At 39.1% G+C, this 144,179-nt stretch overlaps 1 protein-coding gene and 2 non-coding genes across 3 annotated transcripts; 2 read left to right on the forward strand and 1 right to left on the reverse strand.

The window, feature by feature from the left end:
• Nucleotides 1-14,524: 14,524 nt before the first annotated feature.
• On the forward strand, nt 14,525-98,086 carry LOC126234299 (serine protease snake-like). Its single transcript, XM_049942985.1, has 5 exons — nt 14,525-14,839; nt 43,992-44,098; nt 46,089-46,348; nt 68,598-68,764; nt 97,910-98,086. Exons 1-5 carry the CDS (start codon nt 14,525-14,527, stop codon nt 98,084-98,086), a joined length of 1,026 nt encoding a protein of 341 aa, XP_049798942.1.
• On the reverse strand, nt 65,659-65,732 carry Trnat-ugu (transfer RNA threonine (anticodon UGU)). Its single transcript has one exon. It is a non-coding gene; the product is annotated as a tRNA-Thr (tRNA).
• Nucleotides 66,082-66,155, forward strand: Trnat-ugu (transfer RNA threonine (anticodon UGU)). The gene has a single exon. It is a non-coding gene; the product is annotated as a tRNA-Thr (tRNA).
• Nucleotides 98,087-144,179: the final 46,093 nt, after the last annotated feature.

Consider the following 144,179-nt stretch of genomic DNA (forward strand, 5'->3'; position numbering starts at 1 on the left):
TGTAGATGATCAGATAGGAGATATGATGCTACTGATATCCTTGGGGAAGCCAGTCAGGGTAAAACTATTCCACTAGGAGTGCAAGATGAATGAGGCAGGCAAAATACCCTGAAGTTTCAAGAAGAAGGTAATAAGTCAAATTACAAAAAAACCAGGTGCTGACGCTTGTGAATCTAACAGAACTATCAGTTTATTGAGTAATGGTTGCAAAATACTAACATCAATTACTTACATAAGAATAGAGAAACTGGAAGAAGCCCATCTTGGGGGGAGATCAGTTCAGATTCTGGAGAAATGTATGGACATTTGAGGCAACACTGGCACTACAGCTTATGTTAGAAGATTTTTTTAAGGTGGGAGAAAGCTTTTGACAGTGTCGACTGGAGTATACATTTGAAATTCTGGAGGTGTCAGCAGTGAAATGCAGGAAGTAAAAGCCTATTTATAACTTGTACAGACATGTGATGGCAGCTATAAGAGTCAAGGGAGCATGAAAGGGAAGCTCTGGTTGGAAGAGAGGGAGCCTGAGTCTCAGCCTATCCCCAGCGTTAGTCAGTATGTACATTGACCAAGCAGTAAAACAAATCAAAGGAAATTTTGGAGCAGGAACTGAAGTTCAGAAGAGGTAATAAACACTTGAAGTTTTACAGATTACATTCTGATTTTGTACAAAATCAGAATCAAAAAAGCTGGGAACAGTAGTCTAACAGAACAGGTGATGTTTTGAAAAGATATTATAAGGTGAACATTAACAAAAGCAAAGCAAGACAAATTGAATTTTCTCAAATGAAATTAGGTAATACTGAAGGAATTAGATTATGAAACAAGACACTGAAAATAGTTTTTTTATTTTGGCAGCAAAATAACCGTTGTTGGCCAAAGTAGAGAGGATCTAAAATGTAATCCAGTAATGGCAAAAAAAAAAGTGTTTCTGAAGTAGAAATATTTAATACCGAATATAGATCCAAGTTTTCAGAAGTCTGTTATGATCATATTTGTCTGGAATGAGCCTTGTATGGAAGTGAAATGTGGATGATAACAGTTTGGACAAGAAGCAAATAGAGGTGCTAGAGAAAAATCATGATGATTGGATGGGTAGATCATGTAACCAATGAAGAGGTACTGAATAGAACTGGCATGAAATGAAAGTTGTGGCACAACCAGATAATCAGAAAGAGAGACTAAGAGATGAATACAGAAAGCAGATGCAGAAGAATGTAAGTTGCAGTAGTTATTCTGGGATGAAGAGGCTTGCACAATGAGCAGAACTGCATCAAACCAGTCTTCAAACTGAAAGCAACAACAACAATGACTTAATGAATGGATTTGGAAGTTCACTAGACATAGATTGAGTAGTAGCTCATTGTTAGTCCCAACCACATAACTTATCGGGTGCATGTTGCTCTCACAATGAGTGTGAACTGTGTCTTTGTATATCAAGCCTGTTAATAGCTACGTGTTAGATAAAAAATCATATTATTATTAGATTTCAAACATTGGCATAAAAAATTGGAAAATTAGTGGACAAACAAAGATACATCACACAAAGAAGCAGGTCCATTTAATTGAGTTGCATAACTAGAAAATAGCCTAAATACATTATAAGGAAAAAAAACTATAACCACAAAGGAATTATCTGGAAATCAGTAGATGTGATGTACATGTACAAACAAACAAATGATTACAATTTCAGAAAAACTGTATGATGTAAAGAGTAAGAGCTTCACAAACTGAGCAAGTCAATAACACGTCGGTCCAACTTCAGCCATTATGCAAGCAGATACTCAGCTTAACATTGATTGATAGTTGCTGGATATCCTCCTGATGGATATCATGCCAAATTCTGTCCAATTAGTGTGTTGGTCATTAAAATCCTGCATTGGTTGGAGGGCCCTGTTCATAATGCTCCCATGTTCTCAGCTGGGGAGAGATCGGGTGACCTTGCTGGCCAATTTATGCTTTGACAAGCATGATGAAAAGCAGTATAAACTCTTGCTATGTTTGGACAGGCATTATCTTACTGAAATTTAAGCCCAGGATGGCTTGCCATGAAGGGCATCAAATTGGTGCATAGAATGTCATTGATGTAACACTGTACTGTAAGGGTGCCACAGGTGATAACCAAAGGGGACCTGCTACAAAATGAAATGGCACCCCAGACCATCATTCCTGGTTGTTAAGACATGTGATGCATGAGTCAGGTTACTGGTTGCTGTCCCACTATTGTATGCGGTATGTCCAGACACAACTTCGCTGGTCATTGGGGCTTAATTCAAAGCATGAGTCATTGCTGAAGACAATTCTACTCCCGTCAGTGAGATTCCAGGCCAAAGTTATGTCTGGAGATATCCTGGACAGTTGTGGGATAACAAACTGCCTGTCACCTGCTATACAGTCTGACAACCATGAGTGATGGTGTAAGTTGCCATTTTTTTAAATTTAATGTAATTTATTTTTTTAATTTGTCCATGGATCATTTCTTATAATGATATTGGACACTTCAGTTTTACATAAATCTTGCATATACATAGCTAGTTTAAAAAAAGGTAGTACATATACATATATTTTATAGAATATTCACAGAAAATGTCATTAAAGTACATTACAAAAAATGTATACATATACACTATTTAATTATTATTTCAAGATATTCTTTTATACTGTAGGGGCAGCTATTGATCAGATGTCTTTTTAATTTTCTTTTAAAAAGAGACATACCTTCTACCATCTTTATACATTGTGGTAAACTGTTGTACAGTATGCGCCCAGCATTTACAGGATCTTTGTCTGTTGATTTTAGGCTGCTTCATTCTATATGATAGTCATTTTTCATTCTTGTATTATTTTCGTGATATTCACCAATTACAATGCAGTGCAGCTAGTTTTTAAGCAGATAATTCTTTCATATATAAAAAAAACAAAGATGATGTGACTTACCAAATGAAAGTGCTGGCAGGTCGACAGACACACAAACAAACACAAACATACACACAAAATTCAAACTTTCGCAACAAACTGTTGCCTCATCAGGAAAGAGGGAAGGGGAGGGAAAGACGAAAGGATGTGGGTTTTAAGGGAGAGGGTAAGGAGTCATTCCAATCCTGGGAGTGGAAAGACTTACCTTAGGGGGAAAAAAGGAAGGTATACACTCGCACACACACACATATCCATCCACACATATACAGACACAAGCAGACAGTTCAACGCACCTCCGTGCCATACAAGACTTGCCTTCGCCGCAGAATTTGAAGCAGCTACGGAATGTGCTGGAAAAAATTACGTATTATAACCGCCATGGTCCGCATGCCTCTTCCATTTCAGCTCCGCTTCATCGCTTACGCTGTAAGGGTGTTCCATTCGTCTGGACGACGGAATGCAAACACGCCTTTCGCCAGTTGAAATCGGCGTTGCTTTCCAATACTTGCCTTACGCCATTCGATCCCCAGAAGCCCCTTTTGTTGATGGTGGATGCATCGGATTTCAGGATCAGTGCTGTGCTTGCGCACAAAGATGGATCGCCCTATTGCCTTTGCATCCAAATTGCTCTCGTCTGCTCAAAGAAATTATTCACAGATCGAGAAAGAAGCATTGTCTCTCGTATTTGGTGTTACAAAGTTTTATGATTTCTTGTGTGGTCGTCACTTTACCATAATCACAGGTCACAAACCTTTGACATCGCTTTTTCATCCGACCAAGCCTGTACCTCCACGTACAGTGCAGAAATTCATTCGCTGGTCTATTTTCCTCTTGCAGTACCGCTTCGATATCCTATATCGGTCCACTGCTAAGCACGGAAACGCCAATGCGTTGTCCTGCTTGCCTGTTGCTGAGGATAGGGCATTCGATTCCTCCGAACTTGCTTGCATGTTCATTGATGCGGAAACCGATGACGTGGTCGAATTGTTTCCGATTGATTTTCGTCGTGTAGCTACAGCCACAGCTGCTGACCCTGTCCTTGCTCCCATTCTGCATTTTGTTGCTACGCAATGGCCCTTGCCAAAATCACGGATCAGGGACCCGTTGGTTCGCCGATTTTTTGCCCACAAGGAGAGACTTTTTGTACGACGTGGTGTTTTGCTGTTGCGTTCTGATAATGATCAGTCCAGGGTCGTGGTCCCACATTTGTTACAGTCCTCTGTCTTACAGCTTCTCCACCAAGGACATTGGGGTATGGTGAGAACGAAACAACTTGCTCGTCAGCACTGTACGTGGTTCCGTATCGATGCCGCGATTACGAATATGTGCTCTTCTTGCATGGTGTGTGCCGAACAACAATCAGCACCACCACGGAAATTCTTTGCTTGCCAAAAGTCACTTCCCCTTGGAAATGCTTACACATTGACTTTGCTGGTCCATTCTGGAATGCTCGATGGTTGGTTGTGGTAGATTCATTCAGTAATTTTCCTTTTGTTGTCCGGATGTCTTCCACGACATCATCTGCCACCATCCAAGCATTATCCGCTATCTTTTGCATTGAAGGTCTTCCACAGACTATTGTTTCCGACAATGGCCCACAATTCATGTCCACAGAATTTCAGTCATTCTGCAACGCCAATGGTATTCAACATCTGCCGTCCGCGCCGTTTTCGCCACAGTCAAACGGTGCAGCTGAACGATTGGTCAGGACTTTCAAGTCACAGATGTTGAAGTTGAAAGAGTCGCATTGTTGGGAGGATGCGTTATTGCTCTTTTTGTCCTCGTATCGCACTCAGCCCCGAGATGGTCGCTCGCCGGCTGAGTTGCTCCACGGTCGTCATCATCAAACCTTGATGTCTTTGCTACATCCACTGCATCAGGTTCCTGTGCAGCGGCAGCCACCTGCTTTTGCTCCAGGCGACGTTGTCTACTATCGAGGTTCACGGCATTGTCTCGAACGGCGCATTCTTCGCTGCCTCAGACGCACTATGTATCTGGTTGTGGGGGCCTCAGGTGAGATGCGTCGGCATCTCAATCAGCTGCACCTCTGTCGTCGCACGGGTTCTGCCGCTCGCCATCTGCTTTCAGCGACGGTGCCGTCGCTCAGTGCCCCGGGGACCCATCTACTGGCTTGCCTCAGTCCCAGGTGTTACCGACGCTGCCTTCCATTTTGCCCCATGGCGACACGCCACCGCCGCCGCCTGTTCTCCCACCGGCAACGCCTGCAGTGGACACATCGCTGCAACCACCAGGCGCCTCCCTGGGTCACGCGCCGCCGATCGCTTCCCGTGACCAGTTGTCCTCCGACATGGAATTCTTGCCCTCTCCGGACCATATGTCGTCTTCGCCTGTCGGGTGCCCCGGCCCGATGGAGGTCGACCCATCGGCCCCTCCTGTCTCTCTACGGGCGCATACACCGCATGTTGGTGTGCACCCTGGAGCAGGTTTTCAGGCGTTTCCTAGCTCCCCGCAGTCCGAATGGCAGGGTGCGGGTGGCACAGCCTCGCCTGTTGTTAGGCTCCCCACTTCGTCGCATACGTCAACATGGGGTCCTCCCCACGGCGGGCGGAAGCCTTATGCCACAACCGTACGCTGATTTGCGGGGGAGGAAGGAATGTGGAGTCACCGCCAGACAGCACACTTGCTAGGTGGTAGCCTTTAAATCGGCCGCGGTCTGGTAGTATACGTCGGACCCGCGTGTCGCCACTATCAGTGATTGCAGACCAAGCGCCGCCACACGGCAGGTCTAGAGACACTTCCTAGCACTCGCCCCAGTTGTACAGCTGACTTTGCTAGCGATGGTTCACTGGCGAAATACGCTCTCATTTGCCGAGACGATAGTTAGCATAGCCTTCAGCTATGTTATTTGCTACGACCTAGCAAGGCGCCATTATCAGTTATTATTGATATTGTAAATCATGTACCATCAAGAACGACGTTCGTCATTAATGGATTAAAGTTAAGTATTCCACCAGCTACGTCCGTTTTTCTAAATTCTAATTTCCTTGTCCTGTTCCAGACCTCACACCAGCCTGCGTGAGCTAAAACGCATGCCTTTCGGCCTCCTCTAGTAACACGGTGTTGGCTCTTCTGCCAACCACAACAGTTTCTGTGCAGGCCATGCTTTGTGAAATGTTCTCTCACTGATCTTGTTGCTTCAGTAAATGTAACATTAGAGAAAAAGCCACATACCTTCCTGAATTTTCTGTTTGTGTTGACAATTTCTCTGTTTACACATGAAGCTTCTATCAGATCATGTCCGTGTGGAATGCTTACGACGTATACATCGGAATGTATAAGTTTTCTAATGATTTTCTTGGAGCTCTGGTTGCATTTACACTTTCGTTCTTATAAACATCATTTCCTCCTCCAATAATAACACATTTGGAACCATATGTCACTGTTGATTCACAGTCTTTTAGAACTTCATTTAGAGGGGCACCCGGACAGGTAAACCAGTTACTTTTAGTTTATTTTGCATAGTGGCCATAATATCTGGTAAGCGTTTTCCATCACTAGTTAAAAATATGTTAACATCACCTTTCTTATTTTTCTCACTTGGCGCAAGATTACGCAAATGTTTAATATTTTCTTGCTTCTTCTAGGTACTTCTTGGAGATGTGAAATCTTTTTTCTTATTTCCCTGGTTGACTGTATCTTCATTTTTATCTAGCAGATCATATTTGTTCATTGTTTCTAATTTGAAACGTTTTTCATTTTGTTTCACACGCCAGCTTTTTGCAGGCCTAATAGAGGGCTCATTTTCCACTTTTTGTTCTTGTTTGAGTTCATTTATTACTGTTTCCAGATTACTTATATATTGTTTTGCACACAATAAGCCCTGTTATAATGTAGAAACTACGTTTCCTTTGTGTACACTACCATGTTTTTGTAAATACACCATTCGCAAACAGCAGTTAATTACACCACAGGCACATTTCGTGTTTTCTTCGTCGAAATGTGAGATACACTTTGAATGAATCCATTTTTGGCACACTGAACATAGTCTAATACCATTTAAAAGTCTTTCACTAAAAACAATGCACTTTATATTCGCAATATAGGTGTTTTGCACAGAACCACTTACTAAAACTTCTGTATGAGCCGCCATCTTTCGGAAGCATCTTTCTTTTCATAGCAGGACTACTTTGTCACCTACAGCACAGTGGTACTGCAATAACATTCCATGACCTGTTTTGTCGACCTTCATGGCAAGCCATCTTAGGCTCACATTCCAGTGAGGTCATGCCTGCCTACACATGGTGAGAGTTTCTACTGCTTTCCTTAATGCTTGCCAAACCCCACCTTGGTCAACAAAGTTGCCAGATCTCTCTCTCCAGCTGAGAATGTTGGGAGCATTATGGATAGGGCCCTCCAACCATCTCAAGATTTTGATGATGTAATGCACCATTTGGACAGAATTAGGCATGATATCCTTCAGGAGGACATCCAACAACTCTGTCAACCAATGACAAGCTGAATTACTGCTTGCATAAGGGCCAGAGGTGGACCAATGCACTACTGAGTTGCTCAAATTATGAAGCTCTTTCACTTGAATAAATCTTCCAATACTTCTGAATTGTAATCATTTGTTTGTACATTTACACACATCTACCAACTCCCATCCCATTTGAATAATTTTATTTCTGTGTGTGTGTGTGTGTTTATTTGTTTCTAATATGTACTACTTAACAAGAATGATTTCTGATTTCTGTATATGTGAAGATTCCCGGAGGCAACAAAAATGCCAAGAAATTCCTATTTTCCATATTGAGTAATAAAAAACTAACAAGTTTAGAAATAGAAATTTTTGGAGTCAGAAAAATCAGGCCTAAGAAACTGTGGTGCTGAATTTTGGAAATAATCATTATTTAAGATTGGAACTGGAGAAGTTTTGAAAATTTGTTCTCCACGTCATTTACATGTATAGTAAATCATCCAAAGAAAATATGTTCATAATAAGTGAATGTGTCACTATCATCAGTAGTCTGAAAACTCTCCAGTGAATAATAAATTTCAATTAAATAAAGCTTGAATAAAAAATTAGCTATTTTATGTGACTATTGTACATTTGTTCTTAACAAAAGAAGACAAAATAAAAAAAAATGTTGACGTATGGAGTGCTGTAAGAACAGGTAGGAGAGTCCCACACTTCTCCGTTAAATAACAAGACTAGCCACCTGATACTCTGCCACTCTCTCTACACTATTATCTTGCACACTTAAGATGTCAGCATTCTATTTTGGTGCACTTCATTATAATCCAAGATAAACCAAAATCTAACTTTAATTTTATGTGCTGTCTTACTTGGATTTTAGTCAACTTGTGTATCATCCAAATTTATTATCACTATTATGAAAAGGGTATTTGCTTCTCACCACACAGTGGAGATGCCCAACAAGGCCTTTGTCAAAAATAGAACACACACACACACAAACACACACACACGCACACGCACACACACACACACACACACACACACACACACACACACACAAAAATGCAAACACAACTCATTCACACATGAGTTGCATTTGTATGAGTTGGTGCATGTGTGCGTATTGTCAAAGGCCTAGCTGGCTAAAAGTTCACTTTGTGACAGTCGTTTTGTTGTGCCTGTCTCTGACAGTATCTCTGCTATATAGTCATTAGCAACTATTCTTTTCATAATATTTTACATTCCATCCTGAATTTTCCATTGTTTAAATTTATTATCACATTTTCATTGAGATTGTGTATGCATAACACATTTCTACATCCTCCTTTTCAGAATGTGATGAGTATAAAAGGCCTTTGGAAGAGGCAGCTAAAATTCGTTTTCCAATAGTTCATCAGTTTATTGTTGGAGGTAAGAGAGCTGCTGTTGGAGAGTTTCCTCACATGGTAAATATGCCAGTAGTTAATTGTTGCATTGTATTTTAAATTAACTTTTCTTGCAAAATTGCGAAGGCACACATTGTCTGAGCAGTACTTAATTTTAGCAGGCAGAATTCCTGTGTATTTAAAAGTGTAAAAACTAATCATGACTTCCAGAACAATGAGTTCCTTCCACAGGTGAAAAAACAGGATAGGCTGGGGAGCAAGCTAGGATTATGTGCCAATTGGCAGTAATGAAATTGTGCTGCTCTGTACAAGTATCAGCTAGCCATTGTATCTTCTCTGTAATTTTATAACTTTCTCAAGCAAATTTTACTTTTGATTAAATTTACTTTGCCGGCCACAGTGGCCGAGCAGTTCTAGGCGCTTCAGTCCGGAACCATGTGGCTGCTATGGTTGCATGTTGGAATCCTGCCTCGGGCATGGGTGTGTGTGGTGTCCTTAGTTTAGTTAGGTTTAAGTAGTTCTAAGTCTAGGGGACTGATGACCTCAGATGTTAAGTCCCATAGTGCTTGGATCCATTTGAACCATTTGAAATTTGCTTTATTGTTATGTTTATGCAGGAAATAGGAAAACATTCACAATGAATAACTATGACACAGAATATGTTCCATATCTGCAGTCAACTCTAGTATTCAACACAGTAATAAGTGAAAATCATAAATTATTACTACACAGAGCCATCACCAGAATTTTGAAGTGAATGATTTTATTAAAATATCAACAACATAAGCACATATTACCTCAAATTCAATCATTCTTCTCCCAACTACAAAGTGAAAATGAAATGAAAATGATTTTGAAACTCTCTGTAACACATTCAGTTTGGAAAGAATAAGCTAAACACACTATTAGTAATAGAGCATGCTACTAATATTTTTCATTTGTTCATACATGATCTATGGCATCTGACATGACCACTGAATTGCTTGGTGTAAAAGTTGTAGGGGTGAACATCACATTTAATTGTAGGACAGCACCACTTCTGAAACCAGTACAAAAATGTAGCACTGCTACTGCAGTACAAGCAACTTGTGGATATGGAGAGGGTGAAGCCTGTAGTAATGGATAGGATGTCATAATGTAGTTGGGCTGTCCCAGCACTGAGTAGAGTTGCTGATAAGAGGACAATTGAATCTATTTACTGTAAGTTGTCATAGGAAAGCTTAGATGCCAAAGCAGTGGGCACAGTTCAGGAGGAATAGAAAATGAAATCAGTATTTGCAGTGACTTGCACAATTACAATCAAAAGTGTACCTTGAGTCAATGTAAAGCAATATATAAATGTAGCAGCAGCAGCAGCTGAATAAGGTAAACAAGGGATTAAGCACACCGACATATATGTCTGACACTAGAGTTTCAGCCACAGTGTTAAAGTTGGCTGTAGAAGTAACACATAATAGTCATGTGACTTTTTACAGTTGAGCAGTTGCATGGAGCCATACCACTGTGGCTGCACTTCCCAGTTAGGTAGACGATGGCTATCCCAGATGGTGTACTACCACTAGGTTAGGACAATAGTGTGAAGTTGGCCTTGCATGGAATAACGTTGTTCCCTTGTAGGACAGAGTCAACACCTATAACACTAGCAGGTGGACATACTTACACAGCACAAATGTCATTGCTATAGGCTCAAGCAGTTGCAGGAGATTTTGACTTACCCAAAGATGTCATTTGACTCATAGGCATTGTAGTGTTTAGAGGCATTCCTTTGTATATGCTTGATAGATGATAATTGCTTTTGGTTTTTTGCAAAATAAAAACATATCTGACAGAGATTCCCATGTTCACTGACAACACATCTGCATAATGAACTGGCTTCATTGATGTGCGTTCATTTTAGCATACTCAATGGAAATGCTTCCTCTTGTAATGAAGTGTCACTGGTACACAAATGGCTAACTGCCTCATGTACATACTATCTTCGCAAAGTCTTCTGACCATGACATTAGTGATTAGATTATCAGTAGATTAGCACTATATTAGTATAACCACTGCCAAACTTACTCAAATTGTTCTCATGCTGAGATTAAATTTTCACAGTTCTGCATAAGTTTTCACATGAATCCATTTAGTATATAACTTACTATTTATGAAATAATGAAATTATTGGTTAGTATGGCAAATTTAAGGAGAGCAGAGTAAATTTCTCATTACATTCTGTTATTTCATAAACTAAATTTAAAATTTTGATGCTCTCTGACTTAATGTAGGCTAAAGCAGTGTTACTTTTACATTTTTTGCACACTACGACCAATTGCAACTTATGATTTACTCTATGTGTTAGCTGTGCACTGTCACATTATCATATGTGTATTTCCATGGTGTTCCCTTGTATACTGGATGATGTGAATATTTTTCTTAAGACATGCATTGTACAGAAAATTTAATTAATAGGAATTTTATATTTTGAGAGCATTCTTGTGTCCTTAAGGTGTAATATGGAATAAAACTATGTGCACTACAAGGAACAAGAACAGATTTTGTCAATACACATTTATTCAGAATAATGTGGAACAGACAGCATACACATGGAGATGCACATTTATACAGTCACAGTGGGCACTGTGTTATTGCCAGTGTTTGAGTCTCATACAGAAGTATCATCCCAGTTCAAAACTAAGTAATGACTGCAAAAGAAACTAATCATCTGGTATCTAACTCTGAGATGAAAGAATGAACTCCTGAATTATTATTAGACACAAGATGGTCACATTTGTCGTGTAAAATGCCTTAGCACTGAAAGACATTTGAGTGAAGTCCCAATCTGCTGCCTCACTGCATAGTATGATCTTAGATGATAAACAGGCAACATCAGTGATCCTGGAAGTGCAGATGACTCTGGAGGGCCAGGTGACCCTGAAGGTGAAAGGAATACCTACAATCCCCCTACGGGTCTGGGGTTTAGAATAGTCCCGAGGTATTCCTGCCTGTTGTAAGAGGCGACTAAAAGGAGTTTCACTCATTTCGGCCTTCATGTGATGGTCCCCTGTATGGTTTGACCTCCATTCTTCAAAATTTTCCTGAAGTGTGAGCCAACTGGGGAAGGGCACCTTACATGGTGCATCGTGTCCATTGTGCATTGAGATCTTTAGCCCACTTTCTCATCTTTGCATTGCAGTCCCACCCATTCTCCATCTCTTGGTTGAGGACACCTTCCTGGGTGCATGCATATGCAATGTCACTTTCTGCATCAATGATGACCATGGACTTTTTTGCACCTGATATCCAGTACGGTAGCCAGTCTGTTGTGGTGGGGAAGCCATGTACCCTGTTGGTTGTAGCCCCCTGACCACACAGGGATCACTCTGCTGATGCCTGCACCGTTAACTCCCCATGTATGCCAAGGGGCATCCCCCTGGGGCATCGGAACATCTGGCAATGGCCATCCTCCCAGGTGGCTTTTGCTGCTGCTGGGTGGCGCCCGTGGGGAGGGCCCCTGGTCAGAGTGGATGGCATCAGGGCGGATGACACGTGATGAAGCGTAGTCCATCATCTCTTGCTGGTGGTGAAACACCAGCAGTCTCTAAGCGGCCTTTACAAATGTCTGCTTGTGTCTGTGTAAGTGCGGATGGATATGTGTGTGTGTGTGCGAGTGTATACCCGTCCTTTTTTCCACCTAAGGTAAGTCTTTCCGCTCCCGGGATTGGAATGACTCCTTACCCTCTCCCTTAAAACCTGCATCCTTTCGTCTTTCCCTCTCCTTCCCTCTTTCCTGATGAACCAACCTTTGGTTGTGTTTGTTTGTGTGTCTATTGACCCGCCAGCGCTTTAATTACACAGATAGCTTAATATGTTACTTAACTCTGAATCACATTCTTTAATTAACTTTATTGATATTTCATCATGCCCACTAGATGTTTCTGATTGTAAAGATTTTATGATGGACATTATTTCTGCTTGGGTAGTGAGAGTCAAATTCATATTATGAAAGTTACATGAAATGTCTGGTCTGAGGTATTCCATAGCAGCATCTACAGAACCTGACAACCTCATCTTTTCAGTAACAGTTATAAAATGTTTGTTAAAATGTTCTGCAACACTACACACATCTGTCACCGACGTATCATTTACTCTTAATGCTATTTGTCCCTCTTCATGTCTGGTTCTACCGGTCTCCTCCTTCACTATATCCCATATTGTCTTTATTTTGTTATCTGATATGACTATCTTTTCCTTGTAATGTATTTGCTTTGATGCCGTATCACAATCTTTAATATTTTGCAGTATTTCTTGTAATGTACTATAGCATCAACAACAGAACTGTTTCGGATTGACAGATACAGTTTTCTTTTTGTTTTACAAGATACCCCTATTCCTTGAGTAATCCATGGCTTCTTTGTAGACTTTGCTCTAACCTTGGTTAGTTTTGGGGGAAAACAGTGTTCAAATAAGGTGAGCACTTTATTAGCAAAAGTGTTATATTTTTCATTCATGCCATGAGCACTGTAAACATCAGTCCAGTGAATGTCTCTGAGGAGTGTGCTAAAATAATCAATTTTTGGCTTATTGATTACCCTCTTCAGCTCAGATTTAACAGATTTTATATCCTGTTCGTTATTAACATTTAACAGAAGGAGCTGCATGTCATGGTTTGAGAGGCCATTGACTATTGATTTTGTAATATGATTCTGTTCTTTGGTCTTTTCTATAAAGATATTATCAATGGCTGTTTGTCAGCAATTGGCTACCCTAGTGGGGAACTTTACAGTGGGAATTAAGTTGAATGATAGTGTTACTAACTCAATAATTTCTTGTTGGGAGAATCTTTAAGGAAATCCACAGTGAAATAACCAGGAACCACTATTTCTTTGTTTTTGGTTGTTAAATGGGCCAATACAGCTTCAAGGTGGTTTATGAACAGATTAAAGTTACCTGCAGGTGCTCGATATACACTTAATATTATGAAGAATTTTTTGTGAAATTCTACTTTAGTGCAATGGCAGAAATAAAAGGTTCGCGAAATTTTCGCTCTGTAAATTATGCCGATAACGAAAATGTTCCGTGTGATGAATGTGTAAAAGTTAGTTTAGAGAATCCTGGAATGTGCCACCGTTGTTACTTGAAAGTTAAAAATGCCAACGAAATCGTAACTAGGTTAAAATCGAGAAGCAAAACAGTCACAGATGCAAACACGCGAGTTATTCATCCTTGTAACCAATGTGTCGATTATCACCGCATGTTAACGGTAAAAAGCAGTGAAATTAACGAACTACAAAAGTTAGTTACCGCCTTAAGAAGTAAACTGCAAGAACTGCGAGAGAAAGAAGTCATCCATGGGACATGTGAAGACCATAACCTCAAGCAACCTGCCAACTGCAACGTAACCAACGATCAGAAGAACAGAGTCCACATAGGGAAAACGAGTTCAAAATCTAACCTGAATGTAAGTCTTGCACAAAACTACATTTCCCAAGCTAAGACCGCAAATATTATAACTAAAAACGTTCACTTTGTTCAAGCAGTAAAGAACAGTCGGTGTTGTGTAGTGAAAACTGCCCAGATCGCGGTATGTCAATAAATAGCATCACCCAAAAATGCCCATCTGTTTCAAACAATAAAAAATATACAGAAACATGCATTTCGGGTACCGCTATGATAAACAACGCAGAACAAAACAATATAGACCAGCTGAGACTGCAAAAAAGATCGACAGGCCCTTATACTCGCCGACAGTCACGGTCATCAAATTGCAGAAAGAGTGTCAAGCCTTTTACCAAGCTACAATGTCATGGGTTTCGTGAAACCAGGAGCTCGTTTTTCGGAAGTAACAAAACCAATTGAAAACTCTTGTAAAAACTTTGGACCATCAGACTACGTGGTAATTTTTGGAGGTGCGAACGATGTTGCAAGGGATCAAGCCAACGAAATAAAAATAGCTCTTAAATGTGTACTGCAGCAGACAGTCCACACGAATGTGTTAGTTATTAACCAAACACAGAGGCATGACCTACCTTCCTGGTCATGTGTGAATCAATTAGTGATTAAGATAACCTCTGACATAAAGGATGTTTGTGGAAAATTTGAGCATGCAAATGTAATAGATGTAAGCACTCTTGAAAAATCCATGCACACCAGACACGGACTTCATCTGAACTATGCTGGTAAACAATACCTAACAGAGAAAATATATAATTTTGTAAAGCATTACACTAGAAAACTTACCAGTATGTTGGATAATTGGCTCATGACAGGCAATGAAAGCTCAAAAAACAAAGCAGAACATGTTAAATGGGTCCAAATTGACTCACAAGGAAGGATGAAACCCAAGGAAAGAACGAATAACACAAAAATGGTCCAAAACACATTAGATAAATGGCTGGGAAGAAACACACACAAAGGGACAAGTGGACGTTTTTTAGAGTAGCTGAGGGTGCCACAGGGGAATGTGTTACAGAACAAACTTATACATATACTTTAAAAGTCATTCACCAAAACGTACAGTCCCTACCAAACAAACTTGATGAAATAAATGTGCTTCTTAGGAATGAGTGGAAGGAGGTATCAGTTTTATGTTTTTGTGAGCACTGGCTAGAGAAGGACCATTTACAGTATTCAAACATTACCGGTTTCATTCTGGCAAACTACTTTTGCAGATAAATATCAAATCTTGGAGGAAGCTGCATTTATGTAAAAGAAAACATAGACTATAAGATAATAGACTACGTAAACCACGAACCTACTACGGTGTCATAGCAGGCGGAGAGGTGATACTCCGACGTGGCGCGTCCCAGGTGGCGGATAGGGGGGTCCTCACCGGTTTACCGGCGGACTTGAGCGAAATAAAATAGCTCTCGCGGACCAAACACTAAACAACCTCTACGGCTAACAACCGCAGTTGTAACTCGGAGCTTGCTCCATACAAGGTTGACTACCTTTGAAAGTCAAACATGGAAGGAAATCTTTCAAGGAATAATCCACCGCTTGGCAATAACCAAGGAAGACTGCACTCGGATACGGTGGGCAGTCACCTGAAAGATAACTTGGATGAGTCGGAGCATCTGAAAATACCCAAAACGGACAGACGACCAAAACTCAAGACAAGACAAATAAACTACATTGCGACACACAATATAAATTCCCTCATACAACCAGGCAAACTCAAAATTCTGACGGATGAAATGGATCGCAAGGGGATTCTCATAACCGGACTTCAAGAAATGAGAAATACTGATCAGGAGCCGATAGAATCACAAGGATATAGGATTTATAAGGGAATACCAGGAAAAAGAGTCATGAAACAGTGTCCACAATTTGGAACAGGATTCGTGGTGAGTCTGAAAATAATAGAGTCCATAATAGAATTTAAAGCACAATCTCCCAGGCTCTCAACATTAACTCTAAAAGCTGCAAATAAAATGTACACAATAATAAATGCCCATGCCCCGACAAATGATAAAAATAATAAAAAAGAACACAGAGAAGAGGTAGAAAAATTTTGGGAGCTCTTAGATCAAACGACGAATAACATTAATAAAAATCACATCAAAATTTTAATTGGAGACTTCAATGCCCAGTTAGGAAGGGAAAAGAGATATAGAGACATAATAGGGAAATGGACAGCACAAAGAAGAACAAACAAAAATGGCATAAGACTAGTGGAATTTTGCAGAAACCATGACATGATCTCAAAGTCGACGTATTTTAAGAGAAGACCAAGTAAACTTAAAACTTGGAAACATCCAGACTGGAAAAAAGGAGAATGGCAACTGGACCATGTCTGCATGGATAAGAATTACCACAAGGAAATTTACAATGTGAAAGTACTGAGAGGGACAGATACCGGATCAGATCATTACATGATAAAAATTAAAATTAAATTAACCCCATTAGCAAAGAAAAAATCCCACCAGAAGAAGAAGAGAACCTATGACCCTCATAAACTGATACAAAATGAGGATTATGAAGCACAAACCAGGGATATAAAAATAACAGATGATCTGGAAGAAATAATTCCCAAATTGAAACAAATAGCTGAACAAGTTGCCCCTATAAATCCAAGGAAAAAACACCAGTGGTGGAACGATGAATGTGATGAAGCAGTGTTGGATCGACACCAAGCCTGGTTAAGGCATCAAAATGAAAAAACAGAAAAATCATATTTGGAACTCACAAAACAAAGGAAGACAACACAAAAAATAATAAGGAGAGTTAAACGTCAGTACCAAAAAGATATACTTCTAATGATAGAAACAAATAGTGAAAAAACAAACTCAAGAGACTATTACAAAATATTTGGCAGACAATTACAAAGATATGATCCTCCAACATTAATGTTAAAAGATAAAGATAATAGCCTAGCCCATAGCAATAGTAAAAATACAGAAATTCTAGCAGAAACATTTAACAAGTTACTAAATTGTGAAGATCCCCCAGAACTTCTTCAGATAAACACAGAAACCCCAATTAAAACACCAGCAGAAAATATAAATCCACCTACAATTAATGAGGTCTACAGAGCTTTGAAAGAACTCAAAAACTACAAAGCAAGTGGAGAAGATCAAACGTTTGCTGAACTTTGGAAATATGCAGCAGAACCAGTAAAGATAGCATTACACAAATGCATAGTAAAAATCTGGAATGAAGAGAAATTACCAGAAAATTGGACTACTGCTATAATACATCCATTACATAAGAAAGGAGAAAAATCAAATCCAGACAACTATAGAGGAATTTCCCTTTTGGACTGCACGTATAAGATCATGTCAAGAATACTATACAACCGCTGTAAAGATCAACTAGAACTGGAACTGGGAGAATATCAAGGAGGATTTAGATCCTGGAGAAGCTGCCCAGAACAGATAATCACCCTAAAGTTAGTTATGGATGTCTACAAAAGAAGGCAAAAACAACTAGTCATAACCTTTGTAGATTTCAAAAAGGCGTATGATTGCATCCATAGATCTTCAATGATGAAAATATTAAGGAATTTTGGACTTCATCCTAAATTAATAAAAATGATACAGTTAACCTTAACAAACACCAAATCCAAAGTAAAATTTAGAGGAGAAATATCTGAACCATTTACGATTAAAACAGGGTTGAGACAGGGAGATTGTTTATCACCATTGCTATTCAATTGTGCTCTTGAATATGTAATGAGAGAATGGTACAAGGAAAATCCTATGAATATTAAAATTGGGACTAAGAAAGATAAAATAAACCTAAATTGCTTGGGATTTGCTGATGACCTAGCATTACTAGCTAATAATATTCAGGAAGCCACGAAACAAATAACAAGCTTACAAAATATAGCACAAAAATTAGGACTCCAAATATCATTTGAAAAGACTGAAATAATGGTAACGGATCCACTTGTAATAGATCACATCACAGTGAATAATAGGGAAATTAAAATAGTGAAACAATTTAAATACCTGGGTGAAATTATAACACATAAATTGGACGAGAAACCTGCATGGCGAGCAAGAACTAATAAAATGATAAAAGCTCAAAAACTAACGTGGTCTACGTACAATAAAAAATGTCTATCGATTAAAACAAAATTAAAACATTACAAGACGGTGGTTCAACCAGAGGTTACATACGGAAGTGAAACTCTTTTTAAAGTCACCCAGAAAAACAGAATTGACAAAATTTTAAAAGTAGAGAGGAGAATTGCTAGAACATGCATAAATAAGAAATATCAAAAAGCTGGGCAATGGCGGATAGTTCCAAATGAAGTGGTATACAGAGAACTGGAGCCCATCACTGATACTATACGAAAGAAAAGGATCTCTTTTTGTGGTCACATTCTGAGGACACCAGAAACCAGATTATCAAGGAAAATTATTGAGAAACTCTGGAAGTTGAAACAACAAGGAGGATGGCTTAAGGAAATAAGAGAGGATATGGAAGAACTGGAAATAACCCTGGATGATTTGCAGAACAAAACGCCAAATTTAAAGAAGTTGAGGGACACAGAAATAAGATTTAAACCAAAAATTGACAAACGACATACAATGAAAAGGGTATTTACAGATGAGGAACGACGAAAAGCATCGGAACGAATGAAGAGATACTGGGCCACTCGGAAGGGGAAAATACCAAAGAAGAGGACCAGAAATGATTGACTGAAGTGGTCCAATGAGGCCGTAAAAGCAGAAGAAGAAGAAGACTACGTAAATCACTTAGGAAGCGAAAAGCACTTTGAAGCCTCAGCTATTGAAATAACATCAGGAAAAACTATAATAATGTGTGTTTACAGACCACCCAACAGCAATGTAAACATTTTCTTTAAAAAATTTGACCTTGCACTAGGGAAACTTAAAAATACTTGCAAAACTATAGTTCTGTGTGGCGATTTTAATATTGACCTCTTAACACACAGCCACCAAAGAGGAAATTCCTTAACATTATTCAAGAAATTATCCAGCTTTTCATCTGTGTTGTAACTGTTGTAGATTTTATTCCATGGGTGGGTACTTAGCATATGTTTGAAGTGCTCAATATTTTGCACACTGAATTCTCTCTTGTAGATAACACTTCCACACCTAGACAAATCTACACTTCCACATACAGCAAGTAGCTGTGCATTGTGGTCACTGTAGCCAGTATTAAAGTTTTCTGAGGTGTGCATGTCAGTGTTTACAAAGATCTGATCAAGAAGTGTAGCACTAGTTTTTGTTATGTGTGTAGGGGAGTTTATTTTTGTGCACAGGTTATATTTTGATGCAATAAAGATAGCTGATATTTCACATTGACTGAGTTAAAATTGGTTAGTTGAAATATCTGCTGACTGTTGAAAATTCTTAACCAATAGCTGTTTATGCTGATCGTAGCTGTTTATGCAGATGATCATTTCTCCCTATGTAAGCTGGCATCAACCAAATATTTTGCATTCAGAGGAGAAAGTTGGGACTGAAATTTAGTGAGAAGATTCCACCAGAATGGGAAAATCCTTTTGTTTTAATGATGTCCACCCCAAATCCTGTATCGTATCTATGACACTCTCTCCCTTATTACTCAATAATACAAAATGTGCTGCCCTTCTATGGACCTTCTCAGGGTATTCCTTTCTTGAGGTACCCCATTAACCCTGCCTGGTAAGGATCCTAACTGAATGACAGTACTCCAGAAGAGAATAGATAACCATAGTGTAGGCAATCTCTTTAATAGATCTGTTGCATTTAAAAGTCCCATTCACCCATCCCGTCAGACTTTCCTGTGGTGTTCTAAGCCTCTTGAGTCAAATGACAGGTTGGCTCCTTGAAAAATGCCATGTTTCATTCCTTTCCACATTCTACCCTAATCTGAGCTTGTGCTTTGTTTCTAAAGTCAACACAGTGTTAAACTCTGACATTTATGCATGCAGTTTTTCTATAATTACCATATGTATAAAAGATGGACTCTCCTGTATTGCATCCAAGGAACCACTGAGGTAGTGACTGTGTCACTATAGTATTAAGGACATTTATACAATGTTCAGAAAAGTATTTAAATTGATTTGTAACACTCATGGTGTTCAGATACTGCAAGAAGAGTATTTTCAATTACCTATGTGGAAGGCTCCGCTTGAACATTTGTTGTCATATGTAATAGAGCTATGAATTTGTGAAATTACACTCAGTTTGAGTTTAAAAATGTCTTTTATTGTACAGCTAAAGCTACAACAACTTTTACAGGGAGTTCATATGATCTGATGATACTGTTAAGAAGTCACTATCCTACAATAACCTGCCCTTACATCCGAAGTTTTCTGCAGCCATTAGCAGTAATAAAGAATGTATTTCCTGCAACAGAGCTGCAACCACTCCTGTAGTCATTTGTCATATTCCCGGCAACACTCTGAAAATTTTGGAGGAGGTTGTATCATGCACTGAATACAAGATTTGGTTCTTATTCTCTAGCGTTGGCATCAGGACAAAGGAAGATGAGTTTTTTTGCACTCCATTAAATAATTTCAGGGCAATAAAAAAGAGACGGGCATTGTCCCTTACCTTAACAAACTCATCATGAGATGATGCAGGCAATATGCATCCTGTAGTGAAGCTAGCTTCCCCCATGAACCATGGACCTTGCCGTTGGTGGGGAGGCTTGCGTGCCTCAGCGACACAGATGGCCGCACCGTAGGTGCAACCACAACGGAGGGGTATCTGTTGAGAGGCCAGACAAACATGTGGTTCCTGAAGAGGGGCAGCAGCCTTTTCAGTAGTTGCAGGGGCAACAGTCTGGATGATTGACTGATCTGGCCTTGTAACATTAACCAAAACGGCCTTGCTGTGCTGGTACTGCGAACGGCTGAAAGCAAGGGGAAACTACAGCCGTAATTTTTCCCGAGGACATGCAGCTTTACGGTATGATTAAATGATGATGGCGTCCTCTTGGGTAAAATATTCCGGAGGTAAAATAGTCCCCCATTCGGATCTCCGGGCGGGGACTACTCAAAAGGACGTCGTTATCAGGAGAAAGAAAACTGGCATTCTACGTATCGGAGCGTGGAATGTCAGATCCCTTAATCGGGCAGGTAGGTTAGAAAATTTAAAAAGGGAAATGGATAGGTTAAAGTTACATATAGTGGGAATTAGTGAAGTTCGGTGGCAGGAGGAACAAGACTTTTGGTCAGGTGATTACAGGGTTATAAATACAAAATCAAATAGGGGTAATGCAGGAGTAGGTTTAATAATGAATAAAAAAATAGGAGTGTGGGTTAGTTACTACAAACAGCATAGTGAACGCATTATTGTGGCCAAGATAGACACAAAGCCCATGCCTACTACAGTAGTACAAGTTTATATGCCAACTAGCTCTGCAGATGATGAAGAAATTGATGAAATGTATGACGAGATAAAAGAAATTATTCAGGTAGTGAAGGGAGATGAAAATTTAATAGTCATGGGTGACTGGAATTCGTCAGTAGGAAAAGGGAGAGAAGGAAACATAGTAGGTGAATATGGATTGGGGGGAAGAAATGAAAGAGGAAGCCGCCTTGTAGAATTTTGCACAGAGCATAACTTAATCATAGCTAACACTTGGTTCAAGAATCATAAAAGAAGGTTGTATACCTGGAAGAACCCTGGAGATACTAATAGGTATCAGATAGATTATATAATGGTAAGACAGAGATTTAGGAACCAGGTTTTAAATTGTAAGACATTTCCAGGGGCAGATGTGGATTCTGACCACAATCTATTGGTTATGAACTGCAGATTGAAACTGAAGAAACTGCAAAAAGCTGGGAATTTAAGGAGATGGGACCTGGATAAACTGAAAGAACCAGAGGTTGTAGAGAGTTTCAGGGAGAGCATAAGGGAACAATTGACAGGAATGGGGGAAAGAAATACAGTAGAAGAAGAATGGGTAGCTCTGAGGGATGAAGTAGTGAAGGCAGCAGAGGATCAAGTAGGTAAAAAGACGAGGGCTAATAGAAATCCTTGGGTAACAGAAGAAATATTGAATTTCATTGATGAAAGGAGAAAATATAAAAATGCAGTAAATGAAGCAGGCCAAAGGGAATACAAACGTCTCAAAAATGAGATCGACAGAAAGTGCAAAATGGCTAAGCAGGGATGGCTAGAGGACAAATGTAAGGATGTAGAGGCTTGTCTCACTAGGGGTAAGATAGATACTGCCTACAGGAAAATTAAAGAGACCTTTGGAGATAAGAGAACGACTTGTATGAATATCAAGAGCTCAGATGGCAACCCAGTTCTAAGCAAAGAAGGGAAGGCAGAAAGGTGGAAGGAGTATATAGAGGGTTTATACAAGGGCGATGTACTTGAGGACAGTATTATGGAAATGGAAGAGGATGTAGATGAAGATGAAATGGGAGATAAGATACTGCGTGAAGAGTTTGACAGAGCACTGAAAGACCTGAGTCGAAACAAGGCCCCGGGAGTAGACAACATTCCATTAGCACTACTGATGGCCTTGGGAGAGCCAGTCATGACAAAACTCTACCGTCTGGTGAGCAAGATGTATGAGACCGGCGAAATACCCACAGACTTCAAGAAGAATATAATAATTCCAATACCAAAGAAAGCAGGTGTTGACAGATGTGAAAATTACCGAACTATCAGTTTAATAAGTCACAGCTGCAAAATACTAACGCGAATTCTTTACAGATGAATGGAAAAACTGGTAGAAGCGGACCTCGGGGAAGATCAGTTTGGATTCCGTAGAAATGTTGGAACACGTGAGGCAATACTAACCTTACAACTTATCTTAGAAGAAAGATTAAGAAAAGGCAAACCTACGTTTCTAGCATTTGTAGACTTAGAGAAAGCTTTTGACAACGTTAACTGGAATACTCTCTTTCAAATTCTGAAGGGGGCAGGGGTAAAATACAGGGAGCGAAAGGCTATTTACAATTTGTACAGAAACCAGATGGCAGTTATAAGAGTCAAGGGGCATGAAAGGGAAGCAGTGGTTGGGAAAGGAGTGAGACATGGTTGTAGCCTCTCCCCGATGTTATTCAATCTGTATATTGAGCAAGCAGTAAAGGAAACAAAAGAAAAATTCGGAGTAGGTATTAAAATTCATGGAGAAGAAGTAAAAACTTTGAGGTTCGCCGATGACATTGTAATTCTGTCAGAGACAGCAAAGGACTTGGAAGAGCAGTTGAATGAAATGGACAGTGTCTTCAAAGGAGGATATAAGATGAACATCAACAAAAGCAAAACGAGGATAATGGAATGTAGTCAAATTAAATCGGGTGATGCTGAGGGGATTAGATTAGGAAATGAGACACTTAAAGTAGTAAAGGAGTTTTGCTATTTAGGGAGTAAAATAACTGATGATGGTCGAAGTAGAGAGGATATAAAATGTAGACTGGCAATGGCAAGGAAAGTGTTTCTGAAGAAGAGAAATTTGTTAACATCGAGTATAGATTTAAGTGTCAGGAAGTCGTTTCTGAAAGTATTTGTATGGAGTGTAGCCATGTATGGAAGTGAAACATGGATGATAACCAGTTTGGACAAGAAGAGAATAGAAGCTTTCGAAATGTGGTGCTACAGAAGAATGCTGAAGATAAGGTGGGTAGATCATGTAACTAATGAGGAGGTATTGAATAGGATTGGGGAGAAGAGAAGTTTGTGGCACAACTTGACTAGAAGAAGGGATCGGTTGGTAGGACATGTTTTGAGGCATCAAGGGATCACAAATTTAGCATTGGAGGGCAGCGTGGAGAGTAAAAATCGTAGAGGGAGACCAAGAGATGAATACACTAAGCAGATTCAGAAGGATGTAGGTTGCAGTAGGTACTGGGAGATGAAGAAGCTTGCACAGGATAGAGTAGCATGGAGAGCTGCATCAAACCAGTCTCAGGACTGAAGACCACAACAAACAACAACAGTGAAGCTGGAATGACAATGCTATTTATGTGTATTTAAATTTGTATTAAGCTATGTTCTACTTCTAAAAATTGGACAATTTTCTCTAAATGTGTGTTTTTTGTGTTTCCTAAGACGCTCTCTCTCTCTCTCTCTCTCTCTCTCTTTTTTTTTTTTGCCACATGTGAACAAATGTCCAATTTTCTATTAACATTCTAGGGCTTAAATTAAAGTGAGAAAGAAAATCATCCTTTGTCAATGTGATTAATGCATAGCACAGGTAATGATTTCTTTGGGTATGGTTTGTGGTAGATACTTATTATTTATTATTAGTATACAAGTTAACTTGATGAATAAAATATCTACTTGCTAAGCAGCAGATTAGAGATTAGAGTAGATTAGTTTTTGTTCCATAGATCCGTGCTGAGATCCTCGTGGATGTGGAACATGTCTTTTTAAATAACAATGCTAATAGTATGAATATATACAATACATCTTTTGTTTCTATTAAAAAATTCGCCAATGGAGTAGAAGGAGTTGGCCACTAGTAAGTAAAGAGTGTAATAAGCATATAAAGGCATTTAAATTTAGAAACTTTCAGAGGCAGTAGCTCCTTCTTCTGGCAGAAGGGTTGTAGGGGAAGGTAGAGTGCTTAAGGGAAAGGACAGGTGAGATTTAGGAAATGGAGAGAGTTCATAAAAGTCACCCAGATCTCCAGATCAGGGAATACTTAACAGACGGTATGAGAAGGATAGTCTTTCCTACTTTGTTACATAATAATTTTGTGATTTCTCTTCTTTAAATAGAATATTTTTAACAAACCTAACTATACTATTAGTTTCAGCATACTAATGACTAAATACTGAATAATAACCTTCAAACCAAAACATTCTGTTTTTTTTTTATTAATTTTGGATATTATTTATTTCATATTTAATAGAGTGTATGATAGAAAACTACAGTATTAAACATGTAGGTAGGTTTTCCTATGTATTTCTAAGTACGTCTTCTGTTTCAAAAAAACTGATGAAATGAAATACTTTTTTCTTATATTTTACAAATTTGTATTGCAGTTGACAGTAACTTGAAGGTAAGAGTTACAATACACACTGAATGAAATGATTACTTGTACATGACCATCTATACAACGTCATACATAAGTAAGTGTGACGTCATGTACACTGGACTGCTATTGAAGTTGCTCATCAATATTTTATAAAGTTTTTGTCTTCAGTTACTTATTTTAAAGTTAATAGTGTTAACATTTGCTGTAAACATAAGTTGTTAGTGGAGTTCCATGTATCTCAGTCTTTCTTCCTGTGTTATTGACTAGAGTGGTCTGTTATTTGTGAGTGTGCTTAAGTCATTCATCCAAGTGTCATGTCTCAGTACTGTGTTTATTACATTTTTTGGCGTGCAGTTGTAGCTGTAGCCGGTATAAATCTAAGCACTGACAAAGTTATTTGCGCACTGTTATGCGGTTATTAAATTCAATAGTTTTCAGTGGTGTTTTGTGCTGTTTGTGGCAAAATAACTCCAACAAAGTTATGGAAATGTTCACTTGCTGTGTTTTTTAGAGTTTTCTGTGCATTAAAGTTGTTTAGTAAATTTCTTGCTTTAGAAGTAGGGAACATGCAGCAATTAGGAGGCCTTGGTTAGTTGCAAAGTCAAGCAGAAAGAAGAAAGTTCTGCTGCTAGGTAGTTAGCACAGTAGAGGTGTGGGCCAGCAGTTGCAGGAGGTGCTGGGGAGTGAGTACCAGGTCACCAGCATTTTGAAGCCTAGTGCATTTCTTATTGTTTCTAGTGAAATATTTCAGTAAAATTTTCATTCAGTGTTTTAACTTTGTTGAGAGTTCCAGTTGCCATTTGAATTTTTGGATTTAGCTGATAACTTTGTGAAGTTTTGTTAGTATTGGCATTAGCTGTGTTGTAGTAGTATTAATACAAGTAATTGCTTTCTTAGTAGACAGAGGATTTTGAGATTCCTATTGTTAGTTCTATAAACAGTTCCATTGGTTTAACTAAACTTAGGTAACATAAACATATGGTTTTTTTCTGTAACTGCAAAATTTTATCATGAGTGAAAAGCGTGGGCTCTATCATAGATTTGTGATTAGTGGATTATGCTGTGGCATTTGTTCATAATATTTTTGTATCTATATACCCTTAATTGGGCAGGTAGGTTAGAAAATTTAAAAAGGGAAATGGATAGGTTGAAGTTACATATAGTGGGAATTAGTGAAGTTCGGTGGCAGGAGGAACAAGACTTCTGGTCAGGTGACTACAGGGTTATAAACACAAAATCAAATAGGGGTAATGCAGGAGTAGGTTTAATAATGAATAGGAAAATAGGAATGCGGGTAAGCTACTACAAACAGCATGGTGAACGCATTATTGTGGCCAAGATAGACACAAAGCCCACACCTACCACAGTAGTACAAGTTTATATGCCAACTAGCTCTGCAGATGACGAAGAAATTGAAGAAATGTATGATGAAATAAAAGAAATTATTCAGATTGTGAAGGGAGACGAAAATTTAATAGTCATGGGTGACTGGAATTCGAGTGTAGGAAAAGGGAGAGAAGGAAACATAGTAGGTGAATATGGATTGGGGCTAAGAAATGAAAGAGGAAGCCACCTAGTAGAATTTTGCACAGCGCACAACATAATCATAGCTAACACTTGGTTTAAGAATCATAAAAGAAGGTTGTATACATGGAAGAACCCTGGAGATACTAAAAGGTATCAGATAGATTATATAATGGTAAGACAGAGATTTAGGAACCAGGTTTTAAATTGTAAGACATTTCCAGGGGCAGATGTGGACTCTGACCACAATCTATTGGTTATGACCTGTAGATTAAAACTGAAGAAACTGCAAAAAGGTGGGAATTTAAGGAGATGGGACCTGGATAAACTGAAAGAACCAGAGGTTGTACAGAGTTTCAGGGAGAGCATAAGGGAACAATTGACAGGAATGGGGGAAAGAAATACAGTAGAAGAAGAATGGGTAGCTTTGAGGGATGAAGTAGCGAAGGCAGCAGAGGATCAAGTAGGTAAAAAGATGAGGGCTAGTAGAAGTCCTTGGGTAACAGAAGAAATATTGAATTCAATTGATGAAAGGAGAAAATATAAAAATGCAGTAAATGAAGCAGGCAAAAAGGAATACAAACGTCTCAAAAATGAGATCGACAGGAAGTGCAAAATGGCTAAGCAGGGATGGCCAGAGGACAAATGTAAGGATGTAGAGGCCTATCTCACTAGGGGTAAGATAGATACGGCCTACAGGAAAATTAAAGAGACCTTTGGAGATAAGAGAACGAATTGTATGAATATCAAGAGCTCAGATGGATACCCAGTTCTAAGCAAAGAAGGGAAAGCAGAAAGGTGGAAGGAGTATATAGAGGGTCTATACAAGGGCGATGTACTTGAGGACAATATTATGGAAATGGAAGAGGATGTAGATGAAGATGAAATGGGAGATATGATATTGCGTGAAGAGTTTGACAGAGCACTGAAAGACCTGAGTCGAAACAAGGCCCCCGGAGTAGACAACATTCCATTGGAACTACTGATGGCCTTGGGAGAGCCAGTCCTGACAAAACTCTACCATATGGTGAGCAAGATGTATGAGACAGGCGAAATACCCTCAGACTTCAAGAAGAATATAATTCCAATTCCAAAGAAAGCAGGTGTTGACAGATGTGAAAATTACCGAACTATCAGTTTAATAAGTCACAGCTGCAAAATACTAACACGAATTCTTTACAGACGAATGGAAAAACTAGTAGAAGCCAACCTTGGAGAAGATCAGTTTGGATTCCGTAGAAACACTGGAACACGTGAGGCAATACTGACCTTATGACTTATCTTAGAAGAAAGATTAAGGAAAGGCAAACCTACGTTTCTAGCATTTGTAGACTTAGAGAAAGCTTTTCACAATGTTGACTGGAATACTCTCTTTCAAATTCTAAAGGTGGCAGGGGTAAAATACAGGGAGCGAAAGGCTATTTACAATTTGTACAGAAACCAGATGGCAGTTATAAGAGTCGACGGACATGAAAGGGAAGCAGTGGTTGCGAAGGGAGTGAGACAGGGTTGTAGCCTCTCCTCAATGTTGTTCAATCTGTTTATTGAGCAAGCAGTAAAGGAAACAAAAGAAAAATTCGGGGTAGGTATTAAAATTCATGGAGAAGAAATAAAAACTTTGAGGTTCGCCGATAACATTGTAATTCTGTCAGAGACAGCAAAGGACTTGGAAGAGCAGTTGAATGAAATGGACAGTGTCTTCAAAGGAGGATATAAGATGAACATCAACAAAAGCAAAGCAAGGATAATGGAATGTAGTCTAATTAAGTCGGGTGATGCTGAGGGTATTAGATTAGGAAATGAGACACTTAAAGTAGTAAAGGAGTTTTGCTATTTGGGGAGCAAAATAACTGATGATGGTCGAAGTAGAGAGGATATAAAATGTAGACTGGCAATGGCAAGGAAAGTGTTTCTGAAGAAGAGAAATTTGTTAACATCGAGTATAGATTTAAGTGTCAGGAAGTCATTTCTGAAAGTATTTGTATGCAGTGTAGCCATGTATGGAAGTGAAACATGGACGATAAATAGTTTGGACAAGAAGAGAATAGAAGCTTTCGAAATGTGGTGCTACAAAAGAATGCTGAAGATTAAATGGGTAGATCACATAACTATTGAGGAAGTATTGAATAGGATTGGGGAGAAGAGAAGTTTGTGGCACAACTTAACCAGAAGAAGGGATCGGTTGGTAGGACATGTTTTGAGGCATCAAGGGATCACCAATTTATTATTGGAGGGCAGCGTGGAGGGTAAAAATCGTAGAGGGAGACCAAGAGATGAATACACTAAGCCGATTCGGAAGGATGTAGGTTGCAGTAGGTACTGGGAGATGGAAAAGCTTGCACAGGATAGAGTAGCATGGAGAGCTGCATCAAACCAGTCTCAAGACTGAAGACCACAACAACAACAACATTTTCGTTGGGGGGAATGCAGTGGGGAAGGCAGTTGGCATTCTAGTGAGATCCTCTCCTGGGAATGCAGAATCTGCAGTAGAAATAAGTTGATAGAGGAGCAGGAGCGTAAGATCTGTGCCGTTCAGGTGCAATTACAATGCGCAAAGGAGGAACTAGATAGATTGAGGAGGGTGAAGGATAGTGGGGAATGGGAACTGGCAGTTGGGTAGAAGACAGCTAGGAGGAGGAGGAGGTGTTCAGACAGTTATACTTTGCGTATATGTAATAGAGTTGACCAACTGTCAGAGTTGGGTGGAGAGGAGCCCCGTGTAGCTGTAGATGTAGGAAACATGCAGCACTCCTCAGCAGTTAGGATGCCTAGGTTAGTTGCAAAGTCAAACAGAAAGAAAAAAGTTCTGCTGCTAGGTAGTTTGCACAGTAGTGGGGAGGGCCAGCCGTTGCAGGAGGTGTTGGGGAGTGAGTACCAGGTCACCAGCATTTTGAAGCCTAGTGCAGGGTTGGTTCAGGTGACTGACGGCACAGGGGAGTTATGTAGGAATTTTACAAAGGAGAATCAGGTAGTGATAGTGGGTGGAGCAGGGAACAGTCTTGATAGGAACGGAGAATATAATGTAGGTGGCCACCTGTAAAGATAGCTACTCAAACTGGTGGCACTAATGTGCATTTTATGCAATTGTTTCAGCATCATGATTGGAATCATCTTAATGCGGCTGTTAGGCACGTTAACATGGGGCTGGAGGTGTCACTGATGGCAGAGGGCATGGGTCACATTTCAGTAGTGCCACTTGAGTCTATCAGTAGATCAAGTTTTACTAGGCATGGCCTGCACCTCAATAGGTATGGGAAGGGGAGGGTGGCAAAGCTTTTAGGTGACTGTAATGGGTGGTGGTGGTATCACTCATGGAAAAAATCCTGTAGTAGTTGGCATTAGAGGTACAGCATTTTTAAATTGAAGCCAGCTGATATTTGTAATGGGTGGTGGTGGGATCACTCATGGAAAAATTCCTGTAGTAGTAGGCATTAGAGGTACACCATTTTTAAATTGAAGCCAGCTGATAGGTATACCTGCTTAAAGGAAGTCCCTCTAACTAAGGACTCACCTTCAGAGGATGTCATGTTCCCAAGTAGAGAAGGATTTAGCATAGTTCATCAAAATGTAAGAGGTATTAGAGATAAAGTTAGTGAACTGCTCATAGATGTTGACTCTGAAATTATTGGTATGTCAGAACACCACTTAAATAATTTGACAATTCAGAAGCTTCCTTGACATGGGTACTAATTAGCTGGCTGTTTTTCATGGAGCTCCTTGCGGGGTGGGAGAGTGGTTATGTACGTAAAAAACAGTATTTCATTTGAGTCCATAGATCTATCACAGCACTGCACTGAACAGATATTTAAATGTTGTGCAGGGGCAACTGAATTTAGTGAATGTAAACTTCTAATTATTGTTGTTTACATGTCCCCTGACTCCAACTTCAGAGCATTTCTGCTCAAGCTAGAGAGGGCTCCTGATTCACTTTGAAGGAAGTACCTGATATCAGTTATATGTGGTGAATTAAATATAAATTTTGTGTATGATGGTGCAAGAAAAAGTATGTTGGTAGATTTCCTAAATTCATTTGATCTGATGCAGATTGTGTATTTTTTTCAACTAGGGTGCAGGGGAACAGTATCACAACCATAAACAATATTTTTATTCATTCTTCATTACTAGATCGGCATTCTGTTAGTAAAACAGTGAATGGCCTTTCAGACCATGATGCACAAAATTTAACACTAAAAGGCTTTTGTACTCAAACAAATGTTATATATAATTAGAAACTATGTTGGAAAGCTAATCCAACAGCAATAGAGAGTTTTTTTAAACCTTGTCAAGGAAAAAGAATGGCAGCATGTTTATAGTGCCAATAACATAGATGACAAATATAATGCTTTCCTTAACACATTTCTCATGGTCTTTGAGAGTTGCTTTCCATTAAAACATTCTGAATGGGGTACTAACAGTAATAGGCAGCCTGGGTGGCTGACTAGTGGGATAAGGATATCATGTAGAACAAAGTGGGAATTATATCAAAATATGAGAAGTAATCACAATGAAGCTACAGTAGCCCATTACAAACAGTATTTTAAGGTGCTTAAAAATGTTATTAGGAGGCCAAAGAGTTTATTTATTATTTATTTATTTATATACTTGTTCCATAGATCTGTACATGTGAGCAAGTCACTCAGATGTGGAACGTGTCAATGTACATAATAAAATACATAGAATAAAGACATTGTTATAGTATTAATAACAGTGCACAAAAGTCACACTTATTAGCTTAAAAACTAGTCAACATAAGTGTGAAGATGGCAGTTTCATATTTCGGGCATTATTGCATCTATTTTAACCTTGAACAGTAATCAAAACTTCCAACTTTGGGTTTAACCCTGCTGTTCTGTTCGGGTCTATATGACCCGAAACGAATATGAACGTTATTTTACATTATGTAAATACCAATATATATTTATGAAACTTTGTGACTTTGTCTGAAAATGGATGAGCAGCATGTGTTTTAAAAGGTTTTAAAAAAGTTTAAGAAGTTTGGGCTTCAACTGTAATAGTTGCATATGTAATGTTCGGGTCATAATGACCCGACACAAATATGTTTAGTGTAACTCGTATTTATTTCTAAAATCTGGAAATGGCGAAAATTATTTTTGTTGTGTTGTGTGGGAATAGTGACTGCATCATTCCAACTTACTCTCAACAATCACCTAAAGCTCCATGCGTTCACAACAATGGGCTTGTTTGTTGCTTTCCCCAGGAAATAATAATTGGCAGTTCTCAATAATTGGAATGCTTTGTTTCTGCCCAGTTTGACTTGTGACACCATGGCGATGAGACCATTGAATGATCGTGAGTTGGAAGAAATAGTAAATGCCTCACCAGATGAAGGATCACTTTCTGAGTTTGAAGATCACATCAGCAATGCATCTGAAAGCGAGTGTTCCGATGACAGTTACGACAGTCCACAGCCCATACAAAATAGTGTAGAGACTTTTCTTTCTAAAAATGGGAATATAGAATGGCAGTTGCATCCACCAGCACAACATGGTCGCCTACCAGCTTCGAACATCATCAAGAGTACCCCAGGAGTTACCAGGTATGCAGTCAGCAGAATATCTGATGTAAAATGTTCATTTGAAGCAGTATTTCACACAGCGCTTCAAAATGAAATAATAGAGATGACAAATATTGAAGGGCAGCGAGTTTATGGTGAACAGTGGACAGATATTGATGGTTCTGTTTTCCATGCATACTTAGGACTCTTACTCCTAGCGGGTGTATATCGATCTCATGGGGAGTCTACAAAAAGTTTGTGGGATAAAGATACTGGGCGAAACATATTTCGAGCAACCATGTCTCATGAAACATTCTGTAAGATATCACGTGTCCTGCGATTTGACAAGAAATCTACTAGAGAGGAAAGACGACGTACTGACAAACTTGCCGCAATTCGTAGTATTTGGGAGAAGTGGGTAGAGGTCCTTCCTAAACTGTATAATCCAGGAGAAAATGTTACTGTTGACGAGCAGTTAGTAGCATTTAGAGGTCGCTGTCCATTCAAGCAGTATATCCCAAGTAAACCGGCAAAATATGGGATCAAAATATGGACCATGTGTGACAGCAAAACTTCATACGTACTGAAAGCCCAAATTTATACAGGAAAGGTGAGTGGAGCGGCACCAGAAAGAAATCAGGGAATGAGGGTGGTATCTGATCTCACTTCTGAGTTACGTGGTCAGAATATCACGTGTGACAACTTTTTTACGTCGTACAATTTGGGGCAGCTGCTTCTGAAAAGGAAATTGACTATGTTGGGAACTATACGGAAAAATAAGCCGGAGCTTCCACACAAAATGACCAACAAGGAGGTACACAGCTCTTCATTTTACTTCACAAATGACACTACTGTGGTTAATTATATTCCTAAGAGACACAAGAATGTTGTACTTATGAGCACTCTCCACCATGATGCGGAAATCAGTGACAGGGCTGATAAGAAGCCAAAAATGATTTTGGACTATAATTCAACCAAAGGTGCTGTAGACACGCTTGATCAGTTATTAGGTACATATACATGCAAACGAAAAAGTAATAGGTGGCCAATGATAGTTTTCTACAATATTCTTGATGTTTCTGCTTATAATGCATACGTTTTGTGGATTTCGGTTGACCCTAATTGGAATGCAAGCAAATTGACTAGAAGGAGAATATTCTTGGAGGAACTTGGAAAGTCACTGATAAAAGAACATATTGCATCAAGAACGCATTTCCCAAGAACAGAAGATTCTTTGAGAATGGTCACAAGCATCCAAAACCCGAATGATGTGGGTGGTGTGTCAGAATCGGTAACAACAAGAAAATCTACAAAACGTGCACGCTGTAAGTTCTGTCCATCAAGTAATGACAATAAAACAAACATGGTGTGTGGAAAATGTAGTAAACATATTTGCAAGAAACATGTAACCTACTTGTGTCCACAGTGCAAGCAGTAAGAAAAGAACTGTAGTATTTTATAAGATGATTGTATTGAAAATTCTGTTGTTTCAAATTTATGTGAATACTTGTGCCTAAACTACAATCAGTAAGAAGAGAGGATTCTAAAGTTGTAGTGCTTTCTATGTTGGAATGTAATAAAAAAACTGTAGTGTGTTCTGTACTGTAGTGTGCTCTAAGATGAATATCTGTAATGACAACTGTCTGTTGTTAGAAAATGTCAATACTTACGTCTAAACTGTCAACAATAAGAATAGAAGTATGGAAAAACTGTAGTGCTTTCTAAGTTGAATGCCTGTAATGGAAACTGTCTGTTGTTTCAAATTTATGTGCATATTTAAATGAAAAATATCCCTCAATAAAGTTGTATGCATTGTTATTATTATTATTATTACCATTATTATTATTATTATTATTATTATTATTATTACTAACAAGGTACTGGAATAGAACAACAATGTCGATAGCTAAAACTGTACCAAAATTTATGTTTCTAAAGCATTTTGATATGTCGGGTCATATTGACCCGAACAGTATATATGTCAAGTAAAAGTGAACAGAACAGCAGGGTTAAAAGTGACCCAATAATGGAAATGAGAAAAACAGGAATTTTTACATTAGGGCATTATTACATTAGTTTAACAGTAAACAGTGTCAAAAAATTTAAAAACATCTTTCCAATCTGGGTTTTACTTATTTCTCTGAAAGAATTCCTCTAGTGAATAAAGTGAGGTCTCAAGTAAATAATTTTTCAAGCTACGTTTAAATACTGATGTACTACTCCTTATACTTTTGATGCTGTTGGGTAGGGAATTGAAAATTTTCGTTCCAGCATACTTTACCCCTTTCTGAATAAGTGTCAAGTTCTTTAACTCACAGTGGAAATCCTCTTTTCTTCTGGTGTTATGTTCATGATGTAGGCAATTTGTTTCATACAGAGTGGGGTTATTTATTATGAAGCACATCAGTGAATATATGTACTGAGATGTTGCTGTCAGTATTTCAAGTCGTTTAAACAGATTTCGACATGAGGTTCGTGGGGGTACACCACAAATGATTCTTATTGCTCTTTTTTGTGCTGTGAGGATTTTCTTTGCGGCAGGTGTATTGCCCCAGAAGATGATGCCATAACACATGACTGAATGAAAATAGCCAAAGTAAGCTGACTTTGAGATGGTAATGTCATTGAAGCGTGACAAAATTCGTAAAGCAAATGTTGCCGACGTCAGCCGTTTTAGTGTTTGTAGAACGTGATGTTCCCAGTTCAGCTTACTGTCCACGTATACGCCTAGGAATTTTGATAAGTACACTTGCTTTATCATCTGATCATTCTGTGTGATAACTATTTCTTTTGGGTTTTTGTGGGTTGTCTGGAACTGGATAAAATTGCTTTTTTTTCAGGTTTATTGAAAGGGAGTTAATACTAAACCAACCCAGAACTTCTTTAAGGATATCATTGACCTCGGGTTCTAAGTCAGTAGTTGACACATTATCCACCACAATGCTCGTATCAGCAGCGAACATTGTAAATTTACACTGCTTATTGATGGATAAAGGCAGGTCATTAACACATATGAGGAACAGCAAGGGCCCAAGCACTGAAATGGCTCTGAGCACTATGGGACTTAACATCTGTGGTCATCAGTCCCCTAGAACTTAGAACTACTTAAACCTAACTAACCTAAGGACATCACAAACATCCATGCCCGAGGCAGGATTCAAACCTGCGACTGTAGCAGTCGCGCGGTTCCGGACTGAGCGCCTAGAACCGCTAGACCACCGCGGCCGGCCCAAGCACTGATCCCTGTGGCACTCCATGCTGCACAATTCCCCACTCAGAGTCCACTATATATTGTGATACAGTATCTGAAACATCTAGAATAATCTTCTGCTTCCTATTTTCGAGGTACGATTTTAACCAGTTCCCTACAGGTTCTGTAATTCCATAATGACAGGCCTTCTTGAAGAGTATCTGGTGATCTACACAGTCAAACGCCTTTGATAGGTCACATAAGACACCAATTGGCAGCCTCTTGCTGTTTATAGACTCTAGAACATCATTTGTCAATGAGAAAATTGCGTTATCTATTGAAACTCCCTTTTGAAAACCAAACTGCTGACTGTTAATGATGTTCAGGTCACCAAGGTGTGCCACAATCCTGTTGTACAGAGCTTTTTCTAGGACTTTTGAAAATGTTGTTAATAGAGAGATAGGGCGATAGTTTGACACATTTGTAGCATCCCCTGCTTTGTACAGGGGCCTGACAACAGAGTATTTCATTCTGTCTGGAAACACTCCTTGTTGCACGGATGTGTTGCAGATGTGAGACAAAACTTCGGTCACTTCACTACAGCAAGCCTTCAACAGCTTGCTTGAAATATCGTCGATACCAGCAGAATGTTTATTTTTCAAAGACTGTATGATTTTTTTGATTGTGGTATGCAAATAGAATAGCTAATTCACAGGATAAAATTAAAACAATATGGTCAGTTGTGAACGAAGTGTCTAGTCAGCAGCACAAGATCAACCATATAAAGTCAGTTTGCAGTAAAAATATTTCTGTTATTGATAAATCACATATATGTACAGTATTTAACAATCATGTTCTGAGCATTGCTGATGAATTAAATATAAATTTAGTTCCTACAGGGAATTATTTAACTTTCTTGGCAAATGCCTTTCCGAGATTGATGTCTGAAATACTCCTCTGTGATACAGACAAGGGGGAGATTGAGTCAATAATTAAATCACTGAAGATGGATATCTCATGGATATGATGGAGTACCTAGCAGAACATTAAAGTACTATGCTGCACATGTTAGCCATGTACTTAGCCTTATTAGTAATTTTTCCCTTAGTAATGGTCAGTTTTCTGAACAATTAAAGTAGTCAGTAGTAAAGCCTCTTTATAAAAAAGGAGAAATGGATGATGTAGACAATTTTAGAACTATTTCTACGCCATCAGTGTTTGCTAAAGTTACTGAAAAGACTGTGTATGTACGGATACTGATCATTTTATATCACACTATTTGCTATCAAATGTCCAATTTGGCTTTAGAAGTTGCTTAATAACAGAAAATGCTATATTTTCTTTTCTCTGCGAGGTACTGAATTGGTTAAACAAAAGGTTTCGAATGCTAGGCATACTTTTTTATTTAACTAAGGTGTTTTAATTGTTTTAATCACAAAATATTGCTCCAAAAGTTGGACCATTACGGAATATGGGGCATAGCTGACAATTGGTTCACCTCTTACTTTAGCAACACACAGAAAAAGGTCATTGTTCACAGTGTTGAGAATGGCTGTGATATGGGGTCTGAGTGGGGTACGATCAACTTGAGTGAGGGGGGGGGGGGTGCCCCAGGGATCAGGGTTGGGGCCACTCCTTTCCCTTATTCATATAAATGATATGCCCTCTACTATTACGGGTAACTTAAAATATTGCTGTTTGCTGATGACACTAGCTTGGTAGTAAAGGATGTTGTGTACAACATTGGCTCAGTTTCCAATAGTGCAGACATGACCTAAGTTCATGGATTATAGAAAATAAACTAATGCTAAATCGCAGTAAGACTCAGTTTTCACAGTTTCTAACACACATTTCAACAAAACTTGACATTTTAATTTCACAGAATGGGTGTATTATTAGTGAAACTGAACAGTTCATATTTCTAGGTGTTCAGATAGATAGTAAACTGTCATGGAAAGCCCATGTGCAGGATCTGGTTCAAAGAAGTAATGCTGCCATTTTTACTATTGGAATGGTATCTGAAGTGAGTGACGTGCAGGATCTGGTTCAAAGAAGTAATGCTGCCATTTTTACTATTGGAACGGTATCTGAAGTGAGTGATCATTCAACGCAAAAATTAGTCTACTTTGCTTATTTTTATTCACTTATGTCCTATGGTATTATATTCTGAGGTAACTCTTCCCATCCATTCTAAAAGGATATTTTTGGCTCAGAAAAGGGCAGTTCACGAAATAAACAAAATATATATATATATAATAGAGGGAAACATTCCACGTGGGAAATATATATCTAAAAACAAAGATGATGTGACTTACCAAACAAAAACGCTGGCAGGTCGATAGACACACAAACAAACACAAACATACACACAAAATTCAAGCTTTCGCAACCAGCAGTTGCTTCTTCAGGAAAGAGGGAAGGAGAGGGAAAGACGAAAGGATGTGGGTTTTAAGGGAGAGGGTAAGGAGTCATTCCAATCCCTGGAGCGGAAAGACTTACCTTAGGGGGAAAAAAGGACAGGTATACACTCGCACACACACACATATCCATCCGCACATACACAGACACTGTATGTGTATGTGCGGATGGATATGTGTGTGTGTGTGTGTGTGTGTGTGTGTGTGTGTGTGTGTGTGTGTGTGTGCGCGAGTGTATACCTGCCCTTTTTTCTCCCTAGGGTAAGTCTTTCCGCTCCCGGGATTGGAATGACTCCTTACCCTCTCCCTTAAAACCCACATCCTTTCGTCTTTCCCTCTCCTTCCCTCTTTCCTGATGAAGCAACCGTTTGTTGCGAAAGCTTGAATTTTGTGTGTATGTTTGTGTTTGTTTGTGTGTCTATCGACCTGCCAGCGCTTTTGTTTGGTAAGTCTCATCATCTTTGTTTTTAGATATATTTTTCCCACTTGGAATGTTTTCCTCTAAAATATATATATATATATATATATAACAGAGGGAAACATACCTCGTGGAAAAAATATATCTAAAAAGAAAGATGATGAGACTTACCAAACAAAAGCGCTGGCAGGTCGATAGACACACAAACAAACACAAATATACACACAAAATTCAAGCTTTCGCAACAAACTGTTGCCTCATCAGGAAAGAGGGAAGGAGAGGGAAAGACGAAAGGATGTGGGTTTTAAGGGAGAGGGTAAGGAGTCATTCCAATCCCGGGAGCGGAAAGACTTACCTTAGGGGGAAAAAAGGACAGGTATACACTCGCACACACACACGTATCCATCCACACATACAGACACAAGCATATATATATATATATATATATATATATATATATATATATATATATATATATATTCATTTATTGTTAACAATATTAGCTTATTCCTAAGAATAAGTAACTTTCACTCAGTTAATACTTGGCAGAAGTCAAACCTGCATTTGGATTTGTGCAGTAAGGTGTGCAGTATAGTGCTGCATCCATTTTCAATAAGCTACCACACGAAATCCACGTTTTCAAATTGAAACTGAAGAGTTTCCTCACGGGTCACTCCTTCTATTCTGTCAAGGAGTTCCTTGAAAAAGTAAGCTGATTCTTGTTGTGTTGTTGATTGCGTCTACTTAAACTTATGGATTGACTTTTTTTGGGTTTTTTACCTATTATTACTTTTATGGTGTAATTTCATGTACTGACATGTTCCATGAACTTGGAGATTTGCTCCTCAATTTGATCCTATGGAACTTGATGTGTCAATAAAAATAAAATAAGTTTCTATCATGAAATGTACCAGAGAATTCGATCAACTACTTCAGTAAAGGAGATTACATACCCCCATACATATTTCAAATGCCAGGAAAGTGTAGTCACATGCTGTTGTGCACATTTCCACATGCTTGTTTTTTGTGTCTCTGTGTGTGTGTTGGTGAAGGGGGGGGGGGGGGGGGAGGAAGGTTTACATGTGGACTAGCTCCCCGGAGTGAAACATTTGCATTTGAAAACTTAGTCATAATTCCAGTTATGTTTATCTGCCTGTCATATTTTCAATTATATCCTAAATGGTTACCATGACTCTTCACATTATCTCATTATATATATTCCATACAGAATTTTCCAGTATCATATTAATATTAAGAGCAGCAAAATTTGATCTTATAAACAAAAATAAAAACTGATATTTTCCTGACTAATTAAAATTATGTGCCAGACTGGGACCTTGTCTCTTCCATGCTGTGCTCTTACCTGCTGAGTATTTATGTGCATCTTGTGACAGCCTGAGGCCGTGAGTGTCTAGTTTTGATTGTCAATGTACAGTTTGTGAAGTTTGGTAAGTATGAGAGTTGTAGTGGAAAAAGTAATGCTATTGATTGGCGACTCCATGGAGTGTCCTGTGCACCACGACCAGATAATGGATATACTTAGAAGGAGAGACGGCATTGGTCATATTTTTTTGTTTTAGTAACAAAACAAAATAAAAAATATGTAAAATTAATAAAACAAAAAAGTATGACCAATGCTGTCTCTCCTTCTAAGAAGTAATGCTGTTAAAGCTGATAATGTCATGACTGTATCACTTAGTTGGTAAGAGCATAGCATACGAAAAGCAAGGTTCCAGGTTTGAATTCTGGTCTAACGAACAGTTTCCCTCAGTCACGAAAGTTTTTAAATAGCTCACGCTTCACTGCAGACTGAAAGGTTCATTCTGGGAAGAATCAAAATTGCACTCTTCTTTCACAATGAATTCCTAAATATACTGAATATCACCAGTTTCAACATATATTGTTCTCTTGTTTTCTATTATATGTCGACTGAAATGCAACCAGTGCCAAACACAGTCAGTACCTTCTCTGTGTGATGGCAGTGGTAATGTTACCAGTGACAGTGCTAATGAAGTAGAGTTACTAAACAAGGCTTTCCAAAATTCCTTCAGCAAAGAAGACAAAGTAAATATTCCAGAATTATAACAAGAACAGCTGCCAACATAAGTAACTTAGAAGTCGATGTCCTCAGTGTAGCTAAGCAACTTAAATCTCTAAATACAGGGAAGTCTTCAAGTCCATGTTGTATATCAACTAGGTTTCTTTCAGAGTATGTCAACACAATATTTCCATAGCTATCATATATAACTGCTCACTCCCTGAAAGATCTGTACTTAGGAACTGGAAAGTTGCACACCAATACTTAAGGAAGGAAAAGAAAGTAATCTGCTGAATCACAGGCCCCCATCACTAAAATTGCTTTGAACGCATAGTTTGTTCAAAGAGTATGAATTAATTGCAGAAAATGAGCATTTGGTACATAGCACAGACGCAGAAAATATTATTCTCATGAAACACAACTCTCTTTGTTCACGTGAAATAATGAATGATACCAACAGTGGGTCTTAAGCTAAGTCCATATGCCTAGATTTCCAGAAGACCTTAAACACAGTTCCTTATGGGTGGATTCTAATTATATTGTTTGCTTAGAGAGTGTTGATACAGTTGTGCAACTGGATTCATGATTTCCAGCCAGAAAGATCACAGTTTGTAGTAACTGATGGAAAGTCAGTGTGTAAATCAGTCATGATGTCTGGTGTTCCACAAGAAACTGTAACAGGCCCTCTACTGTCCCTAATTTATATAAACATTTAGGAGACACTCTGAGCTACTTCCTTAGATTATTTGTTGATGATGCTGACACTTATGGTCAAATAAAGTCATCTGAAGATCAAAACCAATTGCAAAATGATGCATAGAAGATACAAGTGAGGTGCAACAAGTGGCAATAAAAACTGTGAGGTCATCCACATGAGTAAAAAAAGCAAATTCATTAAATTTTGGTTACATGGTAAATCACACAAATTTGAAACCCGTCAATTCGCTAAATAGCTGGAGTTACAATCACGAACAGCTTAATCTGGTGGAATGCTCACATAGAAAATGTAGTTCAGAACAAAATAGTGTATTATGTTGGCAGAATACTTAGATGATGCAAAATATCTACTAAAGAGACTGTCTGCATTATGCTCACCATCCTCTCCTGGAGTTTTGCTGCATAATGTGGAATCCTTACAGAGATAACATTAAAGGTGGACACTGAGGAAGTTTAAAGAAAGGCATTATTGCAATAAAGGAAGAGAATAGTACACAAGTTGGGCTGACAATAATTAAAACACTGTTTCTTATTGCCCTGGGATCTTCTCATGAAATTTCAATCACCAACTTTCTCCTTCAAATGTGGAAATATTTTGTTGGCTTTCACATACTTAAGGAGAAATGACTGTTGTGATAAAATAAGAGATTTGAGCTCACACAGAGAGATTTAAATGTTCATTTTTCCTACTTATTATTTTGTTTATATTCTAAGTGATGTTTTTAGTTGATATAAAGTTTTCTGACTCTATGTGAAGTACATTTTTGTTGTTACTGCAGTAATGTGAATTCCAGGATGAAAACCACAGGCAGAACATAGGAAAGGAAACCACTCGCCTACAGTTCAATGATGTGGATGCACATCAGAAAATCTCAATGATCTGTTAAGTGAAACTTTGCACTAGCATCACTACCATTGTGGACATGGGCACCATACTAACATTTACTTATTCTTTTAGAATAGCACTTGCAATGTGCTTTCTCAACTGTTTACTGAATGTATTCTGGTCTCTGACTTCTTATACAGTTTTTTTATCATCAACGGTTCCTTCAAGTGACATGGAAGCTATTCCCTGATATATTCCAAAGATTCATTTACTCAGTTCTGTGGAAAACCACCTCATTCCTTACATAATTAGTCTACTTATTTGCTAACATTCTTCTGTTGCACCACATCTCAAATTCCTCAGTTCTCTTCTGTTCCATTTTTCCCTGTGTCCATGATTCACTACCTAACATCTCTATGCCTGGTTCTTTTCATTCTGCTAGTCTGCTTTTTATGTCTCCCTTGTTTCATCTGTCATGAGTTATTTTGCTTACAATGCACCAGAATTGCTTAACTTCTTCTGCTTCATGATCATCAGTTTTTATTCTCATTTTTGCTACTTATCATTATGTTTGTCTTTCCCCAATTTGTTTCAGCGCATATTCTTTACTAATTAGACTGCTCGTTCCATTCAACAGTTTCTGTAAATATTCTTCAATTCCACAGAGGTTGCAATGTCATTACTGAATATTAACATTGATGTACTTTCACTTCAAGTTTTACCTTTCATAAATTCAATCTAACAATCATCTAACAGATTTTCAGTTTTATTTTTGTCAGCAACTCAGATACATGAGCTGTTAAGCTGATTGTGTGATAATTCTCACGCTTGTCACCTCTTGCTTTCTTCAAAATTGTGTGGATAATGTTTCTCCAAAAATATACCACCAACCTCACATATTCTACACTCTAACATGCATAGTGGTTTTGTTGTCACTTGCTCCAGTGATTTTGGGAATTCCAGTGGGATTTGAACTATCCCTTCTGCCTTATCTGATCGTAAGTCTTCCAAAGCTCATTTCAGTTCTGATTCTAATACTGGGTCCCCTAGCTCTTCCCTGTCTATACCTGTTTCTTCTTCCAACACATCAGCAGACGAGTCTTCCCCTTGTAGAGGCCTTCAATATACCCTTTCCACCCATCTTGAATTTTCATTGCATTCTTAATGTCAGCTTGCTAGCTTTTAATTTCACCAGTGGTTGTTTTGGCTTCCTGTAGATGGAGTTAGTCCTTCCAACAATTATTTCTTGTTCAATTTCTTCACATTTTTTTGTTCAACCATTTGGCCTTATGACCACATACGTCCTATTTATTTCATTCCAAAGTAACTTTTATTTCTGTATTCATGAATGTCCCTGAAAATTTTTGTACTTTGTTCTTTTGTTGATCAACTGCAGTATTTCTTCCATTACCTTTGGTTTCCTCACAATTACTTTCCCCGTAGCAAGGTTTTTATTTTTACCTTCAGTGACAGCTCTTTTTATAGGTATCCATTCCTCTTCAACTGAAGCACCTAATGAGCTATTCACCATGACAGTATCTACAGCCACAGAGATTTTCAAGTCTACCTCTTCATCATTACTGCATTGTGATCTGAGTTTATATTTGCTCTTGGGTATGCCTTGAAATTCAATATCTCATTTTGAAATCTCTGCCTGACTATGACGTAACCTTTCTGAAATCTTCCCATACCTTTTGGCCTTTTCAAAATGTATCTTCTCCTCCTGTAATTTTTAAGACAGTATTTGCTGTTAAAAGCTGAAATATATGGCAGCATTGAGTGTTCGCCCTTTTATTTATACTGCCAAGGCCATATTCTCCCATGATCCTTTTTTCTTCTCCTTCCTCTACAACTGCATTCCAATCCGCCAAGACTACTAGATTTTCATCTGCCTTTACACACTGAATTACCTGTTCAGTATCCATATATAGATTTTCTCTTTCTTCGTTTCCTGCTTGCAGCATCAGTATGTACACCAGAACTATTGTTGTTGGTGTTCATTTGTGTCAATTCTGATAACAACCCTATAACTGAACTGTTGATAGTAACTCACTCCCTGCCTACCTTCCTATTCATGAATCTTATTACATTATGTTTTGCTGTTGCTGATATTATCCTATTCTCACCTGACAAGATTTTCTATTTTCCCTACCATTTTAAAACTTCTCTTCTACTACTACTTAGCTACATATGTGTGATAAACAATATATGTTAACAGGCTGCTATTGGTTATCAAGTTGATGGTAATCTGGAATGGAACTGTGGGGGATCATTAATCAGTGAATATTATGTCCTTACTGCTGCACACTGCACACACATTGGAAAGTAAGTATAGACCTCAGCACAACTAGGATTGTATTCTGCTAACCATTATTGCTGTTTTAGATATTAGTCAAAGGCACAATGGAACGAAATAAAAGTGTTCTCATGAATATTGTCTATTAGTGTTACTTGTAAATTTAATAAAATTAAACAAAATGTCACCAAATACAGTTACTGATCCCATTGACACAAAACATCAAATTAGAAAGGTAATGACTTACCTGAGTATAAATGATGAGTAGCACACAGATTGCACTAAATTGTGAATTAAGTTCAAAATTAGTCACCATCAGCTGTATTACTGTGCATTTGTTGCTGAATGTACCTGCATTAACACTTCAGTGGAATTCAACTTACGATCACTCTCCACATCCCCTTGTGCCTCTTCCATACATGCACTAAACACGTGATGTTCATTGAGATCGCATTTTGAAAAGACATGCACAAAACAATTACAGTAGATCTCAAGATACTTTGGAGAATTTAACATTTATTTCATTAATGTGGTGTGGAAAGTCCTGGCAGAATGTAAATTTTTTGAGACTGAAGGTAACAGCTCACCAAACAGTAGAATCCAACAATCCATGATGCATCACTGCAGCTGTTTACTGTGCTCCCACTAAAATATATTGTGCTCCTGTCAATGAACACCACTAACCAGTTGCTCATGTTAAAGATATGAACCACATCCTTCACTGACACTCAACAATTCCCACTCTATTACCACCTGGGTCCATACTTATCACCATTCATTCCATCTCCATAGACACAAACATCCCTCATGTCCACAGCCTTGTGCTATCAAACATTACCTCTCCAACAACCTTCCAACTCCACACCCCTATCGTCAGTCTTCCACAGCCCTGACACCTTCTCTCCTACTCACTTCACGTGGTCCTTCTCAGCTCAATGCACCACCTTCCTGGACACTGACTTCCGCAATCCTGATGGCTCCATGCATACTTCTGTCCATATTAAGCCCACTAACCAACAACAGTACCTGCATTTTGAAAGCTTTTATCCATTCCACACCAAAAGATCACTTCCCTATTTTCCGACCGCCTGTGGATGTCGTATCTTCAGTGGCCAGAATTTCCTTGCCCAGTGTGCTGAAGATGCTACTAAGGTCTTCTCACTGGCACTGTCCCCCAAACCTAGTTCACAAACAATTTTACCATGCCATCCCCTCACACACACCTTATCCTTCCACAACCCTAAAGAGACAGCTGTAAAGGAGTGGACCCCTCATAACCCAGTACCACTGCAGGCTGGAACAATTGAACTTTGCCCTTCATCAGGGTTTTAACTATGACAAGAAACCAGGAACATCCTACTCACAATCATTCACATGCTCCTAAAGCGGTTGTCTGCATCTCACCCAATGTAAACAGTAACCTAGTCTATCCCTATCACTATGCCACATCCACTCTTAACCTCTTGCCTCATGGGCCATATCCTTATGAAGGACCCAAGTGCAACACCTGCAAGATTCACTCACCCAGTACATCCTACTCCTCTCCTATTACAGGCCTGTTTCCCCATCAGAGGGGGGGGGCGGGGGGGGGGGGGGCTGCCAGTGAAAGCAGACATGTTATTATATACCAGCTCTGCTGCAGTTTATGCACATTTTACATGAATATGATCACCAGCCAACAGTCCAATCAAATAAATGGTTTATTGGAAATTCTATTTCTAACAACATTCAAGAATTTGTAAGACATCTTCAAACACTGAAGACAGTGTATGTAACAGCAACATCTTCATAGGCAGGGGAGTTATCTTCCATCAATAGGATACAATTTTATTTAAGGCACATTAATTTTTGTTAACAGTCATTACATCTGAGCTGCTAAAATGAAACATTTTATTTGCAGTGTTTCATATACAAACTGTGAACCATACTGATGTCAGTTATAGAAAATGTTACTAACTTGTCTTTAAACACATTATTTTTACTTATTTCTTAACAAAAAGGTGCTTTAACAAATTACAGGTATCCTGCAGTAATAGTTCGTCTTGGTGAGTATAATCTGAAAAGTGATGATGATGGAGCACTTCCTGTGGATTATCACATTGCAGATTTAGTGCGCCATCCTGAATACAAAGGACCAAGCAAATACAATGATATTGCTCTGTTACGTCTTAGTGAGCGTGTGAATTTCACATGGCCTATACGACCTGCTTGTCTCTACACACTTGATAAATTCTCAGATAGCAGGGCAATTGCTACTGGTTGGGGTAAAACTGAGTATGGTGAGTATAAAAAGTGAAATGCAATAAATTAAAAAAAAAAACACCCTATAGCAAAAATGTAAGAGCAAAAAATTATTTACCTGATAATTTGTATGAGTAATGTAACATGAAGTTGTAATGAACTGCCTTGCATAATACTTCAAAAGTAATCAATTGTTACCTAATTCGAAAGTACAAAATGTTCCAAAACCACATACAAAATATATTGTAGAAGATACCTGTAAGAATGAAGTGAGGATATAATAGTGTCCAGAAAGCTCATCTAATGTTGCTACAGAGCATCACAAATATAGGCACCAATATGTATCTGCAAATTTATAAACCCATTGAACTGCCTCCTCTGTAGGTATTCAGTGAGTGTCATTTATGACAGCTTAATGTAGTCATATAATAATTTAGGTGGCAACATGCATACATTTTATATGTAAAGATCTGTCTTGATCACGTAAGTTGTACAATTTGCAGTTTCAGCTGTTGCAGTCTTCAGATCTGTTATGAACACAACAACAGTGGGATGACAAACTCGTCCAATTAAATGAAGATAATCTATAAAATGCCTAGAAATACTTGAGTGACAAATAAAAAAAAAAAAACAATAACGTGACTAACAACCATGCGTACCAATAACACATAATGACACAAAACAACTGCTGTGACATTGTCTGAGGTACAGAGGCAAGAGAGAGTGCTGAGTTCACTACTACCAGAGTCACATCAGCGTAATGTGTCTGTGCTTAACATACAAAGGATTACAAAATAATCTAAGAGTAAAATTAAAGTTAAAAATACTTTAACAAACTTTGTCAGTGTGTCTTCAGTCCTGAGACTGGTTTGCTGCAGCTCTCCATGCTACTCTATCCTGTGCAAGCTTCTTCATCTCCCAGTACCTACTGCAACCTACATCCTTCTGAATTTGCTTAGTGTATTCAACTCTTGGTCTCCTTCTACGATTTTTACCCTCCACGCTGCCCTCCAATGCTAAATTTGTGATCCCTTGATGCCTCAAAACATGTCCCACCAACCGATCCCTTCTTCTAGTCAAGTTGTGCCACAAACTTCTCGTCTCCCCAATCCTATTCAATACCTCCTCATTAGTTACGTGATCTACCCACCTTATCTTCAGCATTCTTCTGTAGCACCACATTTCGAAAGCTTCTATTCACTTCTTGTCCATACTAGTTATCGTCCATGTTTCACTTCCATACATGGCTACACTCCATACAAATACTTTCAGAAACGACTTCCTGACACTTAAATCTATACTCGATGTTAACAAATTTCTCTTCTTCAGAAACTATTTCCTTGCCATTGCCAGTCTACATTTTATATCCTCTCTACTTCGACCATCATCAGTTATTTTACTCCCTAAATAGCAAAACTCCTTTACTACTTTAAGTGTCTCATTTCCTAATCTAATTCCCTCAGCATCACCCGATTTAATTTGACTACATTCCATTATCCTCGTTTTGCTTTTGTTGATGTTCATCTTATATCCTCCTTTCAATACACTGTCCATTCCGTTCAACTGCTCTTCCAAGTCCTTTGCTGTCTCTGACAGAATTACAAAGTCATCGGCGAACCTCAAAGTTTTTACTTCTTCTCCATGAATTTTAATACCTACTCCGAATTTTTCTTTTGTTTCCTTTACTGCTTGCTCAATATACAGATTGAATAACATCGGGGAGAGGCTGCAACCCTGTCTCACTCCTTTCCCAACCACTGCTTCCCTTTCATGCCCCTCGACTCTTATAACTGCCATCTGGTTTCTGTACAAATTGTAAATAGCCTTTCACTCCCTGTATTTTACCCCTTCCACCTTTAGAATGTGAAAGAGAGTATTCCAGTCAACATTGTCAAAAGCTTTCTCTAAGTCTACAAATGCTAGAAACATAGGTTTGCCTTTTCTTAATCTTTCTTCTAAGATAAGTTGTAAGGTTAGTATTGCCACACATGTTCCAACATTTCTACGGAATCCAAACTGATCTTCCCCGAGGTCCGCTTCTACCAGTTTTTCCATTCGTCTGTAAAGAATTCGTGTTAGTATTTTGCAGCTGTGACTTATTAAACTGATAGTTTGGTAATTTTCACATCTGTCAACACCTGCTTTCTTTGGGATTGGAATTATTATATTCTTCTTGAAGTCTGAGGGTATTTTACCTGTCTCATACATCTTGCTCACCAGATGGTAGAGTTTTGTCAGGACTGGCTCTCCCAAGGCCGTCAGTAGTTCCAATGGAATGTTGTCTACTCCCGGGGCCTTGTTTCGACTCAGGTCTTTCAGTGCTCTGTCAAACTCTTCACACAGTATCATATCTCCCATTTCATCTTCATCTACATCCTCTTCCATTTCCATAATATTGTCCTCAAGTACATCGCCCTTGTATAAACCCTCTGTATAATCCTTCCACCTTTCTGCCTTCCCTTCTTTGCTTAGAACTGGGTTGCCATCTGAGCTCTTGATATTCATACAAGTGGTTCTCTTCTCTCCAAAGGTCTCTTTAATTTTCCTGTAGGCAGTATCTATCTTACCCCTAGTGAGACAAGCCTCTACATCCTTACATTTGTCCTCTAGCCATCCCTGCTTAGCCATTTTGCACTTCCTGTCGATCTCATTTTTGAGACGTTTGTATTCCTTTTTGCCTGCTTCATTTACTGCATTTTTATATTTTCTCCTTTCATCAATTAAATTCAATATTTCTTCTGTTACCCAAGGATTTCTATTAGCCCTCGTCTTTTTACCTACTTGATCGTCTGCTGCTTTCACTACTTCATCCCTCAGAGCTACCCATTCTTCTTCTACTGTATTTCTTTCCCCCATTCCTGTGAATTGTTCCCTCATGCTCTCCCTGAAACTCTCTACAACCTCTTGTTCTTTCAGTTTATCCAGGTCCCATCTCCTTAAATTCCCACCTTTTTGCAGATTCTTCAGTTTCAATCTGCAGTTCATAACCAAGAGATTGTGGTCAGAATCCATATCTGCCCCTGGAAATGTCTTACAATTTAAAACCTGGTTCCTAAATCTGTGTCTTACCATTATATAATCTATCTGATACCTTTTAGTATCTTCAGGAATCTTCCAGGTATACAACCTTCTTTTATGATTCTTGAACCAAGTGTTAGCTATGATTAAGTTATGCTCGGTGCAAAATTCTACAAGGCGTCTTCTTCTTTCATTTCTTCCCCCCAATCCATATTCACCTACTATGTTTCCTTCTCTCCCTTTTCCTACTGACGAATTCCAGTCACCCATGACTATTAAATTTTCGTCTCCCTTCACTACCTGAATAATTTCTTTTGTCTCATCATACATTTCATCAATTTCTTCATCATCTGCAGAGCTAGTTGGCATATAAACTTGTACTACTGTAGTAGGCATGGGCTTTGTGTCTATCTTGGCCACAATAATGTGTGCACTATGCTGTTTCTAGTAGCTAACCCGCACTCCTATTTTTTTGTTCATTATTAAACCTACTCCTGCATTACCTCTATTTGATTTTGTATTTATAACCCTGTAATCACCTGTCCTAAAGTCTTGTTCCTCCTGCCACCGAACTTCACTAATTCCCACTACATCTAACTTTAACGTATCCATTTCCCTTTTTAAATTTTCTAACCTACCTGCCCGATTAAGGGATCCGACATTCCACGCTCCGATCCGTAGAACGCCAGTTTTCTTTCTCCTGATAACGACGTCCTCTTGAGTAGTCCCCACCCGGAGATCCGAATGGGGGACTATTTTACCTCCGGAATATTTTACCCAAGAGGACGCCATCATCATTTAATCATACAGTAAAGCTGCATGTCCTCGGGAAAAATTACGGCTGTAGTTTCCCCTTGCATAATAAAAGATGGAACAATAACCTCAAATGTGCTGATAGAAACATTCTAGCATGACAATTCAATTCAACATCGCCATAGGAGAATATAATCAACAAAACAATGATTATTTAATTAAAATCTCAATAATTGATAATGCATTTGGAATGGAATCAACTAACATGCACAATGGCCTCTCTCTTAGAAATTGTTGTTTCCCTATGGCAGAGCTTGCAGAAGGAGGCCCAGTCTCTTTGCTGCTGGTGGACTTTGAACATGCTGAATGCCAGGTTGCTGCTCTCAGTAGATCATAAAGAAGAATTCAGATTAAACTCACTGTTTGTTCAGCACTTATCCTGGTTTTCAATTTCTATACATGTAACTACTGAACTACTGATAGCCTTGGGAGAGCCTGCCCTGACAAAACTCTATCATCTGGTGAGGAAGATGTATGAGACAGACAAAATACCATCAGACTTCAAGAAGAATATAGTAATCCCAATCCCAAAGAAAGAAGGTGTTGACGGATGTGAAAATTACCGAACTATCAGTTTAATAAGTCATGGCTGCAAAATACTAACACAAATTGTTTACAGATGAATGGAAAAACTGGTAGAAGCTGAGCTCGGGAAAGATCAGTTTGTTGAAATATGTGAGGCAATACTGACCCCACGACTTATCTTACAAGATAGATTAAGGAAAGTCAAACCTATGTCTCTAGCATTTGTAGACTTAGAGAAAGCTTTTGACTGAAATACTCTCTTTCAAAACCAGATGGCAGTTATAAGAGTCAAGGGGCATGAAAGGGAAACAGTGGTTGGGAAGGGAGTGAGTTAGGGTTGTAGCCTATCCCTGATGTTATTAAATCTGTATATTGAGCAAGCAGTAGAGGAAACAAAAGAAACATTTGGAGTAGGAATTAAAATCCATGGAGAAGAAAAAAAAAACTTTGAGGTTTGCCGATGACTTTGTAATTCTGTTAGAGACAGCAAACAACCTGGAAGAGCAGTTGAACAGAATGGACAGTGTCTTGATAGGAGTATAATAAGATGAACATCTACAAAAGCAAAACAAGGATAATGGAACGTAGTTGAATTAAATTGGGTGATGCTGAGGGAATTAGATTAGGAAATGAGTCACTTAAAGTAGTAGATGAGTTTTGCTGTTTGGGGAGCAAAATAACTGATGATGGTTGAAGTAAAGAGGATATAAAATGCAGAATGGCAACGGCAAGGAAAGTGTTTCTAAAGAAGAGAAATTTGTTGACATGAAGTATAGATTTAAGTATTTGTGTGGAGTGTAGCCATGTATGGAAGAGAAACATGGACGATAAATAGTTTAGAGAAGAAGAGAATAGAAGCTTCCAAAATGTGGTGCTACAGAAGAATGCTGAAGGTTAGATGAGTAGATCACATAACTAATGAGGAGGTACTGGATACAATTGGAGAGAAGAGGAATTTGTGGCACAACTTGACTAGAAGAAGGGATTGGTTGGCAGGACATGTTCTGAGGCATCAAGGGATCACCAATTTAGCATTGGAGGGCAGTATGGGGGGTAAAAATTGTAGAGGGAGACCAAGAGATGAGTACACTAAGCAGATTCAGAAGGTTGTAGGTTGCAGTAGGTACTGGGAGATGAAGCAGCTTGCACAGGATAGAGTAGCATGGAGAGCTGCATAAAACCAGTCTCTGGATTGAAGACCACAACAACAACATACACATAAGTTTCCATTTCATACAGTAGACTCAACATTTGTCATTTTGGGACCTTATCAGTACATTGCTGTTTTCCTGCATATTTCGTGCCACATTCTTTTCTTTATCCAAATGTTTACCGAATGCACTCTTATTTCAGTTATACATATTCTCTAAAATGATTTGTGAATTTTTTCCCCATCTGATTGATATAAAACTTTCCACAGTCCTTGGGGTTGATCATGCACATGCAGGATTCCAAATATTTGTTGCTGTTGTTGCCAACTTTGTGGCATAACCTTGAACCAACTGTACCCTTTGTTTGAAACCCAGTTTTTTCTTTTTCTGATTGCCTGTGCAACTCTTTTTGAAAGTGAAATGTTGTATGACGTAGTATGAGACTTCTTGTTATGTGAACCTATTGTCTCCTTGTCACATATTTTGACCATAACTTGCAATAAATGTTGAGTACATTATTTTCCTTGTATCCATTTGACTTGGCTACCTGTTTGCCTTCAATACGTGTTTAAAAAATCTGTTTTCGGACAAAGTAGTCAATCTTGTGAATGTAAAAATGACACAATGAAGTGGATCTTCAAATTAAGGATGTACTTTTTAATATTACTCATTAGTTGAAAACAGGCATAATAAAAACACTATTGCTGAAAAAAACATTGTTTGTGTGTAGGCAAACTCAGTAACTTCAAACAAATGGACTGAGCAGTAAAAGCTAGCCAATATCTATCCAGATCAGGTCATCATGAATGTAATGATACAAAACATATAGACTCACTTAAACACCTAAAGTACAAATGTACCAGGAGCTTACAAGGGGAAGGCTGCTGTCACAATTTATTATTGTGACTACATCCAAAAAACTGAAAAATTTACATATAACTCTGATTCAGTGGGACAATATGAAAGTTCAAGACATACAGAAAAATATAAAAAATCAATCATAGTAAACAAAAGTAAATTATATATAGAATAATAAATTTCAGTGATTTTGTGAGAAATGATTTGCTGCCTTCCACACACATTCCCAAATCTAGAACACAAGAAATGCAAAGTTTCATTGGATGAAAAATTATTCTAGACAACAGAAGGAGATGCTCTAATGATCATTTTTCAGTTTCCATATTCATTTTTTACACAAATATCATGCCTAAAATTAACATAGAAATGACTTTATTGTCAGCAGCATGGTATGGAAGGTATTTCCTACCAGTACTAACACTTTCTCATGCCAGTGCTATGGAATCATACTGTTGTTAAATAAAATTCAGGAATTTTCAACAATTGAGACCCAGCTCAAGCTCTCATAAACATCAATCATATAATAAAAGGCTAATGCTCAACATCATTTTTCCTAACTTCCTTATATTCATATATCATAATTTCCTACAGCATATCATCATCATCAGAAACACAATGCATTACAAAACACAGCATGATTAAGTCTATAATATTTCATTCCCCTAACGTCATTATAAACCCCATAACCTTCACATACTGTTTATAGTTCATAAGACAATAGACCTTCACATATCACACCACTTCTTCTCAACATAAACCTCATCAACATCACATAATAGCTCACAAAACCTCATAATACTAACAATATGCCTCAAAGAGAAAAATTGCTCTGCATTGTAATTCTTGTATTCTATTCATAATAGTACAACATGTGATATAAGCCAAGAAAAAATACATTAGTCATTAACTTCACAAATGTCTGAAAAACATCACTCTCCATTATGCCTCTGACTCATCTATCTAAAAAATTTAATTTTTTTTTACACATGTAAGCTCATTTTTGTTAGATTACTAGACTCACACACACACACACGCACACGCACACTCTGAAGAGAGAGAAAAAAAACTGGTACACCTGACTAATGTCTGAAGCAATGCCGGAGGTAAGGGACACCATGAATCCTGCAGGGCTGTCCATAAATCCATCATGTCTGGGGAAATTGGTGGGCAGCAGAGGTGTTTAATCTCGGAAGACTGTTCCTGGAACCACTTTATAGCACTTCTGGATGTGTGACGTGTCACACTTTTCTGCTGGAATTGCCCAAGTCTGTCAGAATGCACGATGGACATGAATGGACGGATGCGGGCGATTAGACAGGATGCTTACATATGTGTCACCTGTCAGTGTCATATCTGGACATATCAAGGTCTCATATCACTCCAACTTCACTTGCCCTACACCATTCTAGAACCATCCTGAACAATCCCCTGCTGACAGGCAGGGCCCATGGATTCATGAGGTTGTTTACATACCCATACTCACCCATCCACTTGATACAATTTAAAATGAGACTCATCTGACAAGGCAATATGTTTCCAGTCATCAACAGTCCAGTGTTAGTGTTGACGGGCCCAGGCAAAGCATAAAGCTTTGTGTCATGCAGTCATCAAGGGTACATGAGTGGGCCTTCAGCTCCAAAAGCACTTAACAATGAAGTTTTGTTGAATAGGTCACACACTGACACTTGTTAATGGCCCAGCATTGAAATCTGCAGCAACCTGTGGAAGGGTTGAACTTCTGTCACATTAAGTGATTCTCTTCAATCATCATTGGTCCCTTTCTTGCAGGATATTTTTCCAGCTGCAGCGATGTCTGTGATTTGATGTTTTACCAGGTTCATGATATTCATGGTACAGTCATGAAATGGTCACATGGGAAAATCCCCACTTCATCACTACCTCAGAGATGCCGTGTCCCATCGCTCTTGCCCCCACTATAACACAATGTTCAGACTGACTCAAATCTTGATAACCTGCCCATTGTAGCAGCAGTAACCAATCTAACAACTGTGACACACACACACACACACACACACACACACACACACACACACACACACACACTGAGACGGTAGACGACAAACACAAGCAAAAACAATAAATCAGATAGTCAATTTGGACATAGAAAATTTTCCACATCTCAAGTAGCAGTGTTTTCACCTCTATTTATCATTTCACTGTACACTACAATCTGCCTACAATGTTTGATTTCTACTTTCCTCCAATGTCATTCTTTACTTAATATAGCTGGTAACTATTTTTTTATATAGTAGCTCAGTTAAATTATTATTCCATATGGTTCTATACTTTGATGTTTTCAAAACTCAGCTAAAATTTTACTTTGACTCTTACCTTAGATTCCTCCATTAACTACTTTCTCCACCTACAGATACTTAGCAATAATGTTTTACATGATTTCCTGGTTGTAAATTACTACCATATGTAATACAAACTTTCTAGTCCATTGCTTCCTCAACATAGTTCTCCACAGTACACCATCATAATCATCATTATTATAATTATTCTCATCATAAACCATAAGACATTTTCATTAATTCTCACTTCTCACAAAATATTCTCATTTTACAATTCACCACTAACCCTTAACTCATGAGGTGACTTTTCTGTAACGTATACTATGAGATGAGGTCTCTGAGACCCCTGTCTTTAAACTTAGATTTAAACTGTAAATCATTTGAAAATTTAATTTATGTTATATAACATTTATGTTTATAACTATATAAGTGTTGTTTAAATACTCCTTGATGATTTTATTGCACTAAATAAGGCCAAAAATATTTTATTTTTGTATCAAGCAAAAACCAAATACTTTTGTGATGCTTTCTCAGTAGTATACAAAACAAACTTGTCTCTATGTTCTGTAAAATTATGGTATCTCTGTAGAAGCAAATTTTCACATACAACTAATTTCTGGGGTTTAAACTTGCATGTAAAAACTGAACTCAATAGACAGAAAATGAAAAGCTGCAGAATTCATGTTAAGTACTGAGATATACATCTTTTTTACCACCATTCAGAACACATTTAACTAACACTAAGTATTTTGTTGGAGAAACAGAGGTTCTCATCACCATTGTCTTGAAGTTCTTCCTATGAATGGTCCTCTTGTTCGTTAGCAGAATTGTGATCACTGGCTATTGAAAAATCTTTGTCTTCTTTGTGTTCTTCTTGTTCTATGTGATTGACATCATTCGCCATCCATTGACTAAAAATTTCATCGAACTTAGAGTGTGCAAAATTGGCACAAACTTGCTAATACATTTTGCACTGAACTGACGAAAGTGTGTGCATTGTTCACAAGGCGCGGTCTACGAGACCCCATCACATATCAACAACACATGTCAACAACAATCAAATAAAGCAATAATGCAACTGACAATAATAATTTGTAAGGTTTGTGATTAAAAGAGTGTAGGTGGTGTATAAAAACGTTCCGCCATAACTGACCTACGAGAGTGACGTGGAAAATTCTGGCGCAGTCTGAGAGACCACACCTCGTGAGTTAAGGGCTAAACATCATCAATAACAATAAACTCACTTGACAGAAACATCATTATAGTAGCATAACATTCATTTTTTTCATTACCACATTACAGATTCCAAATCCAGCATTATGACATTCAACCAACATATTATATATCACAAAGAAAATTACCTGAAGAACTAAATTAAATGCTCAGGGATTGATTGAAACTTGTAGTTCTTGAAAGAACATAATAAAATATAAATCATGACCTCTTTACAACCAGTAGAAAAGTAACACTGCACATGCCAAAGTAATAAGTTACCACATTCAATTACTTTGTGGAACAGACACATATAACTTTTTTCTTTTCTTTCTCATTTTGCTACAACTGTGTTTGCTTTTCAGAAAGAAAATTGTTACCATTTACTCTATTTTGTTCCTTCTGATGATAATTGTTACCACTGTGATTATGGTGTACTCTCCTGTTGTGATTATTACTGTGACAATTTTGCTTAGTATCACTTTCAAAATCTGTGTGTCTATTGTAGTTGTATTTACTTGTTTTCTCCAACTTTGACCAAAATATACTTAAAAATCCTCTCTCAGAGTCTGCATAAGTTTTGCCTGTTGTGTCATTCAAACAAGACACAGTCAGGGCAAAAGCACCGCAGGTGCAAAGATGCTAGCTGGTGTCAGTGCCACAGAGACTTGCCACTTACACCACGGGCAGCACTGAGGATGAGGATATAAACTTCACCTCCGCGAATTACCGGCCGAGTACAGTCCGCTAATGACCAGACAGCAATGGACAGAAGCCTACTTGGAAGATAGAAGAGCAGCTCTCACTCACTTGGTTATAGACCATTGACCAGGGCTGACTTAGACAGGGAACATCATTTAATGAACTCTTAGAAGTGGACAGACAGTTGTGAAAAGCATTTTCTATGTACTGAGAAGTTGACCTATGATTATTTGCACTTAGCCATTGAGGGCCTTTTTGTGTTACATTAATGCAGTGTTGCAGACTTCATTTTTAAACAAGTTGCAAAGATAAGTAAACCTTTTTAATTCATTTGTCTGACTTTGTTACTAAATTTTTCGAGTGTTGTAGAACTTTCATTCTCCTGCCCTGTTACTTGACCTCAGGCATAGCTTGTGTAATAGTGGCAGGGAGTAATTGTCTTAGTGGTGTAATGCACCAGAAGCCATTTCACGAACTCACAAACTCAGCCTACTGTAACAACAGTGGCAACTTGGCCTCCACAGCAGTAGCAATGAGACCTTCACAAAACTGGCAATGAGGGTTTACAGAACTGGTGACAAGGGTTTGGCAAACTGGTGACAAGGGGTTACCACACCATCATCGTTAGTACACTTATTTGTCCAACTTAATGCTTCACATTCCAGAAGCTTTTCAACAAACTTGATTTTCATAATATCTGTCATATTAGACACAAAATTATCTCTGCAATGCTGCAGAAAATCTGCAGGATGTAAATTACCTTCACTTGAAAAGTTTTTCACTGGAATGTTGCAAAACATGGTACCAACACTGTTAACACAATTTTGATTAACTACATCACCAGACAATTCTTCAAATTTTTTACACAAACAGAAACACTATTTTCGAGGGTGCTAGTTTTGCTTTTACTTAATTTTGCATTTTCTGTGAGTTTGCTGTCTACTGTTTTCACCTGTTAACAAAACTGCATTCAACAAGCACCAGTTTGCTATCAACATTTGTTTTCAAAGTCCAAATTCGACTATTTACAGTTTTGTCAACAGTTTTCACTTCCTCATGCACATTTTTGAAAGCAATTTTGTTTTTCTTCCTATCTTCAGTGATCTCATCTTTGACATTTTTAACTTCTTTGTTAAAGTTACGTTCAATTTCTTTCATTTATAACTGAACAGATTCTATTCATACATCTAATCTACAATTTTTTTGATTAATATTGTTTATTTGAGCTGTATTTTTACCAATACAATCAAACAATGCTCAGGAGAGTTGTTTGATTGTATCGGTATTCGATAAGACTTTTAAATGACCAATTTCTGTTAACTGCTTCTTATTATAGAATAGAATAGAATATTTTTAATAGCCTTTCAGTATTTTTCATACAATTGGCTTCGTCAAAGTTTACAGAGGGTTTTAGTTTCAGTACGATATTCAAATAGTTACAGAAAGGGGAGAAAAGGAACTACAGACCTTTTCTTCAGCATTATGTAAAACAATGTTTTATACAGTAATTAAATACACACATAAGAAAAGAATCACAGTAAATAACTAGCTTATATAATATCAAAACATTTTCTTTCTAACTTAGGTAAAACATATATTTTGATGATTAGTTTCTAAGAATTCTTCAGTTGTATAGAATTTGTTGTTTTTTAGCCAGGTTTCCAATGTAATCTTATATTTATTTAGTGGTACTGTACGAGCTGAGCATGGTAACTTATTGAAAAATTTTATGCTTAAATACTTATAGTTATTATGGACTACAGCAAGTCTTGTGGAAGGCAAGTCCAGCAGGTGACTGTTTCTTGTACTGTGTGCATGCACATCACATCTCATGTTCAATTTTTTCATATTTTCTCTGGCAGATATTAGACAGTTATATATGTACATGCTTGGCACTGTCATTACGCCAAGAGATTTAAAATAATTTCTGCAGGGTTCTCTGGGTACTAACCCCCCCCCCCCCCCCCCCCCATGCACCTGATTGCTTTCTTCTGCCATTTGAAAATACATTCAGCCCCTGGGAAGTTACCCCAAAGCAATATTCCATATTGCAGTTGGGAATGAAAAAAAGCATAGTATGAGTGGAGTAGCAATTGTTTGCTCACACTGTTTCTTAATTTATACAATAAGAAAAGTACTCGTGCTAGTTTATTACATAGATAATTGGTGTGTCCTTCCCATGAGAGCTTTTGGTCTATGATTAGTCCAAGTAATTTCACTGTTTTGTTTTCATTTTTAGTTACTTTGAGATTAAATATTATTTCTTCTGTTTTTGTTTGATTTATGCACAGCTGGTTAGCCTGACACCAGTAATTATCCATTTGCATCATTTCTCTATTTTTGTCCAGTACACTCTGTAAGTTCTCTCCTGTACTTATTAATGTCATATCGTCAGCATATAGTATGTTCTTACACGGTATGTAATTCGAGAAGTCATTAACATAGACAATGAACAGAAAAGGTCCAAGAACAGAGCCTTGGGGTATTCCTCTTTCTATAGGGAGTATTTCTGACCTCTGCCTATTTGCATATACAAGTTGTAACCTATTGCTTGGATAAGATCTGAATAGTCGGAGTGTGTCATCTTCAATGCCATAGTATTTTAACTTTTTGATGAGTATGTCATATGACACCGTGTCAAAAGCTTTACTTAGGTCAATAAGTGTTCCAGACATTGATACCCTTTTTTCATACCCTTCATAAACATTGCTTACCAAAGCTTCTACTGCTTTTACAGTTGATAGGTGTGATCTGAAGCCAAACTGTTGTTCATTTAAAATTTTGTTGGTTTCAAAATACCTGTATATCTGCTTATGCACACAATTTTCTCCTAACTTGGATATGATTGGTACTATTGAAATGGGTCTGTAGTTATTTGGGAGGTTTCTTTCACTTTTTTTATACACAGGCAATGTAACTGTGAGCTTAAGACAGTCGGGGAATATTCCTTCATCGAGTACTCTGTTTGATAGTGAGAGAAGTGGCATTTCAATTTCTTTTGCTATACATTTAATGATGAGATTACTGAGTCCATAATAATCTTCTGTTTTGGAATTACTTAATTTGTTTATTGACTTATGAATATCATTTAATGTGATTCGGGTCCAAGTGAACTTCTCACTTCTTGTCTGTTTTGCACAAGTGAGCAATGCTTCTGCATCAGAGGCAGAATTGATGGGTGGGGTGGTGACGTTATTTACAAAATATTCATTGAGAATATTGCAGTCAATAGGGATACTCGTTTCTTTATTGGTATTATTTATTTCCCTTTTAATGACAGTCCAGGCAGCTTTACATTTATTTTTAGAATTTAAAATATATTCGTCAATTGCACAGCACTTACCATTTTTTATTTCTAATCTGTAAAGGTTTCTCATTTTAGTGTAATTTTCCTTGTCCCTATCACTGTTATGAGATTTGTCTTTCATAATCATCAGTAGTATTCTGAGTTTGTTAAGTTGTGGGGTGTACCACTTGTTAGTATTTTGTTGCTTATGAGTAATATTACTCTGGTACCTTTTGGTTACCAAGGGGCATGTCATTTCTACTATATGCTTGAGCTCTCTCAGGAAAATGGAAAAACATTTATTAATAGTTTTCTTGTTATCCATTACATGAGTCCAATCCATTTCTTTTAACTGGTTTATCATTTTGTTTACGTTGGATTCACCTAGAATTCTATATGTCACTTCTCTCTCTGCAGAACTGAAGGCTAACTTTTCTATTTGAAGCCATAGCCCTGCATGATCTGATATTCCTAATTCTATTACATCACATTGTATGGAGTCTCTCTGTACATTGCTAATTATGTTATCAAGGCGTGCGTTCAGTCTAGTGGGTTTTTCATTGAGACAGTAATAGTTTAATGACTTCAGAGTGCTAATCATACGAATTACATTTTTTCTCCTTGCCCTTATCTCTATGTTAATATCACCTACAATTACAATTCTATGCTGTCTATATTTTGACAACAATATTAAAGTATTAATTTTTTCTATAAATACTATCTCATCAGAGCCTGGGATTCGATAGATTGAGACAGTTACAGTTTTCTGTTCGTGCATTACCACACCAGCTACTTCTATTGTAGCTTCAAGGCATATTCTACTAAGGTCTATAACTGAGTAATGCAATTCAAGGTCACTTTTGACATATATTGAGACCCCACCGTGTGTAATACTTTTTCTGCAGTAGCTTGTAACCAATGAATATCCAAGAGGAACACACAAGTCTATTTCAGTGTCTTTCATCCAGTGTTCATTGATGCATAGAACACTGCAGTTGATTTTATCGAGCCAGTATTGTAATTCATTGATTTTACACCTAAGAGATTGTACATTTATATGAAGGAGGAGGAAACTGTCACTCCTACATAATGGTATTCTACTTTCACAGAACCTTCTGTATTCATTTATTTTCGCTACATGATCTAGGGTTTCACAATTATCTGAATGAATAGACTGCTGCAGTTTCCACTTAATGTGGTTTCTAACTTTCCTTCGTCTGTAATGTCGTTTTCTCTAAAAAAAAAAAAAAAAGGAGGTGTACAGTCATGCTCTGTGGGACTGTCTTTTAGGACAAGGCTGTTGCATGCTCGTATTTCATTTACAACTTTGTTTATCTCCTGACACAAAAATGTTTTCCCACGGTAATTTAGATGCTCACCATGGTCAGTGTCCAAATTTCCTTCAAGTCTGCTAAAGCCACTGCGTTACATTTAGCATAAATGGAACATAGTTGTTTGATTTTAATATTTGTTTTACGAATCTCTTTGTTAACATATGAATTATAGATCAAGTCATCTAAAAATTTTTTTAAACCTGTTATACACTATTTGGCTTCATTATGTGCTACATCATTTGCACCAGTCACACAAACAACAAAGTTACTGTCCCTTGTTGTATTCTTGTCTTCTGAGATGCCTTCAACAATATTTTCTGTCCTCACACCAGGTTTTACGATGCCAGTTGCATGAAGATCCGTATTCACATCCTGTAGAATATTTGCTAGCTTTCTTCCATGGCTGTCCGCTAGAAAAAGCACATTGTGTTTCTTTGTTCGCTGTTTCTGGCTGTTGGCGATGTTTTTGCAGCTCCTTACAATGTTTTTATCTTCACGTTGGGTGGCTTGTTCACTTTCAATGTTTATGGGGTTGCTGCTGCTTTCTGATAACACACTTAACTTGTTTGTGCACATGAGATTAGGTTTATTCCATGTATTTCGTTGTGAGCAAGGCACTTTTTTAGTCACTTTGTTTGGCGTTACACGAGAAATAGTTTTATTTTGTTTACACACTTTAGGCCACTGTTTTCACTTTGAAGGGCATTTGAGTTAGGCCTATTTACGCAGTTTTGACCGTTACTTTCGCTGGCATTTGAGTTCGGCCTATTTACACAATTTTGACCATTACTTTCACTGGAATACGTGTTTAAGTTGTTTATGCTCTTTTGGTGTTTATTGCTCGCAACCAATGTTTTTAACTCACGGTTTTCGTTCTCAAGTTTAGTAATATCTCAGTATATCAGCAACTAGCTGAAGACTTTTTAATTGTTCATTTAACTTTTCAGTTTCTCTTTTACCGTTATTACAAACACTATTTTTTACAACGTGGCTGTCGCTTTTTGTCTCGTTTATATTACTCACTTCTGCACTCGACGCGCTTTCCCTTAAATATTGTACAGCTTCCCAATCCGTTGTAGTTCCTACCTCTTTCGTCAGCTGAACATGTAAGGCTGACTCGCATGCTTCACAACAAAACTTAATTCGCTCTTTTGAATTTCTCACGAGACGTATTTCACTGTTGCTTAGACCAACACAATCACTGTGAAACTGTTTTCTACACCATAATCCACAGATCACGAATATTTCCGTGGTTTTTATTAATTTATTGCACTTAAAGACACGGTTTACTCTTGTCACTAGCCGCCATCTTGACAGGGGGTAGAAGTGCAATATACTGACCATAACAAAATCAGCTGCTACTATTCAGGATGTGAAATATGGTCAGGGTGTACACGATCCGGGAAAATCCCGGGAATTTTTTCATCCAGGAGAAAACCGGAAAAAACCCGGAAATTTTCTTAGAATTCCAGAAATTTTTCGTTGTGTGAGTTTTCAGTTAAATTTTTGTAATTTTGACTGGTAATAATCGATACTCTAACAAATGATATTACTGTATCGCGCTATTGCAGACTAATACTGCAACAATAAAATGTGAACGAGAAAAAAAAAGGAAAATAAAACATTAAGTGCAAAGGAAAAGTGCCATATACAACAAAACACAGTGCTCATACAAGCGTTTGCCAACAGCAAATCATTTAATTTTGCTGTATTTTTACCAACACAATCACATAACATTCCTGTTGACTGCTTGAATTTTGTGAACTGGTCATTACTCATTTTTATTAACTAATGCTTACTATCACTGATCATTTTTATTAACTGATCCTTATTATCACTGCTAATTTTGATTAATGGTGACAGCATGATACTTATGTCATTAACATCATCACGTTTTAATTCATCCCTTAGTTTTTGCTGTTACACAACTTCGTCACTAATATTTTCCTGTTCTTGTTTCACTACACTATTTAAGTCTCTCATATCTGTGTTATTTCCTATTGGTCCAGATTCTTCATTACTGTCATTGTTAATAATTACACAATGAAACACTTCACCAAAAAATAAGTAAATAAATAAAATATTTCCAGTACTTAACTTTGTTGTTGGATGTCAACGTTGTTAATTGTTCACCTCACTTTTTTTTCCATCTTTTTTTGCTTCTTGTTTGCAAAATCCTTTTTTGCTGTTATGTTGCTGTTTGATAGCTGCGGTTCATATCTGGCTGATTGTTCACATAAAATTTTCACAATATCTTTCAATCTGCAAAATGAAAAATAGTCCAACACAGTATTCACATTTCACTTCCAGAAAATCATGGGCAACGCCACCATATTCTGACCATCCCCAGCCTCTTGTTGTCCAGTGTTGAACTTAGATATGCTTGGAGTAAGTTAGTAATTTTGGCAGTTGGTCACATTTTCACAGCACTTGCCACCATGAGATAGTGACACACTGCAGTGAGTGACAGGGACAGTTGAATTTTAATTACCAGTTCTGTTAATAAAACATTACTCATATTTTTAGTTGCCCTTCTTTGTTGTACATTGATGGCTCCGTGTACTCCTCCTTTCTGTGATTCATCTTTCTATAATTGTGTCGAGGGTGATTGGGTTACTACTTCAATTACAATGTGAAATCTGATGGACTTTCTGCAGAATTACACATCTATTTTCAGTCATTTCACTTCACAATACAAATCAATAAAACACACACAACTCGTTCATCCTCACACTTCCGACTCACACAAGTTGCAACCAACTAAGGTTTTCCTCTAACAACCTGTAGCAAAGCCGTTACTATCATACATCGATCTATTTGTACAAAATAATATTTGGGGCATACATTTCATCAATAAAATACAATTAATTGTTTATCTTTTTGAGAAGTCCATAATCATCATTGTAATTATATTAAGTATTTGTAAACATTGACATTTAAACATTTTTGCATAGTTTTGTAGTAGTGGATTTTTGTTTTTTACCTTTTCATCATGGTATCATTCAGTTCATTTGATCAAATATTGGGTAGTACATTTATCTCCCTATAACCAGTTATGTTAGAAGGGACCCACACAACACACAGTGCTACTCTTGATGAGAATCCCACAGAAACCCACATGACCCTAGCTACACTCATGCTTGCTGCACAATAAATCCTCTGATGGAAAAATTTTGAGAGAACAATCTAATTATCCAAGAAGTTAGCAGATGCAGCAAAACCATTACAAAAGAATTTGGTGAAAGCTAGCAAGACAGCTCCCAGATCTTTATAAAGAGTTCAAAGTACTGTAAAACTTTTCAGTTAGCTTTAAATGTTAGAACTGTAAAATAGTACACCTCAAAAAGTAAAAACATGAAGTATCCTATGATGAACAATTCAGTGAGTCACAATTAAAACCAGTAAAGTCGTGCAAATAATTTCTTATAACAGCTGGTAGGGATATGAAATGGATCGGCTGCATAGACTGTCATAGGTAAACCACATGGCACACTTTGGTTCATTGGTAGAATACTAAGGAAATACAATGAGCCTGCAAAGATGATTGCTAACACAGACACATTTGCCTTATTTTACAGTAATTCTCAACTATGTGTGATCCGCACTAAATAGAACTAACATGAGATATTGAACATTTGGAAATAAGGGGAGCATGAATGGTCACTGTTGTTTTCTTCATTCCCATTTTTCTTTTTAGCCATGGAAAATTGGCATGTAGATGCTGAAAGAACTGAGCTAGCAAATGCTTAAAGATGGACACAAACTATCCCATGAAAGGCACTTAGTAAGTTTCAGGACCTAGAAATATGCAACTGCCTACATGTAATACAGGGAATGAACTGGTTTGAGGTGCACAGAAACATGTAATAGAAAACAGTTGCACTTGCTTTAACACACACACAGTTGTGACGAGACTGATAACTGAATATCAGTTACGAAAAGCAGTTGTCTGGGTAGATGGAGATGGGGATGGTCAGGGTAGGACACATGAGGCAAGGAGGTTGTAGCAGGGTTGTGAGAGGCAGGTCTTTCACAAAATGACTCAGTGGCTGCATAATAAATGATGACTAACTGACAACCTCAGCTGCTGACAGGTGTTGTTGTTATACCTCGATGTGGACAGCTGAAAATGTGTGCCCCGACCGGGACTCGAACCCGGGATCTCCTGCTTACATGGCAGACGCTCTAACCATCTGAGCCACCGAGGACACAGATGAATAGCGCGACTGCAGGGACTTATCCCTTGCACGCTTCCCGTGAGACTCACATTCCCAACTGTCCACAATTCTACATATGTATTGTACCTTATAGACATTTGCCCACCCACTCATTACTCGCGCACGCACTGGCGATTCCCGTAAGAGTTTGGGCAACCTGTGCGCATTCGCACAGACAAAGGTCAATGGCTGGGTAGCCTTTACTATATATACAAAGACAGTAACTTGTTCTCGAAAGAACAGTTATTGTTGATGATGTAGAATTGTGGACAGTTGGGAATGTGAGTCTCACGGGAAGCGTGCAAGGGATAAGTCCCTGCAGTCGCGCTATTCATCTGTGTCCTCGGTGGCTCAGATGGTTAGAGCGTCTGCCATGTAAGCAGGAGATCCCGGGTTCGAGTCCCGGTCGGGGCACACATTTTCAGCTGTCCACATCGAGGTATAACAACAACACCTGTCAGCAGCTGAGGTTGTCAGTTAGTCATCATTTATTTCAGGGAAAAGCTGCACGGTCATCAACAATAACTGTTCTTTCGAGAACAAGTTACTGTCTTTGTATATATGCTGCATAATAAGATGAACGGAGATCAGAGGTTAGAGCATATAAGGGGTAGAGAGGAAAAAAGGGAGAGAGAGAGAGAGAAGGGGCAGGAAGGCAAGGAATGGAAAGTGAGGTAGTGATGAAAAAGGAAGGAGAGGAGTAGACAGGTGAGAGAAGGAAAGAGCTAAGGTGAGATAGTGGGAAACAGATTAGTGGAGGTTTAGGAGAGGGGAACTGCAAGAATGAAGGATATGCTAGACACACAATTTCCACCTACATAGTTAAGAGAAATTTCTGTTGGAAGGGATATCCAAATGGCACACATAAAGTAGTTGTTAGTCATATTTGCAGATTTACAGGCTCACCACCATTTGGCAAGGGCCATTCATGCAAGTAGACAGTTGGTTGTCTATTTTGTTATTATACCCACAGGGAATGTTGCACAGTAACTGCAACATAGCTGGTATGTCACATGGCAGCTTTCACATGTCACCTGTCCTTTACAGTGATGGAAATGCCTCTGTCTTAACTGCAGTAGTAGAAGGTAGCAGGACACTTTCCATCTTGAGCAGACACTGAGTCATCAATCCTGGTCGATACTGATTCACACTATACCAACAACTCATCCTTGCATCACGCATTATTCCCTACCCCTTCTCCAGGCCCTCAACCCAGGGAACTGTGCCCTCAACAATCAATAGTCAGTGCCACCATAGCTGTGATTGTGTACCTTTGGATCTCAGTGTAGTTCTGTATGTTGATGAGTGTACTTGCTACTAGAACTAGTGTCAGAGATATTGAAAGCTACTGAACACATTGTTATGTTGAGCCTATACACCACACATCAGACTGCAGTATGTGAGTTATTACCTTTCCTTTTTTTACATATTGAAACAAAAATTAAAATACCTAATTTCATACAACAGTTTTCAAAACTGTTGAAGAATCATGTGATGAAAACATTTTGGGATTACATGTTGTTTTCAAGTTTCAAAAATGTACAATATCACCTTTTGTGTATAGATTGCATTGACATGTTACTTTTATTGACAAGTTGTTAAAAGTAGGCTTTTGACTTCATTTGCTCTTCTCGTGGTTCATACTGAAACAAATCATATTTTACACAGCGATACAGTCAGTATACCAGCAGTTTTTGTTATTCTCCTTGACAACTCTTGATAAAACTTACAAATGTTCAGGATGTAGCCATAATAAATAATTAATTTGCAGTGGAATGTAAAATGACTCATTCCATGTTATTATGATGTATCATACAAAATGATCCATGTAACATGAAACTAACCAACCAACCAACTTTCAGGTTGGTGATTGCTTTGCCATTACATAATTCTAAATTTCTTTAACAAGCACTACAGTAAAAATTAGCATTTATTTGGAACCAAAAAGTAAAGTATTTACTTGGCAGAATATCCATGGCAGCTCAGATATGCATACTGGATCAAAACCCAAAGTTGAACCTTCACCCTGATACTATTCAGCATTTCTAGGATATCTGATTTCAGACATCAGTTCAGCAGCAATACATAACAGTCATAAGCATCCAACACTAAGCACAGTTCTGCATTTCAATTATTGTATCAAGCCCTTGGAAGTTAAATACTATTTATCTAGTTTTTAACTGGATATAACAAAAAAATCTATTCACTAAATGGTGGCAGGAGACACACACACAAGTTAATTAAATGTGCATACTTTCAGAAGCAGTGGCTCCTTCTTCTAGTAGAAGGGCTGAAGGGGGAAGGGAGAGGGATGAAGGAAAAGAACTGGAAACTTTTAGAAACTAGGGAGAGTTACAAAAAAGTCACCCAGAACCCCAGGTCAGGGGATACTTACCAGACTTGCTTCTCATCCCTTGATCTGCGGTTCTGGATGACCAGTCCTTTCCCTTTATCCTTCCTTCTTCCCCTTCATCTCTTCAGCCAGCAAGAGGAGGCACTGTCTCCAAAAGCTTGTATATTTTGTCGACTACTGCGTGTGTTCTCCTGCCACCACTTGGTGAGTAGATTTTTTTTTTTTTGTCTATCCTTTTATATTATATTTTCAAAAATTGATTATTTTTGTTGATTTTTTTAAGTCTATATTACACTGTTAATGCACACACATACCTAGCTATAACTATCTTCTCTGGGTACTGACACTACCACTGCCTTCACACTTAAATGATATTTAATGATGAAACAAACATCTTGATCTCTCCCCTTGACTATTGTGAGTAATATGTTAAAAGCCACACCTAAAATAAAAGTCTTACTGTCAGATGTTGTTGCCATTTTTGATGGTGTTCTGTCTTGCAGCTGGAAAATCAAGTGACATTTTGCAGAAAGTTGATCTTGATATAGTAGATAACGAAATGTGCAATAACTTATGGAAAAGTCTTGGCAAGATCACATCTCTGCCTCATGGAATTGCACCATCAATGTTATGTGCCGGCGTCAGTGCAGGAGACAAAGACACTTGTCAGGTATGCTACTGTAATATGCTTTACTTCTGCATGTATGAAACTTCAAACCCAGGTATTCTATTATGTTTGCAGTGTGTAATAGATCTGTTAATGTAGTTAGGACTTCAATGAATAAAAATTGAATTACAAGTGACAGTTTTCTTTGTAGAGTTCTCTCTCTCTCTCTCTCTCTCTCTCTCTCTCTCTCTCACACACACACACACACACACACACACACACACACACACACACACACACACACATGTTTAGTATTTGGTTCAACGGCTGAACAAGTGTCACAGATTACACATGAAAATATCTTGAAGAGACTAAAGGAAACGGTACTATCTATCTAAACAGACATTGTACAAGGTTGCACTTCAGCTGTTGTTTACCTGTATTTATTTAATTATTCATGATGTCATGGTTGTGGTACACCACATCAAGAAAATTATTAATTAGAGCAGGGCTTCACAACATACGTGCTCGCGGAGCAAGCTGTGAGCAGCCAGGCGCGAGCACGGAGCAGCGCGAGCACGCTACCCCCACTAGCGGACCAGAGCGGAGAGTGGGGAGAGTCATGTGGGGCACACACCAGCTGCCGCCAGTCAATGTAAATCTGCGGCCACCTGCAGGGATATCACTCACGAATTATTACTGCGACAAATGAAACTAATAACGGAGAATGTACACGTGCCACATAATTTTATTAGCTTAGTGTATGCCTCTACATTCGTATTAATTTGTGAACTGTTACACAATAAAAGGTGTCACTGAAGTGTGAGGTTCTCAGTTATCTTGTACTTTCTGCCCTTTACAATTGCGTCTATGTTCGGAGTAATTGTTCTTGTGCACTGTAGGCGCAGCGTGCACTTTAAATTTCGATCAGACAATGCGTTTCTCAGGCGCGTCCTGTTACATTTCATTCCAGAGAACAGTTGTTCACAAACATACGTGGAACCAAACATTGATATTATTGTAGCCGCCAGTTTGTGCAAACGAGGAGATCTATCCTGAGGGTAGTGTCTGCCGAATTCCAAAATGTTTTTCTTGTTCTGAAATTTGTCTCTGTATTCTCTGTCACACTGCAGGTCAATAAGTTCTGGTTGCAGCTCAGGACGAATCTCTTCAATATTCGCTGAATATGGAGAGGAGAACAGATCAAAATCACTGTCTAGTGCTGTCAGATCTTGAAAGCGTTGATCAAATTCTTCCTTAAGGGCAACTAAACTATGTGAATAACGTTCACAGTCTTTGTGAACATCTTGCATGGATGATAATTTAGGAAAATGAGCTAGATTTCCTGTTTCCAGCTGACCCACCCAAAGTGTCAGTTTCATTTTAAAAGCTCGTATTCGATCTATGAAATGAGTAATTAGCAGATCTTTACCTTGCAGTGAAATGTTCAAAGCATTCAGATGGCTAGTTAAATCTGCTAAGAACGCAAGATCACATTTCCATGAAGGCTCTTTCAATTCAGGAACACACACGTTATTTATTCCCATGAACATATTTATCTCATGTAATAGGGAAAAAATCAATTTAATAATTCGCCATGACTAAGCCAGCGGACCTCGCTGTAATAAGGCAGGCTACCATACTGGCTTTCTACATCCTCTAGAAAGCTTTTAAATTGCCTGTGTTGTAGCCCATGCTTCCTTATATAATTGGTTGTACGAAGAACAACACTCATCACATTTTTTAGAGTGATACTCTTTGCACATAAGTTTTCCTGGTGGATCACACAGTGAACGCCCCTTACTTCATTCGGCACGGTCAGTTTTTTCATTTTCTCCTTCAACAGCGCAATGAAACCTGATTTGTTCCCTGTCATCGCTGGTGCACCGTCTGTAGACACTGAAACTATATACAATCCTATATTTTCAACACTTTCTTCAACACTACTTAAAATATCACCTCCGGTTGTAGTGTTCTTCATGGCTACTACATCGAGGAGCTCCTCCCTCACCTGAAGATCTCTATTAACACCTCTAATAAATATGACAAGCTGCGCTGTTCCAGTGATATCAACACTTTCGTCCAGAGCTAGAGAATACACCATAAAATCTTTACAGATATTTGCAAGCTGGCTCTGTACGTCGTCTGCCATGTCCTGTATGCGATGCATAATGGTCATGTTAGATAATGGCACAATCCGAAACTGTTCAACTTGAGATGGACGAAAATGTTCCGCTGCAACTACCAAACATTCTTTTATTAAATCGCCATCAGTGAAGGGGCGCAGGAATTTTGCTAAAAGCAAAGCAATTTTGTAATTCACTCTGAGAGCTGCCTCAGTTGATTTTTCTTCGTCGTCCAGATCTTCTTCGGATAGCTTCCTTTTAAGTTCAATAACTTCTTGTGCACGATCTGGTCCATCACATTTTCCACTTCCGTAGTCTTTCGCGTGGTACGACATATAATATCACTGATAATTAAATTTCCTAAAACAATTCAGCGTTTTGTGACGTACTAAACATTTTGCAACACCATCTTTTACTGTAAAGAGATACAATTCCTCCCAATGGGGGTTGAACTGCGAAAGCATGGTTGGGGTTACACAACGGCGACTTGACATGATTCGTAACCCGCGAAGTGACTGTTATAGCTGATCGTAGTACTTTAAACGTTACACAGTCGGCGCGAATTCAATAGGCACGCTGCGGCCCTGTTCAAACGTGCGCGCGCATTTCCCCTCCCTCCCCTCCCTCCCTACTCGACGACCTTGCACTTGCTCGCGAGCACGTGCCTGAGCAGGCGCGAGTACTCGCGCTCAAAACCGGCCCGTTGTTAAGCCCTGATTAGAGGAAAATAAGAACCCTTACCACGCATCAGAAAACAGAAGTACAAACAAAATTTGATGCAAATACCAACCTCTGGTGCCAGATGTTGCTCTAGCCAATGAGCTAGTGACTAATTGGGGGGGAATAAAAATGCTCAGATATGAGGAGAGAAGTTTCCTGGAATACATTAAATTCATTATTGACCATTAAAATTTTATCACCATGAAAACAACATCAAAAACATGTAAAGTGTACTACATACTTGGATATAAAGATTATTAGCATTTCAGTGCACGATAAAAATTGGTAGGAGTAATGCCATCCACATTTTGCGTATTAGGAAAAATCTCACAGAAGGTTTCTCATTTTCAAATTGCATTTAAGTGTTGATTGTTTCCGAAAACATCGTGTTATGCCTTGTGCAAGAAAGACAAAAATATATCATGTGATGGAATTCAAATTCAACAGTACCAATTGTTGTCTGTCAAGACTGCATAGTGTGACTGCTTGTTGGCATTAGTCAGTCAGTCAGGCAGCAGTAGCTGACCGCGACAGATGCAGCAACTGATAAGTAAACCGCTTTTGTGACATTTATGAGTTCCTAACCAGGAGCGAATTTTATTATATCATCTGTGTGCTTTAATAGTTTAGTTTCTTGAGTTTATGTGTGTAAATTTAAAATCTAATAGCCACAGGTCTCGCATTTTTGTTTGTGTCAGAAAGTAAACCAATTTTGTGATATACAGGGTGATTCAAAAAGAATACCACAACTTTAAAAATGTGTATTTAATGAAAGAAACATAATATAACCTTCTGTTATACATCATTACAAAGAGTATTTAAAAAGGTTTTTTTTCACTCAAGAACAAGTTCAGAGATGTTCAATATGGCCCCCTCCAGACACATGAGCAATATCAACCCGATACTCCAACTCGTTCCACACTCTCTGTAGCATATCAGGCGTAACAGTTTGAATAGCTGCTGTTATTTCTCGTTTCAAATCATCAATGGTGGCTGGGAGAGGTGGCCGAAACACCATATCCTTAACATACCCCCATAAGAAGAAATCGCAGGGGGTAAGATCAGGGCTTGTTGGAGGCCAGTGATGAAGTGCTCTGTCACGGGCTGCCTGGCGGCCGATCCATCGCCTCGGGTAGTTGACGTTCAGGTAGTTACGGACAGATAAGTGCCAATGTGGTGGCGCTCCATCCTGCTGAAATATGAATTGTTGTGCTTCTTGTTCGAGCTGAGGGAACAGCCAATTCTCTAACATCTCCAGATACTGTAGTCCAGTTACAGTAGCACCTTCGAAGAAAAAGGGACCAAAAACTTTATTGGCTGAAATGGCACAGAAAACGTTCACCTTAGCCGAGTCACGTTCATACTGAGTTGTTTCCCGCGGATTCTCAATGCCCCATATACAGACATTGTGACGGTTGACTTTCCCGTTAGTGTGGAAAGTTGCTTCATCACTAAACACAATCTTTGAAACGAAAGATTCATCTGTTTCCATTTGAGCAAGGATAAAATCACAGAAATCGATTCTTTTAATCTTATCAGTTGCAGACAGTGCTTGAACCAATTTCAGACGATAAGGTTTCATAACTAACCTTTTTCGTAGGACTCTCCATACAGTTGATTGTGGAATTTGCAGCTCTCTACTAGCTCTGCGAGTCGATTTTCCTGGGCTGCGAACAAATGCTTGCTGGATGTGTGCTACATTTTCATCACTCGTTCTCGGCCTTCCAGAACTTTTCCCTTTGCACAAACACCCATTCTCTGTAAACTGTTTATACCAACGTTTAATACACCACCTATCAGGAGATTTAACACCATACTTCGTTCGAAATGCACGCTGAACAACTGTCGTCGATTCACTTCTGCCGTACTCAATAACACAAAAAGCTTTCTGTTGAGCGGTCGCCATCTTAGCATCAACTGACACTGACGCCTAGTCAACAGCGCCTCAAGCGAACAAATGTACAACTAAATGAAACTTTATAGCTTCCTTAATTCGCTGACAGATAGTGCTTAGCTCTGCCTTTTGTTGTTGCAGAGTTTTAAATTCCTAAAGTTGTGGTATTCTTTTTGAATCACCCTGTATTACAAGTCCCTTATCAGGGTAAAATTATTTAGTTTCACCTGAGTGCTTCAGTAGCTAGGTTCTTGAATATCTGCGTATTACTAGACACAGTTTGTGCGTTTTTGTCAGGGTCTACAGTAGAGTTGTGCAGCATGTGCTGATAGTCAGTTTATCTGCATAGTTTAGTTTTCCACAGTCTTTGGTATGGACAGGGACTGCGATAGTTGTGTGTGGATGCGAGCAGAGTTTGTGACACTTTGCTCTCAGCTTCAGGCTGTGATGGCTTCAGTTACACAGCTTGAGGCTGCAGTAGATGGGCACCACTGTTGTGGGCCGGCCGTGGGGATCGAACTGACGTCCAGCGCATTAGAGTCCTCTGACCCGTCCTCACTGGTGGCCAACCCAGTTACTGTTCAAACTGAGGCTGACCCCTCACATTGGTCGAGTGGTAGGTCACCCCGGGGCAAAGCAGGCGGTGAAAGACTTCCCAGGCGGTGGCACATAAGGCCTCCCCGGTTTGTCTGACAAACAGGTTCCAGGTGCTGTCTGTGGCTGACACTGTCACTGGGCCGAATGCTGTCGCCTGTCCTGTTTCAGAGTAAACCACTCAGCCTGCAAGATCCAGGCAATTGTAGACGGTGGGACTATTGGTAGTTGGGAGCTCCAACGTTAGGTGCATTATGGAGTCCCTTACAAGGAGGGTAAGAAAACCAATGTGCACTCCGTGTGCTTACTGGGTAGAGTCATTCCAGATGTGGAAAGGGTCCTCCTGGATCCCATGAAGAGCACAGGGTGCAGCCAACTGCAGCTGATTACTCATGTTCGTACCGATGATGTGTGTCACTTTGGATCAGAAGAGATTCTCTCTGGTTTCGAGTGGCTAACAGAAGTGGTAAAGACTGCCAGTCTTGCTTCGAAGATGAAAGCAAAGCTGACCATTTGCAGCATACTCAGCAGCACCAATTGCGGACCTCTGGTACAGAGCTGAGTGGAGGGTCTGAATCAGAGGCTCAGACAGTTCTGCAACCGTGCAGGCTGCAGATTCCTCGACTTGCGCCAAACGGTGGTTGGGTTTCGGGTTCCGCTGAATAGGTCAGGTGTCCACTATATGCAGGAGGTGGCTACACAGGTAGCAGGGGCTGTGTGGTGCTGACTTGGACGATTTTTAGGTTAGAGGGTCTTGGGAAAACACAAGATGGGTTACAGTCACAAAGGGTGCAGGCTGAACACAGGAAGAACACAGATACAGCAACCATTGGTATAACAGTTGTAAATTGTCATAGCTGTGTTGGGAAAGTACCAGAGCTCCAAGCACTAATAGAAAGCACTGATGCTCAAATCGTTATAGGCACTGAAAGCTGGCTAAAGCCGGACACAAGGTCAGCCGAAATTTTTGCGAAGAACTTAATGGTGTTCCAAAAAGACAGGCTAAATACAGTTGGCGGTGGCATGTTTGTTGCTGTTAGAAGTAGTTTAACTTGACGTGAAATTGAAATAGATACTTCCTGTGAGTTAGAATGGGCAGAGGTCATTATTGGCAACCGGAATAAAACAATAATTCGATCCTTTTACCGACCTCCCAGTTCAAATGATACAGTTGCTGAAAGGTTTAAAGAAAAACTTGAGTTTGATTTCATACACGTACCCGACTCATACAATAATAGTTGGTGGTGACTTTAATTTACCCTTGATATGTTGGCAAAAATACATGTTTAATTCTGGAGGTATGCATAAAATGTCATCCGAAATTGTGCTAAACGCATTCTCTGAAAATTATTTCGAGCAGTTAGTTCATGAGCCCACGCGAATAGTAAACGGTTGTGAAAACACACTTGACCTCTTAGCAACAAATAATCCTGAGTTAATAACCAGCATCAAAGCCGATATAGGGATTACTGAACACAGGGTTGTCATAGCGAGACTGAATATTGTAATCCCCAAATCCTCGAAAAATAAGCGAAACATATACCTATTCAAAAAAGCAGATAAAAATTCACTTGACGCCTTCCTGAGAGACAATCTCCACTCATTCCAAATTAGTAATATAAGTGTAGACCAGATGTGGCTTAAATTCAAAGAAACAGTATCGGCAGCAATTGAGAGGTTTATTCCAAATAAACTAACAAATGACGGACCTGATCCTCCTTGGTACACAAAACGGGTTAGAACACTGTTGCAGAAACAACGAAACAAACATGCCAAATTCAAACAGACGCAAAATCCCCAAGAATGGCAATCCTTTACAGAAGTTCGAAACTTAGCGCAGAGTTCAATACAAGACGTCTATAACAGTTTCCACAACGAAACTTTGTCTTGACACCTGGCAGAAAATCCAAAGAGGTTCTGGTCGTATGTGAAGTATGTTAGCAGCAAGAAACAATCAGTGCCTTCTCTGTGTGATAACAATGGAGATACTATCGAAGAAAGTGCTGCCAAAGCAGGTTTACTAAACGCAGCCTTCCGAAATGCTTTCACAAAAGAAGATGAAGTAAATATTCCAGAATTCGAATCGGGAACAGCTTCCAACATGAGTAATGTGGAAGTAAATATCCTCGGAGTAGTGAAGCAACTCAAATCACTTAATAAAATCAAGTCTTCTGGTCCAGACTGTATACCAATTAGGTTCCTTTCAGAGTATGCTGACGCATTAGCTCCATACTTAACAATCATATAGAACCGTTTGCTCGACGAAAGATCCATACCCAAAGACTGCAAAGTTGCACAGGTCACACCAATATTCAAGAAAAGTAGTAGGAGTAATCCACTAAATTACAGGCCCATATCGTTATCAGGAGAAAGAAAACTGGCGTTCTACGGATCGGAGCGTGGAATGTCAGATCCCTTAATCGGGCAGGTAGATTAGAAAATTTAAAAAGGGAAATGGATAGGTTAAAGTTAGATATAGTGGGAAGTAGTGAAGTTCGGTGGCAGGAAGAACAAGACTTTTGGTCGGGTGATTACAGGGTTATAAATACAAAATCAAATAGGGGTAATGCAGGAGTAGGTTTAATAATGAATAAAAAAATTGGAGTGTGGGTTAGCTACTACAAACAGCATAGTGAACGCATTATTGTGGCCAAGATAGACACAAAGCCCACGCCTACTACAGTAGTACAAGTTTATATGCCAACTAGCTCTGCAGATGATGAAGAAATTGATGAAATGTATGACGAGATAAATGAAATTATTCAGGTAGTGAAGGGAGACGATAATTTAATAGTCATGGGTGACTGGAATTCGACAGTAGGAAAAGGGAGAGATGGAAACCAAGTAGGTGAATATGGATTGGGGGGAAGAAATGAAAGAGGAAGCCGCCTTGTAGAATTTTGCACAGAGCATAACTTAATCATAGCTAACACTTGGTTCAAGAATCATAAAAGAAGGTTGTATACCTGGAAGAATCCTGGAGATACTAAAAGGTATCAGATAGATTATATAATGGTAAGACAGAGATTTAGGAACCAGGTTTTAAATTGTAAGACATTTCCAGGGGCAGATGTGGATTCTGACCACAATCTATTGGTTATGAACTGCAGATTGAAACTGAAGAAACTGCAAAAAGGTGGGAATTTAAGGAGATGGGACCTGGATAAACTGAAAGAACTAGAGGTTGTAGAGAGTTTCAGGGAGAGCATAAGGGAACAATTGACAGGAATGGGGGAAAGAAATACAGTAGAAGAAGAATGGGTAGCTCTGAGGGATGAAGTAGTGAAGGCAGCAGACGATCAAGTAGGTAAAAAGATGAGGGCTAATAGAAATCCTTGGGTAACAGAAGAAATATTGAATTTAATTGATGAAAGGAGAAAGTATAAAAATGCAGTAAATGAAGCAGGCAAAAAGGAATACAAACGTCTCAAAAATGAGATCGACGGGAAGTGCAAAATGGCTAAGCAGGGATGGCTAGAGGACAAATGTAAGGATGTAGAGGCTTATCTCACTAGGGGTAAGATAGATACTGCCTACAGGAAAATTAAAGAGACCTTTGGAGAGAAGAGAACGACTTGTATGAATATCAAGAGCTCAGATGGCAACCCAGTTATAAGCAAAGAAGGGAAGGCAGAAAGGTGGAAGGAGTATATAGAGGGTTTATACAAGGGCGATGTACTTGAGGACAATATTATGGAAATGGAAGAAGATGTAGATGAAGACGAAATGCAAGATAAGATACTGCGTGAAGAGTTTGACAGAGCACTGAAAGACCTGAGTCGAAACAAGGCCCCGGGAGTAGACAACATTCCATTAGAACTACTGATGGCCTTGGGAGAGCCAGTCCTGACAAATCTCTACCATCTGGTGAGCAAGATGTATGAGACAGGCGAAATACCCTCAGACTTCAAGAGGAATATAATAATTCCAATCCCAAAGAAAGCAGGTGCTGACAGATGTGAAAATTACCGAACTATCAGTTTAATAAGTCACAGCTGCAAAATAGTAACGCGAATTCTTTACAGACGAATGGAAAAACTGGTAGAAGCGGACCTCGGGGAAGATCAGTTTGGATTCCGTAGAAATGTTGGAACACGTGAGGCAATACTAACCTTACGACTTATCTTAGAAGAAAGATTAAGAAAAGGCAAACCTACGTTTCTAGCATTTGTAGACTTAGAGAAAGCTTTTGACAATGTTAACTGGAATACTCTCTTTCAAATTCTGAAGGTGGCAGGGGTAAAATACAGGGAGCGAAAGGCTATTTACAATTTGTACAGAAACCAAATGGCAGTTATAAGAGTCGAGGGGCATGAAAGGGAAGCAGTGGTTGGGAAAGGAGTGAGACAGGGTTGTAGCCTCTCCCTGATGTTAGTCAATCTGTATATTGAGCAAGCAGTAAAGGAAACAAAAGAAAAATTTGGAGTAGGTATTAAAATTCATGGAGAAGAAGTAAAAACTTTTAGGTTCGCCGATGACATTGTAATTCTGCCAGAGACAGCAAAGGACTTGGAAGAGCAGTTGAACGGAATGGACAGTGTCTTGAAAGGAGGATATAAGATGAACATCAACAAAAGCAAAACGAGGATAATGGAATGTAGTCAAATTAAATCGGGTGATGCTGAGGGAATTAGATTAGGAAATGAGACACTTAAAGTAGTAGAGGAGTTTTGCTATTTAGGGAGTAAAATAACTGATGATGGTCGAAGTAGAGAGGATATAAAATGTAGACTGGCAATGGCAAGGAAATCGTTTCTGAAGAAGAGAAATTTGTTAACATCTCGTATAGATTTAAGTGTCAGGAAGTCGTTTCTGATAGTATTTGTATGGAGTGTAGTCATGTATGGAAGTGAAACATGGACGATAACTAGTTTGGACAAGAAGAGAATAGAAGCTTTCGAAATGTGGTGCTACAGAAGAATGCTGAAGATAAGGTGGGTAGATCACGTAACTAATGAGGAGGTATTGAATAGGATCGGGGAGAAGAGAAGTTTGTGGCACGACTTGACTAGAAGAAGGGATCGGTTGGTGGGACATGTTTTGAGGCATCAAGGGATCACAAATTTAGCATTGGAGGGCAGCGTGGAGGGTAAAAATCGTAGAGGGAGACCAAGAGATGAATACACTAAGCAGATTCAGAAGGATGTAGGTTGCAGTAGGTACTGGGAGATGAAGAAGCTTGCACAGGATAGAGTAGCATGGAGAGCTGCATCAAACCAGTCTCAGAACTGAAGACCACAACAACAACAACAACAACAACAACAACAACATCGTTAACGTCGATATGCAGCGGGATTTTAGAACATATATTGTGTTCGAACATTATGAATTACTTCGAAGAACACCGTCTATTGACACACAGTCAACATGGGCTTAGAAAATGTGGTTCCTGTGAAACACAACTAGCTCTTTATTCACATGAAGTGCTGAGTGCTATTGACAAGGGATTTCAGATCTATTCCGTATTCTTGGATTTCCGGAAGGCTTTTGACACTGTACCACACAAGTGGCTCATAGTAAAATTGCATGCTTATGGAATATCATCTCAGTTATGTGACTGGATTTGTGATTTCCTGTCAGAGGGCTCACAGTTCATAGTAACTGACAGAAAGTCATTGAGTAAAACAGAAGTGATTTCAGGTGTTCCGCAAGGTAGTGTTATAGGCCCTTTGCTGTTCCTTATTTATATAAACGATTTGGAATACAATCTGAGCAGCCATATTTGGTTGTTTGCAGATGACACTGTCGTTTTTCGACTAATAAAGTCATCAGTAGATCAAAACAAACTGCAAAACGATTTAGAAAAAATATCTGAATGGTGCGAAAACTGGCAGTTGACCCTAAATAACGAAAAGTGTGAGGTCATCCACATGAGTACTAAAAGGAACTCGTTTAACTTTGGTTACACAATAAGTCAGTCTAATCTAAATGCCGTAAATTCAACTGAATACCTAGGTATTACAATTACAAACAACTTAAATTGGAAAGAACACACAGAAAATGTTGTGGGGAAGGCTAACCAAAGGCTGCGTTTTACGTTTTATTGGCAGGACACTTAGAAAATGTAACAGACCTACTAAGGAGACTGCCTACACTACACTTGTCTGTCCTCTTTTAGAATAGTGCTGCACGGTGTGGGATCCTTACCAAGTAGGACTAATGGAGTACATCGAAAAAGTTCAAAGAAAGGCAGCATGTTTTGTATTATCGCGAAATATGGGAGATAGTGTCACAGAAATAATACAGGATTTGGGCTAGAAATCATTAGAAGAAAGGCATTTTTCATTGCGATGGAATCTTCTCACGAAATTCCAATCACCAACTTTCTCCTCCGAATGCGAAAATATTTTGTTGACACTGGCCTATGTAGGGTGGAATGATCACCACGATAAAATAAGGGAAATCAGAGCTCGTACGGAAAGATGTAGGTGATCATTCTTTCCACGCACTATACGAGATTGGAATAATAGAGAATTGTGAAGGTGGTTCGATGAACCCTCTGCCAGGCACTTCAATGTAATTGCAGAGTATCCATGTAGATGTAGATGTAGTTTATTGATTCACTATATTGCACTCGTAAGGTTCCTGCAACTGTCATGCAAATATGAAATCATGGTTTCAGGTAGACCAAACTCCACACCCTGTACAACTAGCACCTGATAGGGCAGACATATTGTTCACTAAGGGATGAAGGAGCCCACAGTGATGTCACCTACCTTGTATCAGGAAATGGGCTTGTTCACAGCAACCAATACATATCCACACAGACAGAGCAGCAATGATGGCTGGTGCATCATAGACTGTCAGCATGGTGACCATTGTTGCAGCTTTTCTTAACACAACAGCAGAGGGGCAGACTGATAGTCAGTGATGTTGCCTATGACAACACCGGATAAAGGCGTGACACAAGGATGCATCCATGCATGGAGGCTCTAATAAGAATGAATATTACCAGATAGCATTTGTCATTGTCATACACACTGATCAGCTAGAAGATTATGACCACCTACCTAGTAGTTGTTACGTCCACCTATGGCACAGACAACAGTGGTGATAAATCCTAATATGGAAGCGATGGGAAACATGATCGTCATAGTGCTGTTTGTGGTCTGCAACCAGTGTATCATACTCCTTGGCCAACATGGTGCCTTACATGAGCTCCACTGGACCCGTGGACGCCCACATGATTGTTGCTCAGAGCATAATGGAGCCACCACCAGCTTGTCCCCATTCCACATTACAGTTGCCAAGGAGCTGTTCCCCTGAAAGATGACAGATTTGTCCCCTCCAATCACCATCATGAAGAAGGTATTGGGATTCAGGAGGCCATGCAATGCTTTGCCACTGTGCCAAAATTCACTGCCAATGGTCACGTGCCCATTTCAGTCACAGTTGCCGATGTCATGGCGTTAATATTGGTGCATTCACAGGTGATCGGTTGCAGAGGCCCATTGTTAGAAATGTTAGGTACACTGTGTGTTCAGCCACACCTGTACTCTGCTGAGCATTATAGTCTGATGTTAGATCCTTTACTGTTTGCCACCTGTCCTATTTTACCAGTCTGCCCAGCCTATGACATCCAAAATCCGTCGTGAGGGGTGGCCGCCAAACCCTGTGACACCTAGACACGGTTTCACCTTTGTTTCACCATGTACTGAATACACTCACCACAGCAGTCCTTGAAAAATGCACAAGCCATGCAGTTTCTGAAGTGCTCTTGGCAAGCCTCTAAGCCATCACAATCTGCCCTCAGTCAAACTGATGCTAAATGCAACAGGTGTGTGTGTCTGACTAGCAGCATTCTTCACCAGGTGATGCTGTTATCACCTGGATGGGTTTATATTAATAGTAGTCAGTGGTCATAATGTTCTGGCTGATCACTGTAGACACAGCACCAGGTTTGAGTGTATGGAGTGTCATTGGGAACACAAAACACAATCATGTGGGTGAAAATAAGTTTTAAAAGTGCATCAAACATGGTCATCAGATGCTTGTATAGACCATGCCGCAGCAATAGTAATGGCAAGACAGTTGAGGGGAAACTTGGAGAATATTTCCCGAAAATTTCCTGGTGATGTTACAGATTTAGGTGCAGATTTTAACTTAGCAGCTAAAGATTGGGAGACTAATCTGACTCAGACATTTGGTAGGGAAAGGTTGTAAGAGCCCTATCTGAAGATCACCTTGAGCAGTTAATCAGAGAACTAACTTGTGAAGATAGCACCTTAGACCGGCTGGTGACAAACAGGCCTCAACTCTTTGACTCAATTAATGTAGAACAGGTAATTAAAAATCATATGGTGATCACTGCATGATGGAATATGGCTGTAAATAGTAATACGGAGAAAGACAGGGAGATCTATCTGTTCAGCAAGTGTGACAAGATACAGATTTCAGATTACCGGACAGTTCATCATGAAAATTTCAAGTCGAGCACTGACAATGCTGAACATCAATAGACAAAGTTTGAGATCATCGTACAACACACTTTAGAAAATGTACTGAGTAGAATTGTGAGGGATGGTTTGACAGCCATGTTAGGAAGCTGCTGCAACAGCAGAGAGAGCTTCATTGCAAATTTTATACGTAACCAAAACCTCACACACAAATAAAAACTTAATGAAGTCAAAATTAGTATGAGGAGGGCCATGCATGAACTGTTCAATGAATAAAAGAGTAAAACTCTATCTACCAGTTTGATAGAAAAATCTGAAAATTTCTGGTCTTAACATTAAATCAGGAAACAGATTGGAGTCATTACCTCAGATACTCTCTGACCATAATGGTGCTGAAACAGAAAATGACGTAGGAAAGGCTAAAATACTAAACATCCTTTTCCAAAACTGTTTCACAGTGGAAAATCACTTTATGCACTCATTCTGTTACAGAAAGCTTTTTCTCCTTTTGATACCATATGCAGTTATGCCTTGTTTAACCATTTCTGCTGAGAAAGATGTTTGTCACTTACTGTCACACGCTCATGCTTAGCTGCTGGTTTTGTTATTTGTTTGTTTAATTTATAAATACAGAGGTTTTTGTTTGGAAGTCATATATGTATGGAATTCTACACAATATTAATTTTGTCTGAACTCTGTTTTTTATTACCTTATTAACAACTTTTCAAACCAGGTATGGTTCCTCTTCATTGTAGCTGTCATTTGTTCCATCAATCACTACTCCATTGTTAGTTCTACTGTAATACTGGGTCTTTTCATTAACATTTTCTGTAAATTAATAATTGGTTCCTTTTACCAACTTGCTGACTCAGATAGTACTGTTGCTGAACACTTCAAAGGAAGCGAGAGTGTTAAATCAAATATGTACCCCACTCACACAATTATAGCTGGTAGTGATTTCAATCTGTCCTCAATGGCGAAAATACATATTTATGATTGGTGGTAGGTGTAAAAAATTATCCAAAATCATACTAAATGCTTTTTCAGAAAATTATGTTGAATATTAACTTCAGGTGCTCATCTAGGCTTTAAATTGTTATGATGAAATACTTGCCCTGTTTGAATAAGTAATCCTGAGCAAATAGGGAGCATCGTGATGGATATAGGGATTAGCAATCACAAGGTTGTTTTAGTGAGACTGAGTACTATAACACCCAAACACACCGAAAAATAAATGCAAAAAGTACATCTATCTTTTTAAAAAAAGTAGATAAAAATTCACTTGATGCCTTGCTAAGACACAACTGAAATTCCTTCTAATCTGACTATGTAAGCATAGACCAAATGTGGCTTAAATTCAGAGAAATAGTATCAGTAGCAATTGAGAGATATAAACAAAATAAATTAATAAAAGATGGCACTGATTCCCCATGGTACACAAAACAGCTCACAATGATGTTGCAAAAGCAATGGAAAAAAAGGCATGCCAAATTTATAAGAATGCAAAAGTGCTAAGATCTGTTAAGCTTTACAGAAGCTCAAAATTTATCATGAACTTCAATGCAAGATCCTTTTAATAATTTCCATAGTGAAACTCCATCTCAAAATCTGACAGGAAACCCAAAGAGATTCTGGTCATATGTAAATTACACCAGCAGCAAGACACAATCAATACCCTCACTACACAAGAGCTACAGTGATCTTATGACAGTGCCACTAAAGGAGAGTTACTAAATAGTTTTTCAGAAATCTCTTCACCAAAGAAGATGAAGTAAGTACTCCAGAATTTGAATCAAAAACAACCTCCAGCATGAGTAACTTAGAAGTTGATACCCTTCGTGTAGTGAAGCAGCTTAAATCACTTAATAAAGGCAAGCTCTCTGATCCTGATTGTATACTAGTCAGGTTCTTTTAGAGTATGCTGATACAGCAGCTCCATACTTAGCAATGATGTGCAGCAGCTCACCAGTTGAAAGATCTGGTCCTAAAGACTGGAAAGGTGCACAAGTCACACCAATGCCCATTAAAGGAAATAAGAGTGACCCGCTGGATTACAGACCGATACCACTAATGCTGATCTGCAGTAGGATTTTGAAACATATACTGTGTTCAAGCACTATGAATTGCCTTGAAGAAAATGATTTATTAACAAATAGCCAACATGGATTCAGAAAATACTAGCCTTTTATTCCCACAAAGTAATGAATAGTAATAATAATAATATTTATTCAACATCGAATAATCAAATACAGTCCCTAGAAATAATACAGTTTCAGGACATCATACAGATTATTCTTCTGAATATGTTAGTTTATAAATTACAAACTGAAGATTTGTTTGTATTAATAAATTTTACATTTTGATGCATTTTACATTTGGTAGTATACAATCACAATATTACAAATATTGTTGTTATCAACATTATATTAGTTGTAGGTTACTTAAAACTATGAGCTTGACATATTATGAAGCGCTTTTCATACAGATATAATGCTCGTCTAGTGAATAAAAAGGGTTTTCAATTAGAATTCTTTTTAGCTGATCTTTTAATTTGTTAGTAGGAAGGGTTGTGAGACTTTTTGGTAGGGCACTGGCTAGCTTCAGCCCAACATGAAGTGCATTTTTTTTTTTTTCATATAAAGCTGTTCTGTGGCTATTTACATGGTATCTGAACTTTTGCCTTGTATCATACTGGTGCATGTCACAGTTGAAATTTGGAGTTATTGTTTTCACAAGCAATATAACTTTCAATGTGTATACACCTATAATGGTAAGAACACCTAATTTTGGGAACAGATTCCGACATGATTCTGGAGGTTTGGCACCAAAAATAATACTGATAACTTTTTTCTGTGGTATTAATAATGTGCTTAGGTTGGCTTGAATTGTTGCACCCCATATTTCTACAGCATAGTTTAAATTTGATGAGAATAGGGCATGATAAGCAGTTTTTAGTACACACATGTCCTTACAATATTTGCTAATCATATTTATAGCAAACACATTCTTCGGCAGCTTACATGCTAAGGAATCGATATGCATGTCCCATTTGAGGCCTTCCTGGATTGTAATTCCCAAGAACTTTGTCCATTTTTCCTTTTTTACAATGTCATTTCCTATGGATAATTTCATGTCAAATTCTATTTGTTTCCATGCGTTAAATTCCATCATTGCTGTCTTTGATGCACTTACATTTAGATGGCTTTCATTAAAATACTTGACTATTTCGTTAGTTACACTGTTGCACAACACCTCCAGACTCTCATAGTCTTTGTGTTTACACACTATTGATGTATCATCTGCATACAATATTTTGTACAGTTAGGAGAACAATACTGTATATCATTAACATAAATCAAGAAAAGGAGGGGTCCCAAGACAGAACGTTGAGGCACTCCATATTTTATATCAGTAATTTTAGATTTTAAGGACCCACTGTTTGTTTTAAGCAAGACAAATTGTTTTCTATTGCTCATATACGATTTTATTAGCTCATAGCCAGTTCCTCTGATACCCAGGTTCCACAGCCTGTCAAGTAATATGGTGATGTTGACACAATCAATAGCTTTTTCTAGAGCAAGGAACACTCCAGTTACATAATCCTTGTTCTCTATGGCCGTTATTATTTTGTCTATTAATTGTGCTGCTGCTACTGAAGTTTAGTTGTTTTTCATAAAGCCATTCTGATTTTCAAATATTAAATTGTGTTGACTCAGGAATGTCATTAGTCTAGTATGCATAACTTTCTCAACTAGCTTAGAAAATACACGTAAGATTGAGATGGGGCAGTAGTTTTCATTTTTAGATTTATCACCTTTCTTGTAAATCAGGGTTACTTGTGCTATCTTTAGACTATCTGGGAAACAACCTGATGCAATTACATAATTTACTGCTGTGGCCATGGCATCAGATATGTTGTCTATTCATCTGTTCAGTGTACTGATTGACAATCCATCATAGCCTGCTGATTTTGTATTTTTTAATGACAATACTATGTTTTTGACTTCTTGCTATTGGTTGGGGGCAAGTATATGCTTTGTTTGATTGGAATGCCCTTATTTCTATGCTGAAGATTCTTAAAATGGTCATTGACAGATTTTCCAACAGAAGAAAAGTACTCATTAAAAACATTTGCAATCTGACATTGACATTTCATGATATGCCCTTTATGATTTATAGTAAAACCACCAGGGGATGCCTATTGGATTTCATATTTTTAGAGTTCCAAAAGGCTTTTGACACAAGTGATTTCTAATCAAACTGCTTGTCTGTGGAGTATCATCTCAGTTGTGAGACTGGATTCAGGATTTCCTGTCAGAAAGGCCAAAATATACAGTGCTCAATAGAAAAAAAGAAAAACTGAAGTAATGTGTGTTGTTCCCTATGGAAGTGTTATAGGCCCTCTGCTCCTCCTGATCTAGGATTTAGGAGACAATCTGAGTTGCTTTCTTAGACTGTTTGCATATGATGATGTCATTACCATCTATAATGGTCATCAGGTGATCAGAACCAACTGCAGAATGATATCTGAGATGTGCATACAGTGCAAAAAGTGGCAATAATGAAATGTCATTCACATGAGTACTAAAAGGATTCCATTACATTTCAGTCACACAAATCTAAATACTCCATGATTATAGTTCTGAATAACTTAAATTGAATGATCACACAAATAACGTTGTGAAGAAAGCAAACCAAAAACTGTGATTCATTGGCAGACCACTTAGAAAATGCAACAGGTCTACTCCAGACTTTAATTACCCTACACTTGTCCACCACCTTCTGGAGTACTCCTGTGCGTTGTGGATCCACATCAGTTTGGACTGATGGAGGATATTGAAAAAGTCCAAAGAAGAGCAGCTCATTTTGTATTATCACAAAAAATGGAGAGAGTGTCATGGAAATGATAAGCAAATTGGGGTGAAGATCATTAAAACAAAGTCATCTGTTGTTGCAGCAGGATCTCCTCATGAAATTTCAGTCACCAACTTACTCCTCAGTGTGTGAAATTCCTTTGTTGGCACCCACCTGTAGAGCAAGAAATGGTCATCATAATTAAATAAGACAAATCAGAGCTCATGTGGAACGATGTAAATGTTAATTTTTCCCATATGCTGTTTGAGAGTGGAATGATAGTGAAATAGCTTGAAAGTGGTTTGACAAACCCTCTGCTAGGCCTGTAACTGTGAATTGCAGAATAATCAAGTAGATATAGATATACAAGTAGATGTACCCACTGAAAAGTTTGGTCACAAGTTACCAAGAGATGGGCATGCCACTATTTGTCAGCCACTAAGATTGATAATGTCTGACATAAAGTTGAAACAGCGTGGAATGGCATAGCTGTATCTGTCATCTAAGTTGAATTTGACTCTTTTTCTATTCAGGTTGCAGCCACTGTTTCTACCAGATGTGGCAGCTCTGTATACTAAATTTTATACACTCCATAACTCAAATCACCTACAAATTCAATCATATATTCACACTACTATACTGTACATGCACAGTAAGTAAAATATCAATATTTCCTGCCCTTCCTGGTGTTGTAATTTTAATGGCCAACAGTGTACATTTCTTTTCCTTAAAGTTCTGTAATTGTAATACAGTGCAGTATTTTTTTAACAATAATAAACCATGCTTCATATGAGTTGCCTTTTCTGTTCAGAATGTTGCTAAATGATGATTGTTTACTATTGCCAATTCTTGACATGTCTCCAACAGAGTTGATGCTTTACTCTTGTCTACTACTTAGTATTCTGCCATATACATGTGTCTTACTACTTATTAAGTGGTTTTATTTTATTTTTATTTTTTTTAATTTGGTACACGTATTCCATGGATCCGTACATGCGAGTCATTCACCTGGATGTGGAACGTGTCAATACAATTGTACAAATACAATTAATGCTACAGAATAGTTATATAATACAATGATATAGATATTAATAAGTATCACTTTTTCTCATTTACAAACTGTCATTTAACTAGTATAGCAATTCACACTATAAAATTATAACTATAACATTAACACTATAATATTAACATAATATCGTATCGTCCATCTAATAATGAAGAGACTAAATACATCTATTATTAAGGGAGTGCATTATTTCTGGAAAAGAATTCATCCAAGGAGTACAGAGGGTGGCCAAGCAGGTATTTTTTTAAATTTACCTTTGAACTGCATTTCATTTTCTCTTGTAAATTTAATATAATTAGGCAATGCATTAAAAGTCTTTATAGCAGCATACTTTACTCCCTTCTGTACAAGTGATGTATTTTTTCATTCGACATGTAGATCATCTGTACCTCTAGTATTGTAGTTATGGTATGAACAATTTGTTTCATATTGAGCATAGTCTTTATTAACAACATTCATCAGAGAGTATATGTACTGACAAGTTGTAGTAAGTATTTCTAACTATGTGAAAAGTTTTTTACATGAGGTTCATGGAGGAACCCCACACATGATTCTGACTGTTCTCTTCTGAGCAGTTAAGATTTTTTTTGAGGTTGGTGAATTATCCCAGAAGATTATTCCATAACTCATTAATGAGTTAAAATGTTGATGTCCACAAAATGAGTAATGATTCTTAAAGCAAAAGTTGCTGATGAAATCGTTTTTAGAGTAAGGGACACATGCTGTTCCCAATTGAGCCTACTGTTAATGTGAACCCCTAAGAATTTAGTGGAGTGCACCTGTTCTAGTTCCTGGTTGTCATGAGCAATGACTATATTTTCTGGAGTTTTATTTTTTGAGTGGAACTGTATAAAATTAGTTTTTTTAATATTTACTGAAAGAGAATTAATTGAAAACCAAGCTGTAACTTCTCTGAGTATATCATTAACATCAGTCTCCAGATCAGCAGTAGACTTACCATCCACTACAATGCTTTGTATCATCAGCAAACATTGGGAATTCACAATTTTTACTAATTTATTTATTTATTTATTTATTTTACTTATCCATCCATTGACAATAAATATTGTATGGATGTTGTCAAGGGTACATGTAAGCCATTTCAAAGAAATGGGACACAAACAATATATACGTAAAAAAGTACAAAACAAAATAATACAATTAAGTTAATAATAATAATAATATGAAGTTAATATGGCCTATATACATCCTTAATTGTTACTTTAAATGCATAGTCTATTTTTCATAAGGCTTTAGTTTTGTCCTCCCTAAACGGCAAGTCATTATATACACAACACTGCTTAAGTATATATTTACATCACACAACAGCTGTCCTTTAAGTATGTAAATGTAATGAATGATTAGGTAATGAATGATTAGGTGCAGATTGAGTATTTTCCATTTTGCCTTTATAAATATCAGAAAAAAATTTATTGACCTACATAGTCATTTACAGAATAAAAACATTGTTCTACTAGAAATTTTTTAAATTCTGTTTTAAATTTGTTATCATCTTCTAACTGCCTGATGTTGACTGGCAGTGCGTTGTACAGTTTTGTACCAATATGGCTCACATGCCTTTGTGTATTCGCTCTTTTTGTTCGCTGAGTATGGAGTGCTGCACTATTACGGGTATTGTAGTTATGAAAGTCTGCATTTGTCTGAAAATCTGCAATGTGGGTCCTGACATACAATACACATTTGTATATGTATAATGATGGTATAGTAAGTATTCTAAGCTTTTTGAATATGGGTTTGCAGTGCGTCTGAGGATGACTGTGAGTTATTATTTGGATGGCCCTCTTCTGCAACAAAAAAATTTGTTTTAGGCGCCCTGTTGTGGAACCCCAAAATATTATTTCGCATGTGGCAAGAGATTGAAAATAGCTGAAATATGCCATTCTGGCACCCTCTGAGGTACAAACATTTGCAATAATTCTGAGGGCATAACAGGCTGAATTAAGTTTCTGTGCAAGTTTTATTATGTGGTCATTAAAATTTAAGTTTTCGTCCACATGAATCCCCAGCAATTTTGTGGATGTCACTCTGTCTACCAGATCGAGATTTACATTTTGACATCTTTTCCCAAACTGCATATAATTTGTTTTATTTACATTCAATGTCAACCTTAGATTAGATTAATACTAGTTCCATGGATCATGAATACGATATTTCGTAATGATGTGGAACGAGTCAAATTTTCCAATACATGACATAATTAAGTTAATTTAACAACATACTTAAGTTAATATAACAATTTTTTTATTTTTTTGTGTGTTTTTATTTTTAATAATTTTTTTTCCCTTAATTTATATCTAAAAATTCCTCTATGGAGTAGAAGGAGTTGTCATTCAGAAATTCTTTTAATTTCTTCTTAAATACTTGTTGGTCATCTGCCAGACTTTTGATACTATTTGGTAAGTGACCAAAGACTTTAGTGGCAGTATAATTCACCCCTTTCTGTGCCAAAGTTATATTTAATCTTGAATAGTGAAATCATCCTTTCTCCTAGTATTGTAGTTATGCACACTGCTATTACTTTTGAATTGGGTTTGGTTGTTAATAACAAATTTCATAAGAGAGTATATATACTGAGAAGCTACTGTGAATATCCCTAGATCCTTAAATAAATGTCTGCAGGATGATCTTGGGTGGACTCCAGCTATTATTCTGACTACATGCTTTTGTCCAATAAATACTTTATTCCTCAGTGATGAATTACCCCAAAATATGATACCATATGAAAGCAATGAGTGAAAATAGGTGTAGTAAGCTAATTTACTAAGATTGTGGAACCCCATTCTTGATAGTTCCCCAGTTTGAGGAATGAGCTGATCTTTGCATATTATGAGAACTGCTTATTTCAACTTTCTGCACTCGTCCAGTTAGGTACGAATTGAACCATTTGTGCACTGTCCCACTCATGCCACAATATTTGAGCTTGTCTAGCAGAATTTCATGATTTACACAATCAAAAGCCTTTGAGAGATCACAAAAAACCCCAATGGGTGGTGTTCGGTTATTCAGATCATTCAAAATTTGATTAGTGAAAGCATATATGGCATTTTCTGTTGAAAAACCTTTCTGGAAACCAAACTGACATTTTGTTAGTACTTCATTTTTACACATATGTGAAGCTACTCTTGAATACATTACGTTCTCAAAGATTTTGGATAAAGCTGTTAGAAGGGAGATTGGACGGTAATTGTTGACATCAGATCTATCCCCCTTTTTATGCAAAGGTATAACAATTGCATTGAGCCAAGAGTGGATGTAATTTAGTACTTTATCAGTAATTGTTGGTAGCATTGCTTTGGTGTACTTATTATCACACTAGTATCATTGGCAAATATTATTGCTTTGGCTGCATCATCTGAGGTGTGAAAATCATTTATATAGACAAACACAATATGGGCCCTAGAATGCTGCCTTGTGGTACTCCAATTTCTACATTTTTTGCCTCCGATACTGAATTTATTTTGTGGTTGGAGTAAGTTGATGTCAGTCCTACAACCAGTGTTCTGTTTTTTAGGTATGATTCAAACCATTTTTTTCCTATCCCATGTATACCCAACACTTCTAATTTTTCTAAAAGAATGTCCTGGTTCACAGTGTCAAAAGCTTTGGAGAGGTCTAAATTTACGCCTACTACACTATAATCTTTTTCTAGATTTTTGATTATTTGTTCAGTGTAGCACATTACTGCTGTTTCGGTATTTTTACACGCTTGGAAGCCATGCTGATTTCTGTTTAGTAAATTATGGTCATTTAGATATTTGTTGATTCGGTGCTTCATCAGTTTTTCTAATATTTTTGAAAATGCTGGGAGGAGATATATTGGGCAATATTTTTCTACCTTATACTTGTCGCCTTTTTTAAATAATGGCTTCACTTTTGAAATTTTCAGCCTTTCTGGAAAAGCTCCTTCACTGAATGATAAATTGGCTATGCGTGCAAAGGGCTTTGCGATTTGTGGTGCTGTCCTTGTTATGAGTGACACAGGCACCGCATCTATGCCAGCCGACATTTTGGGTTTCAAGCTTTGCATCACTTTCAACACTTCACCCTCATTTTTTGGCTCTACCCTCATCCTGCAAGCTGTTTTTGGATATTCAGGTTTTTCTTTGTTTGTAAATTTTAAGCTTAATGAAGTTGTTGCATTTATGAAATAATTGTTAATATAATTTGGCAAATCTTGTTTATTAATATTGACATTTTTTAAATTTTTGAGGCTAATGTCCTGGTTTTCGCAGCTCTTCCCCATTTCAGTCTTCACAATACCCCATATGGCTTTTGATTTGTTTTCAGACTGTCTTATAAAACTATCATTACTCATGAATTTTGCTTTAGCAATTACTTTTCTATATACCTCTTGTAATTCCTGACATATTCTATGAATTGTGAGTCTGTGGATGTTTTCATTTTAGAAATTAGTCTCTTTAGAGTTCCACAGGAAGTTTTGATGCCAGCTGTGATCCAAGAACTTGGCTTTGTATTGCCATGTGACCTGATTTTTGACAGCTTTTTTGGAAAATACATTTCAAAATATCCCATGAAAATGGAAGAAAATGTGTTATATGCATCATTTGTATTTGTTAGGGATAGTGGATAGGGGTAAATCATTAACATATATTAAAAGCAGCAGGGGTCCAAGGACAGATCCCCGGGGAACTCCATGCTGTATTTTGCCCCATTCAGAACCCACTAGATCAGAAGATCCTCTGTTGCAGCCATTTAGAACCACCTTTTGTTTCCTGTTTTCGAGATGTGATTTTAGCCAGTTACCTATAGGCCCTTTGATTCCATAATGATTGGCCTTCCCCAAGGGTATCTTGTGGTTTACACAATGAAAGGCCTTGGAAAGATCACAGAAGACACTAACTGGTAACTTCTTACTATTAATAGACTTCAAGACATCATTTGTGAGTGAGTATATGGCACGCTCTGTGGAAACCTTTTTTTCAAAACCAAACTGTCTATGGTTAATAACATTAAGTTTATCAAGATGTGCAACAATCCTGTTATACACTGCCTTTTCAATAACCTTTGGAAACGTTATTAAGAGAGGGACAGGACGATAATTTTTGACATCTGTAGCATTACCAGACTTAAAATGAGGTCTCACAATGGCATATTTCATTCTCTCTGGAACAACTTACTCATAAAGAGATATGTTGCAAATGTGAGCAAGTACTACACTTACATCATTACTGCAGGTTTTCAACAGTTTACTAGACATGTTATCTATACCTGAAGATCCTTTACTTTTCAATGAATTAATTATTTTTGTTATTTCATTAACAGTTATGCGTGGTATGTTTATATCATTAAAACTTTGTGGGAGGTTAAGTTTCAGAATATCTGCAGCTTCCCTTAGGTCACCATTGCAACCTATTTTAGAAGTGACAGTTAGAAAGTGGTTGTTAAATGTGTCTCCTATCTGTTTACTATCAGTTATTCGCAAATTCTTAATTTTTAGGACAGCAGTTTTTACATTGTCAGATGGTGCAGTACCTGTTTCCCTCTTTATTACATTCCAAATCGTTCTGATTTTTTATTTGAACAATTAGTTTAAGATTCTATTCACATACTTTTAGATTTTTTTTAATGACTTTAGTTGAAATTTTACAGTATCTCCTATAACAGTTCATATGGCGGGGATTATTGGATTGTCTGGATATTATATACAGTTCTCTTTTTCTCTGGCATGATATTTTTATGCCCTTGGTGAGGCATGGTTATTTGTTTGATTGACTGTTCTGTAGTCTGTAGACCTTTTTTGGAAAGACACTTTCAAATATACCTGATAATTAACAAGTAAATACATTATACTTGAAGGAGAGACAGCATTGGTCATATTTTTTTGTTTTATTAACCGCAAAATCAATTTTCGGTCACTTAGTGACCATCTTCAGTGCTGTAATATATAATTTAAATTGGTAGGCACTGGTGTCAACAAGCTTACAGTTTATGTGATCGCTGGTCGTGGTGCACAGGACACTCCATGGAGTCGCCAATCAATAAATACATTATATTTTGTATTAGCATCATTTGCAAGATAAACATACCTACAGTCAGTCTCCCAAATGCATAATTTCAAGTTTTGGATATTTTCCTCATCCATGTTTCTAACGGTTTTTCCACTGTGCACCAGCTTTGCTCTGATTTATATTAAAGTTGTTAATTGTGCGTACTTGCCTGTCATGATCAGAGACACCATTTATGACTTTTTCAACTTTGATGTAATGAGTTCTACTCATATCTACAAAGATATTGTCTATTAGAGTGCTGGAAGTGGCAGTAGTTCTTGTGGGTAAACTGACAGCGGAGACAAAATTGTAGGTATGCATTAAATTTGCAAACTCTGTCTTAGAAGATGAGCTTCCGAGGAAGTCTATATTAAAATCTCCAGTCACTATAATGTTCCTATATTGCTTTGTGAGATACAATAGCACAGAATCTAATTGTTTCATGAATACTTTAAAATTACCAGATGGAGCCCTGTATACTGCTATGATTGCCAATTTCTTGTTAGCTTCTACTATTCCTGTGACACATGCCTCAAAGTGTTTCTCTACACAATATTTCTCTACGTCTATTGTATTAAATGACAGGCTGTTTTTCACATAAATAGCTGTCCCTCCTTTGCTCATATGCTTTCTACAAAATGAGGTAGCTAATACATGGTTTGGAATATTCAGCATTTTGATGCCAACAGTGACATGGTGTTCTGTCAGACAGAGAATATGAGCACAATTTGCGCCTGTTGGTTCATCAATATTTGCAATAAATCGGTCTAACTTTATTTCTTTTGACATACCAGTATTACAGGAACAGTTTTCTGCAGGGAATGGGGAGCTGTTGTGCTGGTAACCCCCACATTTGTTGTAATTAACTGCATTACTTACATTCTGATTGGAACCTTCCCCCTTCTGCCCCACTACCATAAAAAATCCCCATTTGCAGCTGAGGACTTTCTTAATCTCAGGCACATCCTATGTGGAGCAGTTGCAGTAACTATTGTGCTCCTTTTTGCCATAGAGGGTGGATCTTCTGTTGGTGAGGTTTCTACCCTGTCAGCTGGTACACTTGATCCCGTGGAGGTTGGTGTTGCTGTTTCTGCTACTGATGACCATTCTTCCTCCTTAAATGCTGCTGCTGCATCACAAGTTGGCAGTGGACTAACTCTTCCCACTTGAGTTGTAACTGCTGGCGCTGTCTTGCTTTTATATAGAAGACCTGTTTGTGTTGATTCACATACAGGTGCTGCTGCATATGAAGTCTTCCCTAAAACTGTTTCATTAATTTTGCACGAGTATTTTGATGACACTGTCTGTATTTCTTCCAGTGGTACAGTTTCAGTGGGCCCAGGTGCTTTTAGTGTGATTGGAGGAGTGGTGTTTTCAAATAGTTTGAATGTTTCTGCTAATAGTGCTTTAGCAAGTACATGTTTTCCTAACTGGTTCCTGTGCATTCCATGTCGAGTAAACTGGTTTCTCTCTTCGGAATTACTGTCCAAAAACTCCACGTCCTTGAATGCTTTTATACCTTTTGAAACATTCTGTTTGTGAATTTGATTTCATTATTTAAACATGAGCTGTTTATTAGGTCATGTCTGTGTGTTATGCTAACGACAATTGTTTTTCTTGGCGAGATTCTTTCCAGTGCATTTTGCAGTGCTGTGATTGCATTTTTCGACTCATACATCATTAGCTCCAGCAATAATTACACAAACATTGTTTGGTTGAGGGTTTAAATCTTTAATTATTTGCTGGAAAGGGGCCCTGGGTTTTACTGTGTCAGTAACGGAATATTTAGATTGCATATTCATAAGAATAGTGGCTAAATCTCATCCATGGCTGTCTGCAAAGATACAAACTTTTGGTTTTGTTTCATCTTCTCTCAATAATTTCATTTGTCGGCGTTTCTCTTGTGCAATGGCTTCAAATGAGTTCCACGCAACTATAGCAGATATTGGAGCACTTTGAGTTTCGTTAACGGTTTCTTTAAGAGTGTTGTAGGTTTCACTTCGTACATTTTTCACACAAGGATTAAAATCGACATTCAAAGAATTAATTAACAATTCGATGCCATTGAATGAACTTACAATGAACTTTCCAGCACATTTTGACAATTATACCTCATTACCAATGAATAATAATCAACTGGCAGGAATGTTCTGCTACTTGCAACCTGTAATGTCGCCCATAATTCCTTATTCTTCACATGTTTTTTCTCCAGTCTTTGATGGCTTTAATGAGGAAACTATTCTAAGGCAATGGAGGTAGACCACACTATCATTTCAGTCTTATTTTCATTTCAAATGATCCCAAAATCTCACTCATGAATAAAACTCTTGCAATGATGCTTGTGACACAATGCATTTTATTAGTATCAGTACCTTAGTACTCTTTTATATACCTATATGGATTTCATAAAGAACACACCTATTACAAAAATACTGCTATGTATTTATTTCTGTCCTTCAGTAATGCTTTCAGATTCCTGATTTGTTCCACATAACCTCATCCATTTTTAGAAACAGTCTGACAGTAATTAATTTTGGGTTCTACTTGTCCATTTAATAACACTACTGCCAAGGGAAGAAGCTTGCCCGTATCTGGTATAAATGATGTACCTTAATAATTAATGAAAACAGTACAGTTACCCCCCCCCCCCTTTTTTTTACATACCATGTGACTAGGGCCTCCCATCGGGTTCGGCGACTGCAAGTCTTTTGATTTGACACCAGTTTGGCGACTTGCATGTCAAGTAGGATGAAATGATGATGAGTAGGACAACACAACATCCAGTCCCTGAGTGGAGAAAATCTCCGGCCCATCCTGGAATCGAAACCGGGCCCTTAGGATTGACAATCTGTCACATTGACCACTCAGCTACCAGGGGAGGACCAGTCTGACAATAGAAAGTCCAGAGTGAAATAACAGTAATATGGAAAGATTAGATTGCTACTCACCAAACATAGGAGGTGTTTAGTTGCAAACATGCAGATCGAAACAGACCGTTAAACCAAAAAGCGTTCAGAAAAGTCCTCCTTCTGCAATGCAAAACACACAAAAACACAACTTGGACATACGTGTCCACTGTCTCGGGGTACTAGCTTCAATATTTTAGCAGTCTCTATCATTGTGGCTTTCCATCAGTATGTTGATTTTGACTTTGTGTGATATTGATATTAAAGTCCTGTTGTATGCATTATGCTGCAAAATTGTTTTATGGTTCAAAGTTGTTCAGTAGCTGTTCAAAGTATTCAACTAAAAGTTAGCTGTCTTTATTGTTTAGAGTGAAAATTGCTATATACAGAATTCACTGCCCTATTTGTTCATAAAGTTCAGCTGTATTTTCCCTGAAATGGAAAAGATGGTTTCACTATATTAGATTCTTTGTTTTGCATCTTAACATTTCCAAGTTACCAAGCCTTTTTTCAATAACACCAAAAATAATTCAATTTCTTAACACTAAATGCATCCCAAAATTTTTCTCTTGAATCATTATTCCATTACTATGATAAATTTTTTATCAATTTTAATTTTACAGGGTGATTCTGGTGGACCACTTCAGATGTCCTTCAAAATAGGAAGACAACATTTGCATCATGTTATTGGAGTGACATCATTTGGGAATTACTGTGCTGGAAAAGATTCACCAGGAGTCTATACACGTGTCTCTTATTTTATTCCATGGATTGAGAGCATTGTGTGGCCAGATGGTTAGCTTAATGAACAGATTACCAACTAGTAAAAAGTTTTTAAGTCTCTCATGCCATATATTTTAACTGTCAAGCTGAAGTCAGGAATGTTTCATGTGGCTAGCTGATGGTTTCATTGCTGTATGTTGTGACTGCAGATCTAACACTCAGATATTCAGCCAAAAAGTTGTTAAAATCAATTCATTACATACGCTATGAAAATTTTTTCTGATAAATATCAAATGACCTTACTTTACACAAAAGCAACATTTTAATTTTGATGTAAATATACATTATTAATTAAGAACTTAAATTACAAATCTCATGACTTGAAGATTAATGACATTGTAGTTTTCCTCTCTTCATAAGAACACGTGAGGCAATACTGACCCTATGACTTATCTTAAGAAAATAGATTAAGGAAAGGCAAACCTATGTTTCTAGCATTTGTAGACATAGAGAAAGCTTTTGACAATGTTGACTGGATTATTCTCTTTCAAATTCTGAAGGTGGTAGGGATAAAATATAGGGAGCGAAGGCTATTTACAATTTGTACAGAAACCAGATGGCAGTTATAAGAGTCGAAGGGCATGAAAGGAAGCAGTGGTTGGGAAGGGAGTGAGACAGGGTTGTAGCCTACCCTCAAAGTTATTCAATCTGTACATTGAGCAAGCAGTAAAGGAAACAAAAGAAAAATTCGGAGTTTGAATTAAAATCCATGTAGAAGAAATAAAAATTTTGAGGGTCGCCGATGACGTTGTAATTCTGTCAGAGACAGTAAAGGACCTGGAAGAGCAGCTGAACGGAATGAACAGTGTCTTGAAAGGAGGATATAAGATGAACATCAACAAAAGCAAAATGAGGATAATGGAATGTAGTCGAATTAAATTGGGTGATGCTGCGGAAATTAGATTATGAAATAAGACACTTGAAGTAGTAAAGGAGTTTTGCTATTTGGGGAGAAAAATAACTGATGATGGTTGAAGTAGAGAGAATATAAAATGTAGACTGGCAATGGCAAAGAAAGGGTTTCTGAAAAAGATAAATTTGTTAAAATTGAGTATAGATTTAAGTGTCAGGAAGTCATTTCTGAAAGTATTTGTATGGAGTGTAGCCATGTATGGAAGTGAACATGGATGATAAATAATTTAGACAAGAAGAGAATAGAAGCTTTCGAAATGTGGGGCTACAGAAAATTGCTGAAGATTAGATGAGTAGATCACCTAACTGATAAGGAGGTACTGAATAGAATTGGGGAGAAGAGAAATTTGTGGCACAACTTGACTAGAAGAAGGGATTAGTTGGTAGGGCATATTCTGAGGCATCAAGGGATCGCCAATTTAGTATTGGAGGGCAGTGTGGAGGGTAAAAATTGTAGAGGGAGACCAAGAGATGAATACACTAAGCAGATTCAGAATGATGTAGATTTCAGTAGGTACTGGGAGATAAAGAAGCTTGCACAGGATAGAGTAGCATGGAGAGCTGCATCAAACCAGTCTCTGAACTGAAGACCACAACAACAACAGCAACAATCCATAACTTCAATGTGTATGATATCCAACAGTGCCCATCCCCCCTATTTTTTTACTAATACTAAAATGTTACAGACACCTAGTTAAAATACTAAAATTTTGTAATGAAACAATGGAAACTGTAGATGGGAACAGCCGCAATGTAGGAAAAGACAGATTGCTACTGACCAGAAAGAAGACTTTTCAAGTTACAGACAGGCACAATTAAGACATTTACATTTACCTTTCGGCCACAGGAGGTCAAGAAACTGGAATTGGCACTTGTGTGTGTGTGTGTGTGTGTGTGTGTGTGTGTGTGTGTGTGTGTGTGTCTTTTACTGATAGAGGCGAAAGTGTCGGGCAAACCAACTCATCCTCCTTTTTTTTTTTCTTTTCAATCAGCCTTACATTCTAGTTACCAATACTTAATGTGAGATCATATATACACAGATAATATGAGATGATGATGATGATGATGATTTCATCAACATTAATTACCTCACTTCAGTAATTATGAAGTATTAGTAACTTTTCAAGTGATAATGCTTTACAGCACTAATAGGATGAAAGGAACATCCCCAACACAGCTGATTAGGCATGAACACCATGTAGAAAAATTCAACTTACAATCATAATCATACAACAGAAAAGGAAATAAAATAACACTACAGGATAGTCCAGTCTAGTACAACAATCACAAAGAAATGTTTATCTATTGCATCCGGTTCACCTATTAGTCAAATACTGAGAACAGATTGGTTATAACAGTAAAAATTAAGGGACTGTTCAAAAAATAAAAACTCTCATCCATTATGAATGTGCAACACTGTGGCTGTGATGAATAATAGTTTTCAAGAAAACTGCGGGCAATCACCTTTGTTTTACTTTCATCTCTTTTTAATAACTCATTAATGCCTTACATTTTCTCATGTTATTTGATTTTATGATAGCATTCTACTTGGCTTTATTTAAAATGCCTTTAAGGCTGTGAACAGGGCTCCTAAAACACACACACACACACACACACACACACACCGTGTCTGTCCACCGAGGCCTGAGTCCGGCCTCAGTGACCACCAGAACAGTGGTCTTTGTGTGTGTGTGTATGTGTGTGTGTGTGTGTGTGTGTGTGTGTGTGATACTGTTGTTGTTCCACCCTGTATTTGCCATTGTTTAAAGCTGTGAAATATGACAAAAGGTCATGCAAGAGAAAAGAGCTTCTACTCTGAAAAGCTGCATCTGACAGGTTACTTTCATTTACTAATGATAATAAGAAACTGATGCTTTTTTCCTTATTGTCAGAACACAACAGAGCAAATGAAGTTTCTCCTCCTGTGTAGTTTGAAAGTATCTTTCTTAATATTGGGGAGTGACTGACATTTTCCCATGTATTACATTATTCATATTTTAACCTTCCTCTCCCCTTATATCCTCATGCCACACAGTGTGTGTCAGAGAGTACATGTTGCACCAGAATCATTTTCCCACTTCCATTTATTGATGGTATGCAGGTTGAAAGCCTTTCAGTATTCCTCAATACGAGCCTGGATGGAATGTAACTATACGAGAGAAAGGAAGTTGCTACTCACCGTATAGTGGAGATACTGAGTCGTGATAGGCCTGTTCAGATTCTGCCAATCCTTAGCCCACACCAACATAGTTCTGCAAAACTAAATCAAACAAGCCCAATCCTCCTTGCAGTACCTTCTCTCCATCTGCAAAATTCTCCTGCTATGTAATCCCAAATTCCTGGAACCCATAACACACATTGAAACACTTTCCCTGTAGGAACTTGAGCAACATGCACAATGCCACCTCAAAAAGCTCTCTATGCTGCTCACTTCATACTCCGGCCTCTGAGTACCACTGTCCATCACTTCTACAACAACCTCCAAACCTCCCCCATGCCCCCACATAGCTGACAAACCCTGTCTCGCAGACCTACTACACTTACCCCACCCTCCAAAACTCCTTCCCACCACCACACAGAACTCAAAACCTAAACAGACCCACAACACAGTCATGAACCTTTCCTCTAGAAGCCTAGTCCCACAGAAATATCAGTCCTTTCCAAAGCCTCACCTTTTGCCCCACTCCCAAATTCTACCATGCAGATCTACCGTATTTACTCGAATCTAAACCCCACTTTTTTTCCGGTTTTTGTAATCCAAAAAAACTGCCAGCGGCCTAGAATTGAGTGCAAAGTAAGCGGAAGTTCTGAAAAATGTTGGTAGGTGCCGCCACAACTGACTTCTGCCGTTGAATATATGTAGCGCTACACAGGCATGCTTTGCAGGCACAAAGATAAATACTGGCGCGAAAACCTCTGCGTCAGTAAATAAATTTAAAAAAAAATGGCGGAAGACGAGCTTTTTTTCCTCCGCCCCGAGTTTCGACCACTGCATTTTCATACATTATCCATCGAAGTAAATACAAATTGCGTATGGTTGATCTTCGAATGTTGCAGCGTTTCAGTGTACTATGAAAATCCGACTGGCAAGACTGTTAGGGATGTTTGTCAATATGGCCAACTGTACGTTCTGAATTTTTTCCTAACTGTGAGAAGAGATGGTTGCTAATAAGAACTTTTATGAATTGTGAATCACATGCATTATTCTCTTCACCATAAGAATTATATATATCATGTTATGTTTATATTCGTATTATTCTTATGCGTAATAGTGATACAGTCAGAAATGAAGCACGGCAATTGGTTAGATTTTTAAATCTAAGATGACTCTAATTTCTGTGCAGAATGTTATGTACCAAAGAGGTGTCTGCAAAGATTTTCAAACAGAGAAAAATTTTTGCTAAACTCTCGTTCAGAATATCTTCTATCATAAGCAGTCTATTATTTGGTTCTTGTTGATCATTATCAAAGAAAGCAGCAGTGTAAGTAACAACCAACAAGTTATTTAACTCGTTGGTAACAACAAATAGCAGTCTCTTGCCATTGTTTCACTAATGAGATGATTCCTCTCTCTCTCTCCCTCCCCCCTTTTTTTTAATTGTAAGCAGCGGTAGCTCGCACAAAAGCAAGCCATGCCGCGAGCGGCGATAGGCTGTACATACTCATTATCAGAATACGACAAACAATGCATGACACAGTACAGTAATGCATCTTCAGCTTAGAGTGACGTAAACACCTATAACAAAGAGAACGGCACTTATCAGATCTAAGAAAAATAAGCAATCAATTCAAACCAGAAGAAGCACGTGAAAAAGGAAGGGTACCCATATAAATACGGACGGAGCGCCTGACAGATAGCAATGGCTACCTGGTAAAGCTTAACTGCTAAGCTTATGTCTCGAACCAAACTACTGTAGCTGTATCGTCATTCATTCGACATAAATTGTGTCTCATATTACAATTGACCAACTTTGTTTCGATTTGGAGGTGCGGCCTAAAACTTTTCTCTCCCCTTGAATTTAGAGTCTCAGATTTCAGATGCGGCTTAGATTCGGGAAAATTTTTGTTCTTTGATTTCGAGTCTCTTTTTCCAGGTGCGGCTTAGATTCGAGTGCAGCTTAGATTCGAGTAAATACGGTAGTTAAAGACCTTCTCCCCCCTCTCCCGGTCCCTACAGTAGAAACACTTTTTTGCATCCAACCCAATCAATCAGACTCAACCAAAGACCAATATTGAACCTTGCCTAACTCAGTTCACTTCTCCATCCAACCATGATCCACCCCCACTGCCTCCAAACCATCCTCTGTTAACATTCCAGAATTTCTTATCCTCAAACTTTGCCTCATCATCGCTCCCCAGATCCCTCAACATGCATACTAACCTTACATCCACAGAAAGAATTGCAGTCCACCATCTAAAGACTGATCCCGATCTTATAATCCTATCTGCAGACAAAGGCTCCACCACCGTAGTTTTGCACTGCAAGGATTACCTGGCAGGAGGATACTTCCACCTACAAACCATGCCACAGTGATCCCATTCCAGCAATCCAGCAGGATCTCCAGTCACTACTCAAATCCTTAGGTCCATCCCACAACCTCTCCCCAGAGTCCATCTCTCTACTTATCCCTACCATTACCCGCGCTCCCACCTTCCCACATGCTTCCTAAAGTCCATAAATCCAACCACCCAGGAAACCCCATTGTGGCCAGTTACTGTGCCCCCACTGAGAGAATCTGTGCTCTCATAGACCAACACCTTCAACCTATTAACCGGAACCTATCCTGCTATATAAAAGATACCAACCATTTCCTCGACCGACTCTCCGCAGTTCCTTTCCCTTTACCACACGGTGCCCTGCTCGTCTATATTGATGCCATCTCCCTGTACACTAACATTCCTAATGCCCATGGCCTTACTGCTATTGAACACTACCTTCCCAGATGCCCTATGGACTCCAAACCAACAACCTCCTTCTTAGTCTCCATGACCAACTATATCCTCACCCACAATTACTTCTCCTTTGAAGGCATTACCTACAAACAAATCTGCAGTACGGCTATGGGCACCCACATGGCACCATCCTATGCTAACCTATTCATGGGCCATATAGAGGAATCCTTCTTAAAAACCCAGAATCCTAAACCCCTCACCTGGTTCAGATTCACTGATGACATCTTTGCTGTCTGGATTGAAGGTGAGGACACCTTATTCACATTCCTCCAGAACCTCAACAACTTCTCCCCCATTTTCTTCAGCTGGTCCTACTCCACCCAAAAAGCCACTTTCCTAAATGTTGACCTCCACCTCAGAGATGGCTACATCAGTACCTCCGTCTATATCAAACCTACTAACCACCAGTAATACCTCCATTTCGACAGCTGCCACCCATTTCATATCAAGAAGTCCCTTCTGTACAGCCTAGTCACCCATGGTCATCTCATCTGCAGTGACGAGCAGTCCGTCTCTAAATATACCGACAGTCTCACTGAAGCCTTCACTGACCGTAATTATCCTCTCATCTTTGTACTAAAACAAATCTCCCGTGCCTTATCTTTCTAGTCTCCCACCACCTCCTAAAGTCCCACAGTCTGGCCACAAAGGAGCATTCCCCTTGTAACTCAGTACCATCTGGGATTGGAGCAACTGAATTATATACTCCGCCAGGGTTTCAATTACCTCTCGTCATGCCCTGAAATGAGAAATGTCCTACCTACTATCTTTCCCACCCCTCCTACCGTGGTATTCTGCCGTCCACCAAACCTACACAATATATTCATCCATCCTTACACAATCCCTGCTTCCAATCCCTTACCTCGTGGCTCATACCCCTGTAATAGACCTAGATGCAAGACATGTCCCATACATTCTCCTACCACCACATACTCCAGTCCAGTCACTAACATCATCTATCCCATCAAAGGCAGGGCTACCTGTGAAACCAGCTGAACATGCTGCCAAACATGATACCCCTCATCTCAATGACTGCTTCACAGCCTGTGCCATATGGATCCTTCCCACCAACACTAGCTTTTCTGAATTGTGCAGGTGGGAACTTTCCCTTCAATACATCCTACATTCCTGTAACCCTCCTGGCCTCAACATTTGTTAGTCACTGTCCTTGCCCATCCAGCCCCCTCCCTGTTCCCATTCCAGCACTGCACAACCATCATTTCACCGCCACAACCAGTCTTTTAATTTCTTTTTTCTTTTATTTCTCTCCTTTCCACTACTTACCCCCTCCTCCATCCGCACCTTCTCTCCTGCCCACCGTCTAAACTGCAACACTTCACTGTCCGCCACTCCCACCTTACTATCCCTCCCTCTCCCTGCCCCAGCCTCCTCCTTATCCCCACCCAGTCGCCACTCCCATCATGCACTGGTGCTGCTGCTCGCAGTGTAGTTTCAACTCTCTGAGACTGCAGATGTGTGTGCAAGTTGCACTTGCATAAGTGAGTGTGTGCGTGTGTGTATGTGTGTCTTCTGCTAACAAAGGCCTTAATGGCCAAAAGCTATGATTGTGTGAATCTTTTTATTGTGCCTATCGCAACTCAGCATCTCCGCTATATGGTGAGTAGCAACCTTCCTTCTCTCGTATTGTCAGTATGAGCCTGAATTCTTTAAAGTTTAGCATCATGTCATTTACATAGGATGTATGTTTGGGCATGTAATGTTTTTCTCGAATTGTTTTGAAATGTGTGATCTTGGATTTCTCTAAATTGCTTCAGGCAAGTGCCAGGATGGTTCCTTTGAAAGCACACGCCAAATTTCCTTCTCAGTCCTTGCCTAATCTCAGCTTCTGCTCTGTCTCCAATGACCCTGATGTCTACAAGATGTCGTACACAAATCTCCTCCTCCTCCCCCTCAAGATTCATTTAATAAATATGTGTGGCATTTTCCTTCTCCATTGATAGATTTATATGGCAATTCCACCTTAAATTATTTATGATGGATACTTCTAGGTATTAGAAAGTTGTGATAGGTTCCAAAATCACTGATCACTAAACACTTGTTGAGTGCTGTATTAAATCCTTCTGGATGTCAATAAATATGATATGAACCTGACCTTTACTGTCTATGAACTTCTGTATTTCATAATTACAAAGAGCAAGCTGAGTTTCACATATTTGGTGCTTTCTGAAACTATATTTATTCCCACTCCAAAGATGCTTAATCTCTAGAAAAGTCATCATACACAAGCACAGTATAAGCTCCATAATACCCCAATAAATTTATGTAAGTGAGATAGGTCTATAATTCTGCACATGGATTTTGCAATTCTCCTTGAGACTACATTGAATTCCTCATTCAAATAATACATGCTCTGTGCAACTTTCCACTTAATAAATGCATTGCGATGAAGAGCTATTAGGATTCTAGCCAGGTGGCAGTAGTGAGATAGCCTGACATTTTGATGAGTGTCACACACTCAACTTCAAAACCCCAAAGCTTTTCATCAGTAGTATGTGCTGGGAAAGTCAACATCCACACATTTATGCAGTGGGTTATAAAACTGCAAACCACAATAATCTGAAATTCAGTTTGTTGGATGTGTTGATATTCTTCAACAGCAATAAGGCTAATGTTAGTGGGAAGAATCTAAATGGCAAAGGCTGAGCACTATGGTCTGCAACTGGATGCTCCAACTGTCTACTACCCACAATTTGGCAGTGGCTATTTATCCATTCGTCTAAGGCCTGATGGTATCCTCATCAGATTCTGAACTGCATTTGCAGCTGAGTTAGCCCCTCTTTTAACTATAACCTACTACAGATCCCTTGAACAAAACTCCATAGTCTGAAAAAAGCACTTTTATAAGAGGGTAATAGAACAATTAACAAAACTACCATCCAATATCATTGACATTGACTCATTGTAGAGTCTTAGATTATATTCTGAGCTCAAATATAATAAGGTACCTCAAACAGAATGACCACCTCCATACCAAACAGCATGGATTCCAGAAACATCGATTATGAGAAATGCAACTTGCACTTTTCTCACATGATCTACTAAAAGCTTTGGGTCAAGACAGTCACATAGCTGCAGTATTGCTTGATTTCCAAAAGAAATTTGGCTCAGTACCAAACCTATGCTTTTTATCAGGAGTATGATTGTATATGGTATCAAGCAAAACTTGTGATTTGATTGAGGATTTTTTGTTGAGTGCACAGCAAGTTATCTAGGATGAAGAGTAATCAACAGGTGTAGAAGTGCACCAAAAAGAAGTGAGTTGGGACCCTTGTTGTTCATGTTATATATTAATGATGTTGTAGACAAAATTAATAGTAAAAGAGTGTTGCAGGTAATGCAGTCATCTGTAATGAAGTACTGTCTTAAGGGGCTCCGGAAAGGCTCAAAATCATGAAAAGTTCAATTTTTACTTTTTTGCGTTTTCTGAATCTGAAGACTATTACCTTTTAATAGATATACACTCCTGGAAATGGAAAAAAGAACACATTGACACCAGTGTGTCAGACCCACCATACTTGCTCCGGACACTGCGAGAGGGCTGTACAAGCAATGATCACACGCACGGCACAGCGGACACACCAGGAACCGCGGTGTTGGCCGTCGAATGGCGCTAGCTGCGCAGCATTTGTGCACTGCCGCCGTCAGTGTCAGCCAGTTTGCCGTGGCATACGGAGCTCCATCGCAGTCTTTAACACTGGTAGCATGCCGCGACAGCGTGGACGTGAACCGTATGTGCAGTTGACGGACTTTGAGCGAGGGCGTATAGTGGGCATGCAGGAGGCCGGGTGGACGTACCGCCGAATTGCTCAACACGTGGGGCGTGAGGTCTCCACAGTACATCGATGTTGTCGCCAGTGGTCGGCGGAAGGTGCACGTGCCCGTCGACCTGGGACCGGACCGCAGCGACGCACGGATGCACGCAAAGACCGTAGGATCCTACGCAGTGCCATAGGGGACGGCACCGCCACTTCCCAGCAAATTAGGGACACTGTTGCTCCTGGGGTATCGGCGAGGACCATTCGCAACCGTCTCCATGAAGCTGGGCTACGGTCCCGCACACCGTTAGGCCGTCTTCCGCTCACGCCCCAACATCGTGCAGCCCTCCTCCAGTGGTGTCGCGACAGGCGTGAATGGAGGGAAGAATGGAGACATGTCGTCTTCAGCGATGAGAGTCGCTTCTGCCTTGGTGCCAATGATGGTCGTATGCGTGTTTGGCACCGTGCAGGTGAGCGCCACAATCAGGACTGCATACGACCGAGGCACACAGGGCCAACACCCGGCATCATGGTGTGGGGAGCGATCTCCTACACTGGCCGTACACCACTGGTGATCGTCGAGGGGACATTGAATAGTGCACGGTACATCCAAACCGTCATTGAACCCATCGTTCTACCATTCCTAGACCGGCAAGGGAACTTGCTGTTCCAACAGGACAATGCACGTCCGCATGTATCCCGTGCCACCCAATGTGCTCTAGAAGGTGTAAGTGAACTACCCTGGCCAGCAAGATCTCCGGATCTGTCCCCCATTGAGCATGTTTGGGACTGGATGAAGCGTCGTCTCACGCGGTCTGCACGTCCAGCACGAATGCTGGTCCAACTGAGGCGCCAGGTGGAAATGGCATGGCAAGCCGTTCCACAGGACTACATCCAGCATCTCTATGATCGTCTCCATGGGAGAATAGCAGCCTGCATTGCTGCGAAAGGTGGATATACACTGTACTAGTGCCGACATTGTGCATGCTCTGTTGCCTGTGTCTATGTGCCTGTGGTTCTGTCAGTGTGATCATGTGATGTATCTGACCCCAGGAATGTGTCAATAAAGTTTCCCCTTCCTGGGACAATGAATTCACGTTGTTCTTATTTCAATTTCCAGGAGTGTATAATTTATTCAATTCCGAAGACTACAACTATTTTTAAATTTTTTTTGAAATGTGTTCTACATGGGCGTGACCCACTGTGGCGCTGTTAAACTGCTGTCAAATGGTGTTATTATTAACGTCTGTGTTCATCAGGTACATTTTAGTGATGTGAGATAAAGTATGTGTTGTGGCTAACCTGTGATGGTTCAATATATATCGCTGGTGTGATTGTCGATTGTTTCATGTTTATTTACTCTGTCGTTATCTCGAAAATATTCGTAATTAATTCTGTTTCTTGAGTCTCTGTTTTGTTGAAGTATAATAATGAGTAAAAGTAAAGTTATTAGAAATCCTCTGAAGGCTTTTAAGAAAAGGAGAAATGTTGGAAAGCCAAAGGTATGTGTTATTACTGTAAACAATAAAGACGATGAAAATCCCCAACATAGCTTGTGTCCCAAAGAAGAAGACAGTTGGTGTAAATATAACAAAGGATTGCTAACTGGTGAAGTGTACACTCATAAGCATAGTCTGCCTCATGCAATAATGGAGGTGATAAAACCTATTTTCAGAGACTTAGCAGCACCTGAACTGTTGAAAAAGTGTATTCACGGAAAAACTCAAAACCCCAATGAAAGTGTAAATATCCTATGGACCTGGAATGCACTAAAAAGTTAATCCAATCTTTGTCGCTCGATTCCCAAAACTTTTATTTTCTCATACTAATTACATGTTTTCTAAGGATCTTCCAAACATATTTGTTTCAAACTTTCAGTAAATGTTACACAGTACCTTCTGCATAATTTAACACAGCCTTTTTCCAAACAACTGTATATTTTTGAATATATAAATAAAAAACTGCAAAAAAATGTTATGAATTTTCATTACAATTGAAAAAAATCATCTTTAATAACTGAACTAAAATTTTGTAAAATCCCTGTGTTAAGTTGTAGCCCATATTCCAATAAATAATCTGTAAAAAGTTCAACTTCCTACCTCAAATACTTTGTGAGGAAAGATGTAATTTGTAAGCGTTATTTTAACATTGCAAGTATAGGGCGTTCCGGAGCCCCTTAAAGGAGAGTCATAAATATTCAGTCAAATCTTGAGAAGATTTCAAAGTGGTGCAGATATTGCCAACTTGCTTTAAATGTTTATGGATGTGAAACTGTGCACTTACAAAACATATATGACACACCCATAGATGAGTTCGGCATGGTTGGAAACAATCAACTCATGAAAATACCCCTGATGTAACACTTTGTAAGGATATGAAATGGAATGATCATATAGACTCAGTCATGGGTAAATCAGTGGTAGACTTCTGCTCATGGTGGAATACTGGGAAGAGCAGTCAGTCTACAAAAGAGATTGCTTACAAATCACTTGTGTGACCCATCGTAGAATATCACTCAGGTGTCTAGGAACCATACCAAATAGGATAATGAACACACACAGAGAAGGGCAGTGTGGAGCCTCACAAGTTTGTGTAATCCATGGGAGAATGGCATTGGGATGCTAAGGAAACTGAACTGGCAGACTCTTGAAGTTTAACGTAAGACATTCTGACAAAGCCTACTTACAAAATTTCAAGAACCAGCTTTGAATGATGATTGTTGGAATGCACAACCACCACCCACTGCTTATTGCTCCCGTAGGGATGATAAGGACAAGTTTAGATTAACTGCAGCATGCTTGAAGGCATTTAGACAATCAGTCTTCCTGAACTCCATACATGAATGGAACTGCTCTGTAACATGCACTTCACAGTGGTTTGCAGAGTATAGATGTAACTGTAGATGCATGTGAACAGGTAGCTTGTTGGTGCCCATGCCCACATACAGTGTGGCATAGTGGTTGCTGCTAAGTTGGTAGCTACCTTAGTGGGATGTAGGAAGTGTCTGTGGCAGGACTGGAGTAGGTGACAGTGGGAAGATGTATCATGCTGCTCTTGCATCTAGATCTATTTCACAGATATGAGGCAAGAGGTTTGGAGCAAGGGTGGAACAGAAAAAGACAAGGATATTGTGTAGGTTGGGTGGGCAGTAGGATACCACTGTGGGAGTATAGGTACAATATGTCTCATGTCAGGGTATGATGGAAGGTAGTCAAAACCCTGATGGAGAAAGTCCTGGGTGATATTGAGTCATGACAGAGATCCTCCTTTCTAACTGAACAAAGGAGATGATTGAGGAAGAGAGAGTACAAGAAATTTCCACATTTTACATGGGCAGGACTACCAACAAGTTGGCTGTCAGCATCAATGGCCACTGCTGAACAATCATCAAGAGGCAGCTGTACCATCCAGTTGATGCACATGCTGCCCAACACTATGTGCTTGCTTCAGTGACTGCTTTGCAGCAGTACCACAAGATTTCTTACCACAAAACATCAGTTATTGGCAAAACACCAGTTATTCTGAATTATTCTAGTGAGAACACTCCCTGCAACATATCCTTTGTTCCCATAACCAACCAGTCCTCAAGCATCACCAGTTTCTGTCCTCCACCTGCCTGTCCCCATGCTTTCCATCCCATCAGCACACCTGAATAGTCCTTTCTCTTCCTCTACTTCTTTTGCCTCCCCTTTTGCCCCCTCCCCTTGTCACAATCTTCCAACACTGCACTTAGCAGCATACCATACTGTCCATCACTGCACACCCCCACAGACAGCACTAACCTCCCCCCCCCCCCTCCCCTCTCTCACATAAATCCTATCCCTGCCTCACACCTCTTCTGTGCCACCACAGCTCACTCCAAAAAAATTGCTGCTCACCTCAAATACATTTCCAGTTGAGCCTGGGCAGTCAGAGATAACTGTGGCCATGTTTGTGTAAATTATGCGTGTGTGAATGTGTGTGTGTTTTGATTTTTATATGTCGATGAAGGGGATGGTCTGATAGCTAATAATTTCTAGCTGGCATTTTTCATTATACAGTTCAAATGGCTCTGAGCACTATGAGACAACATCTGAGGTCATCAGTCCCCTAGAACTTACAACTACTTAAACCTAACTAACCTAAGGACATCACACACATCCATGCCCGAGGCAGGATTCGAACCTGCGACTGTAGCGGTCACGTGGTTCCAGACTGAACCAACTAGAACTGCTCGGCCACACCAGCCGGCCTTTTTCATTATACCTGCCTGCCATGCAATGGCTGCTCTATTTGTAAGTATGCTGTTGTGTTGTGGAATGTGATAGAAATGACCATTTGAAGCAGATAAATGCTGGCAGTTATATACTTTTCAAATCCATTTTTAAAACAGAATACTCTAATTTTGCCACTGATGAAGTAGTTTCTGTCTTGCTTACCTGCTGTATTAACACACAATGTTAATGCCCTAAATATCTTCGCTCCCTTTAAATCAAATTACTGTATTACAGTATATTGTTCTTTCTAATATCTTCATGAATGCAAGTGCATCCAAATAAAGTATCAGATAATTATTTCAACTTGCTCACTAAAATGGCACATATATCTTATCAGAAGTAGAATGTGGGGTGTGTCCACCCTAAGCTTTTATCATGACATGAACTCTACTGGAGACACTTTGAATGTTGTGTCTGAATATCTGTGGAGGAATGTGAGCCCTTAGTTCCTTAGGAGCTGGAAGCAGGAAGTGTAGGAATGTAGGATGCTGGGGTCTATAGTGAAGTCAACTTTCTACTTCATCCCAAATATGTTCCATTTGATTCAAGTGAGGATTCTGGGCTGGCCAGTCCATCTCAAGAATGTCCTTGTCCAGAAACCATTGCCTCAAGATGCTGCTTTATGAAAGATGGCACTGCCACACTGATACACTCCGTTATCTCCAAACAGTTCCTCTACTGTAAACAGTACACAATACCATAAAATGTGTTCATATGCTTCATTATTTACCATTTTCCTAAGTGCAGTAGGGGTAAAACACCCTAGCCACAGAGAACACTTCTGTATCCTAACATCACCACCTCTGCACTTCACTTCTGGCATTACATGACTGCACCTAGTGTTCTCCAGCAATTCTTCAAACCCGAACACTCCCATCAGATTGCTACAGGATTTGCCATGATTCTTCACTAAGTCATTACATACAGTTATCCATTGTCTGGGGGCATCACACAAGTGCTGCTCAGCTTCAACTACAGAAATGTGTTGCTTATGAGGAGTTGCTTGACCACTGTACCCCCATTCTTTACAACTACCTACATACAGCTGTCGTGCAAACTGGACTGCAGGTAGCACTTCAGAACTCGGGTGATTTCTTCCACTGGTTTTATGTGATTGTTTACAACCATCTTCTGCAATGCTCAATGGTCCCTGTGCATCAGCACAAGAGATCTGTCTAATCGTGGTTTAACTAATACTGTTCCTTCATGTTTTCACTCCATAACCACATCACTAACAGTCAACTTGTGCAGCTGTAGAAGGGTTCCTAATGGATTTGCTACTCCAGTGACTTCCAATGGCCAGTTCACGATCAAAATTATTGAGCTCTCCTCACCAAATTATTCTGCTATTACTGCTTTTCTATTGGCAGCACAATATTCCCCACCTCCTTTTATATTGGGGGGTCTGCCTCTTGTGACATCTAGTGGTCGGTTCTGATTTCCAGGGGGATGTTAAAATACTTTTCATTAGACAGTGTATTTTCTTTAATGTGTGGTGGATTCAGGGTGGTTTCCTCCAGAGTATACACCAACATTTTGAGAGCTATATTTTATTGCACATCATGGCAGAGCAACACATATGGAACTGAACTTTAACATGGTGGGCAGCAAAGAAGTCAGAGATGAAATACAATGCAAAGATGGTTTGTTTATGTATCGATATTGTCTATTGGCGCCACATAGCCCCCCCCCCCCCATCCCCCAAGTACGGAGTACTGTTGAGAGACCGGTGAAGTTGTGCAAGGTAGACGAACGATAGTAAGCTCGACGGAGTCCCCCGGTAGTGGTGCTGGAAGTCGTCGAGCTGCGAGGGTTGGCCAATTGACGTGGAAATCATGGAAGTGTGCCGGTCGTCATACAGGCCATGTGAGTCAGGAGGAGTTGGGCCTGTACGGAGCAATCACGACGATGTCAGCCGAAGGTGTTACAAATGCCCAGAGCGTTTCGAAGTCAATGTCAAGTGGCAGAGGGACACACTTAATCAAGTGGTATGGTACCACAGAATTATCACTGGGAGATTAGAAACACATGATAAATAGCAAATCGTCCCTGAGTGTTATAGAAATTTCGTGGATGATGTCAGAGGGCACAGGGACTGTCACCTCGAGTGAGGGTGTGTTGACCAGGGGAGTGGAGGGAGAAAAATCTCAACATGGTGAGGCAGGCGAAGTCGGAGATGTGCTCGACACAGGTAGCGGTGAGTAGTTTTGTGGTTGTGGGTTGTGAGCTCGATTGAGAGAGTGTGGTTGGCGGGGAGCTCGGCAACGAGCTCGACTAGGAGTTCTGAGATGCATACGACGAATGAGTGATCGCTCGAGGGAGGGAGCAAAGGTGGAGTGTCGTGTGGTAGTAGGTGGAGTGAAGTGCTCATGTCAGGTGATGGCATAGATTCGGGCTTGACATGAGCTGGTTTGAGCCTGTTCAACGACACAGTGATGGGGGAATTTTTTATCAGGATGTTAAACGTGTTCATGGATCGTCGAAGCACACAATATGGGCCAGAGTATGGGGGCTGGAGAGGTGCTCGGACGGAGTCGTCCCGGAGCATGACAAAATTACAGTTGGAAAGGGAAATGGGTACATAGACCATTGGAGGGGTGTGAGTGGGCGGGGGGGGGGGGGAGGAATCAGCAGTTTGGAGAAGTGGGATTTCACACGTTCAATGAACGAGGGTAGGGGTGAAAGCGGAAAGCGAGTGACAGGTAGGAGGACAGACAAGTTCTCCTGGGAGGACCAGGATTTGTCCAGATGTGTATTCTGCAACTGTCCCTTTGATGTCTTCCTTGTAGGTTGCACGAGCACTGAGAAGTGCAAGCAGCAGGGTCTCCATCCATAAGGAGTTGTGGCAGCGGAGGGTTGCCTTGAGGGTGCAATGCCAACACTCGACAAGGCCATTGCTTTGCGGATGGTAAGCAGTCGTGTGTATGCGTCGGATTCCGCAGATATGGCAAATGCCATTGAATAGGGCCGACTCGAACTGACGGCCCTGGTCAGTGGTAATGACTGTGGAACAACCGAAAGGCGATACCCACGACTCAATCAAAGAACGAGCGACAGTTTCTGCAGTAATGGTGGGAAGAGGGGCGGCTTCGACCCAACGAGTAGTACGATCAATGGTGGAAAATATGTAGCGGAAACCATTGGAGGCGGGAAGACGGCCCACAATGTCACTGTGCATGTTCTGAAATCGCCCAGGGGGAATAGCTTCCAAGGTGCCGAGAGGGGGAGAGGTGTGTTCGTGTACCTTGTTGCGTTGACACGCAGGGCATTCGCATGCCCACTGTTGCAAGTCTTTATTGACGTTTAGCGAAACGAAGCGCTCCAAGATTAGGCGGGCTGAAGCTCGAATGCCAGGGTGAGCAAAGTTGTGAAGAGCATTGAAAACAGCTCGACGGTGCATGGTGGGGATAATGGGGTGGAGTGTGCCTGTGCTGTCATCGCACCAGACTTCGCCAGAAATACCAGGAAATGTGGTAAGGACAGGGTGTAGAGAAGAAGCTGGGTCGGAGATTAATTTCTGTGTATCTTCGTCAGAGGATTGGAGTTCAGGGAGAGCATAAAGATCCAAAAGGGAAGATACAGCATTGACACGGGAAAGAAAATCAGTAACAATATTGTCAGCACCCTTTATGTGCCTGATATCGGTGGTGAATTGTGAAATGAAGTCGAAATAATGGAAGCGACCTGGGGGAGGGTCGGCCGAGGGTTCATTATAGCAGCTGCCAAGGGTTTGTGGTCAGTGAGAACATAGAATGAGCGCCCCTCGACATCTGTTCGAAAATGTTTGATTGCCTCGTACACAGCCAGCAGTTCGCAATCGAACATGGAATATTTGCATTGGGCATTGTTGAGCTTTCGGGAGAAAAACTGCAGGGGCGAGGTCTGGCCATTGACTGTCTGGCTGAGAATGGCGCCGATGGCAGAGTCACTGATGTCTGTTGTTATGAAAAGTTGCACATTGGGGTGTGGATGCGCGATTGTGCAGGCTTTGGCGAGGAGTTTCTTGAGTTCCGAGAAAGAGTCTGTCATTTCTGGTGTCCGCTGCACAGGCAGGGTTCTGGAGGTGTTTTTTCCTGCCAAAGCGTCGGTTAACGGGGCTTGGATTTCCGCGGCTCGGGGTAGGTGTTTTCGATAGTAGTTCATGGTGCCAAGAAAACGCCAAAGTTCTTTGAATGAAGAAGGTCTTGGTAGATCTAAGATGGACTGTAATTTCTTCGGCAGAGGTGAGATACCGTCAGCCGATACCTGGAGCCCAAGGAAGGTGACAGCAGGCTGTTGCAGTTGTAGTTTGTCGGGGTTGGTTTCGATGCCTGCGGCTTTCAAGGTGTCTAGAACGGTCTGCACGTGATGTATATTGTCCTCGACAGAGGAGCTGAAGACAAGTATGTTGTCGAGGTGAGCAAAACAGAATATGAGGCCAAACAAAACCTCGTTAATAAAGTGTTGCCACGTCTGTGTGGCATTTTTGAGTCCAAAAGGCATGAATCGGAATTGAAAGAGGCCTATGGGCGTGGTGATTCCTGTTTTTTTCAATATCCTCGGGGGCCATTGGAATTTGGTGGTAAGCCAGTTTACAGTCGATGAGGGAAAAAACAGATGCGCCCGATAGTGCGCTGGTGAAGTTGGCAATGTTTGGTACAGGGTAATGGTTCATTATAGTTCTCGCGTTCAAGCGACGGTAATCCCTGCACATGCGCCAGGTCCCGTCTTTTTTGGGTGTCATATGAATGGGAGTGGACCAGCAGCTGACGGAGGGTTCGATGACACCGGCATTTAAGAGCTCTGTGAGATCATAAAGGCACTCAGGGCAAAGTCTCCGGGGTTTACTAGAGATGGGAGGACCCGGTGTGAGGCGCAATCTGTGCATTGTTCCGTTAGTAACCACAGCGATGTTGCCTGATGCAAGGGAGGCTGTTTGTTTACTGCTCGCGTCCTGCGAGTCAGGCGGAGCAGGATTACTGTGTTTGGTGTAGGTCGGCTTTTCCAAAGGAAGCCGAGGTGGCGACGTGTCCCAGGAGTGAGCGCATCAAGATGGCCACCGGCCCGAAGCACAAAATCAGGAATCATGAAAGTTCGGTTTGGTTCGTGAATCGTTTGTAGGCACAGCGGCCGTAGGTGCAGCCTGTGGCAGCACGGTCTCGGTCGATAAATGTGAATTGCATTCAGGCGCGAGTGAACTGTCTGTGTAGTTCATCGAGCTCACATGGCGGCGCGCAGGAGCAGTGGTTTCACAGTTTGCAAGCTCATCCACTGGGGGCAGGCCAGGCTGAAGTGAGGTGTGGTGCACATGTGCAATGGTACACAAGTCAGAGTCAACAACTGTGGTGCGAGGAGGGCGTGGCACTATGGGGCTGTCGTTACATGTGACGACAGCAGTAAGGGGGCCTGTCTGTGTACGAGATTTTGGTGACAGCACAGTTGATAGAGGTGACGGATGAGGAACACACGGAAGTAGGATTGTCTGTACAGTCAATGCACTTACTAACCTTGATTTGTTCTTGTTGAAGTGTTTTTAATTTCTTGAGAGCGATGGAGAGCTCAAAGTGCTTTTCATGGATCCGGCGGGAGAGCTCGAAATTTTCGTTGCATAGGCAAGCGACCTGTTCTTGCTCGATGAAGCACTTGTGTGTAATTTCTAGCAGCACAGTCAAAAGAGAGGAGCATGTGTGTACTAGTTGAGCACGAACAGATGCATCCAGGGAGTGAGGGCTCGACAGAGCACAAGGAAAGTGAGTGTTTGTCGGGTGATGAAGCACGGTGTTGCGCACTATGTCCGGGGAAAGTTTATGGCGGCGCAAGAAATCAATACTTATGATAGGTTCATCAATATCACAGACTAGGAAACTCCACTCAAGCTTGCAGATCGGAGAGAGCAAACCAACGCACTGCAGTTAAGTGGAGTTGATGGCTTGAGTTGACGGTTTGTAGCGACGTGTGGTGGGAACAACTGTTCTTGGATGCTAGAGACGTGGGCAGTAGGGACACATCAACACCCGTGTCAATGAGAAACAGTTGTCCCGAAGACATGTCTTTGATATATAAGCGTCCACAAATGTTAGGTTGTTCACGAACTGAATGAAGCACTGGGAGGTGCCTGTCTTGTGTGCAGGAGGCGGCACACAAACCTACCTGTGAGCAGTGTTTGGGAAACAGCAAGGCGGTCTGCAGTTCCTTGCCTCATCACCGAAATGTGGGTGGAAGTAGCAGTAGGGGTAGTGTGGATGTGCTTCCTGCAGAGAGCCCATAGCCAAGGGGGAAGGACGAGGGTCCGTGCGTCCTGAAGAGTTGACTGCAGGAGGGGGCGAGACCGTCGGCATTGCCGGCGAGTGGTTACCGGTGTCTAAATTAACACAGCGACTTTGGCGTGCAGGGGGAGGGTGAAGCTGTTGGTGGGAGGCGGGTTCAGTTTGCCAGGTGTGAAGCTCGCGTTGTAGTGCAAAATGAGCTCGGTCAGCAGCACGGATAAGTACGTCAATTGCTTGATCTTCAAGGCAAGAGGTGGCAGTCTGGACAGAAAGAGGAAGGTTTTTGATCCAGATTGACAAGAGCGTGTTATCGGGCATGGCCTGGTTGTTAACGAAGAGTCAGACACGGCGCCACAGCTGTGATGAAGTCGACTCACCGAGTTGTTCCTCGTAGATGAGCTGCTGGACCTCCTCAGTCGACGTCCGTGTAATGCGTTCCAGTATCATCCTCTTGACAGAAGCGTATATGTCTACCTGAGGGGGAGTGGTGACTAAATCATGAATCAAGTCAGCATTGTGGTGGAGATTGTTCATGAGACAAATATACCGTGAGTGGCCATCAAGCAAATAGTATTGAAAGATCTGCTCGACTTCGGGGTTCTCAATGGAGAACTCAGACAGTTTCGGTAGCTTCGCGAGTGGTGGCAGCCTGGAAGCAGCCTGAGGGTGAAGTGAGGAACGAGATGCGAAGTCCAAAGCGTGGACGGGAGTAGCATTCTTGAGCCTTCGCAGCATGGTCAGGGAGCTCGATGGAGCTGTGAACTGGCCGTGCGCTAGAGTGAAGGTGGCACACTGCGGTGGACGATGTTGTCACGTCACAGAAGGCCAATCCGGATGAGGCACTGGTTTGTGCCGAAAACGAATGTGGAAGCTCGAAAGGAGCCGGCACGGATGCGACAGGAGAGATGTGTTTCATGGAAGGTGGCATTTCACGGATGGCCGACGCAGAAGAGGCACCCAGCTGTGCCGAAAACGGTTGCAGAAGCTCGACTGGAGCCAGCGCGGATGCAACAGGTGAGAAATAATTCATGAACTGTGGGCACATGTTAACACACTGATAGCTCGACGAGAGAGCTGAGCCGTAATCACCTGTGTTGCTGTGAGGCGGCGGAGGTGTGGGCTGAACCAAAGCACCATGTGTATAGTGTTGCTGAACATGGGGTGAGTGGTAAAAAGGTTCATTGTTCATAGTCGTTCCAATCGAAATCACGTTTGGATAAGGTGAGAGCTGAGGCACAGAGCACTGGGGCGTAGTAGTAGATCATAGGGTGTTGTTAGGCCCACTAGACCACTTGTTGTTCATGTTGCAGGCTGATATGCCTAAGTCAGAAGACACATATTGATGTGGGACAGAAGTAGCAGCAAGTGTGGTCGGAAACTGAGGTGTAAGGCCTGTGAGCCTGGCAGGGCCGACCATGTGGCTGTAGTTAACGTGGGGTTTCATGGAGTAGGGTGTCGAGAATTGTTGTTCCGGCAGTGGAAAGTTGTCCAATGAAACATTAATGGAGTTCGACGTTGGTACCGCACTGCATCAAGAGTCATAAGTAGTGGTGGCACGGTTGGTGGAGGTAGGCACATGAGGTGGCGGGAACAAAGGCGTTTGGTAACCAGAGGCATGCATGTTCCTAACCTCACTTGTTGTTACAGGCTCGAAAATATTGAGCGACACCAGGGGAGTTGTCGAAGGAGAAACATCGTGTTGCAATCCTGGTGGGTGTATATCGCCAGCAACACGGTGCATATTTGTCACAAAATCGGGTGTTAGGCATGGAGCCGAAGTCATTGTTTGAACACTGTTGTGGTAAAACATACAAAAATAACCGGCGCAGTTGTCGCGGGCACTGTCAGAAAGCAAAAACGAATAACAAAGAAACTTGGGGTCACCACCGTGGTGGATTCAGGATGGTTTTCTCCACAGAATACAGCAACATGTTGAGAACTATATTTTATTGCACATCATGGCAGAACATCACATACAGAACTGAACTTTAACATGGCAGGAAGCAAAGAAGTCAGAGATGAAATGCAATGCAAAGATGGTTTGTTCATGTATCGATATTTTTGGTGACGAGTTTATCAGCGCCACAAATGCAAAAATGTACATATGGTGTAAGACGGTGTCAGTCCTATTGCTGTTGAAGAATGTGGTTGACACATCCAAACAAACTGAATTTCAGAGTATTGTGTTTAGCAGAGTTTTATAACACACTGCATAAAAGTGTGGATGAAGATTTTTCATCAAATACTACTGATGAAAAGTTCTGGGGTTTGAAGATGATTGTACTCGTATGATACTCCTCAAAATGTCAGAGTATCTCACTACTGCCGCCCTGCTAGAAACCTGATAGTTTTTCTTCAAAATGCATGTAAGTGGAAAGCTGTGCAGTGCATGTTTTATTTGAATGAGGAATTCAACAAAACAGTGAGGAACAATAATATGTTCCAACAACTATGATATTTACCATTAATTTTTACACTTCTACCTTCATTAACCCTGTAAATAAAAATCTCATAGTGTTAGATTTGAAGACCTTTATGGTCAGAGACTCGTAATACCATTCCAACTAGCACACCTTGATGTTTCTTGTCTGTATATTTCAAACTAGGGCTGGTTTAAGGCCCAAGTGGCACAAGCCTTTGCTATGTAAGATTTCTACATAGGATGTCTCACGAAATAGTAGTTCCCACTTGGGGGGCTAAGTGAGAGGTGTCCTAGTGCAAAATTTGTACAGTGTGTATATCACAGTTAATTGTGAAAACTGATTCAGGTCAAAGAGCATGACAGAAAAAGAAGGCAGCAGAGAGGTAGGTACCAAATGTTAAGACAGTTACATGGAAAAATGTTCTCGTACTGACCCTGATTCAAATATTGTTTTGAAAAAGCTTGTACAGATTTCACATGCAGCATGCACAACATCTTCACACATGCAACGATACCCTGACTGTTTCATTTGGTTACCAGTTAAATACCAGTTCTGATGTGCTTCTGTTGATACTATTTATTGATGAAACCACTTGCACTGTACAGAACCAAGCTATGAGGGCAGTCCACACTGTACAGTGAAATCAAATTCCCAATTTTACTTTTCTACCACCACATGATGTGAATGATTCACCAGGCTATGTCAATAAGTTATGTTGCTGAAGCAGAAGTGCAAAAAATTAAGGTAAATATTTTAGATGAACTGATATGTTCCATCATACATATTGTTAGTGTCATAAAGAAATGAGATAAATGAGGACATAAAACGTAACCAGCTTTGGTGGATTTATTTCAATTGCTTGACTTGGCGATAACTAACGATCTTGACTGAGATGTGTAATGCAGATTTGTTATGTTCCTCCACCTGATATGACATATAAGTCCAATTTCTATATATCAGGCAATTTTTCTCAAACTGAAACCATCAAAACACATTCAAACCTTGTTTATTTTGTGTCACAACACAGGCAAACTGAGGAAACTGGCACTGGTTTTGTTCCTCAAAGATGTGTCTAGCAACAACAAATCTTGGTGCCAATAGTCTGCACTCGGCTGGCTTTGGTTTTGCAGCAAAAGCGTACAGAAGACACTTGCATGCTGTTCTTGTGTTTTGGTTGTGGTGTGTTTGTGTATATTAATACAACTTTCATTTGGAAAAATCGAAAAACATAGGGCAGTGACAGAGGTTTAATATCGCCAAATTGTCCAAGATAAATTAACAATACTTCCAAATTTTTTCGTTGCTGTAGGAGAGTGAAAAATCATTTGAGAAGCTGAGACACACAGGTTTCTCTTTAACATGCTTGGCCTTACTGCAGACTACATTTCAAGACCTTTCCCCTGACTTGTAATCCTGAAAGTCTCAGACTTCTCTATCCCAGGAAATTGTGCCAAGAGTTATGTTGCCACAAAGCTATTTTTCCTGCATGCTAAATACTAGGCTTTTCATGTGTATAATTTATACAAGATTTCATCAAAATCAAGACTGATAAAAAGTATTTGTTTGAATAATCTGATATAGAATGTTTCATTTGCCTTATGTGCAATTTAAGGATACAGTGTAGTTTCCCAGCTCAATATTATGCAAAAATCAACACCTATTTCTTTCAGGCACTGTTTACAATGTATATGTTTCACAGATTTTCTGTTGGTATCAGGTAATGCAACATCTTTTCTAAAGAAATTAGAAGTATTTCGAATATCTTTGAACCTGCTTATGGTTATTAAAAAAATTACAATGAAATTGATGCCATTTTTTTCCAAAATGTTTCCTCAAACTTGAGGTACCATTTAATCCAATATTATACATTTGAAGGAGACCAAATTTTTACAAGATATGCGTGACATGATGCCTGAGGTACAAGACCTATTTAATTCCACCAATTATGTATATTACAAAGATAAAAATATCAAATCTTACATTTTAATTTTTGTAATTTTTTCCTAGTAAAAATGTTATTTTTCTATAATTTAGTTGATTCTGCAGTAAAGCTTAGGACTACTACATACATATGGACTATTGCAAGTTACAGAAAAAAATTAGAGCAATGCTTTATAATCTTTAGGAAATATTTGAGGCTGAATTTTAAAAAATACAACTTGTGGGAAATTGCGAATGAAGATATGAGTCCAATTAAACTGTGCCTCAGAACATTCCTGCAGCATAGTCTTCATCTTCCAGCAATTTTTCATCTTCAAGCTTTGTCTTGGCATTCCTTTTAGCACTTCTTGCTTCTTTGGTAATGTGAAGAGCAAATCTTTCAGCTTCATGCACCCACTGTCTGTCAGATGCAAGCAATTGATCTTCCATATTAAGCCACATTTCATGCCTAAATTTCTCAGGACTTCCATCCTTCCTATTAAGCCATCATTGAAACATATCACTGCATCTAGTACACCAAATTTTAATGTATTTAGTCCTTCAAAAACATTCTTGGGTAATCTTTCCTGTGTGCAAAGGTTGAAACTTTCATTTGTATTCTGAATGCCCTCATGAAGACAGTGACTAAGCAAAAAAGGGTCACTCAGATCTCTTAAAAACTGGCTTTATTTCATTCATAACAGGCTCAGGAAGAGAATGCTTATGATGGTATATTTGACCACTTTGGTCTGCTTTTTGGTAACCACACCAAGAATCTGCTCCTTTAGGGCAAAGCCTGCAAACAGGGTTTTTATTTTTATTTAGTCCTTCAAATCCTATATGTATAGAATATATACAAGGATATTGGACATGGTTAGGTATTTACAAGATAAAATACAGTTTGTATTGCAATCCTAAGGACTAGATATTGAAGTAATTTAGCACAGATTCATAAATACGACAAACATTACAGGCAGCATACAAATTAGAATATTAATAATGCATCATTATTTTTGTTGTTTGGCTTTTATATATTCTGTCAGACTGTAAAAGCAGTGATCAATTAAATATGCCTTTACTTCAGCCTTAAAACTACAGAGTTTACCTATTGATTTAATATGTTTAGGTAGATTATTGAAAATCTTTATCCCAGTATGTAGTGTGCCTTTTTGGCACAATGATGTTCTCACCCGTTTCACATGAAGGTCAGATTTTTGCCTTGTATTGTGTGCATGTATATCTTCATTTTTTAATAAGATATCTGGGTGTCTATTGATATACTGTTTGATGAAAACTGATGTTTCATAGATAAAAATGCAAGGAAGAGGAAGAACTGACAGTTTTTTGAATATGGGTCTGCACGATTTCGTATTGTTTACCCCTTCAATAATTCTTAGTATTCTCTTTTGCATCCTGAAAAGTTTAATATTAGTTGTTGTATTGCCCCAGAAGATTATGCCATATTTAATTACAGAATGCACATAGGAGTAGTATACATTTAACAGGCTGGCTTTGCTGCAACAAGTTTTTAAGATCCGTATCATGTAACAGGTTTTGCTTAGTTTTCTTTGCAAATATTCAATATGTACCGCCCATTTTGTGTTGTTCTGGAGCCAGAGTCCCAGAAATTTAGTGCTGTCAACGCTTTCAAGAACTCTGTCCCTAAGTTCTATTTCTATGTTTGGGTGGTGTCTTCCTTTTACATTATAGAAATTCAGTGCTACTGTCTTTTCTTTGTTTATAATTAGCTTGTTGTAGCTGAACCACTGTTCTACACTGTTCATTGTTTGGATAGCGGAGTCGTTTAGTTTTTCTTCTGTTTTACCACTAATAAGGAAGCTTGTATCGTCTGCAAATTGGAGGGTAGTTTGGCAATACTTGTTGTACATAAGATCGTTGACATAGAGGAGAAACAGAATGGGTCCTAATACTGATCCTTGAGGGACACCATATTTCACATTTTCATATCCTGAATAGTAGTAGCTGATTTTGTTATGGTCAGTATATTGCACTTCAACCACCTGTTTGCGACCACATAGGTATGTCTTGAGCCACTCATTGGATATACCTCTAATTCCTAACTGGTCAACCTTCTGCAGTAGGGCACTATGGTCAATGACGTCAAAAGCTTTAGATAAATCAAGACATATGCCTGTCACAAACTCACCTGCATCCAGTTTAGTATAGATTTCATTAAGAAATTCAAATATTGCACTTTCAGTTGAATAGCCTTTCCTGAAGCCATGCTGTGAAGGAGAGAGAATCTTATTTTTATTTAGGAAATCAGACAATCTCTTATAAAAAACTTTTTCTAAAATTTTAGAAAATACAGGCAGTAGGGCTATTGGTCTATAATTTGAAACACATTCTGGATTTCCTTTTTTGAACAGTGGTTTCAGCTTCGCTGTTTTTAAGCATGAAGGGAAGGTTCCTGATGCCAGTGAGCTGTTGCACAAATGTGTCAAGGGTTCAGCTAAGGCAAGACAGCATTTTTTAATAATTGCATCTGGTATTCCATCAATTCCACATGAGTAGCCTGTTTTCAAGGTTTTTATAACTGATAAAATTTCTTCAGAATTTGTGGGTGAAAGGAACAGAGATGTAGACACATTTCTCACACTATTGCATGTTGGAGGTGATATTTTGTTGTGTTCTTCCAGTCCACTCACCAACTGTTCACTTACGTTTGCAAAATATTTGTTGAAGGTCCCTGCAATTTCTGTTGGGCAAGAAATCATTTGTCCTTCATAACATAAGTTTACATTTTTATATTGTTTAGTTTCACTTGTTTGATTTTTTATAACTTCCCATATAGCTTTAGATTTGTTTTTTGAGTTTTCAATGTATTTGTCATTTGCCATTGTTTTAGCTTTCCTTACAACATTTTTGAGGATCCTCTTGTAATTCTTCAGGTACAAATGAAATTCATGAGGCATGTTCTGTGTCTTTGCTATATCGTGTAATCTTCTTTTCTCTGCACAAGATATTCTAATACCTATTGTAATCCATTTGTTCTTCTTGAAGTTAGGTTGACATTTTTGCTTTTTTAATGGAAATGCAGCTTCAAAGTATGACATGAAGATTTCCATGAATTTTTCAAACTTTTTGTTAGTATTTTCACAGGTATACACTTCATACCAAGTTTCTTCACTTAGTCTCTGTACAAAAAGGTTTATTTGTTTGTTAGTGAATTTCCTTGCTTCTTTTACAAGTTCCTCTTTCTCAGTTGTTTCACTTGGGGTGTGCAAAGCAATAAACTGTGCATAGTGATCACTGAAGCCAGTATTAAGATTTCCGGCACATAAATTGTGATTTACATTTGTGTTTATTAATATCTGATCAATTGTTGAGCTAGTTGTTGGTGTAACTCTTGTAGGAGAGTCTATGGTGGATTTTATGTTATATGTTTCCAGTAGGGTCATCAAGCTTTGCTGGTCTTTTGAGATTTCTTGAAAATCAATATTAAAATCTCCACATATGATCACTGTTTTGTTGAAGTTTTTTATAGTATTTAAAGCTGCTTCTAGTTGGTGACAGAAATCATTTAAGTTCCCATCAGGGCTCCTATATACACAGATGATTATTAATTTTAATGCAGAGAGTTCAACTGCGGATACTTCAAAAATTTTCTCTTCAGCTAACAGTTCAATGCATTTTATGTTACAATAATGAATGCCACTTTTAACAAATATACATGACCCTCCATGACTGGATGTAATTCTAGAAAATGATGAAGAAAGATTGAAGTCTGCAAGTTTTGTGACTGACATTGCATCTTGAGGCAGCCAGTGTTCAGTTATACACACTACAGAAACGTTTTTTAGCTCATCAGTACATAAAATTTCAACTTCACTTAATTTGTTTAGCAATGATTGGACATTTTGATGAATCAGCATGAAATTAAAGGGTTTGTTAGGCTTTGGCATATTTAATTGATCACTTACCTTTACCCTGTCAATAAAAAATCATTCAGGTGTGCTGGAAGTACTGCTTTTCTTTTCCCGACTGCACCTATTCTTCTGTTATCATCTGCAGCAGCATTTTCTTCTGTGTCTGGTTCCCCTGGTAGTTGTTCAGCTGCTGCACCTGCTGTTGATAATATTGCTGCTGGTGTTTGTGCTGGGTCTGCAATTGGTAGAGCTGTTACTGCATTCATTGTGCCTGAATATTGGAGGCACCTAGTTCCTTCTTTTGTTGTTGATGTTGGTGAGAGAGGTCTTGCTGGCGTTGTTTCCTTCGAATATTTGGGGGGCCAATCCAGGATGATTTTACTTTTGAGTGTTTGATGCCTCTTGGTGATAATTTCTTCAATTTTTCCGACGAGCAGTTTTTTCCCCATGTTGTTCACGTGCAATCCATGTAAAGTGTGGAATCTACGCCCAATATTACTAACATTTACGAGTTCTACATTTCTGAAATGTTTGCAAAGTAATGAAATTTGTTGGTTGGCATTGATTATTTCTTTATTTACGCATGACCAAGACGGTAAGTCATGCCGATGTGGAATGTTCAGCACTAAAACATTTGTGTGTGTCAACTGTCCTAAGCACCTTTTTAGTTCTTGTTTTGCTTTGTGGGTTTCGTTTTTATATACGTCATTTGACCCACCTATTAGCACAACAAAGTCTTCAGAGGATAAGTCAGCAACGTCTGTGGATCGTACATGATTGCAAACTTCCGACATAGAAGCACCAGGCTTTATGTAAGCGATTGTTTGTAAACTGGACTGACCGTTCAGAAGGCGAGCAAATCCACGACCATGACTGTCTGCCATCAAAACTACTTTTCTTCGTTTAGGTTTCTCTGCCTGTTTAGAAGGTCCACCGTCGTTATGGCCAAACAATTTAGTATCAGCGCTGGACATATACTTCATATTTGGGTCACGCAAGTGTTCAGGTCTTTCAGTTTCATTTCCTTTCATAACAGTAGTTGAGTTGTTAGGCATTGTTTTGGATGTATCACTCCGCGTATTTGTAGTTTCATATTCAGCTCGGAAGTTAGTTTTATCACATGCACAATGTTTCTTACCTTGCACGGTTGATTGCACACTGAACCTGCTTGTAAACGCGGTATTAGGGTCATACAATAACCTTTGTTGAGAATGAGGCACTTTGTTTTTCACTTTGCCTGGAATTTCGTGGTTACTGTGAGGCATGTTTGATGTAGGTTCACACTTTCTGGTCGTAAGTTTTTTTAGTTCGCTCATCAGAGTATTAATGGTTAATTGCAGACTACTTAAACGATCATTTAACTTTCTGATTTCATCACTACAATTCGTGCACACGCTGTTTTTATCGGTGTAATTTTCACTTTTTTCCGCATGAACACTATGCATATCAACACTACCCGCCATCTTCTCTTTACTGTCACCTGTGGACAACTTATGAAAGTAGGTGGTCCATACAGCTTTCTCATTGCTGTAACATCACTCAGAGGTGCAGTTCATCTAATGGCCAGTCCATAATAACTCTAAAGAAGATCTACTTCAGTTTCTGTCAATCTGCCTTGGCCAGAAAGAGATTTTGCATCAGATAGTAACTTTAATTTCTCTTCATAGCCTCCACAATCTAAGACCCATCCTCTTTCGCACATGTCCACAACACTCCAGTTTTGTTACCAATGTATAACTATAACCATTGAACTCATTAAGTTTATTGAAAGCTTTAGAGTCCCCATTACCTAGGTACTTAGTATATCTAATGGTATAAACGGGTACCAACCTCTGAAATATCATTAGAACTCCATCACTCACCATACTTCCACTGTAACAATCATAATTCTTAAAACACTGATGTTCAACATATCTTTCAGTGTTACCATGGCAGGTGTGGCAGTACTTAGATAAGCACTCAACATGAACAACTTAACCATTCTCCAGAGATGTAGCACTTACAGCACCATTCAAGGAATGATATCCTCGATGTTACCATGTCCCATCAAGTGCAACAGCAATGTCCCTGAGTCCACTAATATTTACAGTTTCGTCTAATGCATGTTTCATAGGTGCATTGGACACAACCATCAAGGCACCTAAAAGTATTTTTATGTACTTGCTGAACTTACTGGGGGGAGGAGGAGGAGGAGGAGGAAGGTCCATCAAACCACAAAACGTTTGAGCAGCCTTCTTTCCTTATCCTATTGCATGCACTGCATACACTAACTGCAAATTCACATCATATGAATTGTGCACAATTTCCGAAGTCATTTTCAAGGTAGATTTATTGCAGGATCTACACAGAACAACTAATTTTGATGCTAAACCCTTCCTGCTACTTTGTAGTTCAGTTATTTCCAGACAGCCTACACCATCACATTGTTAACATTTCGCCACTCCCTTTATCAAGGAAGCTAAGATGCCGACATCAACAGCAACAAATCCACTACAAGCAGCATCACTGTTAACACAAAAATTTGCATCACCAGGAGGTGTGCCATGTGGGAGTTCCTTCCCTGAAGAACTGATACATAGACATGATCCCCTATACTTTATAAATTTCGGTAGGAAAAATAGTAGGTTAACATTACTATTACTTCTACATTCAGCCTCAAAGATAATCACTTACAGACACTAGAAATCTGCAGTGTTACCAACCTATACAATTCATCATTGTATAATCGCTGGAAACAGAAAGCTCACAGTTCTTTTCGAAATAATACTGGTTTCTGTAACAGAAATAAAGGGGGCGTGGCGGCATACATGATTGTAACTTTAAAATATGGTGTATGTAGGTCATTTTTCATTTGAAACCCTCTAATGTGTATATCAATGTAATCAGGATACATTATAGAATTTAATAAAGTCATAAAAAGTTTCGATTCTTCCACCATTTATAAGTACCCTGTATCCTTAAATACCTCGTTTCCGAGACCTGTGTAAGATTATGAATCCCATTTACAGTCACCTATTTTATCATGATTCTCAGCACAAAAACTGTGTTTGACAATTTGTTTATTTTTTCATTCACTGTCATTAGAAGTGACAGTTTTCATTTACTTTTTATTTATTGGCGAAACACTAATGCCAATCAGACAGCACAGGCAGTTTTTATTCATAATTCATACCATTGTGCTGTAGTAGTCTTAATATCAATAATCCTGAATTCCTGCAACACAGTGTATCTTACAGGCTATTCCATGTTGCGAAAAATCTTAAACAAAAAATTTTCTGCATCACTACTGCTGTGACTATAGAAACAGTTCGCCTGCTTTTCAAAATATTTTAAATACTTGCAAAAAGGATGTAAACATGGTTGTGTAGATATTACTCTAATAATAGACTCATTAAGCTAATTAGATTACAACACAAAACCTGACAGCTGTTACTGAGTCTCCATTTCAGTCAAGTATGTCAATAGATTCGTGTCCATCTCCAGGAATATGAAATATAGTTACAAAGGTCTTTGTGCCATTGGCAAATTCAATCTGCTGAAAAGGATATTACATAAAAACATTAGCTACTAAACTGCTGTAGTTGGATATGAACTTCTCAAGAGAAGTACATAAATCTCTGCTACTTAAAGATCAAATTCAGCTCCAGCTTAAGGAAAGAAAGTAGTGGCCATGAAGTTTGTGCAGACATCTGCGAGAAACACAGGGTTCAGACCAATCTATCTGCGCAATCCTCTGCACTCAGAAACGTATAAAATTAGTCATTTAAGGTAATAAAAAAATTGAATTTGTAGTTTGTTGGGTATATCTTCAAGAGCTTTTCTGTAAAGTACATTATAGGTCCTAAAAACCACATAAGCAGCTTAGGCACTTCAAAACATTGTGACAACTTACAGCAGATTAAAAACTTCAGTAACTAACAATATTGAATTTTACATGGAATGAGACAAACAGTTCGATGTCCTGAGGCCGATTTCACTTTATTTATTTTTGTGATTAAGTAAGGAAAAATTGTTATATTTTTGCGTTCCATGCATTTCTAAATTGCCAAGGGATACAAATTAACGTGGAGTAAATCTAAAAACAGCAGAATTTCACTGATTCAGTGATGTGAGCTACGACTTGTTCGTGAAGAGAAGCCTTTGAATTTGTAAACTGTAGCTTACTTTCTTACCAACAAGAGAATGTAAATATATATTTGATGCCCAAAAGCATATATTTCTCTTGCTCTCTGACACCTTGACACACAATTTTTTATAGTGCCTAATGGTTTTCTCATTCTTAGACTTCATTCGACTTCTTCATACATAAATATTTTTGTAAATGTAATCACTTTTGCTTCAAGTTGAAGATTCTTGCCGTTTATGGCTCAGGCGTAGCAACAATTTAAAAATTGTAGATCTCATATCATATCCTCTTTGTATAGTGATAAACTGGATGCTCTCAAGTGGACACTTTCCAGAATGTCTCAAAACGACAGTTGTCATACCATTTTACAAAAAGGGCGACAAGTCCTGTATCAATAATCATAGACCAATTTCACTTGTTCCTATTCTCTCAAAAATAATAGAATATTGCAGACTGCAGCAAATATGCATACACCTATCAGACAATAATATATTAAATGATTCTCAGTATGGATTTAGGTTAACTTATCAACAGTCAAAGTAGTTGAAAATCTTATCTCGTTTGTACTAAGCTCATTCGAGTTAGAATTATCTGTTGAAGCCATTCAAATTGACCTGAGTAAGGCTCTTGACTCAATTAACTACAAATTATTAGGTAAACTATGTTGCTATGGAATCAAACACTTGGAACACTCACTAATTGAATCATACCTCAGCAATAGAAAATAAATTGTGAAGTACAATGGCCAAAAGTCACAGACTCTTGAGTTTAAAATGAGGTGTTCCTCAGGGCTCAGTGCTTGGCCCTCTACTACTTATATTATTTGTAAAGGACTTTCCGAGTAACTTATCCTGTAAATCTATCGTCTATGCTGATGACACAACAGTAACTAATTCCAGAAAGGAGGAAAGTGAAAAATATCTCAAAATAACTAATATCTGGTTTAAAGCTAATGAACCATGAAATGACTGTCAAGATAATCTTCAGCATATCAAACAGTAACACTGAGTTCTGAGGGACACACATACATTTTATGTATGTCTAAAGTTGTCATGAGTTATCTACCTACTAACAAAACTACACGCATGTGTTAGACAAGATTTATTACATCATTCATACTATGCGTTCTTTCACTGCTATCTACAATATGGCCTTCTTTTATGGGGTAACTCCCCAGGAGCCAAAAACGATTTCACTTGGCTGAAAAAAGCAATTAGACGTCTTTATGGAATCACTGACAACAAGACCTAATGTAGACCTTATTTTAAAGACTTAAAAATTCTCACAGTCCCATGTATTTACATAAATTGTTGCCTATTAAACAGAAAAGAAAAACGACTACACTATAAGGAAATTGTTTATCAACACAATACTCGACAAACAAATATGATTGATGTACCCACAACCAGGCTTAAGAAAACCCAATCTAGCTATGAATACATAGACATAAAATTATTCAACACTTTACCCGTACTGGCTCAGTTGGTTTCACTGGATAATTTCAAAACAAAAACCAAAGTGTGGATGAAGGAAAATACTTTCTATAGTATAGAAGAATTTCAGAATAGTTGTGAAGATGACCTAATTTATTGGTAAATTAAGGTTTACTGTTGTGTATAGGTAGGGGTGTAGAGTCAGCTATGAGCTAATAGGGCACAACACTGCTGTATTTTTTACCATGTAATATTTTGTTATGTGAAACATAATGTACAAATATCTATGATTCTTCTGACGACATCGATTGCATGTTAATGCTGAAAGATGGATAAAATAAATAAATAAAATAAAACAATTGTGGAATTGCTTTCTTTACTGCTGCAAAACAGTTTTATTGCTTTTTGACGTTTTATTTCGGCGTCTGAGCGTTTTTTCTTTCAGCTACATTTACAGTGGCTTATTTGGTACCTCAAATAATGTAAGTATTATCTTTCATACCACTTTACAACGGTCCATATTCAGATTTGGCTGGAAATGTAGTGAACAAAACTTCGTGTTGTTCGGTAGATCTACGACGTCTTTCTGTAAAAGGTTAGGTCTGCTGCTGTTTATCAGCACGTTTTTGTTATCGAAGTAGCTTGACATTCTTCACTAAGTATATGTACGTTACAAGAGAATCATAAAGGAACAGTCCTGTAATCTTCGGTTTCATACCTCCAATCGTCCTTAATAATCTAGAGAATGACAAATGTAGTATCATTTTTTAGTTATTGTTGATTTTTAATGCAATGCATACACTCTTTATTGAAAAAGCTGTTACAAATCATTATAAATCACAGTATTAGCACTCATCCGATATCATACTCAGAAGTGTCACTGGCTTGCGCTCGATGCACAGGTATCGCAGAGAATAACAAAAATGTCTCGTTTGTTATGTTAGACTATGGTAACTATACGCCAAATCACTCGAATTTATGTTTCAGATGTCAATGTTTTGACTAAAGTGGTTCTAGAGTATAGCTTTACAAATCATTGCAGTGTTTCTGAAATAGTTGTCATGTCGAAAATTACAATTATTATATCAAAATTAAATGAAACACAAATCCGCATAAATAACATATTAATTTTTTTAGCTGCTTCACGAATATAGGTCCACATAAGTCTTATGTCTTTACAACTGCATGAATCGCAATTTCTATCAGTCTACTTTGTTAGAATTATACAGATGACAAATTAGGCACTTGGTTACATTATTTTTGATATATATTTAGTATGTGGTTTAATTAATGCACTTCATCTTAACTGATCATGATTGATCTTGGCACATTCTCATTAATACAGTAATCCAAGAAATCTTAAATTCAGGATTTTGCTTTATGTTCCGTCAAATAGAATCCACTTGGTAGTATGCTATTGTTCAGTGAGAAAATTAATTGGGTCAATTCATATGAAGTGGTGCAGTGATGGGTGCTTGATCATTTTTAAATACACTCCTGGAAATGGAAAAAAGAACACATTGACACCGGTGTGTCAGACCCACCATACTTGCTCCGGATACTGCGAGAGGGCTGTACAAGCAATGATCACACGCACGGCACAGCGGACACACCAGGAACCGCGGTGTTGGCCGTCGAATGGCGCTAGCCGCGCAGCATTTGTGCACCGCCGCCGTCAGTGTCAGCCAGTTTGCCGTGGCATACGGAGCTCCATCGCAGTCTTTAACACTGGTAGCATGCCGCGACAGCGTGGACGTGAACCGTATGTGCAGTTGACGGACTTTGAGCGAGGGCGTATAGTGGGCATGTGGGAGGCCGGGTGGACGTACCGCCGAATTGCTCAACACGTGGGGCGTGAGGTCTCCACAGTACATCGATGTTGTCGCCAGTGGTCGGCGGAAGGTGCACGTGCCCGTCGACCTGGGACCGGACCGCAGCGACGCACGGATGCACGCCAAGACCGTAGGATCCTACGCAGTGCCATAGGGGACCGCACCGCCACTTCCCAGCAAATTAGGGACACTGTTGCTCCTGGGGTATCGGCGAGGACCATTCGCAACCGTCTCCATGAAGCTGGGCTATGGTCCCGCACACCGTTAGGCCGTCTTCCGCTCACGCCCCAACATCGCGCAGCCCGCCTCCAGTGGTGTCGCGACAGGCGTGAATGGAGGGACGAATGGAGACGTGTCATCTTCAGCGATGAGAGTCGCTTCTGCCTTGGTGCCAATGATGGTCGTATGCGTGTTTGGCGCCGTGCAGGTGAGCGCCACAATCAGGACTGCATACGACCGAGGCACACAGGGCCAACACCCGGCATCATGGTGTGGGGAGTACACTGGCCGTACACCACTGGTGATCGTCGAGGGGACACTGAATAGTGCACGGTACATCCAAACCGTCATCGAACCCATGGTTCTACCATTCCTAGACCGGCAAGGGAACTTGCTGTTCCAACAGGACAATGCACGTCCGCATGTATCCCGTGCCACCCAACGTGCTCTAGAAGGTGTAAGTCAACTACCCTGGGCAGCAAGATCTCCGAATCTGTCCCCCATTGAGCATGTTTGGGACTGGATGAAGCGTTGTCTCACGCGGTCTGCACGTCCAGCACGAACGCTGGTCCAACTGAGGCGCCAGGTGGAAATGGCATGGCAAGCCGTTCCACAGGACTACATCCAGCATCTCTACGATCGTCTCCATGGGAGAATAGCAGCCTGCATTGCTGCGAAAGGTGGATATACACTGTACTAGTGCCGACATTGTGCATGCTCTGTTGCCTGTGTCTATGTGCCTGTGGTTCTGTCAGTGTGATCATGTGATGTATCTGACCCCAGGAATGTGTCAATAAAGTTTCCCCTTCCTGGGACAATGAATTCACGGTGTTCTTATTTCAATTTCCAGGAGTGTATTTAATTTTTTATATGTGATTGCCCTATATTTGAGACGTTCAAAACAGTTTTTTAAAATAATTTATCTTGCACCTTCACTGGATGGTGGCCATTTTTATTTTTAGGCACGCGACGATTTTTCAGTATGGAGACATTAGCGAAAATTTTAATATCTCTGCACTGGGTTACGTTACAACATTGCAATTGACATGAATGTATGTAGAAAAGTGGCCTCTACAACATTGTATATTACACAAAATACCCTAAATTCAAAAATAACCAGCCAAAATGACCTCCAAAGTTAGGTATCCAAATTTTCAAAAATCCTCTTTTTAGGCCCAAAAATTGTTGTGTACATAGTTCCGCGTAGTCAGCGCATACACAACGTTCCCAATAGAGCGCGCCCCGCTAAGCACAACAGCGCAGGTGCAGCGCTTGTCTGTCTCCACACTACGAGATGGCGCTGCCATAAAGACGGACCAAATTCTGCTTCCGCCGATCCGTGTATTAATATGTAACGGAGCCAATGAGATTGCTGCTAAAGTAGAACCTTTTCTCCTCGCGGATCACACTCGCACAGTGATACCTGAACGCTTGAGGTATTATAACGAGTGTACAGACCTCCGATTAGTCAGTCTGCATTAGTCTGCATTTGTCTGTACCAGTCTATAGTCACTTTTCTGTTTGCGCCTAATAAGATTATCATATTCCTGTACTTAGCCATGAAGATAAATGAATAGACACTTTGTGAAGTATCAGAGATGTGAGAATACGCTTAACGTACCAAGACCCAAAGGAACTTCAGATTGTCAATTGTAAATAGCATCCGGAACCAAGTTAAGTTATTTTTATGCTTGTTATTATTTTAATAAATGTATGTGAAAATTAATCAAGTTCTGTTTAAAGTTGGTCACCGTCAATCTGCTACTATTAGCGTGCAAGTGGCATTTCTATCGTCTGACATAATGGCAGAAGATAAACACGCCATGATAAGACCACGAGACATATTGCTGACACTCGCCTACTTCGCTAGAGTAATCTGATGGTGTGTGTACCGAAGGTCTTACAGTACGCACACCACAAAAATAACAAACAAGGAGTGATTTGTGAGAGTCTTATTTTTTTCCTATAGTTAGATATCATATACTACTAGCCTCATACAGAGCAACAACACTTACAAATTTTTCCTTAATTTCTCACGATTTTTTTAAGTTTGAAAATTTTCATTTTTTGTAAAGTTTGGGGTTAGTTATTTCAGGGGCCACTGAATATAAAAATATGAATTTTGCACAGTAATTTTGCACAGTTTGTACACCTATGTGATAGCAGCGTACTGTAAAAATTTCAATATTGATATTTGGCTGTGAACAAAGATGTGAATTTTTTGAAAATGAAATAATTCACATTACTCAACAACTGATTTTATGGCTGTTGCCTATTTAAATGGTTTACTGTTTCATTGTACTAAAGTTTAGTTGTGACATATATTTAGTTAAGACTATCACCCAATATTCATTTAGTTAGTTTTAATAATGCAATATTAAAGAATGGGAGCTTTTGCTTTTGTTCTGTGGTAATGAAAATACCCATTTACATTTAGGTTTTTTGTCAATAAAGATGTACATTATTTCTGGTTATGGCATTGTAGAAGTACATTGTGGGTGTGGCATTGTTGTAGTCAGTCTGTTCTGAGACCTCTTTTAGAGTGTATGTACATACTTCATCGAGAGTGTAGAATGTGTTATATGCTGTGTGTAAATAATTTTGATAGGTTAACTGGATTGCAATAACATGGATGAACAGTGCTCTGTTGGACAGATAGAAAGTGAAGTGTGTCACAAAACAGTTTACAGTTCAGTTTCAAAAAACTTGAAAAATGTCAATGACTTTGATGAAGTTAGACAAACTTCGTTTAAATTTCGACTAAGTTCTTCTGTAACATCAGTGTGTGAGTATCATGAATATATTCTGAAGTACAACCATATTTTTGGAAGAAAGGGCTGTGATCCACTTAAAGTTCATGGAAAGCGTATTACTAAAGGTATGAGGGAAATAAAACTTAAACATTTGTCCTTGTTATGTGAGAGTGAAACAGCTTCCCAAGTGAAACATAATGTGATTCCTGGAAATTCCCTGTGCCCAAATTGTTACTCAAAAATATTTGTTGTGAATCCACAACCAAAATCATGTAACCTTGTTAAGGATATTTACATTTCTAATGAGGAAGCTGTTAGCATAATGGATTTTGCTTGTTCTAAGTTAGACGTATCTCCTGATTCGAAAATAAAATTAAGTAGCAGAAAAAGAAAAGCAGCTATTAAAAATAAGATACAATAAATTTCAGACAAATTAAAAAATACTTGGATTCATGCTTTAATAATGCAGATATCAACATTATTTCTAAAGAAGAAGGAAACCTACCACCAGCATCATCTGACACTGAATATTTGAGTTTAATAGAGAAATTAAAAATTAAATGTGCAGAGACATCTAAGGAGGAAAAAATTAAAATTTTAACTCTGCTCCCTGACTCATGGTCAAGAGAAAAAGAAGTTCATAAATTCAACATTTCTCATCATTTGGTTAAACTAACCAAATAATTAATGAAAGAGCAAGGCATTCTTCCAGTTCTAGGAAAGAAGAAAGGAGTAGGTATAAGTGATGAAACAATTAAAATGATCCAGCTGTTTTTTTGAAGATGAAAACAGTAGAATGTGCCCAGGTTGCAAAGATATCAAAAGAGTTGTTATAAATGGAGTTAAAGTAACGAAGCAGAAACGACTAGTGCTGTCAAATTTAAATGAACTTTATGGAGCTTTAAAAAATTCTCATCCTGAATGCAAAATTGGAAGGCTAAAAATTTTGTGACCTGCACCCTAAGTGGTGCATTTTGGCTGGAGCCAGGGACAAACCCCTTATGTGTGTGTATAAAAAATGTCAAACTGATGATTGTGGGTGCAAAACTCTGATCTTAACTACAAAGAGTTACTAGATTTAATGGTCTGTGACACTAACAGTTATGACTGCATGATGAGCTTGTGTAATAAATTCCCTGGTAAGGAAACCACTATTGAATTGTTTCACGAATATGATGAGGAAATGCCAGGCAGTATTACCTTCAAACAGTGGGTCACAACTGACAGGGGAGAAATGATATCAGTGGTTAAATCTCAGGAAGACAAACAGACCCGAACTATTTGAAACAGTTACCGCAGAACAGGGAATCAGCGATCATAAACCGGTTACTGCATCGATGATTTCAGCCGTAAATAGAAATATTAAAAAAGGTAGGAAGATTTTTCTTTTTAGAAAAAGTGACGAAAAGCAGATTTAAGAGTACTTGACGGCTCAACACAAAAGTTTTGTCTCAAGTACGGATAGTGTTGAGGATCAGTGGACAAAGTTCAGAACCATTGTACAATATGCATTAGATGAGTGTGTGCCAAGCAAGATCGTAAGATATGGAAAAGAGCCACCGTAGTACAACAACCGAGTTAGAAAACCGCTGCGGAAGCAAAGGGAACTTCACAGCAAACATAAACAAACAAAAACCACGCGAAGCGAAATGTAGTGTGCGGAAAGCTATGTGAGAGGCGTTCAATGAATTCGAAAGTAAAGTTCTATGTATTGACTTGCAGAAAATCCTAAAAAATTTTGGTCTTACGTCAAAGCGGTAGGTGGATCAAAACAAAATGTCCAGACACTCTGTGACCAAAATGGTATTGAAACAGAGGATGACAGACTAAAGGCCGAAATACTAAATGTCTTTTTCCAAAGCTGTTTCACAGAGGAAGACTACACTGTAGTTCCTTCTCTAGATTGTCGCAAAGATGACAAAATGGTAGACATCGAAATAGACGACAGAGGGATAGAGAAACAATTAAAATCGCTCAAAAGCGGAAAGACCGCTGGACCTGATGGTATACCAGTTCGATTTTACACAGAGTACGCGAAGGAACTTGCCCCCCTTTTTGCAGCGGTGTACCGTAGGTCTCTAGAAGAGCGTAGCGTTCCAAGTGATTGGAAAAGGGCACAGGTCATCCCCGTTTTCAAGAAGGGACGTCGAACAGATGTGCAGAACTATAAACCTATAACTCTAACTTCGATCAGATGTAGAATTTTGGAACACGTATTATGTTCGAGTATAATGACTTTTCTGGAGACCAGAAATATACTCTGTAGGAATCAGCATGGGTTTCGAAAAAGACGATCGTGTGAAGGAGAGAAGTCTTCCCAGGGAAGAGTGATTTCAGGTGTGCCGCAGGGGAGTGACGTAGGACCGTTGCTATTCAGAATATACATAAATGACCATGTGGTTAACATCGGAAGTTCACTGAGGCTTTTTGCGGTTGATGCTGTGGTATATCGACAGGTTGTAACAATGGATAATTGTACTGAAATGCAGGAGGATCTGCAACGAATTGACGCATGGTGCAGGGAATATCAATTGAATCTCAATGTAGACAAGTGTAATGTTCTGCGAATAAATAGAAAGAAAGATCCTTTATCATTTAGCTGCAATTTAGCGGGTCAGCAACTGGGAGCAGTTAATTCCACGAATTATCTGGGAATAGGCATTAGGAGTGATTTAAAATGGAATGATCATATAAAGTTGATCGTCGGTAAAGTGGATGCCAGACTGAGATTCATTGGAAGAATCCTGAGGATATACAATCTGAAAACAAAGGAAGTAGGTCACAGTACACTTGTTCGCCCAATGCTTGAATATTGCTCACCAGTGTGGGATCCGTACCAGATAGGGTTGACAGAAGAGGTAGAGAGGATCCAACGGAGAGCGGCGCGCTTCTTTACGGGGTCGTTTGGTAATCGCGAGAGCGTTACGGAGATGATAAACTCCAGTGGAAGAATCTGCAGGAAAGACGCTCAGTAGCTCGGTACGGGCGTTTGTTGAAGTTTCGGAACATACCTTCACTGAGGAGTTAAGCAGTATATTGTTGCCTCCTATGTACATTTCGTGAAGAGACCATGAGGATAAGATCAGAGAGATTAAAGCACACACAGAGGCATACCGACAATCTTTCTTTCCACGAACAATATGAGACTGGAACAGAAGGGAGAACCGATAGGGGTACTCAAAGTGCCTTCCGCCACACACCGTCGGGTCGCTTGCGGAGTATGGATGTAGAAGTAGAAGTAGAAGAGCACTTGGATCTTTAATTGATAACTTACAAAAACTCCAAAGTCACCACTATGTTTCTAAAATCCGAAGTAAATTTTTGAAGGGCAAAAAAGCAGAATGTCATGAAACTGAATGCATAGTGCTAGCTGATTTTGCAGAAAATTTTACATTTGTGATTCAGGATGCAATACAAGGGTACCACTGGGTCAATGACCAGGCAACAGTGCATCCATTTATTCTCTACTTTAAAAATGAGAAAGATGAAGTTTGCAGTTCTTCAATTTGCATTCTAAGCGACTACTTGGAGCCCAACACTTTGGTTGTACATGTGCTTCAAAAGTATGAAATAAGTTACATAAAAGAACATTTTCCCAAGGTTGAGAAGCTGATATATTTTTCAGATGGAAGTGGTAGTCAGTATAAGAACAAAAAGAATTTTTCCAATCTCTGCAACGAGAAAGTAGACTTTGGGTTGGAGGCTGCATCTTGCGATGGTAAAAATGCATATGATGGAGTAGGAGGTACAGCAAAACGTGAAGTGAGTAGAGTCAGCCTACAAAGACCAACCACAGACCAAATTCTCACAATACAGGACATGTATGCCTTTTGCAAGGATAATATTAAAAGCATTACCTATTTTCTTATCAAGAAAGAAGAAGTGGTTCTGCATATGAAAACAACACTTCAAACCAGATTTGAAAACTGTGTAGCAATAAAAGGAACAAGACATTTCCACAGATTTCTTTGCATTGCAGAAAACGTAGTTTGATGCTGTGTAACATCAGAAACCGAAACTTATGAGGATCATTGTGTCAGTAAAATTACATCTCTGTCTTTACCGTTGATGACATAGTGGCATGTGTGTATGATGGACAATGGTGGCTTGCAGATGTTGATAGAATAAGTTTGGAAAACACTGATGTTTTTGTGCAGTTTTACCACCCTGCTGGCCCAAGAACATCATTCACAAAATCCACTGGTGACAAAGTTTGGATACCAATGAAAAATGTTTTAAGGAAACTTACCACAGCAACTGGGAGGTCTTATCCTATATCACAGAAGCTGTCTGAAGAAATAAGTATTCTTAACATTCACCACCAGGTTTAGGAACAGTCACATCTCGAAGGATGTTAATTGAAAATATTTATTTTAGTACGTCAGAATAATATAAATGTTAATTTAAGTGATTTTCCACTTTTTGTACAGAATTCAGTACCCTATTTCAATAATAATTGAGTATATCCCGCCAATATCACACATGAATAGGCAACAGCCATAAGATCAGTTGTAGAGTAATGTGAATATCTCCCCATTTTCAAAAATTCATATCTTTGTTCACAGTCAGATATCAATGTTGAAATTTTTGCAGTACATTGCTATCATATAGAGGTCATTTTGACTGGTTATTTTTGAATTAAGGGTATTTTGTATAATAGAGAGTGTTTTAGAGGACACTTTTCCAAAAACAATCATGTCAATAGCAATTTTGTAACTTAACCCAGTGCAGAGATATTCATATTTTTGCTAACGTCTCTAAACTGAAAATTAGTCATGCATTTACAAACGAAAATGGCCACCAGGTAGTAAAGGTGAAAGGTAAAATTTTCTTAAAAACTCTTTCGAACTTCTCAATTATAGGGTAAGCATATACAAAAAAAATTAAATATTTAAACTTCCTGGCAGATTAAAACTGTGTTCCCGACCGAGACTCGAACTCTGGACCTTTGCCTTTCGTGGGCAAGTGCTCTACCATCTGAGCTACCGAAGCACGACTCACGCATGGTCCTCACAGCTGTACTTCTGCCAGTATCTCGTCTCATACCTTCCAAACTTTACACAAGCACTCCTACGAACCTTGCAGAACTAGCACTCCTGAAAAAAAGGATACTGTGGAGACATGGCTTAGCCACAGCCTGGGGATGTTTCCAGAATGAGATTTTCACTCTGCAGCGGAGTGTGCGCTGATATGAAACTTCCTGGCAGATTAAAACTGTAGGAGGCGAGATACTGGCAGAAGTAAAGCTGTGAGGACCGGGCGTGAGTCGTGCTTCGGTGGCTCAGATGCTAGCCGGCACGGTAGCTCAGCGTGTTCGGCCAGAGAGCCGGTTGGCCTCTGTAATAAAAAACTGAGTGGAACGGTCAACCACCGAACTTGAACAGGCTGTCTTGCGACGTCCGCAACGACCAAACACAACGATCAATAACGAACAAAAGGAAAAAAAAAAAAGATGGTAGAGCACTTGCCCGCGAAAGGCAAAGGTCCCGAGTTCGAGTCTCGGTTGGGCACACTGTTTTAAATTGCCAGGAAGTTTCATATCAGCGCACACTCCGCTGCAGAGTGGAAATCTCATTCTGTAAATATTTAAAAATGGTCAAGCAACCAACTTAATTTTTATTGGACCACTTCATTTCGACTGACCCAATTTGCAGCGAAATGCAGTTTAGAAATATTTAGAGTTTCCTATTAAAAACTGTATAAAATAATGAGATGACGTGCACAGACCCACTTAATTTTTAAAAAAATTGCGGCACATAAGGTTCTGCACAGTGTATCAGACACCCAACATGTGTGACGTAGCCTGCCTTACCAGAAACATAATTGAGCATAAGGGAGTTATCCGTTCTGTTGGCTACGCTGCAAAACAGTTGACAATCGATTCTGTGGCATTTGTATTGTTTCCTTTATGAGAAAATCCATGTGCTTGTTGTGAAAGTCGTATTTGGCAAAGTCACTCAGTTCTCCTCCCTTAAATGTGCCAAGACACTGAGGAAACAGTCTGAAGATGTTTAAAAAACATGTACACTGGTGCAAGAAAACAAATGGTAGGCTACTCAGAATGCGTCTGTTTCATCGTCTACACCAGTATTTGATGCCTAGTAGTGTCTAACCTCGACATTGATAATGATACTTTGAGTGATGGTGGTGCCACTGAAAGTTCTTCAAGAAGAAAACTGGTTGGAACTAGAGAACAAAACAAGAAATTAAATGCTGAGACTACAAAATATGAGATAATTAATGTGTCTTTTTTTATCATATGTTTCGGAGAACAATTTGTGCTGCAAACATAGTTGAAAATGCGGTATTTCATAGAAAAGAAAGATGCATATAGGACTTGCTTGTGTATTCGATTTTATGTGCAATTATTGCAAACACAGTGCTATTTTTTCAGTTCCTCACACTTTACTGTGAACAAGTTTAACTACGTCAGAACTGAGAAATCCATGAAAAACCTGAGAACTTTTTGATTAGGGAGAAACCCAAGAAAAGCCCCAGAATTGTTTAAAATTCTGGGAATTTTTCAAATTTTTCGTTGTTTTAGTTTTTCGTTCAGTTGTTGTAATTTTAACTGGTAAGAACTGATACTCTACCAAAGCATTTTACTGTGGCCTGCTACTGCAGAATAATACTGCAGCAATAAAACATAAGCAAGAAAATACACACATCAAAAAAAGTTTTGCATCAATCCAGTTTCCTGAACTCCTGAAGATGGACGTCGACTGTGGATATTGTATCACAGACACAGTCCCTTTGATTGTTCAGATATGTCACTAAACCTGCTCAAAGATGCAAATAACCATGCATGAGCAGCGCCTATTACACGGCGGGGGTCCGACAGCTAATCAGCTCTAGTCATTCCACAAGGAAGAAGGTACACGGCTCATGTTGTCTATAGTTCAACCATGTCTAGACAGTCAACAACACGGTTCGATTGTTACTTTGTGCCAGGAAGGGCTCTCTACAAGGGAAGTGTCCAGGCGTCTCAGAGTGAACCAAAGCGATGTTGTTCGGACACGGAGGAGATACAGAGAGACAGGAACTGTCGATGAAATGCCTCACTCAGGCCGCCCAAGGGCTACTGCTGCAAAGGATGACTGCTATCTACAGATTATGGCTCGGAGTAACCCTGACAGCAACGCCACCATGTTGAATAATGCTTTTCGTGCAGCCACAGGACATCATGCTACGACTCAAACTGTGCGCAGTAGGCTGCATGATGCTCAACTTCACTCCCAACGTCCATGGCGAGGTCCATCTTTGCAACCACGACACCATGCAGTGTGGTACAGATGCGCCAAACAACATGTCGAATGGACTGCTCAGGATTGGCATCATGTTCTCTTCACTGATGAGTGTCACATATGCCTTC

The sequence above is a fragment of the Schistocerca nitens genome, chromosome 2, assembly GCF_023898315.1.
Source record: "Schistocerca nitens isolate TAMUIC-IGC-003100 chromosome 2, iqSchNite1.1, whole genome shotgun sequence".
Lineage (NCBI taxonomy): Eukaryota > Metazoa > Arthropoda > Insecta > Orthoptera > Acrididae > Schistocerca > Schistocerca nitens.

Bases quoted from the DNA above. Each gene is read 5' to 3' on its own strand.
- LOC126234299 (XM_049942985.1), top strand. From the start codon at position 14,525: ATGGGTTTCGTGAAACCAGGAGCTCGTTTTTCGGAAGTAACAAAACCA. The intron at 46,349-68,597 runs GTGAGTATAAAA...TCTGTCTTGCAG, and splicing joins TTGGGGTAAAACTGAGTATG to CTGGAAAATCAAGTGACATT. The intron at 68,765-97,909 runs GTATGCTACTGT...TTAATTTTACAG, and splicing joins GAGACAAAGACACTTGTCAG to GGTGATTCTGGTGGACCACT.